Genomic DNA, 107,763 nt, shown 5'->3' on the forward strand with positions numbered 1-107,763 from the left:
AGGAAGAGAAAGAGGCAACAGTGAGAACCCAGCTCTACATTCAATGGGTTTTACAAAGGTTGATGGGAGAATTCTACCTCGTGTTTCTGGAACAGAAAAAGACCTTAAAACTTTCATGCAGATTTTGTCAGAGACAGAAGACTTTAAAACTTTCATGCAGATTTTGTCAGAGACAGAAGACTTTAAAACTTTCATGCAGATTTTGTCAGAGACAGAAGAAAAAATTCAAAAAAATTGAAAGCAGAGAAAGAAAACGTAAAAGATGACTTGAACCTTTTTGAAATTAAAAAACGTGAGCAAAAAAAAAAGAACTAAGACAAAAGATCAGACATCTAGAAAACAAATTATTTGATGCCAATATGCAATGCATCCAGGAACAGATTAAATTTACTGAACATTTGGCAGACAATCCTACTATGTTTGTTGTAGAAAGACGAGCTCCCAAACGAATGAATTTGGATGATTTGTACAGTATTAAATACATCAGCATCATTCTTTCTATGGATCTAAGGACAGTAAACAAAGAATGTTTAATTTCTGTCTATGGATCTAAGGACAGTAAACAAAGAATGTTTACTTGCTGTCTATGGATCTAAGGACAGTAAACAAAGAATGTTTACTTTCTGTCTATGGATCTAAGGACAGTAAACAAAGAATGTTTACTTTCTGTCTATGAATCTAAGGACAGTAAACAAAGAATGTTTACTTTCCGTCTATGGATCTAAGGACAGTAAACAAAGAATGCTTACTTTCTGTCTATGGATCTAAGGACAGTAATCAAAGAATGTTTACTGTTTTCAAAATCAGCGATGTCCAGTATGGAAGATTTTGTTTACCAGGTTCAAGAGGCAATCAAAACCACTGATGAAAAGAACAAAGAGCTTGTAATGATGTACACTAAAGAGATCCAGCTGCGGAAATCTTTCCATAATCAGTTGGTGGAGTTGAGGGGTAACATTAGAGTGTTCTGTCGTGTGTGACTCTGCATCAAAGAAGATGGTGAGATTGAGAACATGGTAACAACAGACCCGTAAGATGATGGGGTTATCACAATAAACAATAGAAGCAAAAGTGTACATTTTCAAATGAACAAAGTTTTTCACATGGATATCTCACAATCACAGGTTTTTGAAGAGGTCTTATCTCTTGTGCGCTCAGCTATAGACGGCTACAATGTATGTATCTTAGCTTATGGACAGATGGGCTCAGGGAAAACATACACAATAAAGGGTTCTTCATCTGACCCAGGCGTGAATCAAAGAGATCTTCAATTTTTGTATGAGGAAACAAAAAAACTCCAGCTGGTAATATAACATTGAAGCCAGCATGTTGGAGATTTACAATGAGACTATAAGGGACTTGTTAAACCCTGACACACCAGCTGATAAACTTGAGGTCAAGATGAAGCCCGAGGGAGGGCTGTATGTACCTGGTCTAGTCACTGTACCTGTCAGATCTCTTGCTGAGATCAATAAGATATTTGAGACAGGTAGACAGAACAGATCCACGGCTGCCACCAGTATGAATGAAAGGCCTTCCCGGTCCCACTGCTTGCTGTGTGTTAGTGTAGTTGGTGTCAATCTTCTGACAGGAAGCAAGACTTTTGGGCGACTAAATCTAGTAGACCTGGCAGGCTCTGAGAGGGTCAGCAAGTCACATGCAGATGGAGCAAGGCTTAAAGAAGCACAAAATATAAACAAGTCTCTCTCTTCTTTGGGTGATGTCATCAGCGCCCTAAAAATAAACATAGTCATATCCCACACAGGAACTCAAAACTAACATACCTGCAGGATTCCCTTGGTGGAGACAGCAAGACACTAATCGTCTTCTTCTTCTTCGTTCTTAATTATTAGTGTTGAAGGGGATCGAGATGTATCTGCCAGTGGGTTTGAACTCGAGACTTTGTTCGAATTTATCAACAATGAGCTTTTTTGACGACTCGATCACGCCTGCAACACAATTAAGCGTTACGTGTCAACTGGTTATTCGCCATTGAGGCCATTGACTCCGAGTTCAGCCTGCTATTCTTTTTGGATTTGCTTCCATAGCCTTTGTCCAACCAAGAACAAACTACAAGGCAGAAGTTGTTTAATTTTGGAGTTGTCTCTCCTAGAAGAGTGGCTGTCCCCAGCTAACAAGCCTCATCTGCCTGAGGGTTCGAACTCGAGACTTTACGGTTTAGCAACCATGAGCTTTACCGACTCGACCCCTAATGATTCTCCAGGTCTCACCTGTTGAGAAAAATATAAATGAGAGCATTTGTACCTTGAACTTTGGCGAAAGGGTAATGTCTGCTGAGCTATGACACGCCACACGAAAAGTTGACACTCGATTTTTTTTTTTGTAGGTTATATAATAAAGTTATTACAGAAATTTGTCTAGAACAATTATTTATTTGATTTCTTTTTCAATAATAACTTGTATAGAATCACAGTGTATTTTTAGTTATTGATATTTGTGCTATGAATGGAAAAAATGTATAAGCTCCATCTGCATACTATTTAGTCTTTCTAAGATGTTTTCAAATGTATTTTATGTAGGTTACATGACACTGGACTTTTTTTGTAGGGTGTATAATAAAGTTATTACAATAATCAAAAAAAAAATAAACAAGATTTCTTGTGTTAACCAAATTACTCGCACGCAGGGGTAGGGAACCTAAGGCTTGCGAGTTGCATGCAGTTCTTTTGATGTCTATATACGGCTCTCTAGTTCTATAATAATTATATTCTTTTATTATAGAAATAAAACAATGTTTTACTATAAAAACAAAAACTTCAATCAAAATAAAAAAAAAACAATGAGAATAGGTGGAGTAGAGTGTATATGGGTAGTTGACAGCCTAAGGCATTAGGCATTAGGCACAGCCCCACAACTATGCTGTGGCCAGCTCTGTGGCAATGTTTCCAAGCTTTCCACTATCGAAGTGCACATACAAATGTTAGTGGCTCTTTAAAGTCTGGGAAATTTGGAGATTGTAACTTTTGGCTCTTCCGTCTCAAAAGGTTGCCGACTCCTGCTCGCACGAACCAAGCCAGCCTAACCATACTACTAATTGCTAGACACAAACACACGTACACACACGAACACACATGCAGTATGTATAGTGTTTGTCGCAACAAATGTCTTATAGCGATACATTAGGACAGTAAAGTTCCTTTTTCGAACCTGAATGTGCGAATGAAGTAGAGTCAACCTAAGTCTGAGACTTTGGTATATGCAGCACAGAACTATGTATAGCGGCTTTTACTTTCTCTATCTTTGGTTACAACACTATATCCAGCCGCTAAAACTTTCCTTTATACAACTTTTATTTCTGGATTTCCTCTCAGAAAATGTGTCAATTCAAGAACAAACTACAAAGCCGTAGCTGTTTGATGTTGAAGTTTTCTGTCCTCGATGGGTTGCTGTCCCCAGCTATTGAGACTCATCTATTTAGGGGTTTAACCTAGGGACTTGTCGGTGAAGCAGTCATGAGCATTACCAACCCGACCACTCCGACCCCCAGGAGTATTGATGATATGTTTCGTAACAGGGGACACTTTTAAACAAATATTTTCCTAGTTAATGATACAATATAGGGTCCTACTACCAAACGAACTGTTCTATCATACAAGAATAATATAATGTATCATTTGTATGGATTTTGCCATGTTTTCTAAAAAATTGCATACACATGTTTTTTTAAATGCATGAAGTGTATGTAATTATTCTAGACTCTAGGTTAAAAAAAATATATGGCAAGCGATATAATTAAAGTTGCATTTGTAAAAATTAAAGCTGTTTTGGAACCAAAGACTACAATCAGTTTCACATTATTTATATATACGTACGCTGATTAAAAGCCGTTTTGAATTAATTTATAAATTCAAATATTTTTTAAAACCGCCCCCAACCCCTCTTTAAAGTCAACCGGAGTGGTCAAGGAAAGTAAAACAACGAAAATCACAACGATTGCTTTCCATAACAAGATACACAATAGTAGTTTATTTGCATTAAATAATATCACAATCCAATCACATAAACAAAACACACCGACTGTACTAATCCAAATTATATATACAATGTTTGTTAAATTACTATTATATTACCATTAATTATTTGTTTAAATCATCGGTGTGTGCCAGGGTCTAACATCACATATGGCATATATCCAATGTGTTCAAATTTATCTTTCGTTAAAATCAAACCAAAAATAATAATTAATTTTTCATAAAAGCTTTGGTCTCTTATGAGATCTTTTACATATTCTACTTTTAAAACGTGTATTAGTTGCTTCCATTTGTGAATTTTAAATTACCAGGGGAGGTCACACAAATAAGTTCTTAGTATTATTGTAAATACCGATAGTTTCGTTTGTTATAAAAACGTTATTCCAAAGAATTGTTTATTTTTATATTATTATTTTTTTAAAGGCTGTTTTTTATTAAATAATTCTACAGTTTATATTTTTCAAGAATAAAGTATACACTTTTACTTTTATATAATTAAAGTTACATTTGTAAAAATCAAAGCTGTTTGGTAACCATCGATTACAGTCAGTTTCATATTATTAGAAAAAATATATAAGCTGATAAAAAGCCGTTTTGAATTAATTTATAAATTCAAATATTTTTTAAAACAACCCTTAACCCCTCGTTAAAGTCAACCGGAGTGGCCAGGGAAAGTAAAACAATGAAAGCTACGCTATTGTCTTATATGACAAGCAGAGTTTCTTCCCGGCATCTCTTTCAACCCCCCCCCCCCCCCGAAGAAAGTCTACAGCCCCCCCCCCCCCCCACCCGAACGAAATGGAATTGATATAGAAAATATATACTTTAACAGTGTCCGCCCACCCCCACCGCCCCCCCCCCCCCGAAATCTTCAGTCTACCCCCCCCCTTTTTTTTTTGTAATCAATGGGAATCGTGTTCTTAACATTATTTTAGTTTGGTAACGTCTCTCTCCATCACTAACGAGATTTTTGTTTATGCTAAAAACTATAACACATTTTTCTTGAAACAATGTATAATGAGGAGTAGACCGACCTTTTAAATATGTAGTTTGCATGTATCTTTAATTTATAATAATATATATTTATTAAAATGTATATTTTAAAATTACACATCATATTTCACTGAATATAGCATACATTATAACACTCTCAATATCACAAATTAACATTTACATACGTACTTTTAACATTTGCAAATTGACATTGCACATTCTGAACAAGCTTAAATAAGCATTGTTAAATAATAATTTTTGTTTTTAATCACCATTTGAAATGGCCTGTGGTCATCGGATATTCAATTTAAAATATACTGTGTCGACTGGTTCTTTGCCAATTTTCTTTACTAGATCTAGTTCAAAATGTATAAGACGATGAACAGAAAAAATACAACAAATTAAACTATACATATACATGACATATATATATATATATATATATATATATATATATATATATATATATATATATATATATATATATATATATATATCTTTACTCATACATATTTAACATGTTTATTTAATTTGCTGCGATTACACACCAAAGTTGAAAATTATTTTTTTTACTTCCATTTCTAAATTATAATTTACCAGGGGAGGTCATACATCAAAAGTTTTTAAAATTCAGTTAAATACCGATATTTTAATTTTTTATACAAACATTCCTGCAAAAAATATATATAAAAAAAGTTTTTATGTAAAAAAAAGAATTTGCCATGAAATACTTCTACATTTTATATTTTTTGTTTACTAAATTAAATACTTTTACTTTTATTTTAATTTAGAAACCAAATCGTTTATCAGTTACATACTTCAAAATATAGGGAAAATATATTTTTAATTGATTGTTGATAAAAACTCTATGATAATCTATTGTTTTGGGTACGTAAAATCGCCCGCGACTTGTAATGTGATAAACATGTGACTCATTAAGTTTTTATAATTATTTCACATGTTGAGGAGGATTTATGTTTTTAAAATACAAAAATGTTTCCTTGTTTCATGTATGTATCTGTTTTTAAACAATTGAAATAAAACGTTTTAGTAATACATATAGACTAGCGATGTTTCCAACAGATGCAACCATGCTCATTTACCATAGCAGCCATCTTGTTTAAGTTTTATTTTTATGACGCGAGATTCAGGGGGAAGCCACTCTATTTTACAAATGGCTGCTGTTTATAGAACAAATCTTGCTCGCAGACACTGCTGTTTAAAGTTAATTTCTGGCCTATATTGATATATTTAGCCATTGATTTAGGTTTAATATTCATTTATCTATAATATTTGACACAAACATAACACAATATACTTCTATTAAAGCATTGACAATGAGGTAACGTTTTCGTACATAATTAGCCGCGGGCGATTTTACGTACCCAAAACGGTAGATTACCCATTGTATTCATCGTATCGATGATTTCACCAACATATTAATTTCTCCTACTTTTTATTCAGCCATATTTTCCTTTTATCTGAAGCTTTAAAAATATTAAGTAACGGGCTGCCGAATCAATTCATTGCAGAGTTTCTTCCAGGCATCTCTTCAGGGGGGGGGCGGGAGGGGGGGCGGGAGGCAGAGCCCCCTCACCAAAAAAAGTCTACCACCCCCCCCCCTCCTGAACAAATTGGAATTCATATAAAAAACATATTTTACCAGTGTCCTCCCCCCCCCCCCCGATAATATCAAGTGCCCACCCGGGAGAAGAAAGTCTGGAAGAAAAACTGATTCCTTGAAGTCCTTCATCCAAATTCGTGAATTTCCCCACATCACCCCGCCTGTTACGAGTCCCGCATGAAGGTTTTGACAGTTGGCTCATGGTACATGTCCATACTACCTGAGTGGTTTTGTTTGTAAGGATAATTAGGAGGATATCAACATGGACCAATCGCATTGCGGGGTCTGGTGGCATTGTAGTTCCGCCCCTGGCTATTACACGACAAAATTTAAACTAAAATAAAAATATTGTCTACTTTTAATACGTTTATTCGTTGCTTAATGTTGTAAATTTTAAAATATTAGGGGAGGTCACACAACTAAGTTCTTAAAAGTCATGTAAATTAAAATAGTTTTATAGGTTATAAAAACAATCATCCAAACAGACGTTAGTATAATATTTAAAATATATTTTTTTTACTGTAATTAACCGTCAATTTAACTGAACATAATTGTTTTTACTCTTATATTTTACAATTATTTGTCTTGGTGTTACTCCCTTATCGGTGTCACCAGGTGCGATCCGCGACCCCCGCCAACGCCTCGCGACGCCTCTTGTTAATAGTTTACTACCATTAACTACCCTACATATTGCCTGCATTTTTATGCTTTGTTAACATTTTAACGAGTTATTTCTTACATAGTTCATTAAAGGTTTCTACAAAAACATAATGTATAGTTTACGGTAATGTGTTAGAGGCAGACTAAGGCAGTCTTATGTTAGAGAGGCCTACAGAACAGAGTTAAGAGTTAAGTTAAATCTAGGCTTAGTGTTGGTTTTGATTCTAGCGCTTGGTTGTATTTGTTATTTAACTTTGGTATTAAAGAAATGGTCAGTAATAACATTTATGTGAGATGGTTAAATGTTAGGATTCGTGTTTTACGTTTGATGTTAGGGTTACGTTTTAAGCTTAATGTATAGCCTGTATAGATAATCGTGTTATTTATCCTCGGGACTATATGATAATTATAATGTTAAGACAAGGCTTTCGAACAGGCAAAGAGGCAGTGACCTAATTATAAGTTAGGATTTTTTTCAGCAGAATGTAAGAGATGAAACGCTTATCTTCTGTTTTTATCGGCGTTTTATACACATGAATATATTGTGATCATTCTGTGATATATCATCGGTATAATTATTAAGATAAAGAAAGTGTTTTTATTGTGTACATTTAATTAGTATGATTACTATTTTTTAACAAGTTGGAAAACTCACATAGTTTCAAACATGTAGCTTCTTTATTTTAGGAAAGTAGGTCTACCTTCAATATAGTAAAAATAAATAAACCCTCCTTACAATGCTCCGCCCTTTTCTAGTAAAACTAACTCTTAATTCTTCTATACGACACAGCAATGTTGCAACGTAATAAATCGGTATTATATTGCTTTTTAGCGCAATTCCCATACGGACAATTGCGATTATTAACTCGTTCTGGATGGATTGTAGCTTTTGGCTCTTCCGTCTCAAAATGTTGCCGACCCCTGCTCGCACGAACCAAGCCAGCCTAACCATACTACTAATTGCTAGACACAAACACACGTACACACACAAACATACATGCAGTATGTATAGTGTTTGTCGCAACAAATGTCTTATAGCTATATATTTTGACAGTACATTTCCCTTTTCGAACCTGAATGTGCGAATGAAGTAGAGTCAACCTAAGTCTGAGACTTTGGTATATGAAGCACAGCACTATGTATAGCGGTTTTTACTTTATATATCGTTGATTACAGCACTATGTATAGCGGCTTTTACTTTCTCTATCATTGGTTACAGCACTATGTTCAGCCGCTAAAACTTTCCTTTATACAACTTTTATTTCTGGATTTCTTCTCAGAATTTTTGTCCATTCAAGAACAAACCACAAAGCCGCAGATGTCAAGGGAAACAACTTAAAACTTCATATTAAAAATTGCATAAAACGGCAGTAGATTAAATTGTTCTAAAATAATAAATAAATAATTTTTTTGGTATTAATTAAATAAATTGCAATTTACGTGTTGGTTAAAATATACTATTTTAAATTTGTAAAGGTGTAAAATTAAAAAATATTTTTCTATGGTACACTGAGAGAAATGAAGATTATTTTCTTCTTTAAAATAAAAAACCCTTGTTTAATCATCGCTCTCTGCTGTGTGTTTATTAGGGTAATTTATTTTAAGCAAAAAAAAATCTTGATAAAATAATGATTCCTTTTCAATTAGAGTGAACTACCACAACACCACAGGGGATGGGGTGTGGGAGGGGGTGAGGATCATGTCGGTATCACTAAATGTTTAATTAGCGGAGTTGAACTATGTCCAGTTTGGGTTATATCAATATTATCGATTGCATATTTTAATGACTTAAGAAATAAAACAGTGAGAACAGCCGATAACGTTAAATTTTTTGCAATGCACACAGTTTTCATTTAATTATTGGAATTGTTTAATTTCAGAAACAATTAAAATTTAACATTTGACTAATTAGATAGAAAATGAAATTTAAAACAAATAAGTTATTGTTTAGATAATTCCTTTAGCAACAATTTTGTTTTCTATATGTACACCAAGAAATTACTTACAAGAGATAAAACTTAATAAATACATACACTCGTACACGCGCACACGCACACTCACGCAAGCGTACAATCGCACACGCACACATGCCCACACGCAAACGCGCATACGCGCGCTAATGAATAAGCACACATACACATATGCGCACACGCACACACAACTTAGAGTAAGTTTTTATGCAGTGTATGATACATTTTATTTTGCATAAATGCTGTTAAATGTTTGTAAAGCATAGAGGGCTGTTCGCACCTTGAAAAACATTCAATATTATGTTTATGATTTTAACACAACAGTCCCAAACTTTTCGTACCAAAATAAAAATAAAAGTTGTCGAACATTAACTGAATCGCTTCAAGATCAACAAAATGTAGCCAATTTAAAATGAAATTAGCTCACCTACACTATTTGAAGAGTAAAATCAACAGTTAAACACTTCAGTGATTAGTTAAAGTTATAAAAAAAAAACATCAACCAATTAGAGTATTTCATCACTTATTGGAAACAAATTTATTTTCTTTCAATGATCCACCCTTTACGTGTGAATATTTCTTATAGTGTTAATATCACACTTTGCCTTCCTATAGTCATGTTGTTATAATATGAGAATGTACAGCATGTATGTATAGTATTGGCGTGAGTTGTACGACGGCAATGTTGAAAGGGGATAGATATTTTTTATTAGTTACTTCCCATCTTCAAAATTGTATTAACATATGGGAAACCACTTTAAACTATTATATCAAAGTAATATAAAACCGATACCTTAATTGTAGTAAAACAATTTTGTAAATCATTCTTCTTTGTATTTATTATTATTGTACGAATTAGTTTTACAAATTTAACACGTTTTCTCGTACTACTAGTTTTTTATCGTAAAAAAAAGTATTTCTAATCAAAATAAAAAAAGTTTTTACTTTTTTAAATGACTGTTTATATATATAAAATAAAAATTTCTTAGGTACATTATTAAGTCAAACTGGCCGTTCGATTTTTACAAAACTTAATTGTTTTTAAAGGAACAAGAATAATCTCTCGGTGCCCTGTCAAAACGGCCCGGAACAAATCGGCCCCGTCAAAACGGCCCCGTTAATTTGACCCCGTCAAATCGACTCCCGACAAAACGACCCAGTCAAAATAGCCCCGTCAAAAGGCCCTGACTTATTGGCTCCCGTCAAATGGGCTCCTGTTATATTGACTTGCGACATATAGGCTCCCAACAAATGGACTCCCGACATATTAACCCATGACAAATAGGCTCAGGACATATTGGCTCTCGACAAAGCCGCTCTCGACATATTGGCTTCCGACATAAGGGCTCAAGACAAATGGGCTCCCGACAAATGGGCTCACGACATAATAGCTACCGACAAACGGGCTCCCGACAAATTGGCTTTTGATAAAATGACTACCGACATATTGGCTCCAGACCAATGAATGACATGACCACTATTGGCATAAAAGTAACCATTTTGTCCTACCTCCAATACCACTATAAACTCTTTTAAATGCCCGAATGAAATTGTTTTTCATGAACCAACATTAATTCACAAACAAATTGATCTCTTAACAGCTAAATTCCACCAATTCTAAAGTTTTGATAATGTTTAATTTACAACAGAAAAGATCTGTTGCTTAAAAGCGAGCACATAAGTGTAAATGTATGATATACATGATGTTTACATGATAACAGCATTTTGTTTTGATAACCTACAAGCATACTGCAGGTAGGAAGGTACAGCGTGGACCCTTCTCCCCACACACTGAGTTGGAACAGCCTATAACCGACTTAATTCTGGATGTCATAGATAGATGACCTTTAAATTAAAACATGCTATATTTTATAATAGATAAACTAATATAAAAAAAAAGGCCTGCCGAACAAGAGATGCATACGTTGTATTACGTTGGATAAGCTAACTCTAAAGAATATTGATGAAGGGGTCCCACTGGCAGCAGAGATTCTTCCAGGCATCTCTTCCGAACGAAATGATATATATATAGAAAATATATACTTGTAACAGTCTCCGCCCCCCCCCCCCCCCGAAGAAAGTCTATCGCCCCCCCCCCCCCCAAAAAAAAAAAAAAAATTCAAGTGCGCCCCCCCCCCCCCCCCGGAAAAAAAAACACTGACTGGCAGGTGTCATATTCAATGAGACCGCTTTGCCGGGAGACTTAGTCTCTACAGAAACAGTATTGTCAGTGGCCCTTTTGTCGTGAGCCAAAGTGACGCTAGCCTATTTGTCGGGATTCGTAATGACGGGGGCCGTTTTGTGGAAAAAACTAAATGACGGGAGCCTATATGTCTGGAGCCAAAATATCGGGAGCCTATTTGTCAGGAGCCTTATTGACTAAAGCTCTTTTGTCGGGAGCCTATATAACGGGAGCCTATTTGTCGGTAGCCTAAATGACGGGAGCCTATTTGTCGGGAGCCTATATGACGGGGTCCATATGTTGCTGGCCCTTTTGACGGGGTCAATTTGACGGTGCCGATTTGTCGGGGCCAATTTGTCAGGGTCGTTTTGACGGGGCCGTTTTGTCATTGGCCGTTTTGATGCCGCACGTATCTCTCAAGCTGGCAGCTTAACGAACTTGGCCAAATACCCAGCCTCAACTGTTCAAATTCTTGGTTCTGAGAAAGCTCTTTTCAGAGCACCTAAGACTAGAGGCAATATCCAAAGTATGGCCTCATCTTTCATTCAACCTTTATTGGACGCGCAGGTGCAAAAAATAAAAGACGTATTTCCAGATACCTAGCAAATAAGTGTACCATAGCATCTAGGAAATGTTTCAGACATCCCAACTGCAGTGATTGGTCAGCGTTTAAAGCAGCAAGTTGAAGACAGGCTGAAGTTCTATGAAACTGGAGAAAATCCTGCCAAAAACATAGATGTCATGAAGATAGCTGTTAGTGAAGCTGAAGAAGCAAAACAGCAAGTCTTAAAAGCGCATAGAAAACAAGAAAGAAAAGAGAAAATACAAGCAAAAGAGGTAGAAGAAAATGGGGAATATGAGCCAGTAAAGAAGAAGAAAAAGAAGAAGAGCAAGGGAGAGAATGATGAGAGTGTAGTTACTGAGGTGGATACAAGTGTTGGGTCTGAACTTGATACAACTGTTGATGGGGAGAAGGAAGCAAAAAAAGAGCAAAAAACAAAAGAAAAAAGAAAGGAGATAAATAAATATGTAAATTTGTGTCATTGAAATAAACACATTTTAATTAAAAAAAAAACAACAAAAAATGTGTTTTTACAGGATTAAAAAAATAAAGGGTATGTCTCTAAATTGTATATTTCGTTTGGGTGGGTGGGGTGAGGTATGCCCTCATAAGTGGAGTTGATATAAATTTCGGAGTAAAGAAAATCATAGTTTATTTGTTTTTAACAACAAATAGTTAAATCACATATTAATCACAAATATGCATTTTCAGTGAAAAAGAAAAGTGTAATTAGACGCTTTGTATTATGTATTAGTAAATTATATTAAATGAATAAAAGTACATGTCAGAAAAATGTATTACTATTGTAAATCTGTATCAGTTTCTCACGACCCGATGATGAAAACCGTAATACTAAACACAACATGGCAAGGTAAACTGACGCTGTAAATTACATGTCTGAGACACAAAATAAGGTTTTAAAAGATTTTGTCAATGTGTTGAAACCGGATCATTTAGTTTACCAAATTACGTACACGGACCCCGTCAACTTAACCATACAACTAATTGCTAGACACAAGCACATTTCAAACTGACCACTTACTTAACAGATAGACACACCTCTGTGATTCCTAAAAATGAAAATAAAATTAAACTTTCACTCATCTAACAATACATGTTGTATATATGGCGTTGTCGTGGTTTATTACTTTAGTTGTATTGTTTTTACAAGCTATATTTAACTTGCCTCCCCTAGTCTGTCTGTCTTCCTCATGTATGTTATGTGCTATCGTTGGCTTTTTTTTTGTTTTACTGCACTCGATTTTGTAAAGTCACTCTTGTTTGATTATATATATATATATATATATATATATATATATATATATATATATTATATATATATATATATATATGTATATATGTATATATATATATATATATATATATATATATATATATATATATATATATATATATGTATATATATATATATTGTTTACTTACACTAAACAATTGGCAGTTGGAATGTAAACTCACGATCTACTAAACTAACGACATATAATACATTTACGATAAAATAATGTCACGATAACATAAATTCACGATATATTAAACTAACAATATGCTTAACGTACGATATACTACATTTACTTGATACTAAATTCACAATCTACTAAACTCACGATATACTAAACCTGAAAGTATATGTTTTCCTTCATGTTTTACCATGTCTCTCTGCTTGTTAAAAATTTAAAGCGATGCAAAAATTTAAATCCCAGTTTTGTGAAAATACGAATATGATAATTTTTTTTTCAATATTATGTGTCAGCAAACACTGTGTGAGAGTCCCTGGTACGTCTCTGATTCTCTTTTCTCAACGTTATGCCAACTACTACCCTCAGTAAGTCTATATTAAAATATCTTATCCAGTCCCTGACAGTGTTTCTTCCAGACTTTTTTCTCCGGGGGGGGGGGGCACTTGAAATCTTCGGGGGGGGGGGGGGGGGGTGGTAAACTTTCTTCGGGGGGGCGGACACTGTTAAAAGTATATATTTTCTATATAAATTATATAAATTTCATTTCGTTCGGGGGGGGGGGGGGCGGTAAAAAATTTTCTAACTGGCTTGGATATCGGTTTGAATAACTTGTATCGTTCGCTTCTGTCCTTTGATTCTCACCAGACGTTATCCAAGCATCCTCTCTTTTGTCTCTACCGTCTTCTTCCGCTGGCATCGTTCCCTGTAAATATCTTTTAAAAAACGTTGACTCGTTTTCCGTGTTCACACCATCTTTCCTTGTTTAGCCTTGAGCATGTTAATTGAATCTTCAGAAAACACCCATCACACATGGTCTATAAATAAACTACGTAAAAATAAACACACATATATTTTCTGTAGATTGAGTGTCTACACCTGGCGTCAATGTGAGAAGACTAGCATGACTCTGTACAGCCTATGAAATCTTTCTTTTGAAATTTGAAAAATGCATTTAATAAAAAGTCTCTGGATTTGAACTCGTGACTTCTCACATCTGAAGCGAGGATCAACAAGCTTTGATCAACACCGAGAGTGAACTACTGTATTATAATCAAGGGGAACTACTATAATAATACACTGACGTATCTATGCATTGTTATCTCGCTTTTATACACTTTTAGTAGAGAGACTAATTAATACGGGGATTCGATGTTTCTTAATATTTTCAAAACGATATTTTCTATTCAACTAATCAGCAATCATTACACTTCACCTGATTATCTTGTTTAATTAACAAATTGGAAGTAACTAAAGCAGATTTAGAATAATTTTATTTAAAATTTAACAATATATATAATGCTAATGTGTTTTTATTTAGTTTTTTAATAAAATACTTAAAAAAAACTTTTTAAAAAACCACGTTTTTCTTGTGGACTAAAAAGTAGAAAATAACTATTTACATACATTTGATGAAAAAAAACGTGGGTACGTTCACCATCAAATTTCCCGACCCATCTGCCCGACCCACGTTTTTTTTCATCAAATGTATGTAAATAGTTATTTTCTACTTTTTAGTCCACAAGAAAAACGTGGTTTTTTAAAAAGTTTTTTTTAAGTATTTTATTTTCTCCTTTTTAGTCCGTTGCTACACATGAAAAACGTGGTTTTTAAAACAGTTTTTTATATAGTTTATTTTCTACTTTATCTAATGACTTGATTAAGTATGAATTGACTAAGTGTTTATAAATACACGGACTAAAAAAATCTTGAGCGACCAGGATTCGAACCTGGGTTGTCGCGGCCACAACGCGAAGTACTAACCACTATACGATCACGGCCAGCGCGCTCACATCGATTGGGGCCGAAGTAACTGTGTCTATAAGCCTCCAGTCTTGTCGGTATCTTTAGAAATCATGTCCTCAATTTTATGGTCCTTTGGGCGTAATTAAATTAAGCTAATTACGGTCTCTAATTGCTAGTTTTTATGATTGCATCTGAAATTGTTAGGCGAAAGTAGCCTGCATGCCAAATTTCAGAACTATAGAACAATCAGAAGTGGGCTAATTTTCGATGTCAATTTTAACAACAAACAAATCCACACATCCACAAACGCGAAGCTGAGTTAAGAAAAACGTGTTAATATTGAATAACAATAGGTGTATAGGCCTACATACTTTTAAAGTATATATATATGCAATGCATGAAGTAGCTCATTTGCATACATTTAATTATATTTTTGTGAAGCTGACACTGTTGTTAGTATGTGAAAACATTCAATAATATATCGATGGTTTTAACACAATTTCTACAAACGTCAATAGTAATACTAAACGAAAAATAAAATTTACAGAACGTTAACTGAAACGCTTTAAGATGAAAACAAGTTAATAAAAAGTCTAGTGACAATTTAAGCGCAATTTCCTTATGTTATCTAAAAATAGATACAGGGTGCGTTCAAGCTAGGAGAACGATCGGTTTGTAGGTGTTTATGTAATTTAAAAAAAAAAAAAAAATTGTTGTGACCGAACGAAAGGATATTTTTGAAAACTTTCTTGGGCAATATTGTTCTAAATTCTATTTCGAAATTTTTAACTACCAAGGGAGATCAAACAACTGCGTTCTTAAAAGACTTGTAAGTACCAATAATGAGTTTACATATACAATTATTCCATTACGCAATTTTATATATTTTTTCTTTACTCAAATCTTAAACTTTTATGTTTAGTTTAATTATAAAACCTTTAACTTATTAGCTAATAATATGTATATATATATATATGTGACGAGCGAACATTTATCCTGCCGACAACGCCAATTGTAACGAGCCAACAGTTACCATGCTCGCAACGCCACATGTAATGAGACCTAATTGCCTGTAGTGCCACGTGTTAACGAGTTTAACCACTCATTCTAGACAACATTGACCACAGTATAGATACTCAAGATGCAGGTTCGCTATTGATCCTTTATTACATGAATCAAGAAATGCTTCATAATAACACAATAAATCAACAGGAATGCTTCTCAATAATAGTCTGAATCAACTGACCCCTAACAGTCCTCACTAGGCTTCATATAACTGAATCCACATGTCCATCCTTCCTATCCTCACATAACACACACGTCTACCCCGTTCCACAACCAACTTGGTACTCCCCGCTCTACAGTTCACCGTCTCATTATATCTCACGTACATGTAATAGTTTCCATTAGTTGCATCAGCCTGTCAACTGCGCCGCGGCTTTGCGTTCGTTATCAGTCTACCATCTGCACTATGGCGTCAGACTGTAACACGTTATGTCTCTTGGTAACTTCCCCTAGTTACATCCACCCCTGCTTTTTTTTGTGTGTTTTCAACCACAAACAACGCCTGGCAGGTGCACTCCTCCAAAGTCAATCGCACAGTCGTAAAAAAAAATTTATTGTTCCACTCACTGTCCACGACGTTCCATTCGTATACAATTGACAGTTATACCTATTTCACATATTAACTGTGTCTACATCATCTTCCTGAGACACAAAACAGTTCTAGAATTCACATCCACCTTTTTTCGTTTGGTGCCTTCACCAGTTCACTTTTATGACTTTTTGAACAGTCTGTTTTCATACCAGCGCGACCATGAAAGAATTGATGGTTGCTGACAAAAAATTTCGTATTCTTTCTGTTTCTCAAACTTCTCCGCGGACCACTTATCTGATGGTCTACTGTCTCTCTGCTTTTGGAGGGACCGGGATCCTCATTGTTGCCGGTATCCTCCCCTTGCGTATCGCTGTTGTTCTGTTGATGGTGATATGGTTCCGGAATGGGTATGTGAATCTCCGTTATAACTTCCGGTTCCCTAATTGTCTTGGGTTTCTCTGTGTGTAACTGCTCTTCTTGCCTATTCCAATATTTCTTTAATTGAGCAATATTCGCCCACCGATCCGGTTTGGCGTGATCGATGGGTCTTATCTTAAAGGGGCCACCTGCTACTTTAGGCATCTCCACGACTTGCCATATCTCCTGTCCCCAGAGATCGTGGATTTTGTTTCTGCCTAACGGGTGGCTACGCAGTAATACCCTGTCATTCAGTTTGAGTGGCGGGTCCTTCGTCTGTATCGGCGGTTCCCTTCGCCGAGATTCATGTTCTAGTCTTTCCTGTACTACCCTGTACATTTCTCTAATTCTTCTCATATGTTCATTCACATATTCCAGTGCGGTGTATGAGCCAGTCATACTCTCCCTTTTTCCTAGGAACAAATCAAGAGGGAGTCGAGCCTCTCGTCCGAACAGCAACATGTATGGCGAAAAGCCGGTTGTGGCATGTGGTGTGCAGTTGTATAGATATACCAACTCTGGGAGAAAATCAGGCCAACGTTTTTTCTGTTCAGGTTCTAGCGTACGCAGCAAATCATGCATGCTGCGGTTGAACCGTTCGCACTGTCCGTTTCCTTTCGGATTAAATGTGGTTGTTCTGGATTTGTTGATCCCGTAGTGACTGCACAGTTGGTTAATTACTTCTGACTCAAAGGCCCTTCCTTGGTCAGAGTGTAATTGTCTTGGTATGCCATATTTGATGAACCAATGTTCTAATAAGACCTTTGCCACTGTTTTGGCAGTCTGATCTCGTGTGGGCACCGCCACAGTCCATTTGGTGAATACATCAGTCATTACCAACACATGTTCCGTCCCATCCGATGATTGCTCCAACGACGTAAAGTCCATAGCCACAATCTCTAGTGGTTTTGTCGCCAGTAGGTGTCCTGATGGCTGTCTCATTTTGACAACTGGCATTTTCGCATGCTGACACCTCACACAAGCCTCACAATGGCGTTTGACCTCCATTTCCATATTGGGCCAGTAACACCTCCGTCGTAGTATTTTGTGCGTCCTGTCCTGACCCTGGTGTCCTGCCCTGTCATGTGCCAACCTTAGCACTTCTTCTCGTAATTGTCCCGGCACCACCACCTGGTGTATTGTGCCATCAATTTGGTCATGAATTCTCCGCATGAGAACACCATCCTTTATACTGAGACGGTTCCACTGACTCAGTATTTTCTTTGTTTCTCGACCAAATTGTTCTCTTTCCCTTCTTCCTGGGAATTTTTGTTCCTGGACGTGTTTCAACAGCGGCTGTAGGCCACTATCCGTTCTCTGGGCATCTCTTATCTGTTTATTATTAAGGCAATTAAAATCACTAATGTCCATATGTCCGGGCTCTGTGGATATGTGTTCCACGCCGGTCTGTCCGTTTTGCATCACTTGCACCCCGTGAGGGATGTCTGTTGACGCTCTGACCTCACATATTCCTGTCAGCGTTTCTTCCTCATCGCCCGGTCTTTCGTATGGATTCCTTGATAAAGCGTCCGCATTGCCATTGGACCGCCCCGGGCGATATTTTATCTGTAGGTCAGAGAGTGCCAATTCTGCTGCCCATCGCTGTTCGATGGATCCCAGCCTTGCTGTAATTTGAAGTTCTTTTTCAATATCTGATAATTTCTCTTCAAGTCTTGTTTGAGACTCTTTCATTTCTTCTGGTTTGCCAACACTGTTCTTTTGTCTACTATTTTTATTTACTTCTTCCGATAACCGACACTCTAAAGATAAACATTTCTCCTGTGCTTTTAATTTGCATGAACTTTTCCTATCCAGTTTCCTGGTTAGACTTTGAATTCCTTTATTATGTCTACCACTTTTCTTCTTATCATCATTTTTCTCTACCAACAAATTGTTTACTTGAAACTTTTCAACATTCAAGTTCATTTCACAGTTCATTTTTTTTATTTGTTGTGTTTTACCTTTCTTTTTCTCCTTACTGTGTTTCTTTGTCATTTTATTTACCAAGTCATAACCTCGCCGCTCTGTAGCCTTGTCTTGCCTTATAGAGGGCGCTCGTTTCACCGGACAGAACCGTGCCATATGTCCGGGTTGTGAACAAGACAAACAAATTGGTCGACCGTCTGCCGTCCATTGGAGTGATGGCTTGGCAGGACGCGGCCGTCCAACCCGTCCCTGTTTTGTACCGTTCTTTTCCTGATTCTCAGCTGTTGACCTGCTTTCCAACCACTTCAAGCGTTGGTCAACCTTCTCTAGGTGGGCCAACAGTTGAGCCATCATGGTCTCCATCGTGTCGGCCCCTGTGGGTGGGGATTGTCTCTGTTCAGGCACAGAGACTTTGTCCACCGAACAGTTCGATTGGTCCTCATCCTCGGACCTGCGGATCGCTGAGTTCCTGACCTGAAGGAAGGTCAACTGCTGGTCTCTGTGGACCTCCTCTTTCAACTCTCTCTTTAAGATCGGGGTTGCTAGCCCCTCGATGAAATGGTCCCTCAGTAGGCGTACATCAATATCCGGTGATTTGCCCTTTACCAAATCAAAGGCCCTGTTCATCCTGTGTGAGTACTCCATCACACTCTCCGCCATTCTCTGCTTTAAGCCCACGAATCCCGATAGCAGTTGCACTCCCGACCGTCTCTCCCCAAAGGTCTCCATAATCAGATCCAGCACCTTATCTGGATCTGATTGGACGGTCCTATCGTGGCACTTAACCTCTGCCCTAACCGTTTCACCTATACTGCCCATCAGCAGTCTTAATCTTTCCTCTGGTGACATATGTCTCGAGGCCCAGGCCGCTTTGACCTCTTCACTGAACCTGTTGGTTAAAGTTGGGTCTCCGTCCCCGTAAAATTTGTTAATATGGGACTCTCTGGGTAGGACCACTATATGGGTCTGCTTCTCGTCCAGAGTAGACATTTTCTTCCTTAAGTACTAAAAAAAAGAGAGTTCTTTCTTACCGTGTGTGTATGAAAAATTTTTCCTCGTTCCTCAATTTTCACAGTTCCTGAATGTCCGAATTCACACACACACTAAACACAGTTATGCACAAGGTTGACTATAGGTGCCTTAAACGGCAAGTCTAGTTGAATTCATCCTGTCCGACGACGCCAAATGTGACCTAGGCTACTCGCAGCGCCAAATGTGACCCTGCTCGCAGCGCCAATTGTGACGAGCGAACATTTATCCTGCCGACAACGCCAATTGTAACGAGCCAACAGTTACCATGCTCGCAACGCCACATGTAATGAGACCTAATTGCCTGTAGTGCCACGTGTTAACGAGTTTAACCACTCATTCTAGACAACATTGACCACAGTATAGATACTCAAGATGCAGGTTCGCTATTGATCCTTTATTACATGAATCAAGAAATGCTTCATAATAACACAATAAATCAACAGGAATGCTTCTCAATAATAGTCTGAATCAACTGACCCCTAACAGTCCTCACTAGGCTTCATATAACTGAATCCACATGTCCATCCTTCCTATCCTCACATAACACACACGTCTACCCCGTTCCACAACCAACTTGGTACTCCCCGCTCTACAGTTCACCGTCTCATTATATCTCACGTACATGTAATAGTTTCCATTAGTTGCATCAGCCTGTCAACTGCGCCGCGGCTTTGCGTTCGTTATCAGTCTACCATCTGCACTATGGCGTCAGACTGTAACACGTTATGTCTCTTGGTAACTTCCCCTAGTTACATATATATATATAATATTAAGTTTGAACATTAATGTTCGACCAATTCACTTTTTCTGATAAGATTTATAAAAAACATGACTCCTAAGTGCTGAAGATTCTGCTGAATTTATTGAGGTTTTAATAGATCCACTACATTCGTTATTTAAACGATTAGATGATTATTCAAATAATGGTGACATTGTTGATTCAAGAGTGTGTATTCGTGGGCTTTAGCTAGTGCATACCTATGAAATAATCCAAATATAGTAAGGGATGAATTGTTGTAAGTTACCAAGCAAACTAATATAGTGAGTGTTATGAGGGGCTCACACAAGTAGACACAGATGTACAAAAAATTAAAGAATTCACTTCAACTGAAATATAGTTGATTTTGTTCCCACATTATATTAATTCTAAAGAATGAATCAAACTCACTCAACAATAAAGATACAATTCTTAAAAAAAGGAAAAAAAAATATAAAATATTTTTTTCTATTTTTTTATGCCATCATTTTCGATTCTATGATGCTTTTAAAATATTAAGTAACGGGCAGCCTAGTCAATTCCTTGAAGTCCTCCATCCGAATTCGTCGGGGCCTTCCCCGCATCCTACCGCCTGTTACGAGTTCCGCATGAAGGCTTTTGATAGACAGCTTGATAGACAGCTCTTGGTACATGTCCATATGACCTGAGTTGTTTTGTTTTTACGATACTAAGCAGAGACGTTTCGCATTAATAATTATTCTAAGAAACCTCTACATTTCCTATTTGATCTATGCATGAGATTTCAAAGTCATCTTTCATGTCTGGCTTCTGGATCAGCAACTGATATTTTCCGAATGTGTAGTTTGCCTAATTTCCTATTTCCTTGGAAATCCCAATCTAGTGCCTGCCGGGCGATGTTGCTAGTTGGATTACAAAGATGCTTGAAAAAGTTTGTAATGAACAGACAAGTGGTGGGAACACGGGTAGCCTATATGATTACCTGTTTGTTATGCATATATTGTATTGTCGCATATATACAAACATCTTAAGTAACATGAAATAACACAATAATTAAACGCACTCACGAAGAAAATTTACATGAGACTTAAAACTAAAGTATACATCTACAAACACCTTTTAAAACAGCTATACTTTACTTATCACTAAAAACTAAACCAAAACCAAAAATTGTTCTTGACGTAAAGAGACTTATACATGTTAATACAATCTTAACGTCTGAATAAACTTATGTAGAATATAAACTAAACAATACAAAATATATAAAAAAACATAAAAAAATAAAACAAGTGTAAGTTAAAACATTAATCTCAACTTACTAAACATAATCTTAACCGATAGCTAATGATAGGATACGTATTGTTAGGGCTAAATCTATGCTTAGTGAAGAAGTACAAGTAAAGGCACATAATGAAATGAAATACATCTCTATCTACCACCGTATCTTATTTAGAAGTAATTAATCTAACAACCTTACGCGATATAGAAGCAAAATTCAGATGTAATTAAAACACTAGGTAACCTGATACAGAAACACATATATAAGCTAACCATATAAAGCGTGCCTTATACAGCACGTACACAATATGTGTCATATGTCTATCCATAGCACTACATGGGTCATTGACCATCACATAAATGGTAAACAATGTGTTGTTTAAAACTTTACGGCTGTAGGCCTTGTTATTTTGTAATTAACTTCTCGTACTTGCCAGCTAGTATGGTTCAAACCAAATGTGTTTTTTTGTATTGAACTGGTAAATAAATAACTAGATAATTTACTTCTGTTATTTTTAAGATGTTTAAAATAGTCAACAATGAAGATGATAAACTACAACATGAAGGCTAACTTAAAGAAAAATATAGTCTACGTAACGTATGTTTGTTGTTGAGACACCTAGGCCTTCTCCCCAAATTAGACCTATTTATATAATTATTCGAGTTTGTTGAAAAGCTATCTTGTATATGGATATACAGTCAATTGAAGAAAGGTTCCAACAATAAGAGCACCATAATCTAATATTTGGCTATATTATGATGTATACAGTATCAACAAAAACTGACTGCAACATATTGGAACGTCGTTGACGTATAACGCTAAGAAAGGTGTTGATGCTGATGATCTTTGCATTGAGTTTTAAAAAGTAGCTCTAAGATTTCCAAGGTAGAAGGACATTAATTCTACCCCCTTCCCCCCTCCCGGAGTTTCTACCTCCTGGGGGAATTATCCCCTCCCTCCCCTGATAATTGCCCCCGCCCATTTAGGGTGAGTGTTAGGATAAGTCAGAGGTTAAGGGTTGGACTAGGATCAGACGTAGTGTTGTCAGAGTTTGGGTTAGATGTAGGTTTAGAATTAGGATTGATGTCGGGGCAGAGGCGTAGCGACCCTTCCCTGCGCCCGGGGACAAACTTTCGATTTGCACCACCCCTCGAACTTTTCATTTGCACCCCCCTCCTCAAACTTTCGATTTGCACCTCCCTCAAATTTTTCATTTGCACCTTCTCAAACTTTCAATTTGGCGCCCCCCCCCCCCTAAGGTCGGTACCCGGGGACATATGTCCCCCCGCCCCCCCCCCCCCCTCGGTACGCCTCTGTGTCGGGGTTAGGTTTAGTGTCTGGGTTTTTAGAATAGACTGGGGGTAATAGACGTGTGTGTGGGGGGGGGGGGGGAATAATGTCGGGTGGTATTTTAAGGGGGGTGGTTAATGTCCTAGACCACGCTTTCAGATCATATGTCACCATCGGATTTGCTTTTCTATATTAGTAAAACTAAAAATCGAAGATTGTGTACCAATGTTGTTGTTTTCTTAAGTTTTGCCAGGGACGCTATATAACCTGGTGCAGCCAATGGGCCTATCTGTACTTAGTTTGACAATATTATTAGTAAAAAAAATATTATTGCTGCATTATGGGTTCCATTGGTAGTTTAAAATCTTGAAGCGAGGTCTAAAAACAAATCGCTGCCATCTTTTTTTTTTGTAATCAATGGGAATCGTTTTTTTTTAAACATTTAGTTTAGTTTGGTAACGTCTCTCTCCATCACTAACGATATCTGTACTATGCTAAAAAGTATAACGTTTTTTTTTTCCTGAAACAATGTATTTAAAAGACGAGTAGGCCTACCTTTTAAATAAGTAGTTCGCACGTTTATATCATTTATAATAATAAATTACTCATCAAAATTTCACTGAATATAGCACACGTTATAGCACTCAATTAACTAGGTAAAGATGCAATTTTGTAAATACTAGTCTTTATAATTCTTCTAACGTATATATGTTCGGAAACATGTTAATCTAAATTATAAGGGGGCTTTGGTTTTATTGAAATATTGTAATCGTTTATTTATGTGAGTAATACTATTTTGAAAATTAAGATGGCTTTGCAAATTGACATTGCACATTCTGAACAATTTGAAATAAGCGTCGTTATATATATTTTTAACCACCATTTCCAATAGGACATGCCATACAGCAGTTTACCATTCGTTTTGATATACATCCAAGGCGTTTATTTCTCATATAGGGTGTGAGTGGTTGAGGGTTCAAGTATCAGATATCAGGTTTTGTGAATCATATTAAGAATAATAGGAAAGTGATGCTTGCGGATAATAATTATAACGTTCATCATAACGTTCATGGTGCAGATGATGTAGAGTATGTAAGTATACTACACTTTTAAAAAAAGTCAAATTGCTTATCCTTTGCGAAAGATAATCAGAATATAAAACAGTAAATAGAATATGTTTTTGGCGATGTATTACTATTTACTTCGGTAAACAAAATAATCTTGTGTATATGATCTCCTATGTCCTATGACATGAAGCACATAACTGGCGTGTATGATATTTGTCGGATATGGTATATGTGGTGTAGTATTGTACATAGTTTCTTCACCTGTCACATATACATGGTTGTTGAGAATATACAATAGGAAGTGAAGAGCCCTCACACCACAACATAATATTATAGCAAATACACGCCCATTCTAAACCAATACAAATCATAACACACGACAACGGCGCAGACTTGGACAAAAATCAGGCACGCTTCACTGATTACTGCCATTAGCTATTTATAAAGACGAAACCAACAACGAAACATAAGACACATATCTAAAATTCACAACTAAATTAAAAGACGAACAGTGAGAACAAATTCAGCGACCCTCTAACCATGCAAGACTTAGGTAAAAACAATCGATGGCTTAAAATTAATCAAAGCATCTAGACAAGACGGACTAACTAAAGAATTTCATCAAACTTTTAAAGATAATATTCTACAGCTACTATAGGCATACATGTCAGATAATAATTATGTTAATTGCGACATATTTCAGCAGTGCCTGCATTACACTTATACCAACGCCCAACACAGACAAATAAAACGACACAAAAGACCCAAATTATAGACCGATATCCAAACTTATGAGCGACTTTAAACTATTATAGACTAAACAAAAACCAATAGAAGTCAGTAAAGTAGATCCCTATAATGGAGACCAACAATATATCATCACATGAAGAAACAACCAAAATACAGCCATTTAAACTAATGTATCGACATTTTTGTACAATAAAAAGTTAATATATTTGTCAGCCTTTTTAAAATAATTTTAGTTTTTTTTTTCGTTTAAAAGTAATTAAGCATGGCTTTCTTCATGTACAAATAATATAATGCATTGTATACACAGAAAAAAAATAGTAAATTAGTTTGACGAATCTTATTCATAAAACAAGTCATGTAAAACTATTTTTATATAATAAGTACATGAATTAATTGAAGATTTATGAACAATTGATAAATGTCGTCATTTAAGGTTGAGGATCTGGTCTTTTGTGAGTCATCAAAAAAGCATGATGTGATTTATGGATGCCCCTGAAATCAGTAGTAAAAATAAACTTAAAGGACCCGCCCCACTTTATTGTGCTTAGGTTAATATATATATATATATATATATATATATATATATATATATATATATATATATATATATATATATATATATATATATATATTATACTTGTTTTTGTTTTTTTGTTTTTGCCTCAGACATGTAATTTACAGCGTCAGTTTGCCTTGTCATGTTCGCTTGAGTATTAAAGTTTTTATCATCGGCTTGTGAGGACTGATACAGATTAATAATCATAATACTTCCTTCTGACTCTCATTCATTTTAGATGGTTTACATAATACAAAACGCCTAATTACAATTTTGTTTTTACACGTGAAAATGAAAATGTGTAATTTAATGATGATTCAATGGATTGGTTTTGGGGGGTTTGGGCTTTTAAGTATAGATGAAAGAAATTTGGGATTTAAAAAAAAAAAAACATTGTAAACATTATAAGAAGCCGGAATATTTTCGGTACAATCAAACACTTCAAACATTCTTCATTTTCAAACATATCTATAGCTGTTCTTCCACATGTTTAAATCAATTTATTTTAAATGTATTGATGAAATACACATACATAAATACGATTTTTTTTACCAGCCAACAACCGTGATGCTGCAATTTGACGCCAAAGTTGAAAGTTTAAAAAAAATGTTTACCATTAAAATGTGTATTAAATGATTTAAATTTGTAAATTTTAAATTACCAGGGGAGGCTACACAACTAGATACTTTAAAGTATGTAAAATATATACTCTATAGATTACACACAAAGAAACATGCAAAGCATTATTACTCATATTATTGTTAATAACATCTTTTAGAAATAAGTAATTTTTTACAATTCGTATACTTTGCAAAAATTAAAGTTCTTCCTAAATTAAAAATCGATAACCTGTATTTTTATAAGGTAAAATAAAATCTATTATAGACAAATTTTTCTTGGTTTGCGTTATTTTCTAATTCTTCAGCTATATATGTGGAAAATCAATAATTTAGATTAAAAGTTTTTTTCTTGTACTTTACATCAGATCAAAGTTTACAATATAGCATAGGACTAGACCAGGGGCCGGCAACCTTTTGAGACGAAATAGCCAAACGTTACAATTTTCAAAAATTCACAGTTATTAAAGAGCCACTAACATTTTTATTTTAATATTTGATTAGGACTAGGTAAATAAATGTGATTTGTTATTAAAAATAAATAGCTATAAATATGAAATAATAATTATTCATATAAAAACATACACATGTTTCGCAATAATAATGAGTTTAGTAATCAAATAATGTAACTATAGGACTATCCCAATCCACTTAAGAAGAGTTAACTTTTTTTTCTTTCTTTAAAGTAAAGACATCACCGGCAGGGGACGTGTCTGCCATTAGCCAGTCAGGCCTCAACACCGCTAACTTTGATTAACTGGCTTGACTATCGGTTTGATAACAGTGTATCGGTCGCTTCTGTCCTTTTGTTCTCATCAGGCCTATCTTCCACCCCACAGAGCCTAGGGTAAAATCGTACCCCACCGTCCTGTACCCGGCTCAACAGTAGGAAGCTAATAGCTTAAAAGACATCTACGTCACTCAGGTCAAATTAATGATAATTTACTCATAGGGAAATGAATTCTGAATAAAATAACATTTTTGTTTTATCTTTGTGATGTTCGGAAACATTTCCCAGCTAACCACTTCAAATACTTTATACAACATATTTGACATATTTTTGTATATACTTATACATCTGTTACAGCATATGTAATATTATAATACATATTTATTTAATATGCTATATTTACACGCCAAAGTTGGAATTTAAAACAAAAAATGTTGTCTACTTTTAAAATGTGCATTTTTTGCTTCTGTTTCTAAATTTTAAACTACCAAGGGTATACAATTATTCCTTTACGTAATTATATATATTCTTTTTTTTTATTAAAAATAAATATATTTATGGGTGACCCGTCAAAAGAGCGCACGACAAAAGATCGCCGACATAGCAGCGTCGACATAAGAGCGCACTAATTTGCCGACAAAAGAGAGCCGACATAAGAGCGCAAACTAAAGATCGAAAAACAAAATTTAATTAATAGGAACAAGAAAATTAACTCAGATCAGAAAGCATTGTTTGATGTTAATTCTTTATTGTTAAATTGAAAAACTAAAAGTTCAGTTTTTTTTATAACTAAACATCTGGTATTGACGATTGATATTATCCATTGTTCCGAGCATCATCATTCTGTAAGCGTCAGTCGGTCCGGAATCCACAAGACGAAATTTACTTTGTGGTTTGTGTTTGATTTATGTTACATACTTAGCTTAGTGTATAGCCTGTATTGATAATTGTGTTATTTATCCTTGGGACTATATGATAATTATTATGAGAAGGCAAGGCTTTCGAACAGGCAAAGAGGCAGTGACCTAATTATAAGTTAGGGTTTTTACAGCAGAATGTAAGAGATGAAACGCTAATCTTCTATTTTTATCGGCGTTGTTTTATACACATGAATATATTGTGATCATACTGTGATATATCATCTGCATAATTATTAAGATAAAGAAATTGTTTACATTTTGTATATTTAATTAGTATGATTACTATTTTTTAACAAGTTGGAAAACTCACATAGTTTCAAATATGTAGCTTCTTTATTTTAGAAAAGTAGGTCTACCTTCAATATATTAAAATAAATTAACCTTTCTTACAATGCTCCACCGTTTTCTCGTAAACATAAATCTTAATTCTTCTATACAACACAGCAATGTTGCACTTGATAAATGTGTATTATATTGGCTTAATTTTGTTGCTTTTCATATTATAGTTTAAACACATAAGGGAAACAACTTTAACTATGATATGAAATTAATAAATAAACCAAAGCCCCATTTGAAATATAAAATTTATGTAAATCCTTGTTTATTTTGTTTATTTTCTATAAATATTAATATATAATTTATGTAAACATTTTGTTTGCTTTTAAAATTCTATTGATATTAATAGAAAATATACTCTTAATTAAATTACAAAACCCTTAATTATGTAAGTTAACTTTGAGTATATAAAATGAATTCATTTTATTTTATCACTGCCAATTCACTTTAGGTTTGCTTCTCAAAATATTTATTCAAGATTTCTTCTGTAGTATAGAATTTTTTTTTTTCACTTGGAGCCTGCAGTTTTGAAAGATGGAAGCAGTCCATAATTTTTTTAAAGGCGCTTTACCTAAATATTTGATGAACTTACCGATCCCTAAGACCTTTGGCGGCTTTGCCAATTTATCCGGTGAAGATTGGTCCAACTTGACACCATTTTTACTTTCAGTTATTTTGGTTTTCTACATGGGATCCAAAACTTAGTTTGGTCGTAAAAAAGCAATACTTAAACCCAAGGTAAATCATAGTATCCAGAAGGAAGATTCCAAGGTAGTTAGACAAATGGACATTGAGGACATTGGAGACAAGATTGCCTTCTGTAGATGCTGGAGGTCAAAAAAGTTTCCCTTATGTGATGGATCCCACAACAAGCATAATGATGAAACAAGAGATAATGTTGGACCATTGTTGCTTAGACGTGCTGGTGATGAATGAAGAAACTCTCAGAAATCAGCTGACTCTTACACACCATGAGGGCAGTTTTATCTACCAGTTTTATTTTGTTCAAAAGATTCTCCTGTTACTCCTATTAGAATTAACATTTAACTCCCCCCTCCCCTGCACTGTAGAATTATTTTATGGAAACTATTTATACACTTTTGTTAACATTATAAAAATTTAAATCAATGCTATTATATTCTTAGTGATGAAACTACAAAAATTAACTTGTTAAAATAATGTAAATGAAAAACTATTTTTGTTCGGAAAAATATAACATTTTTTTTTATTGTCTAGATCTATATGTTAAAATTGAAATGTTGATGATCTCAGAAAACTTGAAGATTCAAATGTATTGTAATGTAAGACAAGTGAAAATAAACGAATCAGTTTTTGCTATTTGTTAGTATGTATGAATATTTTATTGATGTTAGATATTCGGAGTCCGTTCTTTTTTTTCTTACATCATGTTTACTGGAGCTGGTTATTTTGAATAATATAATTCATATAAAAATGTTAAAATTTGAACTGTTATTTCCCTTGAAGCAATTCTTCCAGATACCAATGTGATGCATTCTTTGTTACATGCTGTAGAGTTTGTGAGAAAATTTGTCATGTTATGCCTTTAGAAACTTCTTTTCATACAAAATATTACTACTGTAATCTCAGTGCTGTATGTCCTCACTTTGATACTGCTTTGTTATAAACATTAATTATAGGATATATCAATACCAAAACTTTTCTTACTTTTAAATGCTGATGCATTGAAAGCTGTAGTTAAATCTGATATTTTCACTTTTTAAAAAAGATGTTCTAGAATTTGGTAGGCAGGCTTGTTTTAATTAAAAATAATGAATATGTAAACTAAAAAGTGTGTGTTTTAGACCTCATTAGCTATCCAGTTACGTATTATGTAGATTTATCATTATTACTGAAATAAAAATAAGTTTCTACTAGAGCTTATAAAAGGGCATTAATTCTGAGCTGGACTTATCCAGACTCTTTGAAGTGTAATGTCCCTTCTTTAATATACCTTGGATTAACATTCCTTCTATATTATATTATATTAACCATACCAAAGTTTATTTTTTAAATTAATAGTTATTTATTAGCCTCTAGTGTATAGATAATAGTAACTGTACTTATTGTGGATTACATGTTGGCAGTTATTAAGCTGTGCTTTAAAGATTCTCAAGTTTTTGATACTTTTTTTTTACCTTTATAACGAGTAAACAAACATGTGCATAATTAAGATGCTTGTTTGATATATAAAATTATATATTTTTTAAAATATATTTTTTCATATATTTGTAACTCTACAAAATACAGATGTTGATTTTATATTGTATTTCTACACTTACACTCTAGTTTAAATCACTTGTAGAGGTAAATAAAGATATATTTAGATGCAAAAAAAAAAAAAAAAAGTTATTTTGAACGATCGCTGTGGGGTTGCGCCAACACATCCCTGAAAGTGCACATGCCCTCGAGATGAGTCACCCAGTACTTGCATTGGGTAGCTTCAAATGTACGAGTGGCTAATTTTCTATTTTTTCAGCCTGACGACACCCACCTAGGAGAAACTTTAGGTGGGAGGCTCCGTCAAAATTGCCAGCAAATCAACTCATCATCTCTAAAAGATCTATTAAGCAAAACTACGATACACAACTTCGATACACAATTATCTCGTTATCAACAAACTCACTATCACTCTTACGACACCCACCTAGGAGAAATCTTAGGTGGGAGGCTCGGTCAATTACCATCAACGCGACATCCCTCAAAGATCAACTACTCAAACAACTTCACGATTACGCAACTCTCACTTCGCCCATTTCAACCACTCGACAAAGCTCTCGACTACTCGATCACTCTCAATTTCTACTCATCGACAACCCTCGCCACAGCATTATCACGAAAACTAAACATTCTTCAACATCATCTCGATCATTCAACTACGCAAGAAAACCCTACGATACATCCTCATTCTCTATACATTGAACAATAAATCAAAGCAACTTAGGAAAAACGGCATTTCAACACAAGGACACTACCTCAACTACCCTCTCCAATCTCTACACGACTCGATGAGCTCTGCCATGAACGACAAGACACCAAACTCATCTTCCCAATAACGGAACAGCCCTCATTGACACTCAAACTACAACTACCAACTAAAAATCAACCACTGCTCATCCAAGATTGTAATACGCGCAAGAAGTAAGGCTAAAAACGAGAAGCGATCATGTATTGTCCTGTACTCTATGTTATAAGAAACCAAGAAACCGGAAATGAAAACAAGAAATCAAAAGAAACACGGAAAAATGAAACCAAGAAAACTGAAGGAAAATCAAGAAAATGACATGGTAAAATTTTGTATGCAATACTATGTATCACATGTCTATTTTAACATGCAACCTGTCCAAACAGCTAGCTCCTGGTTCGAATGGAGTGAACTGTGTGAAAGGAAATTCTATTAAACTTAAAAACAAAAGTATCTGGAAAAAAAAAGTTAACAAAAACACTTCAAGATAAACTAAACCTATTCAACTAAGATATATTTTAACACAACTCACCTAGTCAAACACCAAAACATTGTCAACTACTGTTTAATCCCCATCTTTTTCACATTCTTTTAAATTGTATAGTGACTAATAATACTTTCTTGATTATTTAAAAAAAATTCAGATGACCAGTATAACCTATCGATGGATTTTTTTTACTCCACTTGAATTTTTTAATTTCGCTTTACTTTTATTACACGTTTATACTTATATAACTATATTTGCCATTATTTACTTAGACGTATCAATACGCATGCAGATTATCAACTCACGGTATACCAGCTCACGTTATATTGACTATTGCTACACCAAATCCTCGTTATACTAAACTCACGATATATTAAACTCAAGTTATACTAAACTCACGCTGCAGTATTGTGTGTGCCAGATAAAAAAACTCAAAGCTTGCACAAATCCAATGTTTAAAGCTTTATTTTGCTTTACAAATACACACACAAATATTCATAATGGGTTGATGAAACCAAAGCTTGATGCTGTATAATGCAAGGGAAACAAACGAGTATTTGACGAATCAAACGGGACACCAGAGTAGCCTCTCTTTTATTTATCTTTACCTGAATTTATTTCCTCTTATTTTAATTGTTTTCTCGGATGCTACACATAATCACATACCCATGTTCTCATACCTAGCCCTTTCATTACAAAATGTTGCTAGCATGTTTGTAAACCAACTAGCAACATCAGCAGATTGGCACTAAATATGAATTGTTAAAGAAATAAGAAAGTGGTTAGGTCTTTATAAACTAGAAAAATATCAGATGTCAATGAGGTGATGATGGAGAAGTGTGATTGTGTTCCTTTGTGCCACACGGTATGATGATGATAATGATGGGGTATTTCACGGGTGTCGTATGCACACACCGTTTCCACTAGCTTAGGTATCTAACGTGTTTTGCTTTTGTTTTAATGTTCAAATATGTTATAGTTATTGTATCATTATACAATAGATCTACAACTTACGACAAATTACATATAGTTTCTTGGGGATGAAGTGGTATAGCGGTAGAGAGCTGGACTTCTAACCCGTCATAAGATTCGAATCCTTAAGCATGTTAATCGAATCTTCAAAAAACACCTATCGCAAATGGTGTATAAATAATCTCCATGAAAATAAACACACATATATTTTCTAAAGTGTTTACGCCTGGCGTCAATGTGAGAAGACTAGCATGACTCTTTACAGACTATGAAATCTATCTTTTGAAATTTGAAAAATGCATTTAATAAAAAGTCTCTGGATTTGAACTCGTGACTTCTCACTTCTGAAGCGAGGATCAACGAGCTTTGATCAACACCGAGAGTGAACTACTGTATATAATCAAGGGGAACTACTATAATAATACACTGACGGATCTATGCATTGCTGTCTCGCTTTATACAACTTTAGTAGAGAGACTAATTAATACGGTGATTTGATATGTTTCTTAATAATATTTTCAAAGCGATATTTTCTCTTCAACTAATGGGACGGAGTGGTCTAGCTGTAGTGAGCTGGACTGCTAACCCGTGAGTCTCGAGTTCGATTCCGGGTTCAAGTTAGTAGACCATCCCTGAACCCACCCAACTCTAATGGGTACCTAACTCACGTTAAGGAAAGTAAAGGCGGCTGGCATAGTGCTGACCACACTATCTCTTCATATGCCGAGGTCAGAGAAACAAGTGAACTCTACCTCACTTGCTATATATACCGTCATAATTGAAAAGGAAATTTACTTTACTACTCATGCTACTTAATCCTCCCAACTCGTTCTTGTCAATAAATATAAAATTATATGCTTTAACTACTTTAGTACCCATGCAGTATTTTTTAAAAGTCGTATTTTTGGGGTGCCAAAAAAATATGAAATCAATATTATTATACCAAAACTGTTAAAACATATATTTCCTTTTTAAAAATAATGATTATTTTATTACTTTAATGTTCTACAACAAACAGATACACATTATATTTTCTAAAATGTGAACATATTAAACTATTTTTTTACACTTTGATACACATTTTAATTGCGATATATTAATTTGAAAATACAATAATCATTTATTTGTTTGCAATTTAATAGCACACTTTGCTTTCCTATAGTCATGTTGTAATAATATTAGAATGTACACCATGAACGTATAGTTTTAGTGTGAGTAGTACGACAGCAATGTTGTAACTGGCTATAGTTTAATATTTATTTAATAAGTTACTTCCCATCTAAAAAATTGTATTACATATGGGAAACAACTTTAAAATATTATAACAAAATAAAATAAAACCAATAGCCGAGTTGTAATAAACAATTGTGAAAAAACATTGTTCATTTCATTTAACATTATTGTAAAATAATAATTTATAAAATGCAGCAAATTTTGTATTGCTAATAGTGTTTTAATTTTAAAAAATAAGTTATCTATAATAAATAAACAAAACTTTCATTGTTTTAAATGACTGATAATTCATGACTGATAATTCAAATTTATATTATCTGGTCAATAGGCACATTCCCTAATATCGGTAATACAAAAAGTTGTTCATTTCAAAGGATTAAAAAAAAATAGGGTTTTCTATAAATTTGCTTTTTGCTGGGCTGGATGGGGTGAAGAGGTATGGCCTCATAAGTGGAGTCAAAATAAATGTCGGAGTAATGAGAATAATTTTGTTTTATTTTTATTTTTATTTTTAACAACTATTAGTTAAATCACATATTAATTACATCAAATATGCATTTTCAGGTTGAAAAAGAAAAGTGTAATTAGACGCTTTGTATTATGTATAAGTAAACCATTTTTAAATAAAAGTACATGTCAGAAAAAAAGTATTACTATTGAAAATCTATATCAGTTTCTCACGAGCCGATGATGAAAACCGTAATACTAAACAGAACATGGCAAGGCAAACTGACATGAAATTACATGTCTGAGACACAAAATAAGGTTTTAAAAGATTTTGTCAATGTATTAAAACCGGATCATTTAGTTTACCAAATTACGTACACGGACCCCGCCAACCCAACCATACAATAATTGCTAGACACAAGCACATTTCAAAATGACCACATACTTAACAGATAGACACACCTCTGTGATTACTTAACCAAAAAATAAACTTTTACTCATCCAACAACACATGTTGTATATATGGCGTTGTCGTGATTTATTACTTTAGTTGCTTTATTGTTTTAACAAGCTTTTACTTAACTTGCTTCCCCTTGTCTGTCTATCTTCCTCATGTATGTTATGTGCTATCGTTGTATTTTTGTTTTTGCTGCACTAGATTTTGTAAAATCACTCTTCTTTCATTAAGTATTTTAATGTATATAATTATACATGTCATTGTTTACTTACACTTACCAATGTGCAGGTGGATTGTGAACTAAACTCACGCTATACTAAACTCACGCTATACTAAACCCACGAGATATACTACATTTGCGATAAACTAAATTCACGATATAATAAACTCATGATATATTAAACTAACAATATGCTAAACTTACGATATACTACATTTACTATATACTAAATTCACAATCTACTAAACTCACGATATACTAAACATGAAAGTTTATGTTTTTCTTTATGTTTTACCATGTCTCTCTGAAGTTACCCATCATATTATGTAGGCCTACACCCTTTCGATATCAGAAAAACATTGAATCCCCACCAAATGTAACAAGTGTTGAACATCAAAGCTGGCACAAATCCAAGGTGTAAAGTAGTTTTATTGTGTTAATATATATATATATATATATATATATATATATATATATATATATATATATATATATATATATATATATATATATATATATATATATATATTTATATATATATATTAACACTCACACACAAAGGACCACAATTGGATAAATAATATCCAAAAAAAAGAGTACTCGACGACTCGATCGAGACACCAGTGTTGCCTCTCTTTTATATATTTACCTCATTTTATTTCCTCTTATTTTAATTATTGCTCTGTTGTTACAAACAAACAAGTAATCACATACCCGTGTTCCCACCTCTTGTCTTTTCATTACAAGCTTTTGCAAGCATCTTTGTAATCCAACTAGCAACATCACCAGGCAGGCACTAGACTGGAATCTCCAAGGAAATACAAAATTAGGTAGGCCTATACAAGCTAGGAAAATATCAGTTGTCGATGAGACATTAGCAGTCGGTATATCAAGGACCTGACTTGGAGGAATCACCCACAACCGGTGATGATGGAGTAGTGTGGCTGCGTCCCTTTGTACATCTATAAATGATGCCGATAATAATTAGATATTTCACGGGAATCCAAACCACAAAACATTTCCACTAGTTCAGGTAAATGAAATGTTCTTTTTTAGTATTCTAAATTGTATTTTTAGCTTCAAATATGTTTGTAGCTAATGTATCATTATACACTAGGGCGACAACTAACGACAAATCACATGTCTATCACTTATTGTGATTTTTGACATACTTTGAATGCCAATGAACTAAACCTAAGAGACCTGTCTTACTTTAACATACGAAAGTAGCCTTTTTGTGGTACTCAAAATTGTATTTTTAGCTTTAAATATGTTATAGCTCTTGTATCATGGGGGACACATAACTTAAATAAACGATAAATCACATTTCTAGCAGTTATGTTATTATATGACATTAAATAACATCCCTGTACATACATAATTTGAATGTCTATATAATAAACCTACGAGACCAATCTTACTTTAACACATGAACGTAACCTTAACCCTTGTGGTTGATGTTTCACTATCTGCCCTCTCAACATTACGAGTATCAAAATAATAACTAACGGTTACCAAAGTAATGCATGTCTATCCGCTAAACGTATGCAACGAACGATACAAATTATACAATAAGTTATTCTTACCATAAGATTAAGATATTTATATGTGATGTTTTTATTTTTAATTTTTAAAGTGATATAACTGTAATAAATGAGGTTTATCTTGTCAAGGACATATAGGTATGGTGTGTGTGTGGAGGGGGGGGGGGGGGGGTCAGGGGATAGAACGAGATAAAAACTGTCAAAAATTTAAGCTGTTTCAAAGTAGTGAAAATAGAATTTTCAGGCATTTTATCATAGGCTAAATTAATTCCTAAGTTCACTTTAAGATGTAACACTTAAATGTAGGCTCTAAGTAAGTTGTCAGATTCTTAAGTGAGTGGTAAAGTTAGGGAAGTTGCGAGCGGTTAGCAATGTACATGACCCCATGACCCCTCCTATTTCTCGACTTCAAATGTTTCACTAGCACATACTTACTATTTATTTCCACCCTGTATAAATGTTGTATATAAATGTTAAAATTGGTCTAAACAGAATATTTTTTTATATGTATACATTTGTAAATCCAACTTCATATGTATAAGAGCATCTGATAAGAACATTTGAAATTATGTAAAATATGTTGATGCTGTTGCACTTGATTTAAATTGCAAATAAAAGTATTCAAACAAAAAAAAAAAAAAAATGTCAACTACACATATTGTACTTATATTTTCATATACAAAGTCGCGTGTTGTCATAGGAGATTCAGTTTAAATTGTGTTGTGTGTCGATTGATTCATCGTCCTTTATACTTTCGTCTACTCGTTCGCAAACGTATACGTGAGGTAAACGCATACAATTTAATAAATTAAAGGATTTCTAACATGTTTATACATATAGGCCTACATAATATGTAATAGCCTAGGTAATATTTTATTATATGTTTATTTAATATGTTGTGATTACACGCCAAAATGAAAAGTTAATTTTTGAAAAATATTGTCTATTTTTAAAAAGTAAGTTTCCTCCAATTATATATTTTAAATTACCAGGGGAGAAAACACAACTATGTTTTTAAAATAACAATAGTTTTATTTGTTTTACAAACATTTTTGCTAACACAATTTTTTATAGACTTATTTTTATAAACCAAAAAAGAAATTTTTTTAAGACATATTTTCTAGAATATATATTTTTTATTTAACAAAAGTAACAATTTTACTTTCAGTTTAGTTGTAAAACCAATGACTTTATAAACTACTTAAGCTATAGTAATGCGAAAATTATTATTAATTAATACTACCTTAATGATTCCGAATATCTGTAAATCATTTTTTCATATAGATTTTACCTACTGTATTGTACCAGAGGCGCAACGGGAGGGGGGTTGTCCCAGGGCGCCGACCCTATGGGGGCGCCAAAATGGGTTGAAAAAACTAATTGAAAGTTCGAGGGGGGGTGCAAATCGAAAGTTTGTCCCCGGGCGCCGGGAAGGATCGCTACGCCTCTGTATTGTACTTATATCTTTTTTGTTTATCTGATGCTTTCCAAAATCTGTAACGGGCAGCCGAATACATTTCTTGTAGTGCTCCATCCAAACGCCTTCCTTCTATTCTCCCCACCGTCACCAGCCCCGCATTATATTTGATAGACCGTTGGGGTCAACCGTGTATGACGTCCACAAGGAGGAGGAGGAGAGATTCGAATAAAGTCGACTTTTGTGGACGAGTGTGGACGGACGGACGGGGGGAGGGGGGTCAAATAAAGTCGACTTTTGTGGACGAGTGTGGACGGACGGACGGGGGGAGGGGGGTCAAATAAAGTCGACTTTTGTGGACGAGTGTGGACGGACGGACGGGGGGAGGGGGGTCAAATAAAGTCGACTTTTGTGGACGAGTGGGACTGACGGACGGGGGGAGGGGGGTCAAATAAAGTCGACTTTTGTGGACGAGTGGGACTGACGGACGGGGGGAGGGGGGTCAAATAAAGTCGACTTTTGTGGACGAGTGGGACTGACGGACGGGGGGAGGGGGGTCAAATAAAGTCGACTTTTGTGGACGAGTGTGGACGGACGGACGGGGGGAGGGGGGTCAAATAAAGTCGACTTTTGTGGACGAGTGTGGACGGACGGACGGGGGGAGGGGGGTCAAATAAAGTCGACTTTTGTGGACGAGTGTGGACGGACGGACGGGGGGAGGGGGGTCAAATAAAGTCGACTTTTGTGGACGAGTGTGGACGGACGGACGGGGGGAGGGGGGTCAAATAAAGTCGACTTTTGTGGACGAGTGGGACTGACGGACGGGGGGAGGGGGGTCAAATAAAGTCGACTTTTGTGGACGAGTGGGACTGACGGACGGGGGGAGGGGGGTCAAATAAAGTCGACTTTTGTGGACGAGTGGGACTGACGGACGGGGGGAGGGGGGTCAAATAAAGTCGACTTTTGTGGACGAGTGTGGACGGACGGACGGGGGGAGGGGGGTCAAATAAAGTCGACTTTTGTGGACGAGTGTGGACGGACGGACGGGGGGAGGGGGGTCAAATAAAGTCGACTTTTGTGGACGAGTGTGGACGGACGGACGGGGGGAGGGGGGTCAAATAAAGTCGACTTTTGTGGACGAGTGTGGACGGACGGACGGGGGGAGGGGGGTCAAATAAAGTCGACTTTTGTGGACGAGTGTGGACGGACGGACGGGGGGAGGGGTGTCAAATAAAGTCGACTTTTGTGGACGAGTGTGGACGGACGGACGGGGGGAGGGGTGTCAAATAAAGTCGACTTTTGTGGACGAGTGGGACTAACGGACGGGGGGAGGGGGGTCAAACAAAGTCGACTTTTGTGGACGAGTGTGGACGGACGGACGGGGGGAGGGGGGTCAAATAAAGTCGACTTTTGTGGACGAGTGGGACTGACGGACGAGGGGAGGGGCTTGGGTGCTTATGGTCATTCTAGCCGTCCACATGTTTGACCGCAGAAAAAAAAAAAAAAACACACTGCGTTTCAAGTTAATTTTTAAACATCTAAAACAACTGAATCATACATTTAAGAGGCAACTAGATCCAGGCCCTAATAGATCGTGTAACCTAATCACAGAAAGCTAAATCATTATTTTTAATCAAAGACGACGTAGACGTAGTGTATTTTAAAATAATAAACTCAAAATAACCACATTATAAAACATACAAGAAAAAAAAAATAGCGCATATACTTTTAACAGTGTCCGACCCCATTAAACGGTTAGCTCGTGGTACATGTCCATACTGACTGAGTTGTTTTGAGACCTCTACATTTTCGTTTTGATCTCTCTAAGTCATCTTTCATGTATCGCTCCTGGATCAGTCTCTTGATGTCTGCATACATTTTATTATTGTACATATACAAACATCCTAATTTACATGAACTAACTAAAACTACACTCGTATATACACCTTTAAAAATATTCAACTACACTTTTTTCTGCGTGATAGTGTTAACAGTTAATATTGACGACGTGTATCTATTGTAGGTTATTAGTACAGCTGGATATAGCATTGTTTTTTCTTCTATATTTAGCAGATATAGTCACATATCTCCCTTGTAGGAATTAATTTGCATTTAAAATAGTTTTTTTTAATGTAATTAACCATTAATTAAAATAATTATTTTTACTCTTTTATTTTGCACTTATTTGTCTTGATGTTAGCCCCTTATCAGTGTCACCCGGTGCGATCCGAACCCCCGTCCCCTGCCTCACGACGACTCTAGTTTAAAGTTTACTACCATTAACGTAACTACCCTACTGTTAAGTAAATTCAAATAGTGACTTATAAATCTTGCGTGCATTATGAAGAACAATATCTAACGAGCTATTGTCGGTATCGAATAACTTCATTGTAGATTTAATTATCGTTACAGCTGGGGTTGGAAGCGGAGATAAGCTCCCACTTTATGGTGGGGGTAAGCTCCCACTTTATGTTGGGGATAAGCTCCCACTTTATGTTGTTGATAAGCTCCCACTTTATGTTGTTGATAAGCTCCCACTTTATGGTTGTGATAAGCTCCCACTTTATGGTGGGGATAAGCTCCCATTTTATGTTGGGGATACGCTCCCACTTCGCGGTGGAGATAATCCCCCACAAGAAATACTCCTAACACCCTACGTCACTGAAAGTTTCTGACAGCCAGATCCAGCTCTTGACCTACACGTGTGGCCCAGTCTCTGAGCCCGGCCAATCGCATTGTAAACAAACAATACAAGGGGAAGACAAGTAATATTATGTTATGGTATTTCGATTTCAAAAATAGATTTTTAAAATAAAAATTAAAAAAAAATGAAAATTATATTTCCTACATGGTTCATTAAAGGTATCTTTAAAAAAGATAATGCTATGTTTACGGTAATGTGTTAGCGGCAGACTAAGGCGGTCTTATGTTAGAGAGGTCTACATAAGAAAGGAGACTGAAGTTAAATCTAGGATTAGTGTAGGTTTTGGTTCTAGCGGTTGATTGTATTTGTTATTTAACTTTGGTATTATAGAAATTGTCAATAATAATATTTATGTGAGAAGGTTAAATATTGGGATTCGTGTTTTACTTTTGATGTTAGGGTTAAACGGTTAAACTAGAGACACGTTTGGTTTACTTTGTGGTTTGTGTTTGATTTAAGTTACGTACTTAGCTCAGTGTATAGCCTGTATAGATAATCGTGTTATTTATCCTCGCGACTATATGATAATTATAATGCTAAGACAAGGCTTTCGAACAGGCAAAGAGACAGTGACCTAATTATAAAGTAGGATTTTTACAGCACAATGTAAGAGATGAAACGCTAATCTTCTGTTTTTAACGGCGTTGTTTTATACACATGAATATATTGTGATCATACTGTGATATATCATCTGCATAATTATTAAGATAAAGACATTGTTTACATTTCGTACATTTAATTAGTATGATTACTATTTTTTTTAAAAGTCGAAAATGTTTCAAATATGTAGCTTCTTTTTTTAGGAAAGTAGGTCTACCTTCAATATATTAAAATAAATTAACCTTTCTTATAATGCTCAGCCCTTTTCTCGTAAACATAAATCTTAATTCTTCTATACAACACGGCAATATTGCAACTTGTTATATCAGTATTATATTGGTTTATTTTGTTACTTCCCATATTTCAGTTTAAACAGATAAGGGAAACAACTTAAAACTATTTTATCAAATTAATAAATAAAGCAATACCCCAGTTGAAATATAAAACGTATGTAAATCCTTGTTAATTTTGTTTTGTATTTCTATAAATATTAATATAAATTATGGACACATATGTCTGCCGTTAAAGATTTATATTAATAGAAAAAATATCTATAAATAAATTACGAAACTAATAACTATGAAAGATACCTTCTCGTTAATAAGAATGAATTCCTTCTTTTTAATCAATATACTACACGGCACAAAATGTTTCGCAAAATATTTATACAAGATTTCTTGTGTTAACCAAATTACTCGCACGCACGGGCCGGTAACCTACGGCTCGCGACTTGCATGCAGTTCTTTTGATGTCAATATGCGGCTCTCTAGATCTATAATAATTTTATTCTTTGATTTTAAAATCTAAAAAAAATCATACTGTAAAAACAAAAACTAAACAAAATAAAAATAAAAAAAACAAAGAGAATAGGTGGAATAGAGTATATATGGACAGTTGACAGCCAAGGGCATTAGGCATTAGGCCCAGCCACACAAATATGCTGTGGCCAGCTCTAGTTCCAAGCTTTCCACTACCGAAGTGCACATACAAATGTTAGTGGCTCTTTAAAGTCCTGGAAATTTTATAGATTGTAGCTTTTGGCTCTTCCGTCTCAAAAGGTTGCCGACCCCTGCTCGCACGAACCAAGCCAGCCTAACCATACAACTAATTGCGAGACACAAACACAAGTACACACACGAACATACATGCAGTATGTATAGTGTGTGTCGCAACAAATGTCTTATAGCTATACATTGGGACAATAAAGTTCCTTTTTCAATCCTGAATGTGCGAATGAAGTAGAGTCAACCTGAATCTGAGACTTTGGTATATGAGGCACAGCACGATGTATAGCGGCTTTTACTTTCTCTATCGTTGGTTACAGCACTATGTATAGCGGCTTTTACTTTCTCTATCGTTGGTTACAGCACTATGTATAGCGGCTTTTACTTTCTCTATCGTTGGTTACAGCACAATGTATAGCGGCTTTTACTTTCTCTATCGTTGGTTACAGCACTATGTATAGCGGCTTTTAATTTCTCTATCGTTGGTTACAGCACTATGTATAGCGGCTTTTACTTTCTCTATCGTTGGTTACAGCACTATGTATAGCGGCTTTTACTTTCTCTATCGTTGGTTACAGCACTATGTCCAGCCGCTAAACCTTTCCTTTATACAACTTTTATTTCTGGATTTCCTCTCAGAAAATGTGTCCATTCAAGAACAAACTACAAAGCAGTAGCTGTTTGAAGTTGAAGTGTTCTGTCCTAGATGGGTTGCTGTCCCCAGATATCGAGACTCATCTACTTGTGGGTTCCACCTGGGGACTTATCGGTTAAGTAAACATGAGCTTTACCAACCCGACCACTCGAACCCCCAGGCGTTTTAATTAAATGTTTCGCAACATGTGACAATTTTAACCAAATATTTTGAAAGTTAATGATGCAATATATGGGCTCTCTACTAAACGAACTGTTCTATCATACAAGAATAATGTAATGTATACTTTTTATAGATTTTGACATGTTTCTTTAAGATTTGTATAAAGATTTTTAAAAGGCTTGAAAAGTGTATGTAATAATACGATATTAAAAAAAAATATTTAAAAAAATATGGCAAGCGATATATGTATTTTTGCGTTTGTAAAAACTAAAGCTGTTTGGGAACCATCGATTACAATCTGTTTCATTTTTCTTAAAATATATAAGCTGATGAAAAGCGGTTTTTAAATTCAAATATTTTTAAAAACAACCCTTAACCCCTCGTTGGAATCAACTGGAGTGGCCAGGGAAAGAAAAACAACGAAAGTCACAACCATTGTTTTACATGACAAGATACACAATAGTAGTTTATTTATATTAAATAATGTCACAATCAAGCACAGCGACTGTACAATACCAAATTAAATATAACATGTTTATTTAATTACTATTAAATTACTAGTAATTATTGTTTAAATCATCGGTGTGTGCCGGGGTCTAACATCACGTATGGCACAAATCCAATGTGTACAGTTTTATCTTTCATTATAATCAAACCAAAAAAAATATTAATTTGCTTTCTTTCATAAAAGTTTTGATCTCTCATGAGATCTTCTACATATTCTACTTTTAAAATGTGTATTAGTTGCTTTTAAAATTTAAATTACTAGGGGAGGTCACACAACTTAGCTCTTAATAGTAATGTAAATAGCGCTAGTTTCATTTGCTATACAAACATTAGTCCAAATAATAAAAAAAAAATCTGTTTAAAATATTTATTTTTTAAAAAGCTACTTTTCATGAAATACTTCTACAGTTTAATATTTTTCAACAAATATAAACTTTTTTCTTTTAGTTAAATTAAAAAAAAAAACCATTTACTTTATTAGATACGTCAGCGTTTGTCACGGGGAATTTAATAATGAACAATTGGATTGCAATAACGTTTACCTAATCAAAGTTTTCTTATAATTTTAGATATAGTTTAGCTTGGCTGGATTTATTTAACTTTAACTTAACTAACACCATAAATATTAATTTTAACCACTTTGTTTTCAGTCATTATGGATTCTAATCACTGCTATCAATTTCAATGGTTTTCTTTCTATACTAAACTATTTATTTTTGGGGTTAACATGTTTTTAAAATTAATGTGCCTTTTTATGTAATATTTTGGTTAATTTTACAATAATAGTCATTACAAAAGTTTTGAAAAACCCACGTTTTCTGATTGAACTAAAAAGTAGAAAATAAATGCTATACATCACAATAATGCAAGCGATCACTCTACTATAAGCGATGAAAAACGTGGGGCGCCGAAGTAAAAGTGATATTACTATTGATTAGATAATACTATTGACTTTTATTAGGGAGCTTGTAGAGAGTCAACAGTACTAGAAACTGTAAGAAAATCACGGCGCCCCACGTTTATTACTCCTTTTAATCTATTATTTTGATAAATATTAAAATAAAATACAATTGACAGGGAAGACAACCAAATTAATAGTATGATTGTTAGGAAAATGGAGTTATATACCTTTTTCAGTTACCTTGTTATTACAATATTATCACTATATTGTAAAATACGTTCAACGTTTTTGATTTCATGATTCTCTCTTTACATACCAACTTAATTAATTAAATAATTTGTTCTGAAGCTATATATTTTAAAATTTTGATTCTGTTAACAATTTAAAAAAGTAAATAAAATAATAAACAAAAAAATAAATACATAAAAAGAAGACTGTTTGCAGATGATAGGTACAAATGAAACGTGTGAATGCTAATGATCACCTATTGTATATAATATATTAAGTTTCATGTATAATTCATGTATAACTAATTGTACTTCTTCCATATTTTAGGAAGCCCATAACAACTTTTGGAGTTAAATTCGCTAATATAAAGTTTTCCGTAGCCCACCAATTTTATTATTATATCCAAACCTTATCCAATGTATAACTTTTTTCTTTCAAAATCAGCAAAGCACTAATATTCAAGGAAACAACCCCCCCCCCCCCCCCCATACACACACATAAAACCTACACTTTACTCTGTAAATAGTACGTACATTTGAGAATGAAAGTTTCAGAAATGGTTCAAAAATGTAAATCTGCAACAGTCTTCATCAGCCGCATGATGAAAGTAGTAAAAATCAGCTACTGCCACCACACAATGGCTGGGCACGCTGAAAAGATAAATCTACAACACTGAGACTTATAAATAAAATGAGTTAAAAATTGTGTACGGCCAGCCGAGACAATTCCTTAAAGTCTTCCATCTAAATTCGTCAATGTCTTCCCCACATCCTCCCTCCTGTCACAGAGCCCCGCATGAAGGTTTTTGATAGACAGCTCGTGGTACATGTCCATACTACATGAGTTGTTTTGTTTTTACGATACTTAGCAGGATCTACACAGGGACCAATGGCATTAGTGATTATTCTACGGACCTCTACATTACGTATTTGATCTATGCATGAGATCTCTAAGTCATTTTTCATCTCTAGCTTCTGTTTAAATTTAAATATGAATAACAAGCATGGAATCCAGATGTACCAGCTACATTCAGATTTAATTAACAAAAAATGAAACCCGATGTAGAATAAAAAATTAGTTGTAATTAAGAACCATTGTATATATATATATATATATATAATCAGATGTAAAGTCAAAATTGTGCTGTAATTAACAAACAAGGCAGAACAAACACATATAAGCCAAACATATGCTGTATGATAGAGAACGTACACCCTTTATGTAATGTATTTACAACACTACATTGGTTATTAAAATACACATAAATAGTATACATTTCATTATTTAAAACTACTCGAAAAACAGTAAAATGCTAAAAAACTATAACGCTTTATCCTAACGCAGGGGTCGGCAACCTGCGGCTCGCGTGCCGCATGCGGCTCTTTTGACGTCCAGATGCGGCTCTCTAGCTCCTTGCACAAATATTAATATAATTATATTATATAATTTCATTTTTACTGGACGGTGGGGTACGACTTTACTCTGCGTTCAATGGGATGGAAGATAAGCCTGGTGAGAACCAAACAATAGAAGCGAACGATGCAAGTTATTCAAACCTATATCCAAGCCAGTTAGTCGGCGCTTGCCGTGTTGAGGCCTGACTGGCTAATTGGAGACACCTCCTGAGCCAGTGATATCCGTAAAGAAAAATAAAATAAAAATTAACAGCTTCTAAAATAAATGTAGATAGTCCTGTCCTAGAATAATTAATATTATTTGATTACTAATTTTACTATTCTGGCGAAACATGTCTATGTTTTTATATGAATAAATATGATTTCATATTTAAAGCTATTTATTTTAAATAACAAATCAACTTTATTTACCTAATCCTAATCAAATACCGAATATTGAACTAAAAATGTTGTGGCTCTTTAAAAACTGGGAAAGTTTGTAAATTGTAACTTTTGGCTCTTGCGTATCAAAAGGTTGCCGACCCCTGTCCTAAAACAATGTATTTAACTGTCAAATACCTTTTAAAGAAGTAAATTGCACTGATGTATCATTTAAAATAGTATATTTTTGTATGTACATTATAAAATTACTCAATACATTTCACTTAAAATGGCTTACATTTTAACGCTATCAATATAACTAAATTAACTTGTTAAAGACGCACCGTGCAATAATGATATTAGGGCGTGTTTGACACGGCACGTAGTAAACACTAGTCATTATAGTTTTCATACTGGTGTTAGGGCATGTTTTTTATGGCAAGTAGAAAATACATGTCATCATATTTCTTTTTTAATCTTTTTGATTACCGGAAACAGTTTAATCTAAATTACAAAGGAATGTTCATTTTTTTTTCAAATATTGTAATCGTTTATTTATGTGAGTAAAATATTGTTATGGACATTACGAGTACATTTACATACATTTATTTAACGTGTAAAAATAACATTGCACATTATGAACAAGCTAAAAAAAAGCATCGTTAATCTCGTCACATAAATCACCATTTGAAATATGACCTGTCCCACACAAGTTTACCATTGGTGTTGAATATACATCAATGGTATTTTTTCATGGCATGTGTTTCTTATTTCAGTTATGTGAGGTCCTGGAATCAGTTCGCAGCGTGTGTACATTATATTTAGAACAATGTTGATGTGTTCCTTAATTCTCGGGACAATGTTCTAGTGTAAATTCATAAAAGTGCAGTTCATCCTTATGACCCAGTGCTTCATGCTAATGGAACGGAGGGGTATAACGGTAGAGAGCTTGACTACTAACCCATCGAGTTCGAATCCGGGTTAAAGTCAGTAGACCCAACTCTGATGGGTACCTAACTCACGTTAGGGAAAGTAAAGGCGGCTGGACATAGTGCTGACCACACTAACTATTCATATGCCGAGGTCACAGAAACCAGTGAACTCTACTTCACTTGTCCTATAGACCGTCAGGTTTGAAAAGGGAACTTCACTCTTCATGCTACTTAATCCTGCTATCTCGTTCGTGTAACTTAATATAAAAGTAGACTATATGTTTTGACTTCTTTAGTACCCATGCAGTATTTAAATAAAACATACTTTTTTTGGGGTACCAAGAAAAAAGGCAAAACATTTATGTCGTTAGTCTAATATTGTTAAAATGTATCTTTCCTTTATTAAAAGTAAGTATTATTTATTTGGTTAATGTTCTGCAATAAACAGATAAAATTATTTTTTTTTTTAAATTAAACATACTAAACTACTCATTTTATAAATTTTACATTCATTTTAACTGCGATATATTAATTTAAAAATACAACAATCATTTGTTAGTTTCTTGTTTGGAAATTTATGTACTTCTATTGTAAATTATTTTAACAACAATGTTCTAAGTTGTTTCACTTAATTTTTCAATTTAAAAATGGGAAAAAAAAATGTATTACTAAATGTTTCCATTTTCAACACAGCAGTATGTTCTAAATATTCAAACAATTATACAATACAATACAATGCTATACCATACTTTATTTTCCTAATATTACTTTATTCTGATACAATGAGATAAAACAGTAAATAGAATATTTTTGGCGATGTATTAATATTTAGTTCAGTAAATAAAATAATCCTGTGTATATGATCCTCTATGACATAAAGCACATAACTCGCGTGTATGATATTTGTCGGATATGGTACATGTGGTGTAGTATTGTACATAGTTTCTTCACCTGTCACATATACATGGTTGTTGAGAATATACAATAAGAAGTGAAGAGCCCTCACACCACAACATAATATTATAGCAAATACACGCCCATTCTAAACCAATACAAATCATAACACACGACAACGGCGCAGACTTGGACAAAAATCAGGCACGCTTCACTGATTACTGCCATTAGCTATTTATAAAGACGAAACCAACAACAAAACCCAAGACAAATATCTAAAATTCACAACAAAATTAAAAGACGAATAGCGTGACAAAATTAGCGACCCTCTAGGGAATACAAACGATGGCTTAAAATTAATCAAAAGTTCTAGAAAAGACGGACTAACTAACGAATTTTATCAAACTTTTAAAGATGATACTCTACAGCTACAGCTACTATACGTCGCGTAAAAAGATATTGGCCTACATGAAAGAGAATAGGGTAATTGCGACATATTTCAGCAAAGCCTACTTTACCAAAGTAAAGTGCAAACGTGCACACGCGCACATACACATATGCGCACATGCACACACATCGTAAGAGTAAGTTTTTATACTGTGTATGATACTTTTCATTTTTCATAAATGCTGTTAAATCTTTGTACAGCACAAACCTCTGTTTGTAGCCTACCTGGAAAACATGCAATATTATATTATGATTTTAACACAACAGTGCCAAACTTTTCGTACCAAAATAAAAATAAAAGCTAACGATCATTAACTGAATCGCTTCAAGATTAAGAAAATGTAGCTATTTTAACATGCAATTAGCTCACCTACACTATTTGAAGAGTCAAATCAACAGTTAGAAACTTCAGTGTATTGTTAAAGTTATAAAAAAATAAACAAAAAAAAAACCTACCAATTAGAGTATTACATCAATTATTTGAAACAAATAAATGTTCTTTACATGCGCCACCCATTTCTTGTGAATATTTCTTATCGTGTTAATATCACACTTTGCTTTCCTATAGTCAAGTTGTTATAATATTAGAATGTACATGCATGTACGTATATAAAACCGATACCCAAGTTGTAGTAACATAATTTTGTAAATCATTGTTCATTGGTTTATTGTTATTGTTCGAATTAATTTCACAAATGTAACTCGTTTTCTCGTACTTATAGTTTTTTATCATAAAATAAAAACAAGTTATTTCTAATTAAAATACAAAACTTTTTTCTGTTTTAAATGACTCTTTATTCATAACAAAAAAAAATCTAATTTTAATTACTATGCTTGGCTGATTAGTCGATAGTTAGAATAATTTTTTTAAGGAACAAGAAAGACCTCTCATGCTGGCAGCTTAACGAACTTGGCCAAATACCCAGCCTCGACTGTTCCAGTTCTTAGTGCCGAGAAAGCTCTTTTCAGAGCACCTAAGACTAGAGGCAATATCCAAAGTATGGCCTCATCTTTCATTCAACCTTTATTGGACGCGCAGGTGCAAAAAATAAAAGACGTATTTCCAGATACCTAGCAAATAAGTGTACCATAGCATCTAGGGTTGACAATTTTTCAGACATCCCAACCTCAGAGATTGGTCAGCGTTTAAAGCAGCAAGTTGATGACAGGCTTAAGTTCTATGAAACTGGAGAAAATCCTGCCAACAATATAGATGTCATGAAGATAGCTGTTAGTGAAGCTGAAGAAGCAAAACAGAAAGTCTTAAAAGCGCATAGAAAACAAGAAAGAAAAGAGAAAAAACAAGCAAAAGAGGTAGAAGAAAATGGGGAATATGAGCCAGTGAAGAAGAAGAAAAAGAAGAAGAGCAAGGAAGAGAATGATGAGAGTGTAGTTAATGAGGTGGATACAAGTGTTGGGTCTGAACTTGATACAACTGTTGATGGGAAGAAGAAAACGAAAAACTATCAAAAAAACGAAAGAAAAAAACAGGACATAACTAAACTTAGTACATCTCTAAATTTGTGTCGCTGAAATAAACGTATTTTGATACACAAAAAAAAAAAACAAAAAAAAAGACATTTGTTTTTACAGGATTAATAATATTAAAGGATATGTCGTTAAATTTTGTATTTGGTTTGGGTGGTTGTGGTGATGAGGTATGGCCTTAAAGTGGAGTTGAAATAAATTTCGGAGTATAGAAAATCATAGTTTATTCTTTTTTAACAACAAATTGTTAAATCACATATTAATCACAAGTATGCATTTTCAGTGAAAAAGAAAAGTGTAATTAGACGCTTTGTATTAAGTATAAGTAAACCATCTTAAATGAATGAAAGTACTTGTCAGAAAAAAAGTATTACTATTTTAAATCTACATCAGTCGTCACAAGCCGATGATGAAAAACGTAATACTAAACACAACATGGCAAGGTAAACTGACGCTGTAAATTACATGCCTGAGACACAAAAAAAGGTTTTAAAAGATTGTGTCAATGTATTAAAACCGGATCATTTAGTTTACCAAATTACGTACACGGACCGCGCCAACCCAACCATACAACTAATTGCTAGACACAAGCACATTTCAAACTGACCGCATACTTAACAGATAGACACATCTCTGTGATTACTGAAAATGAAAATAAAATCGAACTTTTTACTCATCCAACAATACATGTTGTATATATATTATAGCGTTGTCGTGAGTTAGTACTTCTATTGCCTTATTGTTTTTACAAGCTTTTACTTAACTTGCTTCCCCTAATCTGTCTGTCTTTCTAGTGTATGTTATGTCATATCGTTGGATTTTTTTTATTTTCCTGCACTAGATATTTGTAAAGTCACTCTTCTTTCATTAAATATTTTTATGTATATAATCATATCTGTCATTGTTTACTTACCTTTATGGGCGATAAACTAAATTCATAATATAATAAACTCATGATATATTAAATTAACAATATACTAAAGTTACGATATACTACATTTACTATATACTAAATTCACTATCTACTAAACTCACGATATACTAAATATGAAAGTAAATGTTTTTCTTCATGTTTTACCATGTCTCTCTGCAGTCGTCCTTCATATCATGTACACCCTTTCGATATCAGAAAAAAACATTGAATCCCCACCAAATGTAACCAGGGTTGAACATCAACGCTGGCACAAATACAAGGTGTAAAGTAGTTTTTTGTATTAAAAATATATACACACACCCACTTAAAAAAAAAATAAAAAAAAAAATAAAAAAAAAAAAAAAAAAAAACACTTATGTTAGAGAGGCGTACAGAACAGAGATAAGAGTCAAGTTAATTCTAGGCTTAGTGGTATTTTTGGTTCTAGCGCTTGGTTGAAATTTGTTCTTTAAATTTGGTGTTAAAGAAATGGTCAGTAATAATATTTATGTGAGAAGGTTAAATGTTAGGATTCGTGTTTTATTTTTGATGTTAGGGTTAAACGGTTAAACTAGAGACACATTTGGTTTACCTTGTAGTTAGTGTTTGATTTATGTTATGTACTTAGTGTATAGCCTGTATAGATGAATGTTTTATTTGTCCTTGGGACTATATGATAATTATAATGTTAACACAAGGCTTTCGAACAGGAAAATAGTTTGTGACCTAATTATAAGTTAGGATTTTTACAGCACAATGTAAGAGATGAAACGCTAATCTTCTGTTTTTATCGGCGTTGTTTTATACACATGATTATATTGCGATTATACTGTGATATATCATCTGCATAATTATTAAGATAAAGATTTTTTTTTTTACATTTTGTACATTTAATTAGTATGGTTACTATTTTTTATCAAGTTGGAAAACTCACATAGTTTCAAATATGTAGCTTCTTTATTTTTAGGAAAGTAGGTCTACCTTCAATACTGTAAAATAAATTAACCTTTCTTACAATGCTCCGCCCTTTTCTCGTAAACATAACTTTTAATTCTTCTATACAACACAGCAATGTTGCGACTTGATAGATCGGTATTATATTGGTTTCTTTTTGTTACTTCCCATATTAAAGTTTAAAAAAGGGAAACAACTTTAAACTATGTTAGTAAATTAATAAATAAAACAATATCCCAGTTTAAATATAAAACTTATTTAAATCTTTGTTGTTTATGTTTACATTTTTATTAGTATCAGTAAAGTTTATGTACACATTTGTTTGCGTTTAAAAGTATATTGTAATAAAGAGAAAAATTATTTTTAATTAAATTGCCAAACCCATAATTATGTAAGATAACTTTGCATTAATAAAATGAATTACGTATTTTGTATTAATTTCACTAAGTTTCTTTACTTTATGCATGAAATCTTTAAATTGGGGAAGATAAAAAAAAAATAAACGACATCCTAATCCAGGGGTCGGCAACCTGCGGCTCGCGAGCCGCATGCGGCTCATTTGATGTCAAGATGCGGCTCTTCAGCTCGATGCACAATTTTAAAAATTATTTTATTATTAATTTATTAGTGTGTAACACTCGGTAATGAACGATATAATAATACATATAAACAATAAACACTCGCTATTATATTACAATATTTAGTCACTCCCTATTTTAAAGTACTTCCTTGTTTTCTAAAGCTGATTTATATAAAAGTACACAATGCCCGTGTTTGGATCATATTTATCGGTGCACGGGCTTACCTACACTACCGCCTACCACCATGGCGTGCTGTATGAAAGCATTGAGTGTAAGTTAATCACTCACCGTAATATCTCCATTACTAACTCATCGCCTAACTATCGAGGACGGAAAGTGGCGCTCTCGTGAACCAGATAACACTACCACAGGGATACCGCGTACGGCCCTTAGCTCGGCTTAATCATCGAATGTCGTATTGTAGGGTGCTCCTTAAAACCAAGATAGGCGTTTAGTGCTCGCGGGATAGACCTGGGCGCCAAATCGCACCCTGGAGAGAAACATGATTCGATTTAGTTAGCGACTAAAGCAACCCATTGTATCCATAACCTATAGCGCTGTTTAAAATGAACGTATTGTTGCCCATCGTGTCTATAGTGTACAGCCTATTTTTAAAATTGAACGTATGCGCCATAGTGTCCGCAGGCGAGCCCAGGGTGCTTTGGGTCGTGTAATAGTCGAGGCACCGGTGGTTGCGCCTGTTGCAGTTTTGCCGCTGAATATAGTAGTACCACTTACCCGCTATGCAGGACGTCCGATTAACGGATGCCAAGTAATAACATAGCCGCTCTGGAACTCAGAACGCCAAAAGGTGTATTGACAAAAAATGCACCACCAGGGCGCCGCTCATAAAAAAATTAAAAATGATTTTTGTATACAATCCTCCCTGAAGTGTGTTAATTAACTCTTTAAAGTTTCATGACGAACGGATGAACGGTGTCGAACCGCAATCGACTTTTATTTTTATATACAGTACAAAGAGAAGAATTGAATCGCGAGCTACCGGGGCGCCGCTCCTGCGAATTCGAAAAACTTTACCATGAGTATTCTCAAAACTTCCCAAAGTTTCATGGCGATCGGATGAAAGGTGTGGTAATGCATAAAAGAAAAACAGACACACACACATACAAACACAAGCACACACACACAAACACACATACATATATCTATATATATATATATATATATATATATATATATATATATATATATATATATAAATATAAATATATATATATATATAAATATAAATATAAATATAAATATAAATATTTATATATATATATATATATATATATATATATATATATATATATATATATATATATATATATAAAATCCTAATTAAAGATCATACTATTGAAACAAAAATGTTGGCGGCTCTTTAAAAACTGCGAAATTTTGTAAATTGTAAATTTTGGCTCTTCGGTCTCAAAAGGTTGCCGACCCCTGTCCTAATCAAACAACAAGCGACACCCTTATACATGAGCATTAGTTGGGCCAGGGAACACAATATAATAGACATTAAAGATATATTTAGAAACCTACATAATAAACACAATACACCAAAAGAAAGGGAATTAGCATACAGACTGTTTTTTAATACAACTCAAGTTTCACGAAATACATAGTCAAATCAAAATGTTAAACTAACATGTCAAACGTGTAAACAAAATATACAAGAAACTGAGAAACACATTTATTTAGATTGTATATTAGTACAGAAAACAAAGCAAACACTTGCGAAAATATTAAACACCACCAATCAAACAGCCATAACAAATAAAGCAATCACACTTAATTTAGTTAACAACACTAGACAAAGAACGGAAGACGAATACAGACCAGTAGCAATGGCTATTTATAGATCGACTGTATGGCAATTTGGAAAAAAAAAATTCAGATATTTTTTCACAAAATACACGGACGTCGAGTTAAAAGAAATATTTCAAGCAAAGCTTAGACATAGACTGGTAACTCTCACTTAACTGGAAAAAAAATGTACAGGAAAGCAATAAATAAAGTATTCATTTTCATTTAGACAGTCTCAAGCCAAACATTACTCGATCAGCCCTCAAGTAAATTAACATTAGAACAGTCTTCTGTTGCCCAGGTGCACAACCTGAATGATAGAAATAGATACACACCTCACCCCCCCCCCCCCCCACACACACACTTCCTCCAACTCAACCGGACTGGCGGATATTTAAAGGTAGCGTGCCCTCATCGCCAAGTGTCAATTTTATGTCATGGAAAGTTTTGGAATGATAGATCAGTATGTGTATTACAGAGACACTTCTCCCACGGTCGTTTCTATTTCTGTCCATGGGTGACTACAATGTGAACTTTTGACTCCGCAGTTATGGACGGAGCACAGTAAACTTAGCAGTCAAGAGAAACCTAGTTTGCACACCTTATTTTAGTCTAGTTCTTATGCCATTTTATTTTGTCCCTTTTATTATTATATATGCGATTGGTGTTCATTGTTCATGTCCTTGATGCTGTGTAAAATCTATCAAATTAATTATTATTATTGATTTAAATGTTTATAACAATTGAATTAATAATAAAATAAAAATGTTTGAGGACTGTAAAGATATAGATGTTTGAAAAGGAAGAATGTTTGCTTTGATGTGTCTCATTGTAATAACATAACTTTTCCGATTGCTTAAAATTTGTATCATTTTTATTCTCTGTAATCACAAATTTATTTCAGCTCCACTTAAAAACCCAATTTCCACCCCGCCCTCCCCCCCCCCCCTCTTCACCCACCACGCCGGGGGAAAAAAAATCCCTTGAAACATCATTTAATTACACATTTGCTTTTTGAGGTTGGTTTTTTTTTTTTTTTTTTTTTTTTTTGTTTTTTTTTATATATTTATATTTAGACGTTTTGTATTAGATCTATGTATAAGTAAACCATCTTAAATGATTGAAAGTTGGCTACATGTAAAAAACAAGTATTACTATTGTAAATCTGTATCAGTTCTCACAAGTCGATGATGAAAACTGTAATACTAAAGCGAACATGCAAGGCAAACTGACACTGTAAATTACATGCCTGAGACGGAAAAAAATTCTCAAAGTGTAGTATCTATTCTTATATATATATATATATATATATCATAAATCTTAGTCATTTGGTTTGTCAGCCCTTTTTAGGGCTGGCTGCCGGGGTCGAGAGGCGGTCAAATCTACTACTCATCAAGCAATCAATTAATGATTATTCTAAGAAACCTCTACATTTCATATTTGATCTGGCTTCTGGATCAGCAACTAATATTTTCCGAATGTGTAGTTTGCCTAATTTCCTATTTCATTGGAGATCCCAATCTAGTGCCTACCTGGTGATGTTGCTAGTTGGATTACAAAGATGCTTTCAAAAATTTGTAATGAACAGACAAGTGGTGGGATTACATGTTTTTTATGCATATATTTTATTGTCGCATAGATACACACATCTTAAATAACATGAACTAACACAATAATTAAACGCACTCACGAAGAAAATTTACATGAGACCTAAAACTAAAGTACACATCTACATACACCTTTAAAAATAGCTATACTTTACTTATCACTAAAACCAAACTGTATTTAATGTAAATAAACTAATTTCACCAATTATGAAACTAAGCCAAAATATTTCTTGACGCAGAGAGACGTATACATGTTAATACAATCTAAACGTCTGAATAAACTTATAATGAAATGAAATACATCTCTATCTACCACCGTATCTTATTTAGAAGTAATTAACCAACAACCTTACGCGAAATAGAAGCAAAATTCAGATGTAATTAAAACACTAGGTAACCTGATATAGAAACACATATATAAGCTAACCATATAAAGCGGGCCTTATACTGCACGTACACAATATGTGAAATATGTCTATCCATAGCACTACATGGGTCATTGACCATCACATAAATAGTAAACAATGTGTTGTTTAAAACTTTACGACTGTAGGCCTTGTTATTTTGTCATTAACTTCTCGTACTTGCCAGCTAGTATGGTTCAAACTAAATGTGTTTTTTTTTGTATTGAACTGGTAAATAAATAACTTGATAATTTACTTTTGTTATTTTTAAGATGTTTAAATATTCAACAATGAAAATGATAAACTACAAGATAAGGGCTAACTATAAGAAAAAACATAGCCTACGTAACGTATTTTTGTTTTTGAAACATTTAAGCCTTCTCTACGAATTATGCCTTTTTATATAATTATTCGAGTTAGTTAAATAGCTGTCTTGTATGGGTATACAGTCAATTGAAGAGAGGTTCCAACAATTAGATCACCATAATATTCTATTTGGCTATATTTATGATGTATACAATATCAACAAAAACTGACTGCAAACATATTGGAACGTCGTTGACGCATAACGTTAAGAAAGGTGTTGATGCTGATGATCTTTGCATTGAGCTTTAAAAAGTAGCTCTAAGGTTTCCAAGGTAGAAGGACATTAATTCTTCCCCCCTTCCCCCCTCCCGGAGTTTCTACTTCCTGAGGGAATAATCCCCCCATTCCCCTGATAATTACCCCCGCCCATTTAGGGTGAGTGTTAGGATAAGTCAGATGTTAAGGGTTGGACTAGGATTAGACGTAGTGTTGTCAGAGTTTGGGTTAGATGTAGGTTTAGAATTAGGATTGATGTCGGGGTTAGGTTTAGTGTCTGGGTTTTTTTTCCGGTTGGGTTGGAGGTAACTGACAGAAGGGGGGTAATGTTGGGTGGTATTTGAAGAGAGGGGTTATGTCCTAGACCCGGCTTTCAAATCCTATATCACCATGGGCTTTACCATATTAGTAGAACCAAAAGTCTACCGCCCCCTCCCCTGAACGAAATGAAATTTATATAGATATTTTTTAATCCGCCCCCCGCCCCCAGAACATTTAAAGTGCCCCTACCCCCCCCCCCCCTCCCCCGGCCCTGGAGAAAAAAAGTCTGGATGAAAAACTGGGTCTATCTATAATTAGTTTGACGCTATTATTATTTAAAAAAAAAAGAAAGAACGTATTATTGTTGAATTATGGGTTTTATTGGTATTTTAAAATCTTGAAGTGAGGTCTAAAAACAAATAGCTGTTATCTTTTTTTTTTTAATCAATGGGAATTGTGTTCTTAACATTTATATTAGTTTGGTAAAGTCTCTCTCCATCATTAAAGATATTTGTTTTATGCTAAAAAGTATAACGCTTTTTTCCTGAAACAAGTTATTTTAATGACGAGTAGACCGACCTTTTAAATAAGTAGTTCGCACGTATCTATCATTTATAATAGTATTTTTTTTTAAATGTGCGTATTAAAATTATGCAGCATATTTCACTGAATATAGAATACGTTATAGCACTTTCAATATCACTAAATTAACAGGTTAAGGCGCACCGTACAATAATGATGTTAGTACCTTGTAAATACTAGTCTTAATTATCTTAAATTATATATGTTCGGAAACCGTTTAATTTAAATTATAATGAAATTTAAGTTTTAGTGAAATATTGTTATCAATTGTTTATGTAATATATTATTGTGGAAACTAAGACGGCATTTACATACATACTTTTAACGTTTGCAAATTGACATAGCACATTCTGAACAAGTTGAAATAGGCGTCGTTAATTTTGTTTTTAATCACCATTTGCAATAGGACATGCCCTACAATAGTTTACCATTCGTACTGATATACGTCAAGGGTATTTGGTCAAGACGTTTATTTATCATATCGGATGTGAGTGGTCGAGGGTTCAAATATTAGATATCAACTTTTGTGAATTATATTTGGAATAATAGGAATGTGATCATTCATTCTTGGGGCGATTTTCAAGTGTAAGTTAATAAAAGAACAGTTCACCCGTCTGCTCCAGTGATTTCTGATACTTAATCCACGTAACTTGATTCTTTCACTACATATAAAAGTAAAGTTTGACTAATACTGTATTAGTGCAGTATTTAAAGAAATTAAACATATTTTGGAAGGCCGAAAATAAATGTGTCATCAACCTTCTCCGAATAATGACATAATGTATTTTGCTGCTTTTTATAACATAAATAATTATACAATTTGCTTAATGTTTTCTATTAACGAATAAAAGAAACATTTTTTAAAATATGAAAATAGCAAACTATATATTTTATACATTTTGACATACTTTTGGTATTTGTTTTCAAATAGACAAATCACTTATTTGTTTCCTTTATATCAATTTAATTTACTTCTATTGTAAATCATCTTAACAACATAGTTGCCAGTTGTTTCCCTTAATTTTTTAATTAAAAATTTGAAGAAGACGTATTACTAAATATTTCTTTTTTTCAACATGATAATATGTTCCAAAAGTATAAAATAAGTATGCAATACATTATTAGACGCATTTGCAAACCTACAAAATTACCTTAAAAAAAGACTTCCATTTCAAATTGGATGCTTGTGGACAATAATTATGACGTTCGATTTTTTTTTTAATATCACAAATGTTTGAAGCAAAGCATTATTATATCCAGCCTCCTTTATTTCCTAACCTCGATTACAGTGTTATACCCAGCAGCTTTTATTTTCCTAACCTGGGTTACCCAGCTGCCTTTGTTTCCTAACGAGGGTGATATCACTATGCCCAGCCGCCCATGGTTAGGTACTCATCAAAGCTTGGTGGACTCAACTCTGACTCTAACAGCGATTCAAACTCGAGGCTAGTGCACTAACGCTTGACCAAGGCCACCCCTGTACACATTCAGATAAAATAAAAATAGTAAAGCAGAATAGACGATACAATCCGATATGATTAGGATAATCTATGCATTATGATAGTATTAGAATTTAAAAATTTGAAGTGTTTTATTTTTTTACCCACACCTCCATCTAGTTTATATCCTGATGTAGATCTCCACTAACCACTTCAAATATATTATACAACACATCAGCTAACCAATTCAAATATTGTATACAACACAACAGCTAACCACTTCAAATATTGTATACAACAGCTACAAACTACATGCAGATTTAAAGTTGTCATTGATCTAAGCAAAAGATAGCTGCCATAGTTTTGGAAATAATTCATACAGCCATTCTTGTACATGATGATGTCATTGATGACACACGGTAACAGTGAGTGGAACTTACTCTACTTTTGGTTATTTTAAAAGCGTATAACTTAAAAACTCTGGCTTCGCCATCATGAACACCAATCTTTCTTTCAAACTTTTTTCTCCGGGGGAGGGGGGCTCTTGATATTTTCCTTTGGGCGGACTAAATATCCGAGGGAGGAGGGGGTGCGGACACTGGTAAAGGTATGTATTTTATATTCCGTTCCGGGGATGGGGGGGGGGGGACAGTAGACCACAGTCAGAGGTCAAGTTCAGTCAAGCGTGCGCACATACCAGTGGGGTATTAAGAAAGGGGGGGGAGGTAGAGACACCATGTTAGACATTTAGAACCCATCAAAACACCTGTTGTGTTACATGTGTCAATACACATGACATTATTTTAATTTCTACAGGTCAAATAACTGTGCTGTAACGATTATAAATACCCTAATTATCAACATGCTTTTTTTTTTTAGACACTTTAATTAGCATCTGTTCTGCAAATGTTTAAAGGGTAAATTGACCAACATTATGTGCTAGACTTGCTCAACTAACTTAGTCTTTTTATACTATCTGTCAGCAATGAACTGGGACACATTCTCGTTAGAACAATTTTCTTGTAATAAAAATTTGGTTACTTCAGAGTAACTGTTATGAAACGAAGTCATCAGTATGGTTGGTGATGATAGTGATGATGACTGCAGTGAGAGGTTAAACAGTTGTGTGGCGAATTAGACACTGTATATTACTTGATTGTTGAAGAAGACACCAACACAATTTCAGCTGAACAACTTTAATAACATAGATAATGGAACTACACCCTATATGGTAGTCTTACTATCGTCTAAGGAAGCAGAACTAGTTCATTAATAGTGGCTGGCCTAATAGGGGCCAGCCCTACCACACTTTACAAGAACACAAAAAAAACACGACTACATTCTAACCAGCCTAACGTTCAACTGTCCTATCTTTCTGGCCAAGCTTGACCCTGGGTTCCTTAACCCCTGCATGACCCCGGCATTCCAGCGAGGGGGAGGGACGGGCGCCTGCAAAATCCTAGGTGGGACTAATGCATTGTGTCCCAGTTCAGGGGGGGGGAGGTGGGGGGGGGGGGAGGGCAGTACAAGCTGTCACAGTTCAGGTGTGGGGCAGGAGGGGGGTGGGGTAGATACCCACTAGCGGTGGGACGAGGGGGTTGGACTCAGTTATAACACTCCCCTCTCCTTTGACAAGCTGGCAAAGCCAGCGAGGCTTACACTCTACATACATGATCTATCACATGCTACAAACTAATACACCAAGAGCAGTAATAACATAGGTAGGAAAGCAACACTTCAAACATCTTAGTACGATAAAAAATAATAAAGCTTCCTCAATAGGTGACACTACTGTGTCTTAACTCTAAACAATCAACAGCTAACAAAGTTCAATAACAAATGCTACTGGGTAATGCTAAATCTAAAGCAGTTTGTACAACATGATATAGTTCGTGTCTAGAATTTGTCGCTATAGCATATACAAATGAACTCTTTTATGTCATCTATTTCAGTAGTTTTTTTTTTTTTTAAACTGTACGACTATATGTATCTAATGGGGAAAAAAATGGTTATAGATCTATAAATTTCAGCGTAATATAAGGTTAAGTAGTCCTCAATACACAACAAGCAACACTTCATCATTTCTCCAAGATAAAACTTCTCATGTTGGTAAAACTAAGTACTATGGCCACAATTATAATTAGTTTCTCTACAACATACAAAATACTTAGAAGAATATTTTCCAACAAAACCCAAAAAATCAATAGACAAGATATACCCGGCAACACATCAATATACCATCATAAAAACCCATTAAAAGCATAGACTGCATCATCAGTCTCTAAACATCATCTCATTCTTGTCCTATCTATCTATCTAGCGGAAACTCAACCGTCGCAAGCTTACCGTCAAGTAAGTGGAACGATTGACCGCTTCACACATCATCGTCCTATCTAGCTATCTAGCGGTAACTCAACCGTCGCAAGCTTACCGTCATGTAAGTGGATCGATTGACCGCCTCAAAATTTCACAACATAAAGAAACAATAACTCTAAGCTACAGGGTTCAATCATCACACGATTAAGAAAATAAATCCTCCAAGGATAGTGTATATCATAGGCATCTCGTTATTTAAACAGTTTGTCAACCAGTTAATAATAGTACATTTTTGAAAAAAATAAGGTTATAAAAGTTATGATTGTTATATAAGCTTTAACAGGCCTATCAAATAAATGAAGACAGAAATGATAATAAGTGCGCTGGTTAAACGTAAACAACCTATCTCTAGCACAAAATTCAATATATAAAAAAATTCAACAAACAATCCTTAAATGCAAACTTCTATGACTTCTAACAAATGCAGCTAATTGACCTAAACAAAAGAATTATAGACTTAACTGACTGCTGGACTTTGGCATACGACTTACAGAAGAGGAACAACGCTGTTTATTATTGTTACAACAAATTGGAGCTTAACATTTCTAAATCTACATTCGTCGGCTTGGACATCTGGAACTGATGTGGGATGACATCGACACATGAACACTTCGTTTTAACATCATTGGGGTAGGGTACTTCATTACTTCATATCGTCATTAGGGGTACACGAATACTCCATATCGTCACGGGACATCAGGGGTGTAGGGATATTTCACATCATCATGGGTGGAGGGGCACTTCATATCATAACAGTTCAGATGCCATTAGACTATAAACAATGACGATTTAGTCAGTAGTCACTGTACTCACACTAATCACTGTAACTTACTTCAATGTTGGAAAAATAAATTCTTCAATTCTAACAAGTCACCAAAGGCAATTAAAGTAGGTAGTCCAAGCTAATCAAAGTCCTAATTCATGTTATCTCAGAAATTGCACAAAACTTGACATTAACTAATAGTGACAGTTCTGTCTCACGGATTTTGAAACAACAGTTCCAACTTATGTAGATCTACGTAAAACTTGACAACGAGCTTGACGATAAACAGAGACGATGTGTGGCAGTGGCGTGACAAAAAAATAATAGATCTGTACCTCTTCGAGAATCACCGAAGTCAAAAAAAGTTTCACAATATATTTTCGAAAAGTTCTTTTACACTGTTCCGACGTTCTTTAAAAGTCAGTTTGCTACTCAACCAAAACGTTATGAATAATTTTAGCTGCTCTATCAAAATATTGTAAGTCGGTTCGCTGTTAGATAGTTTTGCTCCTTGATCCCAATGTTATGAATGTCCTTTTTGCTACTCCACCAAAATGTAATAGGTCGTTTTGCTGCTCCACCAAATGTTATGAAACGAAGTCATCAGTATGGTTGGTGATGATAGTGATGATGACTGCAGTGAGAGGTTAAACAGTTGTGTGGCGAATTAGACACTGTATATTACTTGATTGTTGAAGAAGACACCAACACAATTTCAGCTGAACAACTTTAATAACATAGATAATGGAACTACACCCTATATGGTAGTCTTACTATCGTCTAAGGAAGCAGAACTAGTTCATTAATAGTGGCTGGCCTAATAGGGGCCAGCCCTACCACACTTTACAAGAACACAAAAAAAACACGACTACATTCTAACCAGCCTAACGTTCAACTGTCCTATCTTTCTGGCCAAGCTTGACCCTGGGTTCCTTAACCCCTGCATGACCCCGGCATTCCAGCGAGGGGGAGGGACGGGCGCCTGCAAAATCCTAGGTGGGACTAATGCATTGTGTCCCAGTTCAGGGGGGGGGGAGGTGGGGGGGGGGGAGGGCAGTACAAGCTGTCACAGTTCAGGTGTGGGGCAGGAGGGGGGTGGGGTAGATACCCACTAGCGGTGGGACGAGGGGGTTGGACTCAGTTATAACAGTAACCTTGCATGAGATCACTGCAACTACTTTATATAACCGTTTTTAGCTTACTAATGGCGGCCAGTGAACGTGTTTTATAATTATTTTTACAAAGTCAAAATACCAATTTCTTGTATTTTACGAACAAATTTTAGTAAAAGAGATACAATACATTAAAAGTTATATTTACCTTATCAAATACTAATATCAATAGCGTATGACTTGTGAGCAATTTTAGAATATAGACCATCATCTTAAAGGCTAGTATCAATAGTCAGATAAACTATATAATGAATATTTAAACGCCATATGTATTTCTGAATGTTGCTAATGTATGATTGAATTACTGTAAAACCACTTAAAATATTTAATTAATGCAACAATTGAAACGCCTACAGAAACACTGCAATTAGCTACCCTGCCACGTGACGTTAATGAACCTTCTTATCTTATTTGTTCTTAATTGTAATGTTGGAAGGGATTTTCTCCAACACAATTACGTATTACGTGTCAGCTCTGACTTCAGCTCGATTTCAGAGTTTCTTTCAGGTATGTCTTCGGTCTTCCGGAACAAATGATATTGAAACAAACATATTTTTACCAGTATCCTCCTTCCCGGAAAATTTAGCCCCCTCCTCCCCACCAAAAAGGTTAAGTTCTACCCCCCCCCCCCCCTCCTTGAGGAAAAAGTCAAAGAGAAACGCCACTTCCTTTTCTTACTCAATTTGCTGCCATAGCTTCTGTGCCAACAGGAGAACAAACTACAAGGCCGCAGTTTTTTTTTTAAATTTTGGAGTTGTCTCTCCTAGATGAGTTGCTGTTCCTAGCTTTCGAACCTCACATGCCCGGACGGTTTGACCTCGGGACTTTTCGGTTTAGCAGCCAAAAGCTTTACCGAACAAACCGCGATAACCCCGTTAATTAAACGAACCGTAAGATAGAATGTATGTTAATTCACATCATTTAACAAAGAATAATTAGGCAAAGCCAAATTACGACACCTGCAGGTTTAACTTTTTTTTTTCATTTTGAAATTGGACATGCAGCTTTCCATGTCGGTTTTAATCGATAACATAATTCAAGCTGTTTTAAATTAACACAGATTGGGCCTCGATGGTCACGTGATCATATCCATGTAGCCTAACTACCATACCATATTTTTTTTTTAATCTGACCATGATCAGCAGCGTAAGAAACAAAATTTAAGTTGTCGATTTTTTGAGAAAAGAAATGAAATCGATATTTACTTATGAAACAATTATATATTATCGGCTTTCTTTTTGTTAAGAAATTAGAAGTGGCCCAACATATATTCATTAATATTCCTCACCATCTTTTCCCGTTTGTGCCCATGACATATGGGACAGGTGAAGTAGAGTTCACCTGTTTCAATGCCCTCGGCATACATTGCAATAATGTGGTCAGCCTACCCGCCTTTACTTTCCCTAACGTGAATCAGGTACCCATCAGAGCTGGATGGGCTTAGCGGCTTTCTGCTGTTTTGAACCCGGGTTCGATCTCGATACTTTCGGGTTATTATTTTTTAATGATCTTAGTTTTCTAGAAAATATAGGACCATTGTTGGTGTGGCCATGTGTTTCAAGAATTAACATGATTAGAAGCACGCATCATGGCATGGCATAGCGGTAGAGAGCTAGCCTGCTAATACAAAATCCTTTAGTTCGAATCTCGGACTTGAGTCTGTAGAACGTCCTTAAGTGTATGCAGCTCTGAGTGATACCCAAAGCACGTTAGGGAAACATGTATGCTAAGGTCTTTAAAACAGATACACTCTACTTCATCTGCCCTAAGTGCCTTGGGCAGGAACAAACAAATATGAAGATGTTGCAGTTTTACAAATTTTAAATATTAAATTCTACCTTAAATTTCTTAACTTAATTCATTATTTAGTAAAATATATGTATTATGATGCCATCGCAAATGCGTACAACGAGATGATCTGAACAGGACTTTTAAGTACAATTTGTTTACATTCTACACGTGTGCTTATATTCTATACGTGTATTTATATAACAGATGTTTCCTTCTATGCTAATGTTTAGGGGGTTGACGAGGATATCGGCGATTAAGCCGACAGATGAAAGGGATAATTAGCATATGATTTTATAATAAAAACAATCAACTTTCGCCATGATTCTACAGTCGTCTACAGTCCAGGTAATATAGACAGAAAAAAGAGTGCTTTTCAAATACATTGTCAAATATATTTTTTTCATTAGCCATTACATACAGTGTAAGCTTTATCATGTACCCCGGTCACACAGTAAGCTACTGGTTCAAAATTGATGAACTGTTTGAGAAAACGTAACGCTCTTTAAACTTTTGTGAAATATGCCTAGAGTCCATACATTTAGACGTAGAAGATTTCTGATTTTAATTGATCAATCAGATTTGCTAATTGCTTTGTTAATTTATTTTTAAAAATATTTTATGAGAGTAACAATGTTTACAATTATGATTAATGTATAATGTGTCTTCCATTACTGATATTTAGAAATATTACTAAAAATGTGGTTACCTTGCATGAGATCACTACAACTACTTTATATAACTATTTTTAGCTTACTAATGGCGTCCAGTGAATGTGTTTTATAAATACCTTTTCAAAGTCAAAATATCAATTTCTTGTATTTTCGAACACATTTTAGTAAAAGAGATCCAATACATTAAAAGTTATATTTACCTATCAAATACCAATATCAATAGCGTATGACTTTTGAGCAATTTTAGAACAAAGACCATCATCTTACATGCTAGTATCAATAGTCAGATAAACTATTTAATGAATATTTAAACGTCATATCTATTTCTGAATGTTGCTAATGTATGATTGAATTACTGTAAAACCACGTGAAATATTTAATTAATGCAACAATTGAAACGCCTACAGAAACACTGCAATTAGCTACCCTGCCACGTGACGTTAATGAACCTTCTTATCTTATCTGTTCTTAATTGTAATGTTGGAAGGGATTTTCTCCAACACAATTACGTATTACGTGTCAGCTCTGACTTCAGCTCGATTTCAGAGTTTATTTCAGGTATGTCTTCGCCCCCCCCCCCCTTCCTTTAAGAAAACCCGACGGGCCCTACCCCCTCCCGATAATATCATGTATATAGAAAATATATACTGTTACCAGTGTCCAACTCCCCCCCCCCCCGGAAAATTCAGCCCCCCCCCCCACACACACACAAATTGGAATGTGCCTACCCCCAGGGGGGGGGGGACAACGTCTGAATAAAATAGCTTACCATTGCTTCTGTCCACACAAGAACAAACAACAAGGCCGCAGTTGTTTGATTTTGAAGTTGTCTCTCCTAGATGAGTTGCTGTTCCTAGCTTTCTAACCTCCCATGCCCGGACGGTTCGAACTCGGGACTTTTCGGTTTAGCAGCCAAAAGCTTGACCGAACCAACCGCGATAACCCCGTTAATTAAACCAACCGTAAGATAGAACGTATGTTAATTCACATCATTTAGCAAATGGTAATTAGTTGGAGCCCAATTACGACAACTGCAGGTTTAATTTTTATTTCTTTTTACATTTGGAAATGTACTTGTAGTTTCCCATGTCGGTTTCAATCGATAACATGATTCAAGTTGTTTTAAAATAACACAGGTAGGGCTTCGATTGTCATGTGATCATATTAATGTAGCCTAGCTAAAATAAAATAAAAATTGACGTTGTTCAGCAACGTAAGAAACACATTTTAATTTTTTGAGAAAAGAAATGAAATCGATATTTGTTTATTAAACAATTATATAATATCGGGTTTTTTAAAGTAATAATTATTATCTCATCATTTACATTCATTAATATTCCTCACCATCTTTTCCCGTTTGTGCCCAAGACATATGGGGCAGATGGAGCAGAGTTCATCTGTTTCAATGCCCTCGGAATACATTGGAATAATGTGGTCAGCACTATGCCTAGCCGCATTTACTTTCCCTAACGTGAGTTAGGTACCCATCAGAGCTGGGTGGGCTTAGCGGCTTTCTGCTGTTTTGAACCCGGGTTCGATCTCGATACTTTCGGTTTATTATTTTTTAATGATCTTAGTTCTCTAGAAAATATAGGAACATTGTTGGTGTGGCCATGTGTTTCAAGAATTAACATGATTAGAAGCACGCATCATGGCATGGCATAGCGGTAGAGAGCTAGCCTGCTAATACAAAATCCTTTAGTTCGAATCTCGGGCGTGAGTCTGTAGAACGTCCTTAAGTGTATGCAGCTCTGAGGGATACCCAAAGCACGTTAGGGAAACATGTATGCTAAGGTATTTAAAACAGATATGCTCTACTTCATCTGCCCTAAGTGACTTGGGCAGGAAGTAAAAAATGAAGATGTTGTAGTTTTACAAATTAATTCTTAATTCATGATTTAGTAAAACACCTGTATTATGATGTCATCACAAATGCGTACAATGAGATGATCTGAACAGGACTTTTAAGTACAATTTGTTTACATTCTACACGTGTGCTTATATTCTATACGTGTATTTACATAACAGATGATGTCTTTTATGCTAATCTTTAGGAGGTTGACGAGGATATCGTCGATTAAGCCGACAGATGAAAGTGATAATTAGCATATGATTTTATAATAAAAGCACTCAACTTTCGCCATGATTCTACAGTCGTCTACAGTCCAGGTAATATAGACAGAAAAAAAGTGTGCTTTTGAAATAGATTGTCAAATATTTTTTTTTCATTAACCATTACATAAAGTGTAAGCTTTATCATGTACCCCGGTCACACAGTAAGCTACTGGTTCAAAAGGGATGAACTGTTTGAAAAACTTAACGCCTTTTGTGAAATATACCTATAGTCCATAAGTTTAGACGTGGGCGATTTCTGATTTTAATTGATCAATCAGACTTGCTAATTGCTTTGTGAATTCATTTTAAAAAATATGTTATAAGAGTAACCATATTTAAAAGTATGATTAATGTATAATGTGTCTTCCATTATTGATATTTAAAAATATTACCAAAAGGTTTAATATTTATAAACATCCAATTTAAAGTGAAACTCTAAGGCAATCTTGTAGACTTTAAAAGGCGTTTTGAAAGTTTTAGAACATATTGCATTTTTGAAAATAGAAAGTTTAGAAATATAATTTTTTTCCAGATTATGTGATTTAGCAGTCAAGGGAAACAACTTAAAACTTCATATTAAAAATTACACAAAACAGCAATAGATTAAATTGTTCTAAAAGCAATAAACAAATAATTATTTTACTTTTGATTTATTTAATTGCAATTTATGAGTTTGTCAAAATAAATTATTTTGAATTTGTAAATGTTTAAAACTTTGAAACATTTTTTTATTGTACCCCTAGTCAAATGAGGATATTTAAAAAAATAAAAAATAAAAAAAACAACTCTTGATTCACCAAAGCTATGTAACCTTTTTTTGTGTTTGGTAATTTATTTTATGCAAAAAAATTGTTGATAATATAATGTTTCCTTTTCAATTAAATTGAACTACCACAACACCCCAGGGGATGGGGTGTGAGAGGGGGTGAGGATAATGTCGGTATCACTAAATATTGAATTAGCGGAGTTGAACTATGTCCAGTTTGGGTTTTATCAACATTATCGATTTCATATTTTAATGACATCTCACTTAAGAAACGAAAGAGTGAGAACGGCCGATATCGCTTAATTTTTTGCAATGCACAGTTTTTATTTAATAATTTGAATTGTTTGATTTCAGAAACAATGTAACATTTGACTAATTAGATAGAAAATGGAAATTTAAAACAAATGAGTTATTCTTTAGAAAATTCCTTGAGCAACCATTTTGTTGTCTGTATGTAAACTAAGAAAGTACCTACAAGAAATAAAACTGAATAAATACATACACACACATACACGCGCACACGCGCACTCACGCAATCGTACAATCACACACGCACACATGCCCACACGCAAATGCGCACACGCGCGCTCACGCACATGCGCACATACATATATGCACACACGCACACACATCTTAAGAGTAAGTTTTATGCAGTGTATGACATTTTTATTTTGCTTAAATGCTGTTACATCTTTGTAAAGCATAGACCGCTGTTCGTAACTGGAAAAACATGCAATATTATGTTCATGATTTTAACACAACATTCACAAACTTGTACTAAAATAAAAATAAAAGTTATCGAACATCAACTAAATCGCTTCAAGATTAACACAATGTTGCTATTGTAACAAACAATTAGCTCACTTACGCTATTTAAACAGTAAAATCAACAGTTAAACACTTCAGTGATTTGTTAAAGTTATAAAATTAAAAATAAATTTTAATATTTTTGTTGTAGTTATTTCCCATCTATATATTTTAAATAAATATGGGAAACCAATTTAAACTATTATATAAAAATAATATAAAAAATATACTCCAGTTAAAGTAAAACAATTTGGTAAACCAAAGTTTGTTTTATTTATTATAATTTTAACAACACATTTCTTTTTAAATATATCAAATTTTTTAATACTTATAATTTATAGATTAAAAAATCTATCACTAATTAAATTTGAAAACATTCATCATTTTTAATGACCGTTTGTTTTATGAGAATAGTTTTCAAATTTGTAATCGATACTTCAGCTAAACACCTCTTTATTTGTAGAAAAGTAATTGTTTAAAAAAAATTAGGCTTGTTTTTTTTTTTAGAAAGTTAGGTATATCTATTTGCAGGTAAGATATATATTACCCTGAATTTGATTGCTAATAGTATGTGATAATGTGTAGATAAGTCTCTGTGATAGCCGAATAATTGATTGGTATATCATTTTAGTTTTAGTGAATTGCTAGGTAAAAAACAAAATTACTCCTGCCATACCTGAAGAGGTAGAGATCAAGGCATTGTTAGTAATTTAGTTGAAGCTAAATATTGTGAGCGTCTGATTGTACCTCTAGTTATACTGACTTGCACACATGGGTTTTTCATCTATATACACTTGTATCTCATTGTTATTCGGAGTTGGTGGCATTGAATGCATTCCTTGTATGGAAAGAAAGAAGCATACAACATTTTTTTTCATCATGCATTGTATCTGGAAACTTGATTAAAATCCTTTGTTTTTAGTCACATAAAAACAAAAATAAATGAATAAAAAAAAATCTAACAAACAACATAAATTTGACTCCCACCCCCACAACACTCATGTTCCCAACTCGTTTCGCATCATTTATTATTTGTCATTAAGGTTCCTAATGTTGCTTATTTGTGTATTGTTTTATTTACAAAGCCTACAAACAAACATTGTAAAGACATTATTTGACACTATTTTACTATTATCTTATATGTATTGTACTTTGGTTCACAAAGTACAAAAAGACCCCAACGACCCCTCCTCCCTTTATATGTATTCATTTTATTTTCTGTAAATTAATGCTTACAATTGTTTTGGTAACTTTAATAATATTTTTAAAAAAATTGTTAAAAAAAACATTCTCAACAAAACTGTAAAAACATATAAGGCTATCATGGTAAAAATACCTTTTTTTTGTATTTCTTTATTTCTAATAATCTTCATTTGAATTGTTGATCGACACATCCTTTTTAGTAATGTTCACCATTTTGTTCATGTAATGATAATTTTTGTAAATGTTAGAACTATTTGTATATGCTGATGAAATTATTTCTATTTGAAAATAAAAGTGTTTTAAAAAAAGAAAAAAAAAATTAAAGGATTTTTTAAAAAATGAAGGATATTTCTCTACATTTCGTTTTTCGTCGGGGTAATGTGGTATGGTCTCATAAGGGGGCCGTCCATAAATGTCGTCACACCCGTAGGGGGGAGGGGGTCCGTAATTTTGTGACGGTGTGTGATGAGGGGGAGGTGGGGTTCAGATGGTGCGAAGTCACAATTTTGCATTATCAAAAAGCAATGTTAGAAAACTCATTTTAGACCTTATTTTGCGTTTTAGAAAACTGTTTTAATAAATTGTAATAGGAATTGATTAAAACACTCTATTTTGACAGAGTTCAGACAAGAGTTTGGAAAAAATATCGATGTTTTAAAAACAATTCAACTGCAATTTTGAGGGGGTTTGTAGGCTGAGGTGTGACGTCATTTTACGGGGGGGGGTCTGACTTTTTGTGATGACGTGTGACGGAGGTGAGTGGGGAGGTAAAAATCGTCAAAAAAGCGTGACGTCATTTATGGATGACCCCTAAGAGGAGTTGAAATGAATTTCGGAGTAAAGAAAAGCATTGTTTATACTTTTTTTTTTTAACAACAAAAATTTAAATCACACATTAATCACAACAAATATGCATTTTCAGGTTGAAAAATAAAATTGTAATTATATGCTTTGTATTATGTATAAGTAAACTATCTTAAATTAATAAAAGTACTTGTCTGACTATTGTAAATCTATATCAGTCCTCACAAGCCGATGATAAAAACCGTAATACTAAACAGAACAAGGCAAGGTAAACTGACGCTGTAAATTACATGTGTGAGACACAAAAATAAGGTTTTAAAAGATTTTGTCAATGTATTAAAACCGGATCATTGAGTTTACCAAATTACTTACACGGACCCCGCCAACCTAACCATACAACTAATTGCTAGACACAAGCACATTTCCAACTGACCACATACTTAACAGATAGACACAACTCTGTGATTAATGAAAAAGAAAATAAAATTAAACTTTCACTCATCCAACAATACTTGTTGTATATATAGCGTTGTCGTGATTTATTACTTTTGTTGCCTTATTGTTTTTACAAGCTTTTATTCAACTTGTTTACCTTGTCTGTCTGACTTCTTCATATATGTTATGTCCTATGATTAGATGGTTGTTTTTACGGTACTAGATTGTGTATAGTCACTCTTTTTTTCATTAAATAATTATTCGTATATAACATAATCATATCTGTCATTTTTTTTTACTTGCATTAATGGGCGACAAACTTAATTCACGATATAATAAACTCATGATATATTAAATTAGCAATATACTTAACTTACTATATACTACATTTACTCTAATATACTAAATTCACAATCTACTAAACTCACGATATACTAAACATGAAAGTATATGTTTTTCTTCATGTTTGTTACCAAGTCTCTCTGCAATTCTCCTTCATATCATGTACACCCTTTCAATATCAGAAAACACTGAATCCCCACCAAATGTAAACAGGGTTGAACATCAAATGTGGCACAAATCTAAGGTGTAAAGTGTTTTTTGTTACAATATATATATATACATATTCATATATATATATATATACATATATATATATATATATATACATATATATATATATATGTGTATATATATATATATATATATATATATATATATATATATATATATATATATATATATATATATATATTATTATATATATATATATATATATATATGTTACTGAGTGCATTACTCGCAACGCCAACTGTTACCGAGTGTATTTACTTGTGCTATCTTTGACCGGCACACAACATTAATCACAATACAGATACTCTGAAGTGCAGGTTTACATTTATCTCTTTATTAATTGAATCAATAGAAATGCTCCACATAGCAATGCATCAATGTTCCACAAGAATACAATGAACCAACTGACCCCCACCGTCCTCACGTGTCCATGGTTCAGGCTTCCAATCTTATTCTCACAAATTAAAACACGTATCTACAGTTCAGGCTTCAACTTCTGTTCTCTCCACTTCTGTCGTGCAGTCCTATTATATAGCCTCCCATCTACACAGTCGCCTTGTATTCGTAATCGGTTCTATCCGTTGCATCATAACTATGAACTCCGCACTTCGGTCGTACAGTCCGATTATATCGCTTCCCAACTACGCAGTCGTCTTGTACTAGTTATTATTAGACTTTTGTTTCTATTTCTGTCACCCCACCTGCATCCGTTGCATCAGTTCAGTTTGGCCTTGGTCATGTCTTAGTTGACAGACTATATTGCGTTCTTATCAGTCGTCTTTAGTAACTACACTAGTTACATATATATATATATATATATATATATATATATATATATATATATATATATATATATATATATATATATTTATTTATATATATATATATATATTTATATATATATATATATATATTTATATATATATATATCGAGTCGGTAAAGCTCATGGTTGTTAAACCGAAAAGTCTCGAGTTCGAACCCTCGGGCTGATAAGGCTCGTTAGCTGGGGACAGCCACGCTTCTAGGAGAGACAACTCCAAAATCAAACATCTGCTGCCTTGTAGATTGTTCATAGTAGGACGAAGGCTATGGAAGCAAATCCAAAGAGAAAAGCAGGCTGAAATCGGAGTCAATGGCCTTAATGGCGCATAACCAGTTGACACGTAACGCTTAATTGTGATGGAAGCATGGTCGAGTCGGCAAAGCTCATGGTTGATAAATTCGAAAAAAAGTTTCGAGTTCAAAACCCTCTGGAAGATAAGGCTCGATCCCTTCAAACACTAAAAATTAAGAACGAAGAAGAAGAAGAGAAGGATAAATAATATCCAAAGAAAAAAACGAGTATTTGACGAATCGATCGAGACACCAGTGTTGCCTCTCTTTTATATATTTACCTCATTTTATTTCCACTTATTTTAATTATTTTTCTGTTGTTACAAACAAACAAGTAATCACATACCCGTGTTCCCACCTCTTGTCTTTTCATTACAAACTTTTGCAAGGATCTTTGTAATTCAACTAGCAACATCACCAGGCAGGCGCTAGATTGGAATCTCCAAGGAAATAGGAAATTAGTTAGGCCTATACAAGCTAGGAAAATATCAGTTGTTGATGAAGCAGAAGCAGTCGGTATATCAAGGACCTGACTTGGTGGAATCACCCACAACCGGTGAGGATGGAGTGGTGTGGTTGCGTCCCTTTGTACCGCAATGAATGATGATGATAATCTATATCAGGGGTCTCCAAACTTTTCAGCCCGAGGGCCGCATTAACTATTAAATATCAGTTCGGGAGCCAGTTTCTTCCAGGCATCTCTTTGGGGTGGCGGAGACCCCCCCCCTCCCCACCGAAGAATATATACCCCCTTTCCTTACCCCCCCCCCCCCCCCCAACGAAATATAAATTATATAGAAATATATATATAAATTTCAGCGACTCATCCACTGCAATTGAAAAATGGCGAAACTTGCTTGCATTTTCACTGTTTGAGTCACAATGTTTTCATCGATGTCTGCAACAAGGTGGGCAATGGTATTAACACCAAAAGCTTCATTTTCAAATCGTTTTGAATTTTCTGGGCAAAGTTCCTCAGCCACCTCCAACAAACATTTTTTTCCGTGGACAAAAATATCTCTGCGGGCCGGATGAGAGGGCCTTGCGGGCCGTAGTTTGGAGACCCCTGATCTATATATACAATTCTCTTCTGGGAGCCATTAGAAAACAAGCTGCAAGCGCGCGCCTTGCAGCCCCCTCTCTTCCTCTCTACCGCTACCCCCCCCCCCGTCACATGGTTAGGTGAGTTGTAGTTCACGCTAAATGTTTAGTTTGGTGACGGCTATTAGGGGCAGATAATTCAGTTTGAAACTATTTTAAACTTAGATGAGGTAACTAAGAGGAGGCTGCTTTCACGGGCGGGGGGGGGGGGGGGAGAATGGGGGTTTAGTGTTTTAATGCAAATAGTTTCAGTGGCAGCATTGGTACTGTCGAATTCACAAATTATGAATTACTGAAAAGTAGAAAAAAACAACTAAATAGCGGCGTATGATACACCGCGGGTCGGCTCGTAATTAGATATTTCACTGGAACCCAAAGCACAAAACGTTTCCACTAGCTCAAGTACATAAAATGTTTGTTTTTAGTATTCTAAATTGTATTTTTAGCTTCAAATATGTTTGTAGCTAATGTATGATTATACACTAGGGCGACAACTAACGACAAATCACATGTCTATTACTTATTGTGTTTTTTGACATACTTAAAATGTCCATGAACTAAACCTAAGAGACCTGTCTTACTTTAACATACGAACGTAACTTTTTTTGTGGTACTCAAAATTGTATTTTTAGCTTTAAATATGTTATAGCTCATGTATCATAAGGGGCACATAACTTAAATAAACGACAAATCACATTTCTAACAGTTATGTTATTATATGACATTAAATAACATGCCTGAACATATATAATTTGAATGTCTATAATATACTAAACCTACGAGACCAATCTTACTTTAACAGATGAACATAACCTTAACACTTGTGGTTGATGTTTCACTATCTGCCATCTCAACATTACGAGTACCAAAATAATAACTAACGGTTACCAAAGTAATGCATGTCTTGCCGCTAAACATATGCAACAAACGACACCAATTATACAATAAGTTATTCTTACCATAAGAATAAGATATTTGTATTTGATGTTTTTATTATTATTTTTAAAATGAACTAACTTTAACAAATTTGTTTTTTTATTGTCAAGGACATATAGGTAGGGTGTGTGTGTGTGTGTGGGTGTCCGGTCAAAAACCCCCTGGACAAAAACCCCCTGGACATAAGCCCCCCGACATAAACCCCCTGGACAAAAACCCCCCGCGACATAAACCCCCTGGACAAAAACCCCCCGCGACATAAACCCCCTGGACAAAAACCCCCCGCGATATAAACCCCCCGGATAATAACCCCCGGACTGAGGTTTATATAAAGAAAAAATAACGATGATGTGAACCAAGAAATTAAAAAAATTACATTAAATTAATTTAATTTTTTACGACTAAGAAAATAGTTTCTACCTAAAAAAAATGCTTTTCGAAATCAAGGAGTGACCTTAGTTGTATTTGATCAAAGATCGGGCACCGACAACACCTTAGATATAGGTCATCCGCGTGTGGGAGCCGTGCGTATCAAAGCAACACATTCTTAACAATTCAAAAGATGTGAGGGATTCACCGGCGGAAGCTTGGTTCATATCCACCTTGGATACAGAACCATGGTATAAATATAAAATCAAATTTATTTCTCGACAAATCGTATATTTTCTGGAATGGAGTTCGTTCAATCCAATAAAGGAAATTTAAAGGCTATGTTTATGACAAGCAAAAAGATCTGGCGAACGGCGTTGTGTCATTTGAGTGTTCCAAAAGACGCAACAAGGCAGAATGCAAAGCAAAAATAAAGGTTCATGGTGAAGAGCTTGTTGGACGATGTAATGAACATTCGCATGGACCAGATCCATCTCAACTGGAAGTGTGTAAAGTAGATGAAACAACTGGCAGAAGAAACTGAAGCAACACCCCAGCAGATCATCACTCAGGCCAAGCTGCCCTCGGTTCCACACATATGGCGTAACATCAGGCGTCAACGTCAACACCCATTGTCTGATCCAAGGAATGTTGATGATATAATAATTCCTGAACAATATACAATGACACAAGATGGACAACAATTTCTTCTGTTCGATTCCGGTGCCAAACAAACAACTCAGTTGAAGGCTGGCACAGAAGTTTTCAGTCGCATATGGGATGTTGCCACCCAAATATTTGGAAATTTATTGACTTTATTAAAAAGGAACAATCTCTCCAAGAGGTTTATTGTACACAGATTAATTCAGGTCACTGTTTACCAAAACAGAAAAAAAATATATTGATAGCAGCTCTCGAATTTTAACTGTTGTTAAAAATTTTAATGAGTCCACCATTATTGAGTATTTGCGAGGCATCGCTCACAATCTGTCTTTTTAAAGTTATAATAAAAATAAAAGTTTTTTCCTAATGTTTGTTTTGTATTTTTACTTTCTCGTATATACGAAGTATAGAGAAAGTATTGTAATCGTGCAAAAAAAAAAATCGAGATTTTTACAAATCTCGACGTTTTACACCTCACTGATACGGAAAAACATAATTTTGCAATCTTGTCCGTATGTCTGTGTGTGTGTGTGTCTGTGTGTCTGTCTGTCCGTGTGTAAACACGATAACTTGAGTACCGTTACTGCTAGGTTGATGAAATTTCATATATAAGTATTTTATCAAAATCGTAGATCCGTATCAACTTTTGAGCGATTTCCGATAACCGGAAGTGGTACTTTTTCTACTTTGAATTTTTCAAAAGCCTATAACTTGAGTACTATTTCAGATAGATAAATGAAATTTCACATGTAAGTAAAAGATCTAATTCTCTACCTTCTGTTAAATTTTGAGTAATTTCCGTTGACTGGAAGTAGTAATTTACGCTACTTCCGATTTCTCAAAAAACTAATGTAAATTTTAAAAGTACTAATAATATTGCGCACTATTATGCGCTTTTTTATTTCGCGTTCACTTGGTGTGCAATTAATTTGTCTACGAGATTTTATTCTATTTTTAAAACTTTAAGTATTTAAAATGGATTAAAAATCATGTCTATAGCCCGAGTTCCCATCCCCTGTTATTTTATATAAGAATATTCGAGAAAGTTTAGGGGAGATCACTCCCGGTTTATTATATTAATTTTGTTTCTCGTCATCTTTGGTTTTTCCTTATATAAACCTCAATTGGGGGGTTTTTGTCCAGGGGGTTTATATCGCAGGGGGTTTTTGTCCAGGGGGTTTATATCGCGGGGGGTTTTTGTCCAGGGGGTTTATGTCGCAGGGGGTTTTTGTCCAGGGGGTTTATGTCGGGGGGTTTATGTCCAGGGGGTTTATGTCCAGGGGGTTTTTGACCGGGAGCCCCCCCCCCCCTCATTGCTACGCCTCAGATTACACGCCAAAATGAAAAGTTAATTTTTGAAAAATATTGTCTATTTTTAAAACGTAAGTTTCATCCATTTCTATATGTTAAATCACCAGGGGAGATCACACAACTATGTTTTTAAGATCATTTAAATACCAATAGTTTTATTTGGTTTTCAAACATTTTTGCAAACAAAATTGTTTATAGACTTATTTTTATAAACGAGAAAAAAACTTTCTATGACATAATATCTACTATATATTTTTTTTTTTATTTAACAAAGGTAACAATTTTACTTTCAGTTTAATTATAAAACCAATGACTTTATAAACTACGTAAGCTATAGTATTGCGAACATTAAGTTAATTACCGGTATGACGTTCCTTTTCGTTGTATGGAAATCATTTTCTCATATCGATTTCACATTACTTTATTGATTATTCTTCTGATATATTTTTCGGTTGTCTGATGCTTTCCAAAATCTGTAACGGGCAGCCAAATACATTTCGTGTAGTGCTCCATCCAAACGCCTTCCTTCTATTCCCCCCCCCCCCCACCGTCACCAGCCCCGCATTATATTTGGTAGACCGTTGAGGGTCAACTGTGTATGACGTCCACAAGGGAGGGGGGAGAGTGAGGAGAGTGGGTCGGGGGGTTCTTTCTGTGAACGGACGGACAAAGGGAGGGGGTTGGGGCTTATGGTCATTCTAGCCGTCCACATGTTGGACCGCGGCTAAAAAACACACCGCGTTTCAAGTTCCTTTATAAACATTTAAAATAAATAAAATATGGTTTTAAGAGGTAATTAGATCCAGGCCCTAATAGATCGTGTAACATAATCACAGAAAATCAAATCATTTTTTAATCAAAGCCTAAGACGACGTAGACATAGTCTTTTTTAAATTAATTAATAAATTAAATTAAATTATAACACATAAAAGAAAAAGAAACAGCGCATGTCCCTTTAACAGAGTCCGACCCCACGAAATTATAGTCCACCCTCCCCCCACCCTTCAAGAAAAAAGTCTGGAAAAAACATTGGTTACATCACTATTTCCAGCTTGTTACGGCACTATTGCTTTTACTTTCTCTAACGTTGGTTACAGCACTATGTATCAGCTGTTTTTACTTTATCTAATGTTGCTTACAGCTTTATGTCCAGCCGTTTTTACTTTCTCTAATGTTGATTACAGCACTATATATCTCTTAAGGGTCTCAAAATATATATATATATATATATATATATATATATATATATATATATATTTTCGCGGGGGGGGGGGATGACACCATTAGTTACACCCGACCTAGCGACGCCACTGTGTAAAGGTGTGGTTGAGTTCCTTTGTACCGCAAGTAGTGATGATGATAATGCTTAGAAATTTCTTGGGAGTCCTAAGCACAAAACGTTACCGCTAGTTTAGGTACCTAATTGTTTAGCTTTAAATCTGTTATAATTTCATTAAACACTAGGGCGACATCTGACGACAAATTACATATCTAGCGCTAATGGTGCTTATAGTATTAAATCGTATTCTTATACATAAATAATTATAATATCCATAAACTAAACCTAAGAAAACAATCTTACTTTAACATACCTACCTAGCCTTAACCCTACAGGTTGATGTTTTAGATTGAGAAGTGTTCTAGGTGTGAACGGTTAACAATGTACACCATGTTAACTATACATAGTGTACGTATATTTTCATATCATAACAGTAGCATGGTATCGACTGAGATTCTGTTTAAAATGTACTATGTGTGTTGTATGTCGACTGTTGTGTGTGATGTTTAATATTTTACTTGTTCGAAAATGTATGAGGCAATAATCAGAAAAAATAAATTAAAACATATTTGACATGATATACTTATACATCTGTAACAGCATAGGTAATATTATATTACATATTTGTTTAATATGGTGCTATTACACGCCGAAGTTGAAAATTTAAAAACAAATATTATCTACTTTTAAAACGTGTATTTGTTGCTTCCATTTCTAAATTTTAAATTTCCAAGGGAGATCACACAACTAAGTTCTTAAAAGTCATGTAAATACCGACAGTTTTATTGTGAAAAGAAATATTCGTGGAAATTATTGTTTATATTTTTTTAATGAAATAAAACTGTGTTGTTGACAAAACATTCTACAGTTTATATATTTCATTAACTAAATCATAAACATTAACGTTTAGTTTAAATATAGAGCCATTGACTTTATCAGCTACGTAAAATTAAATAAACAGAAAATAAAATTTAACCAACGACTTCATAGTTGTCCTCATTCATAACAAATAGCATTCTTCCAGTATCTTTCTTTCTTTCAATGCCTTCATTTTCTGTTTTCTGATGAGTTAAAAATTATGTAATGTCCAGCCGAGTCCATTCCTTGAAGTCCTCCATCCAAATTCGTCAATGTCTTCCCCCATTCTCCATCATGTTACGAGCCCCGCATGAAGGTTGTTGATAGCTCGTGGTACATGTCCATACTACCTGAGTTGTTTTGTTTTTACGATACTTAGCAGGATCTAAACAGGGACCAATCGCATTAGTGATTATTCTACATTTCACTATTTGATCTATGCTTTAGATCTCTAAGTCATCTTTCATTTATCGCTCATGGATCAGTCTCTGGGTGGCTGCATATATTGTATTAATGCATAGATACACACATCTTAATTAACATGAGCTAACACAATATTTAAATGCGTTCCTGAAGAAAATTTACGTGAGACTTAAATCTAAAATACACAGGTATATAGGGGCCTACATAATTTAAAATGTTGAATTTTTTTTTTCCCCTTTCAATTGTGCAACTGGTTTCATCCACACACCTAGAATATTCTTATATAACTTCGAATATAGATACGATTTTTAATTACTTAAACTTTTAAAATAGTTAGAATCTCATAGAAAAAAGAATTGTGCACCAAGCGAACGCCAAAACAAAATGTGCATAATAGTGGGCAATATTATTAGTACTTTATAAATTTACATGCGTTTTTTGAGAAATCGGAAATAGCGTATTAGTACTTCCAGTCAACGGAAATTACTCAATATTTGACAGAAGGTAGAAAATTAGATCTTTTACTTACATGTGAAATTTCATTTATCTACCTGAAATAGTACTCAACTTATAGGCTTTTGAAAAATTCAAAGTAGAAAAAATACCACTTCCGGTTATCGGAAATCGCTCAAAAAATGATACATATCTACGATTTAGATAAAATACTTATATATGAAATTTCATCAACCTAGCTCTAACGGTACTCAAGTTATCGTGTTTACACACAGACAGACACACACAAACACACACAGACAGAAACACAGACATACGGACAAGATTGCAAAATTATGTTTTTCCGTATCGGTGAATTGTTAAACGTCGAGATTTGTATGATTCTCTTTTTTTTTGCACGATTACAAGACTTTCTCTATACTTCGTGTATACGAGAAAGTAATAAAAGTTATCGAACATTAACTGAATCGCTTCAAGATCAACACAATTTAGCTATTTTAACATGAAATTAGATCACATACACTATTTGAATAGTAAAATCAACAGTTAGAACTTCAGTGATTAGTTAAAGTTATAAAATAAAAAAAATAAAAACAACAACCAATAAGAGTGTTACATCAATTATTTGATACAAATACATACTCTTTCAATGCTCCACCCTTTTCTTATGAATAGTTCTTATAGTGTTAATAGCACACTTTGCTTTTCTTTAGTCATGTTGTAATAATATTATAATGTACAGCATGTACGTATAGTATTAGCGTGAGTTGTACTACGGCAATGCTGTAACTGGATAGAGTTAAATATTTTTGATCAGTTACTTCCCATCTAAATATTTTATATACATAAGGGAAACCATTTTGAACTATTATATCAAAATTATATAAAACCGATACCCCAGTTGTAGTAAAACAATTTTGTAAATTCTTGTTCATTTTATTTATTATTATTGTAACAAAAAATATTTAAAATTTAACACTTTTTCTAGTGCTAATAGTTTATTACATCAAGCAAGCCTTTGATATCTAAGTAGTTGTCAGCCAAAATCAACTCAAACAAGGTGCCCTGGTCAACTTTAAGAAATTCTGTATCCCAGGAGCAAACATCATCTGTTCTTTTTTCTTTGTTTTCATCATCTTCAGGTGGTGGAGGGTCATCCCGATGGAAGGTACACCATTGAATTACCTTCTTTAATATAGCAGCATTAACATTAGGTAGTGGAACAGGTTCATCTTCATCCTCATCCATTCCCAAATCTTCTAACATGGTTTTAACAGTGACAGATTGTTTAACAATCTCAACATTTATTTATTTTACAATTTATATTATATTCAAATGTAAAAGTGTAAATAAAGGGTGATTCAATGATATAATGGTATTTTTTTTTCTTTTTAAATGTTTCATTGTCAGAAAATATCCCTACTTGTTTTTGTTTTTTGTTTTTGCCTCAGACATGTAATTTACAGCGTCAGTATGCCATGTCATGTTCGCTTGAGTATTTCAGTTTTTATCATCGGCTTGTGAGGACTGATAAAGATTAACAATCATAATACTTCCTTCTGACTCTCATTCATTTTAGATGGTTTACATAATAAAAAAACGCCTAATTACAATTTTGTTTTTAAACGTGAAAATGCAAATTTGTAAATGTAATTTAATGATGATTCAATGGATAGTTTTTATCGCCATGGTGGTTTGAGGGGGTTGGGGCTTTTAAGTGTAGATGAAAGAAACTTGGGATTAAAAAAAAACAAACATTGAAAATATTATAAGAAGCCGGAATATTTTCGGTACAATCAAACACTTCAAACATTCTTCATTTTCAAACATATCTATAGCTGTTCTTCCACATGTTTAAATCAATTTATTTTAAATGTATTGATGAAATACTAAGACATAAATACGATTTTTTACCAGCCAACAACCTTGATGCTGCGATTTGACGCCAAAGTTGAAAGTTTAAAAAAAATGTTTACCATTAAAATGTGTATTAAATGATTTTAATTTGTAAATTTTAAATTACCAGGGGAGGCTACACAACTAGATACTTTGAAGTATGTAAAATATATACTCTATAGATTACACACAAAGAAACATGCAAAGCATTATTACTTATATTATTCTTAACAACATCTTTTAGAAATAAATAATTTTTTACAATTCGTATATTTTGCAAAAATTAAAGTTCTTCCTAAATTAAAAATGGAAAACCTATAGTTTTATAAGGTAAAATAAAATTTATTAAAGACAAATTTAGAGTTAACATAGTTTCATTGCTATCCAATTCTTCAACTATTTCTCGTCGCTATCCAATTCTTCAACTATATGTGAAAAATCAATAATTTAGATTAAAAGTTTTTTCTCGTACTTTACATCAGATCAAAGTTTACAATATCATAGGACTAGATCAGGGGTCGGCAACATTTTGCGACGAAAGAGCAAAAAGTTACAATTTTCAAAAATTCCCAGTTATGAAAGAGCCACTAACATTTTTATTTTAGTATTTGATTATTTGATCAGGACTAGGTAAATAAATGTGATTTGTTATTAAAAATAAATAGCTATAAATATGAAATAATAATTATTCATATAAAAACATACACATGTTTCGCAATAATAATGAGTTTAGTAATCAAATAATATAACTATAGGACTATCCCAATCCACTTGAGAAGAAGTTAACTTTTTTTTTTTTTTCTTTGAAGTAAAGACATCACCGGCAGGGGACGTGTCTGCCATTAGCCAGCCAGGCCTCAACACGACTAACTTTGACTAACAGGCTTGACTATCGGTTTGATAACAGTGTATCGGTCGCTTCTGTCCTTTTGTTCTCATCAGGCCTATCTTCCACCCCACAGAGCCCAGGGTAAAATCGTACCCCACCGTCCTGTACCCGGCTCAACAGTAGGAAGCTAATAGCTTAAAAGACATCTACGTCACTTAGGTCAAATTAATGATAATTTACTCATAGGGAAATGAATTCTGAATAAAATAACATTTTTGTTTTATCTTTGTGATGTTCGGAAGCATTTCCCAGCTAACCACTTCAAATACTTTATACAACATATTTGACATGTATATACTTATACATCTGTTACAGCATATGTAATATTATAATACATATTTAATTAATATGCTATATTTACACGCCAAAGTTGGAATTTAAAACAAAAAATGTTGTCTACTTTTAAAATGTGCATTTTTTGCTTCTGTTTCTAAATTTTAAACTACCAAGGGTATACAATTATTCCTTTACGTAATTATATATATTCTATTTTTTTTATTAAAAATAAATATATGTATGGGTGACCCGTCAAAAGAGCGCACGACAAAAGAGCGCCGACATAAGGGCGTCGACATAAGAGTGCCGAGATAAGAGTGCCGAGATAAGAGCGCAGACAAAAGAGAGCCAACATAAGAGCTTCGACATAGGAGCGCACTAATTTGCCGACAAAAGAGCGCCGACATAAGAGCGCAGACAAAAGAGAGCCAACATAAGAGCGTCGACATAGGAGCGCACTAATTTGCCGACAAAAGAGCGCCGACATAAGAGCGCAAACTAAAGATAGAAAAACACAATTTAATTAATAGGAACAAGAAAATTAACTCAGATCAGAAAGCATTGTTTGATGTTCTTTATTGTTAAATTAAAAAACTAAAAGTTCAGTTTTTTATAACTAAACATCTGGTATTGACGATTGATATTATCCATTGTTCCGAACATCATCATTCTGTAAACGTCTGTCGGTCCAGAATCCAACAAAACGAAATTTAATTAGTGGTTTGTGTTTGATTTATGTTACATACTTAGCTTAGTGTATAGCCTGTATTGATAACTGTGTTATTTATCCTCGGGACTATATGATAATTATAATGCTAAGACAAGGCTTTCGGACAGGCAAAGAGGCAGTGACCTAATTATAAGTTAGGATTTTTTCAGCAGAATGTAAGAGATAAAACGCTAATCTTCTGTTTTTATCGGCGTTGTTTTATACACTTGAGTATATTGCAGGGGTCGGCAACCTTTTGATACGCAAGAGCCAAAAGTTACAATTTACAAACTTTCCCAGTTTTTAAAGAGCCACAACATTTTTAGTTCAATTTTCGGTATTTGATTAGGATTAGGTAAATAAAGTTCATTTTGTTATTTAAAATAAATAGCTTTAAATATGAAATAATATTTATTCATATAAAATCATAGACAAGTTTCGACAGAAGAGTAAAATTAGTAATCAAATAATATTATTCTAGGACTATCTCAATTTACTTTAGAAGCTGTTAATTTTTATTTTATTTTTTTCTTTACGGATATCACCGGCTCAGGAGGTGTCTCCCATTAGCCAGTCATGCCTCAGCACGGCACACGCCCTCTTACTGGCTTGGATATCGGTTTGAATAACTTGCATCGTCCGCCTCTATCCTTTGGTTCTCACCAGGCTTATCTTTCATCCCACTGAACGCAGGGTAAAGTCGTACCCTAACATCCAGTAAAAATGAAATTATATAACTATTAATATTTGTGCAAGGAGCTGGAGAGCCGCATCTGGACGTCAAAGGAGCCGCATGCGGCTCGCGAGCCGCAGGTTGCCGACCCCTGGTATATTGTGATCATACAAAGATTTATCATCGGCATACGTATTAAGCTAAAGAAAGTGTTTACATTTTGTTTCATTGAATTAGTATGATTACTATTGTTTAACAAGTTGGAAAACTCGCATAGTTTCAATTATGTATCTTCTTTATTTTAGGAAAGTTGTTCTACCTTCAATATAGTAAAATAAATTACCCTTTCTTACAATGCTCAGCCCTTTTCTAATAAACATAACTCTTAATTCTTCTATACGACACAGCAATGTTGGAACTTTATACGTATTATATGGGTTTATTTTTGTTACTTCCCATATAATAGTTTTTAAAAAATAAGGGAAACAACTTAAAATTATGTTATCAAATTTACAAAAATACCAATACACCAGTTGAAATATAATAATAATGTAAATCCTTGTTAATTTTGTTTTCTTTTCTATAATTATTAATAAAAGTTATGTAAACTTTTTGTCTTTTTTAACAAGTTGTAAATGTCACATAGTTTCAAATATGTAGCTTCTTTATTTTAGGAAAGTAGGTCTACCTTAAATATAGTAAAATAAATTAATCTTTCTTACAATGCTCCGTCCTTTTCTCGTAAACATAAATCTGAATTCTTCTATACAACACAGCAATGTTGCAACTTGATAGATCTTATTATATTGGTTTCTTTTTGTTACATCCCATACTATAGTTTAAACAGACAAGGGAAACAACTTTACATTATGTTATCAAATGTATAAAAAAAAAACAATAACATAGTTGAAATATAAAATTTATGTAAATTCTTGTTTATTTTGTTTTGTTTTCTATACGTATTAATAAACGTTATGTAAACTTTTTGTCTGCTTTTAAAAGTGTATAAATATTAACAGAAAAAGTTTTCCTAATTAAATTACGAAACACATATCTATGTAAGATAACTTCGCTTATATAAGCTTAATTCCGCTATTTTGATCAATTATATTCCACTGTTTGTTTCCCAAAATATTTAAGAGCGATAAACTTGTTTACTGTCAACCGAGTTAATCTGGCTATCCCAGGGGTCGGCAACCTGCGGCTCGCGAGCCGCATGCGGCTCTTTTGATATCAAGATGCGGCTCTCCAGCTCCTTGAACAAATACTAATAATCTTGATAAAAAAATAAAATATTTAAAATAAAAAAAAATGTTAGTGGCTCTTTAAAACCAGGGAAATTTTGAAAATTGTAACTTTTGGCTCTTCCGCTTCAAAAGGTTGCCGACCCCTGGGCTATCCGACTTTTAAAGTTAAACATTATTTTTAAAGAATAAAATGCCTGTCTATGTTACATTTTGTTCAACCAAAGAATGTTGGTCCTTTTCGAATCTATCTGCAAAGCCCGTTGAAGATTTTTTACAGCATGTTTTACAAGAAGAAGAAAGGTCATTTTTTTACATTTTATGCAATGGTCGAAAAGTTTCTTCAGGCAGTATTTTGGAGGATGACAGAATATATCACATTGTTCCGAGAGTTTTTGGTGGTAAAGGAGGCTTTGGATCTATGCTTCGTGCTATTGGAGCTCAAATTGAAAAAAACAACTAGTAGAGAGGCATGCAGAGATCTAAGTGGTAGAAGGATGCGGGATATTAATAATGAAAAGAAATTAAAAGAATGGCTAGCTAAAGAAGCAGAAAGAGAACGTGAGAAGGAACAGCGAAAACAGGACCGTCTTGCCAAACGACTAACTTCACATCAGCACAAATTTGAGGATAAAGAATATTATGAGCAGAGAGCTAAAGTACAAGAAGATTTAGAAGATGCATTAAGTAAAGGTTTAAAAAGAAAGCAGAACAAAAGTGAACCAAGTGGGGCTTCTCCAACCAAAAAGTCAAAGGCAGAATGGCTGGGTGTAGAATTGGATTCAGATGATTTAGAAAGTGGCTCTGATAATGAAGCCCAACCTTGTGAGCCGTGTTCATCACAAAGCACTAGTGGTCTCAAGGTACAGACAGAAACAAGTCAAAGCGCTGGTTGTAGTACAGACAGTAACTCAGGTCCAGCTTCATCAACAGAGCCCAGGTTGCAAGAAGACACGACTGATTCCACAACAGCTGATGGTTCAGTTCATTCATCATCTGACAGCTGTTTGGAGGTAACCAAAGACAAGGGAGAAAGTGTTAACCCATTACCACCAGCACAACCTTGTGGTTCACTGGAACCTCTTGATCTGGATCAGATCACCAGCAGTCAGGAACTCTGCCACTTTGGACTGGAAAGATTAAAGACTGAGTTGATGGCAAGAGGACTCGAGTGTGGTGGTACACTTGAAGAAAGGGCTGCCAGGCTTTTTTCTGTCAAAGGGCTGGCACCAGATGAGATTGATCCATCACTTTTGGCCAAATCTAAAGGGATGGGGAAAAAATTGAAGTAAATGCATGGGATACAGTATATTTTATAACAGCATGATCAGTTTAAAATTAAATGCTCTATCTAAAAAATATGCCTATATTTATATTCATTACGTATGGTTGAAATAGAATTAACACTTATTTTTTTCAGAAGTAAGAAAAATTTACTACAGGTTAAGATTTAGGAAATTGCTTGTTAGTTATCAAATAATTAAGGAAAGGAGAATTAATCTGTAGGTTGGACTGGTTGCAAATGAAATCTAAATGTAAGACATGCTATCAATGATTGAAATCAATAAAATTATTAACACTTAAAAAAAAAAAAAAAAAAAAAAAAAAAAAAAAAAAAAAAAAAAAAAACAAGATTTCTTGTGTTAACCAAATTACTTGCACGAAGGGTCGGTGACCTGCGGCTAGCGAGTTGTACGCGGTTCTTTTGATGTCAAAATGCGGCTCTCTAGTTCTATAATATTTATATTCTTTTAAAATAATTATATTCTTTTATTAGATAAAGTAAAAAAATTGTATACTGTAAAAAAAAAAAATAAACAAAAACAAAAATAAAAACAATGATAATAGGTGGACAGTTGATAGCCTAAGGCATTAGGCATTAGGCCCAGCCCCACAACTATGCTGTGGCCAGCTCTGTGGCAATGGTTCCAAGCTTTCCACTACCGAAGTGCACATACAAGTGTTAGTGGCTCTTTAAAGTCTGGGAAATTTTGTAGATTGTAACTTTTGGCTCTTCCGTCTCAAAAGGTTGCCGACCCCTGCTCGCACGAACCAAGCCAGCCTAAACATACTACTAATTGCTAGACACAAACACACGTACACACACGAACATACATGCATAATGTATAGTGTTTGTCGCAACAAATGTCTTATAGCTATACATTGGGACAGTAAAGTTCCTTTTTCGAACCTGAATGTGCGAATGAAGTAGAGTCAACCTAAGTCTGAGACTTTGGTATGTGAAGCACAACACTATGTATAGCGGCTTTTACTTTATATATGGTTGGTTACAGTACTATGAATAGCGGCTTTTACTTTCTCTATCGTTGGTTACAGCACTATGTATAGCGGTTTTTACTTTATATATGGTTGGTTACAGCACTATGTATAGCGGCTTTTACTTTCTCTATCGTTGGTTACAGCACTATGTCCATCCGCTAAAACTTTCCTTTCTACAACTTTTATTTCTGGATTTCCTCTCAGAAAATGTGTCCATTCAAAAACAAACTACAAAGCCGTAGCTGTTTGATGTTGAGGTTTTCTCCAGCTATCGAGACTCATCTACTAAGGGGTTTAACCTAGGGACTTGTCGGTGAAGCAGTCATGAGCATTACCAACCCGGCCGCTCCGACCCCCAGTAGTATTGATGATATGTTTCGTAACATGTGACACTTTTAACCAAATATTTTCCTAGTTAGTGATGCAATATAGGAGCCTACTGCTAAACGAACTGTTCTATCATACAAGAATAATGTAATGTATAATTTTTATGGATTTTACCATGTTTTCTAAAGATTTGCATACATATTTTTAAAATGCTTGAAGTGTATGTAATGATACTAGATGTGTTTTTTTTAAATATGGCAAGCGATATAACTATAGTTACATTTGTAAAAATTAAAGCTGTTTGGGAACCATAAACTACAATCGGTTTAACATTACTATATATATATATATATATATATATATATATATATATATATATATATATATATATATATATATATATATATATATATATATATATATATATATATATGTATATATATATATATATATATATATATATATATATATATATATATATATATATAAGCTGGTTAAAAGCCGTATTGAATTAATTTATAAATTCAATTTTTTTTTTTAAAACGGACCTCAATCCCTCGTTACAGTCCACCGTAGATGCCAGGTAAAGTAAAAACAACGATAGTCACAAAGATTGCTTTTCATAACAAAATAAACAATAGTAGTTTATTTATATTAAATAATCTCACAATTCTATCACCAAAACACAGCGACTGTACTAATCCAAATTATTATATAAAATGTTTATTAAATTACTACTATCATATTACTATTAATTATTTGTTTAAATCATCGGTGTGTGCCAGTGTCTAACATCACTTATGGCACAAATCCAATGTGTACAGTTTTATCTTTCATTACAGTCATACAAAAAACAATAATTAATTAGTTTTCTTTCATAAAAGTTTTTGGTCTCTCATGAGACTTTTTACATATTATACTTATAAAACCTGTATTAAATGCTTTTCTTTGTAAATGTTTAATTACCAGGGGAAGTTACACTATTGAACTCTTAATAGTAATGTAAATAGAGTTATTTTCATTTGCTATACAAACAACGTTCATCTATTATTTTTTTTTTATTAAATTTTTTTATTTTAAAAAAATGTCATTATACAATTTTTCTATATTTTAATATTTTTCAATAAACAAATATAAACTTATCTTGTAGTTAAATTCTAAAACCATTGATTTTATTAGACACGTAAACGTTAGTCATGGAAAAATTATTTTATTCACTCAATACATTAGCTCTCTGGCCTTGAGGTCTTACTCGCACATGCGCACATCGTGTTTCCTTTTCATCATTGTTGGCTTCCGCACTACACCAATTGATCCTTAAAAAGGTTTCATCATCATGCAAAACGACACAGGATAATTCGTGGATCTGTTGATTCCTCGCAAATTCTCTGCCAGTAACCGCATCATTGGTGCCAAGGATCATGCTTCTATCCAGATCAACATTACAGAGGTTGATGAGACTACAGGCCATATGACTGGATCTTACAAGACCTATGCTATCTGTGGGGCAATCAGACGAATGGGTGAATCTGATGATTCATTGATTAGACTCGCTAAACGACATGGCATCATAACTAAGAATTTTTAAAGGTACTCTTGTTTAATAAAACTCATGTAAAACTAAGAAAACATTATTTCTACTTTATATCCTGTCATCTTTTTCAGTTTTCTGATGGTTTAAAAAATTATGTAACGGCCAGCCGAGTCCGTTCCTTGAAGTCCTCCAAACAAATACGTCAATTCCTTCCTCGCATCCTCCCTTATGTCAATAGTCCCGCATGAAGATTTTTTGATAGGCAGCTCGTGGTACATGTCCATCTACCTGAGTTGTTTTTTATTGGACTGTCTTCGTCTGACGCCAAAACAATACCGTAACCATAACCTTACTATATTGGAGAAACTTTTATTGAACTACAATCATCATGATATTACCCCCCCCCCCCCATCCTGTTTTATTAGTTTATAATATAACGGTTTCTCGTCATGCTCAGAGACTGGGCCAAGTGTGAAGGTCAGGAGATGGATCTGATTGTCAGAAGCTTTTAGAGACGTGAGATGTTTGGAATTAATTTATAAATTCAAATATTTAAAAAACAACTCTCAACCCCTCGTTAAAGTCAGCCGGAGTGGCCAGGGAAAGTAAATTACGCAAGTCGAACGAAATGAAATTCATACAGAAAATTTATATATATATCAGTGTCCCCCCCCCCCAAAAAAAAAAATAAAAGAAATTTAGTCTCCCCCCCCCCCCCCCCCCCCAAAAAAAAAAATTCAAATCGCAATTTTTTTGTACATTTTAAATTACCAGGGGAGCTCACACAATTAAACTCTTAATAGTATTGTAAATGGAGTTAGTTTCATTTACTATACAAACATCCCCCCACCAGTTATCGGTGTCACCCGATTCGCGACGTCTCTAGTTAATTGGAGCTTATCCCCAACGTGAAGTGGGAGTTTATCCCTAGGCAAGAATTATACATTACTATTTGGATTTACTTAACAGTAGGGTAATAAACTAAGATAAATAATTGCAAAACATAAGAGAAAAAATAATTGTGTTCAGTTAAATTAATGGTTAATTAGAGTAAAAAAACTATTAATAATTCCTACAAGAGGATGGGGGATGACATGGCACCTAGTAAACACTAGTCATTATAGTTTACATAATGGTATTAGGGCGTGTTTGTTATGGCAAGTAAATACAAGTCATTATATTTTTTTTAAAAATCTTTTTGATGTTCGGAAACAGTTTAATCTAAATTTCAAAGGCATTTTATCTTTTTTTTTCAAATATTGTAATCGTTTATTTATGTGAGTAAAATAGTGTTATAAACATTACGAGTGCATTTACAGACATTAATTTAACGTTTAAAAAAAATAACATTGCACCTTATGGACAAGCTAAAATAAGCATCGTTAATCTCGTTTCATAAATCACCATTTGAATATGACCTGTCCCACAGTAGTTTACCATTGGTGTTGATATACATCAATGGTATTTTTTAAAGGCATGTGTTTGTTATTTCAGTTATGTGAGGTCTGGGAATCAGTTCGCAGCTTGTGTACATTATATTTAGAACAATGTTGAAGTGTTCCTTAATTCTCGGGACGATTTTCTAGTGTAAATTCATAAAAGTGCAGTCCATCCTTATAACCCAGTGATTCATGCTAATGGAACGGAGTGGTATAACGGTAGAGAGCTTGACTACTAACCCATCGAGTTCGAATCCGGGTTAAAGTCAGTAGACCCAACTATGATGGGTACCTAAATCACGTTAGGGAAAGTAAAGGCGGCTGTACATAGTGCTCTACATATGCCGAGGTCACAGAAACAAGTGAACTCTATTTCACTTGTCCAATAGACCGTGAGGTTTGAAAAAGGAACTTTACTCTTCATGCTACTAATTCCTGCTAGCACGTTCGTGTAACTTAATATAAAAGTAATATGTTTTGACTTTAGTACCCATACATACTTTTTTGGGGTACCAAGAAAAACAATGAACATCACGCTTGCGGACGATAGATCATTGTTTAAACGTATCTTTCCTTTTTTTAAAGTAATTATTATTTATTTGGTTAATGTTCTGCAATAAACAGATAACATTACATTTTCTAAAAGTTAAACATACTAAACTATTTATTTTATTAATTGCTTTATATTAATTTAAAAATACAACAATAATTTATTTGCTTCTTGTATTGCCATTTAATGTACTTATATTGTAAATTATTTTAACAACAAAGTTATAAGTTGTTTCCCTTAATTTTTCAATTAAAAAATGGGAAAAAATGTATAACTAAATATTTCTATTTTCAAGACAGCAATATGTTTTAAAATTGCAAACAATTATACAATACAATACAATACTATACAATACTTTATTTTAATAATATTACTTTATTCTGATACCATGAGATGTAATTAGGATAATCTATGCATTATGCTATTATTAGAATTTAAAGATATGAAGTGTTTTTTTTTACTCACACCTCTATCTAGTTTATACCCCGATGTAGATCTCCACTAACCACTTATTTTTTTTTATACGACACAACAGCTAACCACTTCAAATACTTTATACAACACAACAGCTAACCACTCCAAATACTTTATACAACACAACAGCTAGCCACTTCAAATATTTTATACAACACAACAGCTAACCACTCCAAATACTTTATACAACACAACAGCTAGCCACTTCAAATATTTTATACAACACAACAGCTAACCACTACAAATATTTTATACAGCACAACAGCTAACCACTTCAAATATTTTATACAACACAACAGCTAACAACTACATGCAGATTTAAAGTTGCCACTGATCTATTGTATTTCCTAAGGACGATATTTGGTAACACCGGTCTGACATCGGAAAAAATGCACTTTTTAAAAATAAAATTTACTAGCTACAACTTAGAACATTTTAATGAAATTCCCCACATGGAAGAGCTATTGTATAAAACGATATTTACACACACAAAATGAAAAATGAAATAGCGCATAAAAACGGGTTTTGTTTATTCAGGATTTAAACGCAGGGCTTAATGCAACAAAACAGTAAAGTAAATAAAGTAACTAATATTGCATTTTAAAACCGGACCTACATGGTGCAGATGATGTAGAGTTTACCTGTTCGTATGACGTCAGCATTAAAAAGAGAGTGTGTTAAGCTGTAAGTCTTATCGCCTTTACTTTCCCTACCGTTAGATACCCGGGGTAAACTCAGGGACATCTTTCGGGACCCGAGTGTTCTACCCTTTGACAAGGCCAACGCATCAATATTAAAGTAACTACATTTGTTTTATGGCTATGTAAGTATACTACACTTTACAGAAAGGTCAAATTGATTATCCTTTGCGAAAGATTATTAGAAGATAAAACAGTAAATATAATATTTTTGGCGATGTATTATTATCAGTTCAGTAAATATAATAATCCTGTGTATATGATCCTCTATGACATAAAGCACATAACTCGCGTGTATGATATTTGTCGGATATGGTATATGTGGTGTAGTATTGTACATAGTTTCTTCACCTGTCACATATACATGGTTGTTGAGAATATACAATAGGAAGTGAAGAGCCCTCACACCACAACATAATATTATAGCAAATACACGCCCATTCTAAACCAATACAAATCATAACACACGACAACGGCGTAGACTTGGACAAAAATCAGACACGCTTCACTGATTACTGCCATTAGCTATTTATAAAGACGAAACCAACAACGAAACTCAAGACAATCTTAATACTACTAAAAGTCAAGTTTGTTTACATGTTTGAATATTTATTTGTTTGTTTGTTTGTTTGCCTGATTGACTATTGCTCATGGTTGCACTCATCGTGGAAAGCTGTACAATAGTATGTAGGTAGAGAATAATTTTTTAATGCAGACAGACTGTTAATCACACATTTATTTAAAGACGTTAATTAATTTATTGATTTATTCATGCGCAGAGTAACCCATTTTTTTTTAAAAAGTTTAGAACGACCACTACACTCGGCGGGGCCGTGACGTCACAGTTTTTTGTTTACTCTTTAGTACAATAAAATGGCGGCGTCTATCGAAGAAAATTGTGTTCCCATTCAAAAGTTTAACGCGTTCTAAATCTAATTTTCTGTCGGTCATAACTTTAACAAAACGTCCGTTTGCTGTATTTATTACGTTCCAACACTTATATCAATTTTAAACTGTCTTTTTTCATTTAGTTTTACAATAAATTTCTCTAGATCTAAAGATCAGCTGTCGAAGGAAAGTTATGAATCTAGCCTAGATCTAGATCTAGCCTAGATCTAGGTCACTAGACTCAATGTAAATTCTAGATCTAGACTTAATGTAAATTCTACATCTAGAATCTATTTCATGCCTTAATACATCTAGAATCTATTTCAGGCCTTAATTATTTTATATAAATCTTTGTTTGGCTAATTTAAGATAAAATTTAATTTGAAAGTTACTAGATTCTACTACTACACTTAGATCTAGATCTATGCGCGGAGACTCAAAAGTATAGTATAAAAATTCATTTGTGACGTCACGAGTAAATAGCTAAGTTTGTAGCGTAGTCCGCTCTCGTGCGGGTGGTACAGGTTCTAGACCAATATGTCAATGATATTTTTTTTTCAATTTTTTTTTTTAGATGTGAATGATAAAGTTGCCTATCTGAACTTGGCAGGATACAGGGCAGGTGAAGTAGAGTTCATCTGTTTCTTTGTCCTAAGCATATGAAAGGATATTGTGGTCAGAGACATGCTCGGCTGGAATCGTTTTTTAAACGATAAAAACATGTTGTCTGAGACTTGGCGGGACACTGGGCAGGTGAAGTAGAGTTGAGTAGGTCACATGTGACGTCAGTATATGAAGGGATAGTCCGAAATCGGTGTTTTCGGTGTTTTTAAAAGATAAGAAACATATTTTTGAATGTGGGGTCTGTTTTTGTGACGATAAGTGACACTGCAGTAGCGTAGCGAGGAGGGGGGGGGGGGGGGGGGAAAGGGGAGGCGGGGGGGGGGGGAAGGGGAGGCGGGGGGAGGTGGAGGGGGGGGGCGGGGGACATATGTTGGGGCGCCAAAATGGTTTGGAAAAATAAATTGAAAGGTTGAGGGGGGTGCAAATCGAAAGTTTGAGTGGGGGGGGGGGGGGGTGCACATCAGCAAAGCCTACTTTACCAAAACCCAACACAGACAAATTAAATGACACAAAAGATAAAAATTATAGACCCATATCCAAACAAAAGAGCGACTTTAAAATACTATAGACTAAAACAGAAAACAAATAGAAGTCAGTAAATGATATTCCTAAATTAAAATTATAACATAAACCAATAATACAGCATCACATGAAGAAACAACCAAAATACACCCATTTAAACCAAATTATCGACATTTTTTTTACAATAAAATGTTAATATAATCGTCAGAGTTTTCAAATAATTTTAGTGCTTTTTTTTCGTTTAAAACTTTTTAAGCAGGGCTTTCTCCATGCACAAAAAATATAATGCATTGTGTTCACAGAATAAATAAAATACTTAAAAAAAAAACTTTTTAAAAAACCACGTTTTTCTTGTGGACTAAAAAGTAGAAAATAACTATTTACATACATTTGATGACAAAAAACGTGGGTACGTTCACCATCAAATTTCCCGACCCATCTGCCCGACCCACGTTTTTTGTCATCAAAAAATCTTGAGCGACCAGGATTCGAACCTGGGTTGTCGCGGCCACAACGCGAAGTACTAACCACTATACGATCACGGCCAGCGCGCTCACATCGATTGGGGCCGAAGTAACTGTGTCTATAGGCCTCCAGTCTTGTCGGTATCTTTAGAAATCATGTCCTCAATTTTATGGTCCTTGGGGCGTAATTAAATTAGGCTAATTACGGTCTCTAATTGCTAGTTTTTATGATTGCATCTGAAATTGTTAGGCGAAAGTAACCTGCATGCCAAATTTCAGAACTATAGAACAATCAGAAGTGGGCTAATTTTCGATGTCAATTTTAACAACAAACACATCCACGCGAAGCTGAGTTAATAAAAACGTGTTAATAAAATACTTAAAAAAAACTTTTTAAAAAACCACGTTTTTCTTGTGGACTAAAAAGTAGAAAATAAAATTTTCTTTTGTGCTTCCTCGAGCTGTGCAGGTTCTTGTGATGACTGACAAAAAACGTGGGTACGTTCACCATCAAATTTCCCGACCCATCTGCCCGACCCACGTTTTCCCTATATAAAATGTATGACACTGTTACCGGAAAGGATATCTAACCATAGATAGTTTAGAGACAAACACAAAAACGCAAGATTTACCATATTTCACATCAGTAAGATTGCTAATTTTGCGAGAAAATTCTGAGCAGAGTATCTAAGAAAAGAAATAGGTGACTTCCTGATAGTAAAGCCAAGTCACAGCCATTTTTGTCTGATGTATTTTTTTGTCTGATAATTGCAGACATAACTAGTCATTTAATTTTTCGGAACCTAAAACGGCAACAGAGTGAAATCTAGTTTCTGATCTTTACACCCACATAAAGGCCTTTAGATACAAACTTGTCATGTTTTTGGAACAAGTACAGGCTAACAACTTGACACACTTTCAGCAGTGCAAGGTCTTTACGGCTGAAACAACCACGTCATTTACATACGAGATCATTAAAAACCTCTATCTGCAGTTTAGTAGTGGTTTTTTGACTTGGATTCATAAGCAGAAGATGTGAGACTGTTTCAAAGCCCATTTGAAGCAAATATGGCCAGTTGCAAAGGTGAACTGCAGCTGGAGGTCATTGAATTGCAAGAAAATGACTTCCTTAGAGACACGTTCAAAGAAGGGCAGATGGGTTTTCATACGTTTTTGCACAAGGAAGACTATCCTAACATTAAAACTTTTGCATCAAAGTACCTTTCAAATTTTCGAACAACATACGTGTGTGAACAAACATTTTCAAGAATGAAATACGTGAAGAACAATTTGAGAACAAGCGTGGACCTCGGGAGGTGGACACTTGAAATTTGTATATATTTCTATATATATATATAAATTATATTTCGTTGGGGGGGGGGGGGGGGGAGGGGCGGTAGACGTTCTTCCGGAGGGGGGGGGGGGGCGGTAGACGTTCTTCCGGAGGGGGGGGGGCGCCACGACCCTGAAGAGATGCCGTAAAGAAACTCTGGCCCCCGAACTGATATTTGATAGTTAATGCGGCCCTCGGGCTGAAAAGTTTGGAGACCCCTAGTCTATTGTTACAAATGCTAATTTACCGTCCGAGTCAGAATGAGTGTCTGTTATGTTGTACATGCAAAGGCGTAGCTAAGGTTAGCGCCAAAAGGGGTGGATAATTTTTTTAAAGCTTGTTTTAAGCTGCAGTTTTGAATTATAAACAGTATAATTTAAGAAAGGTAATGGCTAAGCGCCTTTAAATACTGATTTAACGGTTTTCTAACTTGATTATTAACTGTAAAACAAATACTCTTAAGAAACAGTGACCGGCGAAACCACTTTCCAGCTTTTTTCCAGAATTTACGCACGATTGGTGGGTCACTGAGCGTTACCACTTATCAAAAAAAAAAGAAGTTGAAATACAACTTTTTGTACGATTGTTTAACCGCACAATACGTTAGTGACTTATCAAGATATTGCAGGGGTAGGGGGCGCTTTTAGGCTTACTAAAATCGCAAAATTACACTGGATTTTGAGGTGAACAACCTTTAGCACTTCTTTAAGAAACTAATTGTACTAAAGTGCATTGTGCATATGTGTAATTTTATTTTTAAAAGTTAGAAAGCTGTTTAAGTGTATGTTACTTGTTTGTCCTTATTCTAACACATTTATAATCCAACTATGTACCATATCACAAAAATAGAACATAAAAGGCTGGTCTAAATAAATTAGCGCTTGCTACAAACCACCCTCTAACTCAGACATTTATAACCTTTTGTAAAAGGAAAACGCTTCCTAATGGGAATTTAATTGTGCGTAAAGTTTTAAGGAACGAAAATCATACACTGTAATTATTAAACATTTTCCGGACCGTCACACACACTAACACACACACACACACACACACATACACGCTTACACACACACACACGCTTATACACACACACACTGAAACACACTCGATTATACATACATATATATATGTATATATATATATATATATATATATATATATATAATCCTAATCCACTATCATAGAAATAGAAATGTAAGTGGCTCTTTAAAACTGGGACATTTTTAAATTGTAACTTTTGGCTCTTCCGTCTCAAAAGGTTGCCGACCCCTGGTATAGATTAACAGCGGAGCGGCTGCGGACTATGCTAAGTACGTGCCGTGGTGGAATCTAAACTGGACGATAGTTTAAGAAATTTTTTGATCTGTTGTCTACTTATAAAAACAAGAATAATTCTTGTAATAAAATTATATATATTTGTTTTGAATAAATTTAACTTTACCTTATAAAACTTCAGGGTTCCAACGTTTAATTTAAGTTATAATTTTATTTATTGCAAAATATACACATTTAAACAATATAGAAAATATTATATCTAATAATATTGTAAAACATTTTGAATTACAATTATTTTGAATGTTTCTTCCAGCATAAAATCTATAAAAATATATTTTTACAGGACTTTTAATTACTTAGTTGTGTAGTCTCCCCTGGTAATTTAAAATTTACAAATTGAAATAATTTTATACACATTTTTAAAAGTAAACATTTTTTTTTTTTAAACTTTCGACTTTTGCGTCAAACCGCAGCATCTAGGTTGTTGGCTGGTAAAATAATCGTATTTATGTATTTGTATATCATCGATACATTTAAAATAAATTGATTAAAACATGTGGAAGAACAGCTATAGATATGATTGCAAATGAAGAATGTTTGATTTGAAGTGTTTCATTGTACCGTGAACTAATTGTGTAGGTGAACTAATTTCATTTTAAAATAGCTACATTTTGTTTATCTTTAAGCGACTCAGTTTATGTTCAATAACTTTTATTTTATTTTAGTACGAAAAGTTTGTGAATGTTGTGTTAAAATCATTAACATTTAATTGCATGCTAATATCAAAATATTAATAATTTGTCCATAGTAAAAATTATTTACAAAGTTTTTACCATTCCATGTTAATTAAGTATTTGGCTTATTAAAATTATAGTCTGCCTGATAAGAGAGATAATGTAGTGAGTACGCATTTTGCTTTTGTAAAAAAAAATGTGTGACTAGTCACTAGGAGTTAGATATACGGGTAAGTCGTCGGGGTACTTGCACGTAATTTAAAAATATGTGACTTTGTCTACAGCAGGGGTCTCCAAACTTTTCAGTCCGAGGGCCACATTAACTATCAAATTTCAGTTCGGGGGCCAGTTTCTTCCAGGCATGTCGTGACTTTCTGAGCAAGTTCCTCAGCCAACTTCAACAAACGTTTTTTTTCCGCGGACAAAAAGATCTCCGCGGGCCGGATGAGAGGAGCTCGCGGGCCGTAGTTTGGAGACCCCTGACTTAGATCAACAATGTAACATCACCGGTGGGAACATTCAAAACCATAATCACTTAATTAGAGATATCATCCAGTACACATAAGAAAACAACATACAAGCATGCATACTTTATTTAGATCGGGAAAAGGCTTTTGATAGAGTAAAATCATCAGTTTGAAACTTCAGTGATTAGTTAAAGTTATAAAATTAAAAAAAAAAATAAAAAAATAAAAACATCTACCAACTAGAGTTTTACATCAATAATTTGAAACACATACATCTTCGTTCAATAATTAAACCTTTTCTTGTGAAAATTTCTTAGTGTTAATATCACACTTTGCTTTCCTATAGTCATGTTGTAATAATATAAACATGTACAGCATGGCATATAGTATTAGCGTGAGTTGTACGACAGCAATGTTGTAACATCATATAGTTGAATATTTTTTGTTAGTTACTTCCCATCTTAAAATATTAAATAAATAAGGGAAACCACTTTAAACTAGTACAGCAAAATAATTTAAAACTAATAACCCAGTTGTGGTAAAATGCTTTTGTAAATCATTGTTCATTTTATTAATTATTATTGTAGGAAAATAATATATAAAATGCAGCAAACTTTCTGGTGCTAATAGTTTATTGATTTTATAAAAAAAAGAGTTATATTTAATTAAAATAAAAACTTTCATTGTTTTAAATAACGGATATTTTATAAAAACAATTTTCTGAAGTTTAATCAATTGAAACTCACTCCAATCCTGTAATACAAAACGTTAAAATTAAAAACAAAATAAAAATTAATGGTATTTCTTTTTCGCTGGAAGGGGTGGGGCAGGGGTCGGCAACCTGCGGCTCGCGAGCCGCATGCGGCTCTTTTGATGTCAGGTGGCGACTCTCGAGTTCCATGCACAAATATGAGAAATTATTGTATCATTTTATTTTCAAAACCCATAAAAATATATAATACTGTAAAGAAACACAACTTTAAACATAATAAAAACACTAATCAGCGAACAATGAGAATAGGTGGGAGTAGAGAGTATTCGGACAGCTGACAGCCGCTTGGGCACCAAACCCAGCCCCCAGTGTTTCTTCTAGTGTTTTTTCTCCGGGGGGGGGGGGCACTTGAAATTTTCGGGGGGGGGGGGGGCGGTAGACTTTCTTCGGGGGGGGGGGGCGGACACTGTTAAAAGTATATATTTTCTATATAAATTATATAAATATCATTTCGTTCGGGGGGGGGGGGGGGGGGGGGCGGTAAAAATTTTTCGGGGAGGGGGGGGGGGGAAAGCCGTGCAATGCTTGCCCCTTCCCTAGTGCCGACTTTTTCCAATATCGTTAAATGGAGAATGTTGTATTATTCACAATGCATTTCCCTATCTGTCAGTAATCATTAATTTGACCTCAGTGACGTAGTTGTTTTAGTTATTAGCTTCCTTAGGCTGAGCTGGGTACAGGACGGTGGGGTACGAGTTTACCCAGCCTTCAGTGGGGGGAAGATAAGCCTGGTGAGAACCAAAGGACAGAAACGACCGATGCACGGTAATCAAACCGGCGTCCAAGCCAGTTAGTTAGAATTTACCGTTGTGTTGAGGCCTGTCTGGCTAATAGGAGACACCTCCTGAGCCCGTGATGTCCGTAAAGAAAAAAAAAATGTAAGAGTTTCTAAAGTGGATTGGGATAGTCGTGTAGTAATATTATTTGATAACTAAGTTTATCATAGCAGAGCTAGCTAAAAATAACTTAAACATGTTTCGTGCTAAACATTTGTATGTTTTTATATGAATACATATTATTTATATTTAAAGCTTTAAAAAAAAAATTATACTTAATTACCTAATCCTAATCAAATACCAAATATTGAAATAAAAATGTTAGTGGCTCTTTAAGAACTGGAAAATTTTGTAAATTTTAATTTTTGGCTCTTCCGCCTCAAAAGTTTGCCGAACCCTGGGGTGGGGTGATGGGTTATGGCTTCATAAGTGGAGTTAAATAAATATCAAAGTTAAGAAAATTTATTCTTTTTTATTTTTTTTAACAACTAATAGTTAAATCACATACTAATCACAAATATGCATTTTTATTGAAAAATAAAATTGTAGTTAGACGCTTTGTATTATATGTAAGTAAACCATCTTAAATGAATAAAATTACATGTCAGCAAAAAGTATTACTATTGTAAATCTACATCAGTCCTCACGAGACGATGATGAAAACCATAAAACTAAACACAACATGGCAAGGTAAACTGACGCTGTAAATTACATGTCTGAGACACACAAAAAAGTTGTTTAAAAGATTTTGTCAATGTATTAAAACCGGATCATTTAGTTTACCCAACCATACAACTAATTGCTAGACACAAGCACATTTCAAACTGACGGTATACTTAACAGGTAGACACACCTCTGTGATTACTGAACATACAATAAAAATTAAAACTTTACTCCTACAACCATACATGTTGTATATATGGCGTTGTGATTGATTACTTTTGTTGCCCTATTGTTTTTTTACAAGCTTTTACTTGACTTGCTTCCCCTTGCCAGTCTGTCTTCCTCATGTATGTTATGTCCTATCATTGGATTTTTGTTTTTGCTGCACTCACTTTTGTAAAGTCACTCTTGTTTCATTAAATATTTTATGTATATAATTATACCTGTCATTGTTTACTTACACTTAACAATTGGCAGTTGGGTTGTGAACTCACGATATACTAAACTTACAAGATATACTAAATTCCCGTTAAACTAAATTCATGATATAATAAACTCATGATATATACAATTTAAAATATACACAACATAAGATATACTACATTTACTATATACTAAATTCACAATCTACTAAACTCACGATATACTAAACATGAAAGTAAATGTTTTTCTTTATGTTTTACCATGTCTCTCTGCAGTCACCCATCATATCATGTACACACTTTCGATATCAGAAAAACATTGAATCCCCACCAAATGTAACCAGGCTTGAACATCAAAGCTAGCACACATTTAAGGTGTAAATGATCACAATTGGACAAATCATATCCACAGAAGAAAAACGAGTATTCGACGAATCGATCGAGACACCAGTGTTGCCTCTCTTTTATATATTTACCTCATTTTATTTCCTCTTATTTTAATTATTTTTCTGTTGTTACAAACAAACAAGTAATCACATACCCGTGTTCCCACCTCTTGTCTTTTCATTACAAACGTTTGCAAGCATCGTTGTAATCCAACTAGCAACATCACCAGGCAGGCACTAGATTGGAATCTACACGGAAATAGAAAATTAGGTAGGCATATACAAGCTAGGAAAATATCAGTTGTCGATGAAACAGAAGCAGTCGGTATATCAAGGACCTAACTTGGAAGAATCACCCACAACCGGTGATGATGGAGTAGTGTGGTTGCGTCACTTTGTACCGCAATGAATGATGACGATTATAATTGGATATTTCACGGGAATCCAAAGCACAAAACGTTTCCACTAGCTCAGGTACATAAAATGTTTTTTTTTAGTATTCTAAATTGTATTTTTAGCTTCAAATATTTTTGTAGCTAATGTATCGTTAAACACTAGGGCGACAACTAACGACAAATCACATGTCTATTCAGGGGCGGAACTACCATACCGCCAGACCCCGCAATGCGGGGGGGCCCAGGACGTTTAGGGGCCCAGTTCCGACCAAAAAACAATGATTTTTTTTTTCAAAAATTATGTTTTTCATGCATCTTGAAAGTGGATTTGTAAAAAAAAAAAAAAAAAAAAAAAAAAACAAAAAAAAAAAAAAAAAAAAACAGGTCTACTATAGCAGAGATTGTTGCGTAGAAAAATATTTTGAAATCTACAAAAGCTATAGTTTGAAAGGTAGGCAAACATCCACACTAATTCCATGACTTACTGCCCTACTTTAAAATAGGTATGCCCACGAAGCTCATTTAAATAGTTTTGTACTATGTATATTAAAAAGCAATTGATTCTCTGAATTGTTATTTAAATAAGACGTACTAAACAATGATATAGCTATAAAAATCAATGTTTTCAAAATTGATATTATATAAGCCAAAAATGAAAAAAATAAACATAACGCGAGAAACCATTCACGAATCAAGCTTACGACTTTATATATTTTTGACCAGCATTTCTAGTAGTGATTGTGACTAGTTCTAGCCCAAGATGAGTTAGGACTACATTTGTCTGGTTTGTTATCTCAGAATGGTTATATATTGCAATGAAGTAGACTTAATTACTCAGTAGGATATAGGTTATATATTTATATATATATATATATATATATATATATATATATATATATATATATATATATATATATATATATATATATATATGTATGTATATATATATATATATATATATATATATATATATATATATATAGGGGGCCCTAATTTTTTCTTTGCGGGGGAGCCTTTTTTTTCTAGTTCCGCCACTGTGTCTATTGTGTTTTTGACATACTTAGAATGCCCATGAACTAAACCTAAGAGACCTGTCTTACTTTAACAAACGAACGAAGCCGTTTTTTGTGGTACTCAAAATTGTATTTTTAGCTTTAAATATGTTATAGCTCATGTATCATGGGGACACATCACTTAAAAAAACGACACATCACATTTCTAGCAGTTATGCTTTTATATGACATTAAAACACACGCCTGTACATAAATAATTTGAATAACTATATACTAAACCTACGAGACCAAACACATGAACCTACCCGTCCTAACCATAGCCCTTGTGGTTGATGTTTCACTATCTGCCATCTCAACATTACGAGTATCAAAATAATAACTAACGGTTACCAAAGTAATGGATGTCTTGCGGCTAAACGTATGCAACGAACGACACCAACAATACAGTAAGTTGTTCTTACAATAATAAGAAGATATTTATATTTGATGTTTTTATTTTTAAATTTTTAAAGTGATCTAACTTTAATAAATGAGGTTTTTATCGTCAAGGGCATATAGGTAGGGTGTGTGTGTGTAGGTGGGGGGGATAGAGGGGGGGAGGGGTATAGAACGAGATAAAAACTGACAAAAATGTAGGCTATTTCAAAGTAGTGAAAATATAGTTTTCAGGCATTTTATCATTGGCTAAATTCATCCCTAAGTTCACTTTAAGATGTAACACTTAAACGTAGGCTCTCAGATTCAAAAGTGTGGTAAAGTTAGGGAAGTTGCGAGCGGGTAACTATGTACAGAGTCGCTTTTTGTCATCGGAGATTCAGTTTAAATTGTTCTGTGTGTCGATTGATTCATCGTCATATATACTTTCGTCTACTCGTTCGCAAACGTATAGGCCCTACGTTAGGTAAACGCATACATTTTAATGAATTATAATATTTGTAACATGTATATACATATAGGCCTATATACTATGTAATAGCCTAGGTAATATGTTATTATATGTTTATTTCTGTCTTCGGTTCTCACCAGGCTTATCTTCCACCCAACTGAACGCAGGGTAAACGTGTACCCCACCGGCTCAAACGTAGGAAGCTAATAACTAATGGAGAGATTCAGGGTGCCGAAACCGTATACTATTGCCGAGGCGCTGGAGGACACCCTTTTTTTTTTTATTTAGTCATCGATTATAGTAGCCCTTTATATCCCTAGTGTATGGCGCTCATTACAACAAGTATATGGTAAATACAAATAGTAGCTGCAGTGAGGTTAATACAATTAGTAATAAAACATATAGTGTTAGTTACCTCACAAGTTAAAGACAGTTACAAGTACTATGACAATCGTTTTCCCGTTTGTCCAATATAAGGGATGTTGCATCGCCTGCACTGGATGACGTAAACTACGTTGCGGGACTACTGTTGAAGTGATTTTTAATCGTGTACATGTTGTAGGTCGAACTAGTCAAATACCTAAGTATTGTATCGAAATCAAATACTCGTCAATAATTAATTTAATTAATTGTCCCGTTGAAAAAACATCCAACAACTTACTCCCAACTGGCTTTTATTCACTCTCTTGTACGGTTAACACCGGCTCAAACAATACTCATTAGCTAGACATCCGATAGGAAAAAAATAAATAAACTTTCTCTTGCCCGTGTTACAAATCAGCAGACCTGTATTTCGACAAAGTTTTATCTTCCTTTCCCAGTTCTGGACCTCCAAATCATCTAACTTGCTCTTGAGATCTATGAACTTAGCGCTCCACAAATGTTTGGTTTTCAAATTTAATTTGAAGCGAACCAGCATCAATTCCAAATAGCTCAAAGTTAATCTAATTTGTTTTTGTGTTGAGAGAATCTACTATGATCGTCAGAGTAGTTGCATTCCTTTTGAATTGCTCAAATCTCTCAGTGAACCCATCCTTTATTTTGTTTACAGAAATGCTTCAGTGATTGATGCTAATAGTAGCGTTGGTTTTATCATGATATTTTTTTTAAGTTTTAAAAAATGTACCGCTTTACAGATCTTCAACAAAATGAAGTAATTTTTTTTTTCGTTTTCCTTTCCGTGCAGTTTCAGATTTAGTTTGTTTAGTTACTTTGTGATCTCCACCATGAAGTTGAATGTTGCAACTTGGGATAGACAAGTTAATAGGAAGTTAATAGGAAGTACATTGAAATATGGCGTAACTAAATATTCTAATAGAATAGCGAGTGTTTATTGTTTATGTTTATTATTTTATCGTTCATTAGGGTCGTCCATAAATGACGTCACACTCGTAGGGGGTAGGGGGGTCCGTAATTTTGTTACGAGGAGGGGGGGTTCAGATGGTGCGACGTCACCTTTTTGCATTATAAAAAAGCAATGTTAGAAAACGAATTTTTGACGTTATTTTGCGTTTTAGAAAACTGT

At 34.2% G+C, this 107,763-nt stretch overlaps 3 protein-coding genes and 2 pseudogenes across 3 annotated transcripts; 4 read left to right on the top strand and 1 right to left on the bottom strand.

The window, feature by feature from the left end:
- The first annotated feature begins 359 nt into the window (after nt 1-359).
- Nucleotides 360-2,305, top strand: LOC131947597 (kinesin-like protein KIFC3; annotated as a pseudogene).
- A 9,497-nt stretch (nt 2,306-11,802) lies between these two features.
- Nucleotides 11,803-40,889, top strand: LOC131947598 (nucleolar protein 56-like; annotated as a pseudogene).
- Nucleotides 40,890-48,990: 8,101 nt separating this feature from the next.
- On the top strand, nt 48,991-50,556 carry LOC131947599 (nucleolar protein 56-like). Its single transcript, XM_059308837.1, has 2 exons — nt 48,991-49,059; nt 50,023-50,556. Exons 1-2 carry the CDS (start codon nt 48,991-48,993, stop codon nt 50,554-50,556), a joined length of 603 nt encoding a protein of 200 aa, XP_059164820.1.
- Nucleotides 50,557-82,619: 32,063 nt separating this feature from the next.
- LOC131947600 (S-phase kinase-associated protein 1-like) lies at nt 82,620-91,966 on the bottom strand (the record flags this gene model as incomplete). The annotated part of the gene is made up of 2 exons (XM_059308838.1): nt 82,620-82,939; nt 91,942-91,966. Coding segments are annotated over 2 exons (345 nt in total), but the record flags the coding sequence as incomplete, so codon positions are not given.
- On the top strand, nt 87,472-88,646 carry LOC131947607 (splicing regulator SDE2-like). Its single transcript, XM_059308842.1, is given in 2 exon segments — nt 87,472-87,767; nt 87,769-88,646. Coding segments are annotated over 2 exon segments (1,098 nt in total). The 5' UTR covers nt 87,472-87,509; the 3' UTR covers nt 88,609-88,646.
- Nucleotides 91,967-107,763: the final 15,797 nt, after the last annotated feature.

Source organism: Physella acuta, unplaced genomic scaffold (genome assembly GCF_028476545.2).
Source record: "Physella acuta isolate Inbredline_101_S28 unplaced genomic scaffold, ASM2847654v3 ptg000600l, whole genome shotgun sequence".
Classification (NCBI taxonomy): domain Eukaryota; kingdom Metazoa; phylum Mollusca; class Gastropoda; family Physidae; genus Physella; species Physella acuta.

Bases quoted from the DNA above. Each gene is read 5' to 3' on its own strand.
- LOC131947599 (XM_059308837.1), top strand. From the start codon at position 48,991: ATGATACTCTACAGCTACAGCTACTATACGTCGCGTAAAAAGATATTG. The intron at 49,060-50,022 runs GTAATTGCGACA...CAATATCCAAAG, and splicing joins CCTACATGAAAGAGAATAGG to TATGGCCTCATCTTTCATTC.